Consider the following 141,408-nt stretch of genomic DNA (forward strand, 5'->3'; position numbering starts at 1 on the left):
GGCGGACAGCGGTCTGCGGAGGCCACGTGGCAGGTGCCCGTTGGCTCGGGGCGGCGGCGGCGAAGCGTCCGTCCGGACCGGACGTGTCTGGCGGCGCGCGGAGGACGAAGGCTAGGGTTTGGACCCGGAATTCCGGAGAGATGCACATATTTATAGGTAGAGGGAGCTAGGAGACTCCAAATGGAGTGCGGGTTTCTCCCACACGATCGTGATCGAACGACCGAGAGCATGGCGGGGACTTAGATGGGTTATTGAGCTGTTTGGAGGGGGGTTTGCTGCAATACACAAAAGGACTTTGCGGTTACCCGGTTAACCGTTGGAGCATCAAACGACCTCCAAATGGAACGAAACTTGACAGGTGGTCTACCGGTGGTATACCAAGGCCACTTGGCAAGCCTCGGTCCATTCCAAGAACGTTTAACACCCGCTCACGAAAAGAAACAAGAGGGGTGCGCCGGTGCATGTGGGAGTGCCGGATTGCAAAACGGACAACGGGGAAAATGCTCGGATGCATGAGACGAACACGTATGCAAATGAGATGCACATGATGGCATGATATGAGATGCATGACATGAACAAAATGCAAAACGAAAAACAAAACCCGACCACAAAGGGAATATCATAACACATAGCCGAAAATGGCAAGAGTTGTAGTTACAAATATGGAAAGTTACATCCGGGGTGTTACAGTCCGAGATCCCATCGGTGAGACCGAATTGATTAGGGTTTCTGGCAGTGGCTATGACAACTGAACTCTGTGGCTCCGGATATGAAATTTCGGTGAGGCTGAGTTGGACTTTTTGGATTAGGACATATGTGGAAGTGAGAAAGTGGTTGAGGGCTTTGGAGCATATCACTAAGCACTTTGAGCAAGCAAGTCATTAAGCAACACCTCATCCCTTCTTAATAGTATTGGCTTTTCCTATGGACTCAATGTGATCTTGGATCACTAAATAGAAAATGTAGAGTCCTGAGCTTTGAGCTTGAGCCAATCCTTTGTCCTTAGCATCTTTAAGGGGTTCCACATCCTCTCGTACATGCCACTCCATTGTTGAACTTATCTGAAACATACTAGGTAGAAGCATTAGTCCAACAAGAGATATGTTGACATTAATTACCAAAATCACCCACGGAGCACTTGTGCTTTCAATCTCCTCCTTTTTGGTAATTGATGACAACATACATCAAAGCTTTAGGTAAAGATATAGAGAGCAATAAGCAAAGCTTTGGAAAAACATGTAACATGCGTAGGCTCCCCCTTTATGTATGCAATCATGTAAATATGAAACATAGGAGCATGTGAATGCATAAGCATGACAGAGTAAGCCATGTGTTACATGTATCTTGGCTATATGCATCAGAGCAAATGATGTGAATATAGGAAATGTACCTTCATGCCCATGAGTCCTTCTTGCAAACAGTATGTACATCAGCAAGAAATCCTCATACACATGTCTGTGATGCATATACTTACCTTGTGGTCTTGAGTTGGCTTAGGAAGGAATGAACCTGAGTAAACAAGGTTAGACAACACAGATACACCTACTAGCCAGAGCAAACAAAAGAAACCACAAGAGAACCAAGACTGGGATGACATGTAGAGAGTGAGTACTGAGTACCCCATTGGGTATAGACATGTCCCCAAAGGTAAAGATGTGCAATAAAATCAGAGATTTCCTTCCCTTAGATGTCTTGCTCCCCCTGAATCTTGCATGGGATATTGGGAGAATATAGGGAATAGAAAATCAGAGCAAAAGAAAAAAAACAACATAATTAATGCAAGCAATCAAATATGATCAAATATGAACATGTCTTTCCCCTCTTAAAGACATGTAATTTCTCTCCTCTTGAACACCAAGCATCTGAGGTTTCTTACACACACTCCCCCTGAGTATCCTATCCCCCTATAGAAATGATTAAGCATAGAGCTTTGATGTGATCCCTCTCTCCCCCTTTGACATCAATTTCCAAGAAGGGCTCTTCTGGATTTTTGTTTTATTGCAAAAGGGTTTGGTCCTTGAGTCACAAAGCAAAGTGACTGTGATGCTAGTAGAGAACAAGAGTCATTGAGTGGAGCTGGAGCAAAAAGACTGCAGAAATAAGTGGCAAGTTGTCTTTTCTGTAGTGAAATCGGTAGCACCGAGTTGTGTGCTTCGGTGGCACCAAGAGAATTCGGTTGGGCCAAAGAAAACAGACCGGTGTGACCGAGTTCATCACAGTAAAACACTTGTCACCTCAGCTCACTAGGCACTTTAAGATCGCACAAGGATTTGCAAGGAATTTGATGCAGAAAATGCAGAACAGAAAAGAGAAGAAAAGATCTAGATGAAGTTTTTTTTATTAGAAAGAGGAAACACAAATGCATGAGACAGATGCAAGAGGAAACACAAGAGAACTTCATCTAGAATTGGGCGGTGACAAAGTCACCTATGTTAGAGTATATTGACTTAGGAGTCAAGTGAGATCACTTGATCTTTGGTCATACTCATCGTTTAAGCTCAAAATGGGATTACCATTTTTCGTTTAAGCTTCTTGATGTATTCACATCTTGTTGAGTTGCTTTATCCCATGACTTGGAGTAAAGCTTCTCTAAGATGGAATGGCATACCTTGGGTGGTGGTGTTGATCTTGATCATGTAGTCGAACTTGTGTGGATTGCTCAAGGTTGATGTAGCTCATCAAGAGTTGGGAGCACCACTTGGAGTTTGAGTTCATCTTCCTACATGGGTTAGCTTTGCAAGGAAGAGCACTTGTGTATCCAAAATGACAATCATAAAATTTAACATAGAATGAGTCAAAGGATATATTTGAAGGGTTTTGTGCTTCCTTGACTTCAACCACCATTGTATAGAGACTTGGTCATGTAGAGATTGCTCAAGATGTGAGTGAGTTGCAATCTCATGGATTTAGATTCATCCAAGTACCTACAAGGGTTAGATAGCATGCAAGGGTGCAAAAGTATCCAAGACATATAGATAGCATCATGAAAGAAATATCAAGGATTAGTCAAAGGCTCAAGCCTTGCATGTATCCAAATGGAGTTCCTACTCCAAGTTTGAAGCATCAATGATGTTCAATTCACCTCTCAAACGGCAAAAGACTTTCTCATCAAGCGGTTTGGTAAATATATCCGCTAATTGCTTATCGGTGCGAACATGCTTAAGATTAATGTCCCCTTTGGCAACATGGTCTCGAATGAAATGATGACGAACTTCAATATGTTTAGTTCGAGAATGTTGCACGGGATTGTGAGCAATCTTAATAGCACTTTCATTGTCACACAGCAATGGAACATGTTTCACATATATCCCATAATCTTTAAGAGTTTGGGTCATCCAAAGTAATTGAGCACAACATGATCCAGCAGCAATGTATTCCGCTTCGGCGGTGGATAAGGATACCGAGTTTTGTTTCTTGGAGGACCAAGACACAAGAGATCTACCAAGAAATTGACAAGTACCCGAAGTGGACTTTCTATCAACCTTGTCTCCGGCATAGTCCGAATCGGAGTAACCAACAAGATCGAAAGAGGACCACTTAGGATACCAAATGCCAAAATTTGGTGTGTCTATTAAGTATCTCACTATCCTTTTCACAGCCTTAAGATGACACTCTTTAGGTGCCGCTTGATATCGTGCACACATGCACACACTTAGCATAATATTGGGACGAGAGGCACATAGATATAACAATGAACCAATCATAGAGCGGTAAACTTTTTGATCCACCGGATCACCGTCATTGGTCAAATCAAGATGTCCACTAGTAGGCATGGGTGTAGACATACCTTTGCATTCTTGCATATTGAACTTCTTGAATAAGTCCTTGGTGTACTTTGTTTGAGAGACAAAGGTACCTTCCTTAGTTTGCTTGATTTGCAAACCGAGAAAGAATTTGAGTTCACTCATCATAGACATCTCAAACTTCTCCAACATTAGCTTTCCAAACTTCTCACTAAAATGAGGGTTAGTCGAACCAAATATAATATCATCAACATAAATTTGGCACACAAATAGTTCTCCATTGACCCTCTTAGTAAAAAGAGTAGAATCAATTTTACCAATTTCAAAGCCTTTTTCAATAAGGAACTTGGTCAAGCATTTATACCACGCTCTAGGGGCTTGTTTAAGACCATAAAGGGCTTTGTGAAGTTTGTAGACATGATTAGGTTTCTTAGGATTGACTAAGCCGGGAGGTTGCTTAACATAAACTTCCTCCTCAATTTCACCATTTAGAAAAGCACTTATAATGTCCATTTGGTACAAGGTGGTATCATGGTGATTAGCATAAGCAAGTAAGATGTGAATGGACTCAAGTCTAGCAACGGGAGCATATGTCTCACCATAGTCCATACCTTCGACTTGAGTGTAGCCTTGGGAGACTAGGCGTGCTTTGTTGCGAACGACTTGACCATCTTCATCTTGCTTGTTGCGAAACACCCATTTGGTACCAATGATGTTGTGGTTGTTGTCGGGCTTCTCGACCAATGTCCATACTTGATTTCTCTCAAAGTTGTGTAGCTCTTCATGCATAGCGTTTATCCAATTCGGATCTACCAATGCTTCTTCAACCTTCATAGGTTCAATGCTAGAGATGAATGAGTAATGTTCACAAAAGTTAGCTAAACGAGTTTTAGAGCGAGTGATTCTCCCGGTTTGGATATCATTGTAGATTTGCTCGAGGGGATGATCTTTAGCGATTCTTGCTCGAACTCGTGGGAGCTTTGGCTTGGCTCGGGGTGGAACATCTTCTTCATCTTGTTCTTCTTCTTGGCCTTCTTCTTTGTTGACGTTGTCATTCTCTTGTCGTGGTGGAGAATGAGGTTGTTGATGTTCATCTTGGTGTGCTTCCTCGTTTTCTTCGTCTTGGTGTGTCCCACTTATGGATGCTTCCGTATCAATTCTTGGTTCACCTTGTCGTGAGGTAGAAGCTTCCACTTGGACAAACGAGGTACTCTCCTTCACCTCCGTTGGACGAATCCTGCCAATAGACAAGTCTTGGATTGCTTCCGAAGGGTCTTTGTCTCCTACATCAATTGGCAATTGCTCTACTTGCGAGCCGTTAGATTCATCAAACTTCACATCTACCGAAATTGTTGTAGACACGGTAAGTGTGAGAGTTTGAGCCATAACCAAGTAGGAAACCTTCATGAGATTTAGGAGTAAATTTAGAACGATGATGCTTATCAAGAATGTAGCATTTTGAGCCAAATACTCGAAAGTATCCAACTTGGGGTTTGTTACCGGTGAGGAGCTCGTATGCCGTCTTGCCGAGTAGCTTGTGAAGATACAAGCGATTTGTTGCATAACAAGCTGTCTCAACCGCTTCCGCCCAAAAGTGTTTTGGAGTCTTGTACTCATCAAGCATCGTTCTTGCCATCTCAATAAGAGTCTGGTTCTTCCTCTCAACGACTCCATTTTGTTGAGGTGTGTACGTAGCCGAGAACTCATGTGAAATCCCCTCTTCATCAAGAAAGGTATCCACATTTGCGTTCTTGAACTCCGTTCCGTTGTCGCTCCGAACCTTCTTGATCTTCACGTCAAATTGATTTTGGGCCTTCCTAGCGAAGTTTTTGAAGATCTTTTGGACCTGCGATTTGTCATCAAGAAAGAACACCCACGTAAATCTTGAAAAATCATCAACTATGACTAGTCCAAACGAGTTACCACCGAGACTCTTGTAGGCATTTGGACCAAAGAGATCCATGTGAAGTAGCTCGAGTGGTCTTCTCGTGGTCATGATGTTCTTCGCGCGATGACTTCCTCCAACTTGTTTCCCTGCCTGACAAGCACTACAAAGTCTATCCTTGTCAAATATGACATCTTTTACTCCAAGGATATGATCACCTCTAATAAGCTTATCAAGATTTTGCATGCCCACATGACCTAGCCTTCTATGCCACAACCAACCCTTAGAAGATTTAGCAATTAAGCAAGTTCTAGGTTGAGCCTTTTTAGTGAAATCAACAATATAAAGATCACCTCTACATATACCGTTTAAGACCATTTTATGATTGTCTCTTCGAAACACTTGGCAATCTACCTCAGTAAACAGGACATTGAAACCGAAATCAGCAAGTCTAGATACTGAAAGTAAATTGTACCCAAGGGATTCAACGAGCACGACATTTTGTATGGATCTATCATGTGAGATGGCCACCTTACCGAGGCCAACCACCTTACCCTTTGAGTTATCACCAAAAGTGACATATTTTCGAGGGTCGTCGTTTTCAGCAAGCTCACGGAACATATCTTTATCTCCGGTCATATGATCCACTATCAAGGACCCATTCCTTTCCTCCAGCCATGTAGCCGCGAAGATTTGCCATAAGACCAAAGTGTCTCATTGCATCATCAAGATCATAGTCACTATCATCATCATCATCCTCATCATAGTATCCATGTTCAACATCATCTTGTGATTGATCAATTCCTAGAGATGGTAATTCATTAGATAAATGATCACTTCTATGGTTATCTTTATGGATTCTAATAGCTTCGGAAATGATATTGCTAATGATCCCAACATCTCATATGGCACGCGTGAGATTTGTAAGCTCAAATAGACAATCACCAAAGCTAGGATCACTAGAATTCATCTTACTCAAGGCAATAGACTTATGGAGAATTTTGTCTAAATTTTTCAACGAATAATCTGGAAATCGTTCCTCAAGAAATCTCCATATAGTATAGGCACAATCAAGAGTAGGCAAACTAGTAATCAAATTTTTGGGCAATCCTCTTATGATAAGATTGATAGTTCTAAGATTGCGAATCATGTCAAGATCCTCTTCGGGAGTGGGATGCAAAGGATCAATATGAGGTGCACAAGGGCTAGTAATGTACTTGTTCAAATGATACTCATTGAAAATCTCAAGCATTTCATTTTTTCACTCATGAAAATATTCTCCATCAAGAATAGGCACTCTACGTCTAAGACTCCCCAAAGTAGACACATCCATCTTCCTCCAAAGGTGTTTAAACCAAGGCAATGGAGACCAAAGCTCTGATACCAATTGAAAGGATCGAGAAGAGGTGTCTAGAGGGGGTGAATAGACTCTAATCAAGAAAAGTTACAGTTTTTTAATCTCTTGAGTTGAAGGGGAGTATTAGCACAAGTTTAAGCATTCACAATACATATCAAGCAAGCATGCAAGCATACAAAGAGTATATGAGCAGCGGAAAGTAATGCATGCAAGTTGAAAGAATGTAAAGGGAAGGGATTGGAGTGTGCAAACGCAATTTGGAGACACGGAGATTTTTTATCCGTGGTTCCGATAGGTGGTGCTATCGTACATCCACGTTGATGGAGACTTCAACCCACGAAGGGTAACAGTTGCGCGAGTCCACGGAGGGCTCCACCCACGAAAGGTCCACGAAGAAGCAACCTTTTCTATCCCACCATGGCCGTCGCCCACGAAGGACTTGCCTCACTCGGGTAGATCTTCACAAAGTAGGCGATCTCCTTGCCCTTACAAACTCCTTGGTTCAACTCCACAATCTTGACGGAGGCTCCCAAGTGACACCTAGCCAATCTAGGAGACACCACTCTCCAAGAAGTAACAAATGGTGTGTTGATGATGAACTCCTTGCTCTTGTGCTTCAAATGATAGTCTCCCCAACACTCAACTCTCTCTCATAGGATTGGATTTGGTAGAAAGAAGATTTGAGTGGAAAGCAACTTGGGGAAGGCTAGAGATCAAGATTTATGTGGTTGGAATGGAATATCTTGACCTCAACACAAGTGTAGGTGGTTCTCTCTCAGAAAATATGTATTGGAAGTGTAGGCATGTTCTGATGGCTCTCTCCACGAATGAAGAGTGGGTGGAGGGGTATATATAGCCTCCACACAAAATCTAACCGTTACACACAAATCACCAAACTCGGTGGGACCGAATCATGAAACTCGGTCGGACCGATTTGGTTCATAATGTGACCGTTAGGCATTTCGGTGGGACCGACTGGATCAACTCGGTGGGACCGATGTGCTAGGGTTAGGGTAAATCCAAAACTCGGTTTGACCGATTACTCAAACTCGGTGGGACCGATTTGGGTAATAAGTGAAACAGAATGTTGGCCAAGCAAACTTGGTGGGGCCGGTTGCAAATCTCAGTGGGACCGAAATTATTGCAACAGACAACAGAGAGTTTGCAAGCCCATCTCGGTGAGACCAAGATCCCATCGGTGAGACCGAATTGATTAGGGTTTCTAGCAGTGGCTATGACAACTGAACTCGGTGGCTCCGGATATGAAATTTCGGTGAGGCCGAGTTGGACTTTTTGGATTAGGACATATGTGGAAGTGAGAAAGTGGTTGAGGGCTTTGGAGCATATCACTAAGCACTTTGAGCAAGCAAGCCATTAAGCAACACCTAATCCCTTCTTAATAGTATTGGCTTTTCCTATGGACTCAATGTGATCTTGGATCACTAAATAGAAAATGTAGAGTCCTGAGCTTTGAGCTTGAGCCAATCCTTTGTCCTTAGCATCTTGAAGGGGTTCCACATCCTCTCATCCATGCCACTCCATTGTTGAACTTATCTGAAACATACTAGGTAGAAGCATTAGTCCAACAAGAGATATGTTGACATTAATTACCAAAATCACGCAGGGAGCACTTGTGCTTTCACCTTTATTAAGCAAGCCGTTATTGGGCTGGCCCACTAGTACCTGAGTAAGTACTATGGGCCTTTGACTGTGCCAGCCTTTTTAACCTATATGGGCCTCTGTTGGGCCCAGCCGCATGTCAACATATCGTATGCATGTTTCCTCTAATGGACGGGCGACATCTGGCCCACTAATGAGCTGACAGGTGTTCCCTCCGGCCAATCAGAATTTTACACGTGGAAATTTCCCATTGGTCCCGGCTGTTAACGGGTTATCGGATCCAAAACCGGACCCGATAGCTTAACGGCGTTCCGTTATGGTGGATGCCACGTGTCGGTCACCCTTGACGAAAGCACTTCTGTGACGCGCGATTTATCGTCATGGAAGTGGACACTTCCGTGATGATAATTTTGGTAATGTCATGGAAAACTTCTACGACAGCACAGGTATGACTATCTTGATTCTGTCATAAAATCGTCATGGATGTACATGCATGACAAAAAACGCGACCTACTGTGACAAACACATATCATCACGGAAGTGTCTTTTTTTTGTAGTGAATGACACTTTTCTGCTTTGTCGTTCTTTATACATGTTGAAACAAGGCATTGTTAAGATAATGTCTCAGTTAATATGAATGAATCACACTAATTGAGAATTGCTACTCTCCTGCTTTGTTTCCCATTAAGATAAGGTAGATTAGTAGATGTTTTTCTTCTGGGAGTACAAGTCATCAACCGTTATTTCTCAGTAATTGTTTCCCTTATACCTATTGTTGCTTACAAGGATATCAAAATTAAAGCTCGGTTTTATTCCGACTTTGATTTTAGTTGAACTGCACAAAAGGAGCCAATGTGTCTAAGGCAAACTGCTGCATTAGTGGGTCCAGTTAGTCTTACCACTTTGCAGAAAGAAGCAGTCACTATTTACGCTACATTACACAAGGAATGATCGAGAAGCTTTACAGAGTATTAGTAGACGCTGGTGACATGACTAGTCTGCAGAGAGCATAGGAAACTCTACAACACGTGGAGTGCACTGGGCAAAAAGTGCCCAAACAAGTATAGGAAGCCAGGACAGGACTCCAAATCTGTCAATGTCATTCTAAGCAACAATGATGGGGCATCTGGGTATGGTAATCTATTTACCGTACTTTCAGTTTGTTAGTCCACCGATTGGTGGGTTGACACTGGGGCCAATATTCATGTGTGCGCTGGTGTGTCTTTGTTTTCTTGCAGCATATAAATACGATATCTACAGGGATGCTCATCTTGATTTTAGTGGAACTGCACAAAATGGCCAGATGGTTTGTGTCCTCCATAATACTTCATCATGCACAATACATCGAATGGTTCTCTAATCATTCGTCGTCACCTTGAGCCACTAGACTATCATATGAAAAACTGATGACAAACCCTGCCCGTTCCACAATCATAGGCATTACATATTTTGAATGGGAAAAGCTTGTCAAAGTTGACATTAGTTTAATATATTGGAATTGGAAAACCTTGTCAATTTTTGCTCATTGATGTTAGCCAGAAGACATGCATTTGATATTTTTGAGTGGGACGCCCTTTGCTGTGAGCAACGTCGATCGTTTTTTCCTATTCCTGTCTTCAATTCAAAAGTAAATATTTACTCTGCTGAGATGCATAGTCACATGAATATTGACTTATGTAAGATATTTTAAGAGTTTGTTCTGAATATTGTCTATGTAATGCCAGGCCTTGTGTTTGATTGCAAAGTTGAGCTTGGAATGTTGTGGCATGCGGCATCACGAGCTGTTCACCGTGCCTCCTGAGAATAATGCTTTGTATTGTTTTGCATGTCGATCTAATGCCAGTGATTTGCTTGTTAGGAAGATCATCCTCTTCTGTTGTTTCCGTGCTTAAGAAGTTCATCGTCTTATGTTTCATTCATAGCCTATACGACAAGTCGGGTAGGTTAGACGTGAAACCATATGATCTTCCGACCAACTCATCATCTTAGGCCGTGATTGGATCATCATTTTCGAACCAAAACCACTTGTAAAACTGACGCTTGTAAATTAAATCAAATGTTCTCGGGCGAAGCGCTTGGTTGGTCTATTTCGACTAGTAAAATATACACTGGTCTCTCAAATTACACGCGTAACCCGCCGGTTTTACTTACAGACCTCGGGCCCTCGGTTTCATTACGCGTGTATTTTACGCGTTGTTTCCGATGACAAGTAAATTACACTTGTATCTTAATACAGGTGTGAAATAAACCAGAGCTCCCAAGCGCGGCCTTATCGTTTCATGCCGTCTCAGACTCTCGAAGGTGCTCATAGGTGTCCGATGATCCTGGCTTCCTGAATGAGCAGCGGGCGCTATATCAGACCATCCGTAGGGCCTGCGAGGCCCTCTCTGTCATCCTTCGAGTTGTTACGCTCGCCGTGGCGCCGCCATCTCGCGTTGTCAACATGGTCAACGGACATGAGGATTCAGGAGATGACTTTATTTTGACTGGATGATAGTAGGGACCCACTAGGGCCATAGCCGTACGTACGCAAGTGCCTCCTTATTATGTACAACTATATTTTTTTTGCTTCCTCCTGGTTTCCTGACATCACGGTCCCACACCATTGTCAACCTGTGTAGTCAATATAAACGAGAGAATTGCACAAGGTGCGGCCGACAGCTGGGACCAAGCAGCTCGAGCAGTATTTTTGTCTTTGAGGCGTGAGCACTGCAGAGTTTTTCTTAGCGATGTTTTCGTTGTTGTTCAGAGGAGAGCAGGGTATTAACTGGGCAGGCTATGGCCCGTCTAGCCCAGGACAGATATCCAGCCCAGATATTAATTTTTTTCAAGATGAAAATGGCTAGCCCAGCTATACGTTTTTTTGAGGAGTATCCAGGCAAGGTCAACTTGTTATTCTCCGCCCCGCTGGTCTGTAAATCTTTCCTAGGAGGGATGCATTAGGCTTAACAGGAAAATGGGCTTTAAAATAATAAATAAAAACTGGGCAGCAACTATAAAAAATGCACCAAACACGAAATTAGTTTATAAAATATTGTTTACGGATTTTGAAAATCTTAATTTTTAATTGTTGCGCGCAATGTTTCGTTAGATTTTTACGTAATACAAATTTATATTTAATCTGACTAGAAATTTCGGGATAAAAATATTTCGGATCCCATCAAAATGTGGGAAATTTTATTGAATTCTGTCTTGAACGGTTGTTTGAAATTATTAATCGTTGTCCTAGCTAGAAAATGGGCTGTAATTTTAACAAACTGTAAATGGGCTGTAGTAAATTCCATTAGAATTCAAAAATGAGCTGTACATTCTTACAAATCGCAAATGGGCTATAAGTTCTCTGCCACACACTTGTGGGCCTACTAAGTTGACGCGTCCCCTAAAAAAAGAAGTTGACGCGTATGCAAGGCTTTGTCAACTTATTATAGTCAACACACGGTTCTAGCAGCAGTGGCCGTTGGATGTCCATCCAACGGATGCCGTGCTTATTCTTCAACCTCAGATATTCTAGCTTCACCCGCCCAAAAAATGGTTCCTCCCCCTGACATCTGGGGCGCACCGTTTCGGAAGCTGACCTGTGGGCCTACTAAGTTGACGCGTACCAAGGGCTTTGTCAACTTAGTCAATATAAACGATTCTAGCTGCAGTGACCGTACGATGTCCATCCAACGGCCGTAGTGCTTCTTCAACCTCTAGTATTCTTGCTCCAGCCGCCCAAAGCAGCGCCGGTCGTGCCGCCTGCTCCTGCCTCCCGTGGCCGGCTGTGCTACCGCAGAGGCCTCACCGCCCCCTACTACTCCCACCGCTGGCCAGGCCATCCCTCCACTCACCCACACCCCCTGTTATTCTGCGGCAACGGCAGCCTCACACCGCAGCCGAACCAGTGAACCCTCGTACTCCTCTCCGTGCGGGCTTCCACTGCCGCGTCTTCCCCGGCTCTGCGTCGTCCCCTTCTTAGACCTCGCCGTCGCCCACCGCCCTGGTGCTCTCGGCGCGGCGTGGTCAACATGGTCAAGGAATGACTTCTATCGGAAGAGTACTGTACGTGGAGAGGCTGACAGCTGGGTCAACGGCGGCCGCAAGGAAGTGCCTCCTTATTACGCGCAAAATAATTATTCCTGCACCTGACAGCAGGGACCCACCGTACGGGCCACCGTATTTCACGAAAAAAACGTTTTCCCCCTGACTGCTGGGACCCACCAGCTACATCTTCACGCGCAAGGAAGTGTGTCCGGGCAAAAAAACGATTCGCCCCCCTGACTGCTGGGACCCACCAGCTACATCTTCGCACGCAAGGAAGTGCGTCCGGGCAAAAAAAACGATTCGCCTCCTGACTGCTGGGACCCACCAGCTATATCTTCGCACGCAAGGAAGTGCCTGACAGCGGGATCCACCTCATCGAAGCGTACGTAGCGTTGTCATTCTGGTCGCGAACGTGTACGTACATACTGGTCGATGTAGAGCGCGCACGTGTCGTAGTAGAGGCGCGCATGTAGCATCTACACGTACGTACAGCGGCCAGTGTGCAAGAAAGAAAATACGGCCACGTACGTACATAAGGGCGGGGTCTCGAACGCCTACTCGCGCATACGTACGGCCAGGGCTCGTATACATGGCTGGGTCGGAACGGAGAAACTGTGTCGTCGTCGTGTTCATGGGGAGCCAACCAGCTGGGTCGGAACGGAATGCGTCGTCGTGTTCATCGGGAGGGCTTGGACGGAACAGCCGATGGAAACGAGGCCTGGCATACCGCACAATGGAGAAAACGGCCTTGTGTTTGACCGGCCACGGTCGAAACGGGATCCTGTTCATCGGGAGGGGTCTGGCGTACCACAAAACGGAGGAAACGGACCTCCTACGGTCGAAACGGGGGTCCTGTTGATCGGGAGGGGTGTGGCATACCGCAAAACGGAGGAAACGGACTTGTGTTGGAGCGCTAGGGTCGAAACGGGGGTCCTGTTCATCGGGAGGGGTGTGGCGTACCGCAAAACGGGACTCCACAGGATACTGTTCATATCCACCGTCGACCCCCTCCAGCCTCCAAGGGCTACTATTCATCCACCGTTGACCTCCTCCAGCCTCCACCTATGATTGTTCATCCATGGGCTCCTGTTCATCCAGCCTCCACCGCGCGCTACTCCACCGGCTCCTGTTCAACCAGCCCTCTCCACGGGCTCCTGTTCAACCACCCCTCCACGGGCTACTGTTCATCCAGCCCTCCACCGTCTACTGTTCATCCAGCCCTCCACGAGGTGGTCCTGTTCATCCAGCCCTCCACGAGGTCCTGTTCATCCAGCTCCAACCGGCTCGATCGATCGGGGTCCTGTTCATCTAGAGGCAACACCACGGGGGCCTGTTCATCCACCCCCACCGGGAACTGTTCATCCAACCCCCCCCCCCAGCAACGCTCACTGTTCATCCAAAGGCAGCATCGATCGGTTTCAGTTAGCAGCAGTAGCGAAGGAATCGCTCGATCGGGTTCAGTTAACAGCCATCGATCGATCGCTCGGGTTCAGTAACGCGTAGCCTGCAGTGCAATCGCTCGGGTTCAGTTAGAGCCCAATGCCTCGCTCGGGTTCAGTTAGAGCCCAACGCCTCGCACCCACGCGCGTGCGTGTACGAGAGAAACACGCATCGCTCGGCCCCGACCACCGACCGTAACCAGGAACACCCCGATATTTTCCTAGCCCTCGCTTCTACCATGGTTTTTTCCGTCATGGACGGCCCAAAGAATGTCATGCAGCTGCGTCTCCGGCCCGCCCAGGACGAAAAGCCCATTTTCTGTCATGATTTTTTATCATAGAAGTAGGAGCCCACCACATCTATGATGATACCGGGTTTTGTCACAATTATCGTCATAGAAGTGTCATAAGTATGACAGAATTTTTTTTGTTCGGCCCAAAATGTCACGGATGTGTCTTTTTTGTAGCGCAAGGGGCTGGCGCGCCCCTCCTAAGGCTGCAACCCTTGGGGAGAGAAGGAAAGGGGGGAGTCAGCCTCCCCCCTCCTTCCCTCTCCTCCCCTTTCCTTCCCCCTTGTGCAAACAAGGTAAGGGGGGCGCCATAGAGCAGGAGCCAAGCGGGCTGGCGGCCACCCTTGGGGCGCCTCCTGGCTGCCTCCCCTCCCCCCACCTATATATATGAGGGAGGGGGTGCCACAGATAGGTCACGACAATCTTAGCCGTGTGCGGCGCCCTTCTCCACAGTTTCGTCCCTCAGTCATATTTTTGGAGTGCTTTGGTGAAGACCTATGGAGATAGCTTTACCACCACCGTCACCGCGCTATCGTGCTGCCGAAACTCATCTACTACTTCGCCCGTCTTGCTGGATCAAGAACGCGAGGACGTCATCGAGCTGAACGTGTGCTGAACACAGAAGTGTCGTACGTTCGGTACTTGATGGGCTGGATCGTGAAGAAGTTCGACTACATCAACCGCGTTAATAAACACTCCCGCTTACGGTCTACGAGGGTACGTAGAAACACTCTCCCCTCTCGTTGCTATGCATCTCCATGGATAGATCTTGCATGTGCGTAGGATTTTTTTTGTTTTCCATACAACGTTCCCGAAAAGTGGCATCTGAGCCAGGTCTATGCGTAGAAGATATGCATGAGTAGGACACAAAGGAGTTGCGGGCAATGATGGTCATACTTCTTACCACCAACGTCTTATCTTGATTCGGCGGTATTGTGGGATGAAGCGGCCCAGACCAACCTTACATGCCCACGCACATGAGACTGGTTCCACCGACTGAAATGCAACTTGTTTTGAATAAAGGTGGCTGGTGGGTGTCTGTTTCTCCTACTTTAGTTGAATCGAATTTAACTACGGCCCGTCCTTGAAGAAGGTTAAAACAGCAAACTTGATAATCATTGTTGTGGTTTTTGCGTAGTTAAAACGGTTCTTGCTAGAAGCCTGTAGCAGCCACGTAAAACCTGCAACAACAAAGTAGAGGACGTCTAACTTGTTTTAGCAGGGCATGTTGTGATGTCATATGGTCAAGATATGATGTGATATATGTTGATGTATGAGATGATCATGTTTTTTAATATCGACAACCGGTAGGAGCCTTAGGGTTGTCTCTTAATTATTGTATGAAATACAAGCACCATGTAATTGCTTTACTTTATCGCTATGCGTTAGAAATAGTTGTAGTAGCAATAGTTGGCGAGACGACCCCGACACAACGATGGAGATCAAGGTGTCGAGCCGGTGACGATGGAGATCATGACGATGCTTTGGAGATGGAGATCAAAAGCACAAGATGATGATGTCCATATCATGTCACATATTTTGATTGCATGTGATGTTTATCCTTTATGCATCTTATTTTGCTAAGAACGGCGGTAGCATTATAAGATGATCCCTTCACTAAATTTCAAGATAAAGGTGTTCTCCCCGAGCATGCACCGTTGCCAAAGTTCGTCATTTCGAAGCACCTCATGATGATCAGGTGTGATAGACTCTACATTCACATACAACAGGTGTAAGACAGTTAAGCACATGCAGAATACTTGGGTTAAACTTGTCGAGCCTAGCATGTACAGACATGGTCTCGGAACACTAGAGACCGAAAGGTCAAACATGAGTCATATAGTAGATATGATCAACATAGAGATGTTCACCATTGATGACTACCCCATCTCACATGATGATCGAACATGGGTTAGTTGATTTGGATCATGTATCACTTAGATAACTTGAGGGATGTTTATTTAAGTGGGAGTTCATTAGTAATTTGATTAATTGAACTTAAATTATCATGAACTTAGTCTTAATAGTTTTTGCATATCTATGTTGTAGATCAATGGCCCGTGTTGCCGTTCCCCTGAATTTTAATAGTTCCTAGAGAAAGCTAAGTTGAAAGATGATGGTAGCAACTACACAGACTGGGTCCGTAACTTGAGGATTATCCTCATTGCTGCACAACAAAATTATGTCCTTGATGCACCGCTAGGTGACAGACCTGCTGCAGGAGCTACTGCAGATGTTATGAACGTCTAGCAGACTCGATCTGATGACTACTCGATAGTTCAGCGTGCCATGCTTTACGGCCTAGAACCGGGACTTCAAAGATGTTTTGAACGTCACGGAGCATATGAGATGTTCCAAGAGCTGAAATTGACATTTCAAGATAATGCTCGGGTTGAGAGATATGAAGTCTCCAACAAGTTCTATAGCTGCAAGATGGAGGAGAATAGTTTTGTCAATGAACACATACTCAAAATGTCTAGGTATCATAACCATTTGACTCAGCTGGGAATTGATCTTCCAGTTGAGCGTGTTATTGACAGAGTTCTTCAGTCACTGCCACCAAGCTACAAAGGCTTCGTGATGAACTATAATATGCAAGGGATGACGAAAATGATTCCCGAGCTCTTCGCGATGCTTAAGGCCGCGGAGATAGAAATCAAGAAGGAGCATCAAGTGTTGATGGTTAACAAGACCACTAGTTTCAAGAAAAAGGGCAAGGGAAAGAAAGGAAACTTCAAGAAGAATGGAAAGCAAGTTGCTGCTCCCGTGAAGAAGCCCAAAGCTGGACCCAAGCCTAAAACTGAGTGCTTCTACTGCAAAGGGAATGGTCACCGGAAGCGGAACTGCCCCAAATACTTGGTGGATAAGAAGGATGGCAAAGTGAACAAAGGTATATTTGATATACATGTTATTGATGTGTACCTTACTAATGTTCATAGTAGCGCCTGAGTATTTGATACTAGTTCGGTTGCTCATATTTGTAACTCGAAACAGGAGCTACGGAATAAACAAAGATTGGCTAAGGACGAGGTGACGATGCGCGCCGGGAATGGCTCCAAGGTCGATGTGATCACCGTCGGCACGGTACCTCTACATCTACCTTTGGGATTAGTTTTAGACCTTAATAATTGTTATTTGGTGCTAGCGTTGAGCATGAACATTATATCTGGATCTTGTTTATTGCGAGACCGTTATCCATTTAAATCGGAGAATAATGGTTGTTCTATTTATATGCACTGGTACAACGACGTCCTAAACAAATGGTTTAAAACCCCTTTCCGCGATGGCATTTGGAACCGTCGCCAAGTGAGCGTGGGCGATAGGGGGGTCCTTCCCACACGACCTAGAAATCGTCGGGGATAGGCCCTCGTGGGACCCAGGCTGGGGCCGTGTGCGATCGGGCGAGGCATGGAAACCCAATCATTTCCATAGGTATGTACATCCCACACGGTGAATCCCAGAAATCATTTCTGCAGGTATGTACATCCCACACGGTGAATCACATAAATCATTTCCGTAGGTATGTACGTCCCACACGGTGAATTCCAGAAATCATTTCCGTAGGTATGTTCATCCCACACGGTGAATCCCAGAAATCATTTCTGTAGGTATGTACATCCCACACGGTGAATCCCAGAAAATCATTTCCATAGGTATGTACATCCCACACAATTCTTTGTGTGGAAACGTGTGTGCAAGGTGGCCTAACACAAAGAGTTCGCTGCCAGAAGCCGTGTGTGATTGTTAGTTGATCAAACACGCCTACTTTCTAGAAACCGTGCGGGTTGTTTGAGTTCATCGCCCACGGTGCTGTCTGAGTAACCGTTTGCAATAGAAAACCCCAATAAGCAGGGTAATTAGCCTATTATTGATAATCCATGTACTAATCAAACTAATATTTCTTATAAAACACGCCAAATATTTCATATCCGTATAAAAGCAACCAGGATTTCATAATCGAATTACATCAGATAGCTTCGGCACTCAGTTACGCCATTACACAACAGCACCAAGTTTCACATGCAGCATCGAAAACCTTTGGAAAGTAGCATCATACACGGTAAATAGACAGATGAATCTCATCTGGGAAACTGCAGAAGCGGAAGGCAAATATTGAGCCTTCAGTGATGTTGAATGTCCTGCAACTTTAGGCCAGTGGCTATGGATAATTGCCCGCCCAACCTTCTCCTCTTCAGCAAGACCTCAATATTGTACCATGGGTGTTGAATGAATACCTTCCTCGCCTCTTGACCATGCAGGTGGTTTGAGAGGTAATCATCGGTGAACTGCTTTGAAAAGTACTGAAAACAAAGCTATGCATAAATCGCTGTTGTAAATTTTGAAATGGCGCAAGGGGTAAAAACAAGGTAAAAGAGTTGGTACCATCCTATAGTTGACTGAGGTCTTCTTCATTGTGCAAACAAAGATCTTGCTGTTATTCGTCGCAAGTTTCTTCATCCTAACAATCTTTCTGAGTTTCTTGACTTGACTGATATTCATGGACATCTCATTTCCCCATATGCAAAATGGGTCGAACAGTGGGTCTAAGCCTCTGACAGCAGGACCTACATGTGCAAGACCAAATTGTAAGAAACCTAAATATTAGAATGATTCCTGCAACTGCACAATAATGTGCTATTAGCCAAAGGACCCTTCTTGAACAAACCTCGATGGTAAGCCGCAATGTCTCCCATTGTTTCCCTGCAACACACATAAGGAAGATCTTGATCAGGTTAACTGAGAGTTGCCATACTATCAGTAGAATATGTATTGAGTACAGCCAAATTCGATTGGTGTCACATGCATAACAATACAAAATTGTACCCACGGCAAATGAAAATCAAATTGAAGAAATGAACCAAACAGTTAAATGGACAGCAGACCGAATGAACCAAAAATAGTTAACTGAGCACGACATTGCAGAATAGAAACATGTACTAGAAGATAAGATAGTTAACAAAACAAAGAATGTGTGAGAACAGTACTACGAAATGTAGCAATTGTTGGACCAAAGTGTTAACTGAACATTATATTTCAGAGGACCAAACTGTTAACTGAACATCAGATTGCATATTAACATTACAGAGGACAAATCACTAGAAGGCACTGGCGGTGGCCTCGAGAAAACATCACGAACTGTATTTTAAAGTAAACAACCGCGCGGCGGTGTCGACGATGGCCTCGAAGACGAGGTGCTCCTCCAAGATCTGGCGGTCGACACGCATGTCAGCCATAGTGACCTCGTTCGCGCGTGCGGCCGCTTGCTACTCAGCTCCACGTTATACTGCGTGTAAAATGGCTGTGGGCGGCGCTTAATTGGAGGAGGGGGCAGTGATTTCGGTGGAAGGTGTCGCTCCGTCAGTCGGGGCATGTGGGACGGGAAAGGAGGAGGATAGTGTGGGTGGGGTGTGGATTACCTGACCATATCGACGAGGCCGCGTAGTAAGAAGAAGGGTCGGTGGCGAGGAGGCCGCGCAACAAGAAGAAGGGTTGCCGGCGAGGAGGCGGCGCTGCAAGAAGAAGGGTCGCCGGTGAGGAGGCAGCGCTGCAAGAAGAAGGGTAGCCGGCGAGGAGGCGGCACTGCAAGAAGAAGGGTCGCCGGCGAGGAGGCTGAGCTGCCAGTAAGCAGCAGTGAAGGTTTGAACTTGGAAAGCAAGGAGGAACAGTGAAAATGTGGCTTTTGGTAGGAGGGAGGGGCGGGGAGATAGATATTTCCGCGGTGGCAAAAAAATTTCGTTCGGTGCCGCGAGAAACTGGCGCGCAGGTGTGGATCAAGCGGGGGCGGTGGACTGTAGACGACGAAGCTTCCTGCGTAAGCCAGACAAAACGGTGCGAAGATATTTTATATCGCATTCCACATGATTCTTTCTAGTAAACTGTTTGTGGTATACCTGATTTTTTTCATTATGTTTTGAAAGACAAAATGGTGTTACGGAGGGAAAGGATGGTGTTTGAATTGCTAGAACATTTACGTACAGTGAACATGCAACTAGTACATGAGTGTCGTGTTTAAATTTGGAATTATTCCGGGTTCGTTTGGCATTTTTATGCATTAATTGAGTTTCTGGGCATTTAATGTGCAAAATTCAAATTTGAACTAGAAGCACATGCTCCAATGCACCAAAGTTTGCTGAAAAATCACATGTGTGTCTTTGGGTGAATTTATAGGTCCCATGCAAGAAATGGGAATAAAATTCAAACATCTGGGTGTCGTGGCTCAGCCGGAATGATTGAGAAACTTGGTTTTTTAATTCCTGTAAATCCAAAACACCGCTGAAAATCATGAAACTTGGCATGGTGTCATGACATGGCACCAACATGATGTAGTAAATTTTTTGGCCGAATTGGGACAAGCTTTGGTGTAAGCTTCTTGCAAACCGGAGCTTCCCTCAAGAAGGCTCGTGGTTCCGAGAGGGAACGTGTCACCTCCGTGGGCGAAACGACATACGTACACTGCCTTCTCCCGCCTTATTTTTTACACAGCCAGATTAGACCAAATAAAAGTACCATGCTAAATTTTGGAATTATTTCGGGCTCGTTTCGCCTTTTTATACATTAATTGAGTTTCTGGGCATTTAATGTGCATAATTTAAATTTGAACTACAAGCACATGCTCCAGTGCACCAAAGTTGTTCGAAAAATCTCATGTGTGTCCTTGGGTGAATTTCTAGGTCCCATGCAAGAGATGGGAGTGAAGTTCAAACATCTGGGCGTCGTGGCTCGGCCGGAAAGATTGAGAAACTTGGTTTTTTAATTCCTGAAATTCCTGTAACATCCCAAATTTTCAATTTGGAATGTTATACATTAGGTCATCATTGCATATCATATTTTTATTGCACTTTGGCTTGATCCTAGAAATTCTACGCAACTCAAGGACCCACGGAGAGAGTTGGGAATTTTGTTATTTTCGTATTTTAGTTTTCTCGAATTTTGAAAAGAGGATCGTTTGATTTTAGTTATTTTCTCTTCAAATATTTATTTTATGAAAATAAAAGAGAGAGGATAAATGACTTCCTCAAAATAAAGAAATATTGGAGATTTAATATTAAAATCAAATAAGAATTTTATTCGGAGTTTTATCGCTATTTTATTTGAATTAGGAAAAATTTGCGTTTTTCAAAATTGCATTAGAGTCCCAAATAAATGTTCACCTTGTCCGGTAGATTTTTAGAGCACGGAGAAAATTTATTTTAGGATTTTTTGGAGTCCGTTTAGTATTTCTTTTCTTTGTTTTTTTGCCCGGAGTTGTTTTTTTTAAAAAAAATTAACCGACTTAGCCGGGCCGTACCCGACCCGGACTCGTCCGGCCGGCCTCTTATAATGCCCGCCCGGGACCCCCCCAGCCCGGCCGAACCCTAGCCCCGCCGCCCGAGCCGCCGCCGCCGGAACCCGTCGCCGCCGCCCCGCCCGACGCCCGCCGGAGTGCGCCGCCGCCGCCGGAGTTGCCGCCGCCCTCGCCGGATCTCGTCGAGGTAGCCGCCGCCGGTTTTCTCGAAAAACCGATCGTTTTTTTTCAAAACCCTAGATCTATTTTATTTTTAGATCTGGTTTGGTTTTTTTAGTTTAGTTATTTAGCAGACATTCGTCCGTACGTTCGTTTTAACGAACAGTTTTCGCCCGTTAGTCACAGACAGCGAACGTTCGTTCATTAGCCTGTTCGTCAGTTTTTCTTTTTCCAGGGTTTTCCGCGATTATTTTCGATCGCGATTTCTGACCCGATTTTTGTTTTAGTTTAACTTTTCGCTCGTTTATCGGAATCAGGCGATTCAAGCGCCTAGAGTTTCTCTCGAAGCCCTCTTTCTATTTAATCAACCTAAACAAGTTTTTGCTACTGTAAAATTTGACTTTAGTCCAGATTAGTAATCGAAGCTTGTTTCTTCGCAGTTTGAGTTTCGTTGCTTTGTTTGATTTGATTCTTTTTGCAAACCGGAGTTCTTAAGTTGAACCTTCTGGTTAGATCTCTTATTTGAGTTTTACCCGTGCTTCTAGTTGAGTGCTTATTGTATGCTTGTTTGTTTGCGATAGAGTACCCGGAGTGCAAAGCGTGCTACTACGAGTCTCTAGGTTTCACGGATCATCAGCAAGGCAAGTAACACTTTGATCATACCTCTTTACTACCCAGTTTTATTGCATTAGATCAATCCCCAAACAGTTGCATGATTAGGATCTGATTAATATGTGGGTTTTGGGAAGTAGTTGAGGTAGTACCTATTGTCCTGTTTATTACCAAACCTTTGGGAGTTACTTCTACGTTGCTTATATTGCTATGCTATGCTCGTAGACGTGGATTGGGTGAGTGTATCCATGACAGATGTGAGTATTGTTAATTAATGGCTAACTTAAGGTGGCTACTTTAATACACTTCTGGGTGGATTGAGGCACCTGGGGAACCCAGTGTTGCCTGTATTTTTTGAAATCACGGGGTACCGTGTGATTCTCCTATGGACTGCCACCCAGGCTCAAAGGGGTCATAAGATTATTCATGCTAGAAACTTCCGTGTGCAGCCACATGCCATTATGGGCTCTGGCATAGTTGATTAAGTTGTGGAAAACCTTTCCATGATGGGCTAGCAGATGTAGGGGATTGTAGGTGTACCGGCCTATCTATCGGTTAAGGGGACCTCTTCGGAAAGACTGTGTCTCGGTCATCCATTTCTCAAACATCATGTAGTGCGAGAAATCCAACGGAGGAGATCAAGTCTTGTGGGGAAAAGAGCGCAAACCTCTGCAGAGTGTACAAACTAATCATGGTTAGCCATGTCCCCGGTTATGGACATCTTGAGTATCTAGTTCTTGGATTATCATGTGGATCTCATCACTCTTAATATAATTTGATTGGGTTTAATGATGATGCTTAATTGGGATTGAGTTGGGTGAACCTTCTCAATGTTTAACTACCACCATGATAGTTAAATAAAATGCATTCCTTTGTTGTAGGGAAAAATTGGCTTTCCGCAAAAACATATTAACCATACAGCCTCCACCAGCCATATATGCATGTAGTGCTAGCTATTATTCTGTTCATTACTCTTGTGCTACCTTGCCAGCATATTCCATGTGCTGACCCATTTTCGGGCTGCAACGTTCATGTTGCAGACTTTTCAAACGACGAGTAAGGTGCCTTAGGTCATGGTCTTTCACTCAGTGATGCCGTTGGAGTTGATGGACTCACTTTATCTTCCAAGCCTTCCGCTGTTATCGTATTAGATGGACTTAAGCCATATTTATTGTAATAAGTTCTGTTTTGAGACATTCTATGTAATAAGTGTGTGATTGCTACTCTATTATAAATCCTTCAAGTATTGTGCGTGTCAGCATTACCGATCCAGGGATGACACTGATACACAGAGATCAGACTGTTTGAGGTCTGGTCACTACAAGATGGTATCAGAGCACACGGTGACTCTAGGACACGACCACTAAGCTAAAGCCCTAGATCACTACTCTCTTCTCATTTTTGACTCCTCTCCATTTTCTACTCTTTAGGATGGCGGATGCAAGGATCAAGTTCACGCAACCGGATGAAGAAACACCTTTTGGACGACACCTGAAGGAGGTTACTAAATACCTGAACATCGGAATACCAAGCTTCACCGGGACCTACATCGCCACTTTACCAGAAGAGGAGCATTGGATGATTCAAGTCCAGATTCCTGGAAGAACATTCACACCGGTCACTGAGCCCATAGAGTTTTCCTTTGATGCCCCAACCTGGAGTTTAGGAAAGAGCATGGCAGCCCACATTGCCATGGGACACATTGGAGAAGTTTACCACAGGGATCTCAAGGATACTATTTACCAGATTTGTGGGCGCCGAAATGAGCAGTGGGAGATGATCAGCACCAGGAAGGATAGATCGATTGCCGCATTCATCCAGGAGTTAAACCAGCACATTCGACGCCAGGAGAACCAGATGTGCACAGGCATGATAGATCTGAAGAAGGCAATGACCAAGATCACGGAGCTGGAAAAAGAACTCAAGTCTACACGCGACGGATATGAGGAGGAAATGACGATACTCGTGGAGAAGAATGATGATCTGAAGAAGAAGCTAGGAGTGTTCATGGGAGACCCCGCGCCAGGAGGAGAAGACGACGATTCCACTTGCCCGGAGAACTACATCATCATCGACGACACCGACTCGGACCCTGATGATAGCGATGATGACTATGTTGATCAAGCTGGAGCGGATATCATGGAGTCTTCGACCGATCAATTTTTCTAGTCGACCACCATAACAGTAGTAGTATTCCTCCATGTACATAGTAGTAGTTCGAGCACTTTTAACGATAGTTCTAGACCGATTGTATGCCCTTGCTTGATTGATTGAGTGATATGATTGTGTTTGTCTCATGTGCATATGGGTAGTGCTTTCTCACTAGACCTCTTTTCTATTCTAATCTCTCCCCTCTAAACCCATCAGATGCCTCCGAGACGTGACACCGGATTTGTTTTCCCACCAGAGATCACCCAGTTGATCCAGCAGCAGAATGCATTGATGCAGATACTAGTCCAGAATCAGAATCAGGGGAACAACAACAACAACAACCCACCACCACCCCCACCTGTTGATCACTTAGCCCGCTTTCTAAGGCTGAATCCGCCGGTGTTCTCCAGTAGCACCGAGCCGATAGTTGTAGATGATTGGCTTCGCAAGATTGGAAGGGAGTTGACCACTGCAGGATGCACAGATGCGAAGAGAGTGCGTTTTGCCGCACATCAGCTTGATGGACCCGCAGCATCATGGTGGGAGAATTTCACAGCCACTTACCCCATCGACACTGTTACATGGGACCAGTTCCAGCAGGCTTTTCGCACTGCCCATGTATCAACAGGAGCTATGGCCATGAAGAAGCACGAGTTTCGCAACTTACACCAAGGAGGACGCGCAGTTGGCCAGTATGTGGATGATTTTAGTAAGCTAGCACGTTATGCCCCAGATGACGTTGCTACAGATGCAACTAAGCAGGAGAAGTTTCTGGAAGGACTGAATGATGAGCTGAGCATGCAGTTGATGGTTGCAACTTTCAACGACTACCAGGAGTTGGTAGATAGAGCTCTCATGATTGAAGGGAAGCAGCAGCAGATTGACAGACGCAAGAGGAAGTATGCACAAGGGAAGTACAATTCTGGAGCTCAGCAGAGACCCCGCTTTACCCCGAACTCGGGAGGACCCCTTCAGCATAACCATGGAGGTCACAATCACACTGGAGGAAGTTCGCACAACCATAGTGGCCCCAAGAATGGGAATGGTAATGGAGGAAGCAACGGCCAGAACTGTTCCAACCCAGCAACGCCCGCCAAGAAAGATCTAAGCCACGTTACTTGCTACAAGTGCCAGAAGACTGGACATTACGACAATGAATGTCCTGAAGCTAAGAATGGAAACGACAATGGAAGCTCTGGGAAGAAGCCCAACCCTTTCAACAGGGGACAAGTGAACCACGTTAATGTGGAGGAGGTTGAAGCCCAGCCAGATGCAGTAATATGTAAGTTTTTGGTTAAGTCATTTACTGCAATCGTTCTTTTTGATACTGATGCATCGCATTCATACATATCAAGGGAATTTGTGGATAAGTATAAACTGCCCACCAAAGTTCTTAGTACACCTATGTTAGTGAGCTCGCCAGGAGTGGAATATATGGCAAGCCAAGGATGTTTTCAGATGCCATTAACCATAGGTAGGCATGTTTTCCCCTCAGACCTGATAATTTTGGAGCCGCTAAGGATTTGGAGGAGATTAAGAAGCAGATTAAGGAGTTACTGGATAAAGGCTATATTCGCCCAAGTTCGTCACCTTGGGGATCACCAGTGCTTCTTGTGGAGAAGAAGGATGGATCGTTGAGGATGGTTGTTGATTATCGAGGGTTGAATGAAGTAACGATCAAGAACAAGTACCTGCCGATGATCAATGATTTGTTTGATCAGCTGCAAGGAGCTAAAGTATTTTCTAAGATCGATCTGCGATCAGGGTACCACCAGCTGAAGATTCGAGAGCAGGATATACCTAAGACAGCTTTTACCACGAGGTACGGGCTATATGAGTATACCGTTATATCATTTGGCCTGACTAACGCACCTGCCTATTTTATGAACATGATGAACAAGGTGTCTATGGAGTTTTTGGATAAGTTCGTTGTGGTGTTCATTGATGATATTCTGGTCTACTTGAAGAATGAAGAGGAGCATAAGGAGAATTTGCGTTTGGTACTTGGGAATCTCAGAGAACATCAGCTATACGCCAAGTTCAACAAGTGTGAGTTTTGGTTGAAGGAAGTTGGATTCCTTGGACATGTTATATCCGGAGAAGGAATAGCAGTAGACCCCACCAAATTTGTCACTGTGACAAATTGGGAGGCACCCACGTTAGTTGGAGAGATCCGGAGTTTTCTTGGACTCGCAGGATACTACCGGAGGTTCATTGAGAATTTCTCAAAGATTGCAAAGCCCATGACGGAGTTGTTGAAGAAGGACACCAAATTCAAATGGACTGAGGAATGTGAGGCCAGTTTCCAGGAGTTGAAGAAATGTTTGGTTACATCACCAATGTTGATTCTGCCAGATCAATGCAAGGATTATGAAGTGTATTGCGACGCTTCTCGTCGAGGACTAGGAGCCGTACTTATGCAGGAGGGAAGAGTTGTTTCATATGCCTCATGACAGCTTAAACCCCATGAGTTGAATTACGCTACCCATGATTTGGAGTTAGCAGCCGTAGTGCATGCGTTGAAGACTCGGAGACATTTTCTCATCGGAAACCATTGTGAGGTATACACGGATCACAAGAGTTTGAAGTATATCTTCACGCAGAAGGAGTTGAATCTCAGGCAGAGGAGATGGTTGGAGCTCATTAAGGATTATGATATGAGATTGCATTATCATCCCGGAAAGGCTAACGTAGTAGCCGATGCGTTGAGCCGCAAGAGTCATGTCAATACACTCATGACCGGAGAGTTACCCAAGGAGTTAGCAGAGGAGCTTCGCGAGCTATGTTTGGAAATAGTTCCGAGAGGTTATGTAGCAGCATTGGAAATTCAGTCTACGTTGATGGATAAGATCCGAGAAGCTCAGAAGACGGACAAGGAGATTGACGAGATAAAGGAAAGGATGAGCAAAGGAAAGGCTAAAGGATTTTGTGAAGATGAGCAAGATACCTTATGGTTTGAGGACCGTGTATATGTGCCTAATGATCCGGAGATCAGGAAGCTGATTTTGCAAGAGGCCCATGACTCGTCGTATTCAATTCACCCAGGAAATACCAAGATGCATCTGGATTTGAAGGACAGTTTCTGGTGGACCGGAATGAAGAAGGATATTGCGGAGTATGTAGCAGTTTGCGATGTATGTCAGAGAGTGAAGGCAGAACATCAGAAGCCAGCTGGATTGTTACAGCCATTGCCGATACCTGAATGGAAGTGGGATAAAATAGGCATGGATTTTATCACGGGATTGCCCAGGACTCGTTCAGGCTATGACTCGATATGGGTTGTAGTCGATCGTTTGACGAAAGTAGCTCATTTCATCCCAGTGAAGACCACTTACACCAGTGCTAAGTTGGCAAAGATATACATGACCAGGATCGTATGTTTGCATGGAGTTCCGAGGACCATTGTATCAGATAGAGGAACCCAGTTTACCTTAAAGTTCTAGAATCAGTTGCACGAAACTTTGGGAACCAGGCCAGAGTTCAGTACAGCCTTTCACCCACAGACAGATGGACAGACTGAGAGAGTTAATCAGATTCTGGAGGACATGTTGAGAGCTTGTGCGCTAGATTATGGATCTAGTTGGGACGACAATTTGCCTTACGCAGAGTTCTCTTATAACAACAGTTATCAAGCCAGTTTGAAGATGGCCCCTTTCAAAGCATTGTACGGAAGAAGGTGCAGGACACCATTGTTGTGGGATGAAGTTGGAGACCGTCAGTTGTTTGGACCAGATTTGATTAAAGAGTCTGGAGAGAAGGTTAAGCTGATTCGTGGTAGACTCAAGGTAGCCCAGTCCAGGCATAAGAGCTATGCAGATTCTAAACGCAAGGAGACAGTTTACGAAGTCGGAGACAGAGTGTACCTTCGTGTATCACCACTTTGAGGAGTGAAGCGTTTTGGAGTTAAGGGAAAGTTAGCACCACGTTTTGTGGGACCATACAAGGTTTTGGAACGTATGGGAGAAGTTGCTTACAAGTTGGAATTGCCCGAAGGATTGGCAGGAGTTCACGATGTGTTCCACGTTTCTCAGTTGAAGAAGTGCCACACAGAGATGGCCGATATCCCTCTGAGAGATACAGTGCCACTGGAAGCGATTCAGTTGGATAGCGATTTGACCTACGAGGAGAAACCAATCAAGATTCTTGAGTTTGCCAGCCGAGTTACACGCAGCAAAGTTATCAAGTTTTGCAAGGTTTAGTGGAGCCACCATACCGAAGATGAAGCCACCTGGGAGCGAGAGGAAGACCTACGGAAGGATCACCCTCACCTATTTTCTAGCCAACCCGAATCTCGAGGGCGAGATTCATCTTAAGGGGGTAGGTTTGTAACATCCCAAATTTTAAATTTGGAATGCTATACATTAGGTCATCATTGCATATCATATTTTTATTGCACTTTGGCTTGATCCTAGAAATTCTACGCAACTCAAGGACCCACGGAGAGAGTTGGGAATTTCGTTATTTTCATATTTGAGTTTTCTCGAATTTTGAAAAGGGGATCGTTTGATTTTAATTATTTTCTCTTCAAATATTTATTTTATGAAAATAAAAGAGAGAGGATAAAATGACTTCCTCAAAATAAAGAAATATTGGAGATTTAATATTAAAATCAAATAAGAATTTTACTCGGAGTTTTATCGCTATTTTATTTGAATTAGGAAAAATTTGTGTTTTTCAAAATTGCATTAGAGTCCCAAATAAATGTTCACCTTGTCTGGTAGATTTTTAGAGGACGGAGACAATTTATTTCAGGATTTTTGGAGTCCGTTTAGTATTTCTTTTCTTCATTTTTGTGCGCGGAGTTGTTTTAAAAAAAATTAACCGACTTAGCCGGGCCGTACCCGACCTGGACTCGTCCGGCCGGCCTCTTATAAGGCCCGCCCGGGACCACCCCAGACCAGTCGAACCCTAGCCCCGCCGCCCGAGCCGCCGCTGCCGCCCGCCGCCGCCGTAGCCACGCGCCGTCGTCGCCCGCGCCGCCGCCGTGTGCCGCCGCCGCCGTCGGAACCCGTCGCCGCCACCCCGCCCGACGCCCACCGGAGTGCACCGCCGCCGCCGGAGTTGCCGCCGCCCTCGCCGGATCTCGTCGAGGTAGCCGCCGCCGGTTTTCTCGAAAAACCGATAGTTTTTTTTTCAAAACCCTAGATCTGTTTTATTATCAGATCTGGTTCGGTTTTTTCGGTTTAGTTATTTAGCGGTTGTTCGTCCGTACATTCATTTTAATGAACGGTTTTCGCTCGTTAGTCACAAACAGCGAACGTTCGTTCGTTAGCCTGTTCGTCAGTTTTTCTTTTTCCAGGGTTTTCCGCGATTATTTTCGATCGTGATTTCTGACCCGATTTTGGTTTTAGTTTAACTTTTCGCTCGTTTATTGGAATCAGGCGATTCAAGCACCTAGAGTTTCATCTCGAAGCCCTCTTTCTATTTAATCAACCTAAACAAGTTTTTGCTACTTTAAAATTTGACTTTAGTCCAGATTAGTAATCGAAGCTTGTTTCTTTCGCAGTTTGAGTTTCGTTGCTTCGTTTGATTTGATTCTTTTTGCAAACCGGAGTTCTTAAGTTGAACCTTCTGGTTAGATCTCTTATTTGAGTTTTACCCGTGCTTCTAGTTGAGTGCTTATTGTATGCTTGTTTGTTTGCGATAGAGTACCCGGAGTGCGAAGCGTGCTACTATGAGTCTCTAGGTTTCACGGATCATTAGCAAGGAAAGTAACACTTTGATCATACCTCTTTACTACCCAGTTTTATTGCATTAGATCAATCCCCAAATAGTTGCATGATTAGGATCTGATTAATATGTGGGTTTTGGGAAGTAGTTGAGGTAGTACCTATTGTCCTGTTTATTACCAAACCTTTGGGAGTTACTTCTACGTTGCTTATATTGCTATGCTATGCTCGTAGACGTGGATTGGGTGAGTGTATACATGACAAATGTGAGTATTGTTAATTAATGGTTAACTTAAGGTGGCTACTTTAATACACTTCTGGGTGGATTGAGGCACCTGGGGAATCCAGTGTTGCCTGTATTTTTGGAAATCCCGGGGTACCATGTGATTCTCCGATGGACTGTCACCCAGGCTCAAAGGGATCATAAGATTATTCATGCTAGAAACTTCCGTGTGCAGCCACATGCCATTATGGGCTCTGGCATAGTTGAGTAAGTTGTGGGAAACCTTTCCATGATGGGCTAGCAGATGTAGGGGATTGTAGGTGTACCGGCCTATCTATCGGTTAAGGGGACCTCTTCGGAAAGACTGTGTCTCAGTCATTCGTTTCTCAAACATCATGTAGTGCGAGAAATCCAATGGAGGAGATCGAGTCTTGTGGGGAAAAGTACGCAAACCTCTGCAGAGTGTACAAACTAATCATGGTTAGCCGTGTCCCCGGTTATGGACATCTTGAGTATCTAGTTCTTGGATTATCATGTGGATCTCATCACTCTAAATATAATTTGATTGGGTTTAATGATGATGCTTAATTGGGATTGAGTTGGGTGAACCTTCTTAATGTTTAACTACCACCATGATAGTTAAATAAAATTTATTCCTTTGTTGTAGGGAAAAATTGGCTTTCCGCAAAAATATATTAACCATACAGCCTCCACCAGCCATATATGCATGTAGTGATAGCTATTATTCTGTTCATTACTCTTGTGCTACCTTGCCAGCATATTCCATGTGCTGACCCGTTTTTGGGCTGCAATGTTCATGTTGCAGACTTTTCAGACGACGAGTAAGGTGCCTTAGGTCATGGTCTTTCACTCAGTGATGCCGTTGGAGTTGATGGACTCACTTTATCTTCCAAGCCTTCCGTTGTTATCTTATTAGATGGCCTTAAGCCATATTTATTGTAATAAGTTCTCTTTTGAGACATTCGATGTAATAAGTGTGTGATTGCTACTTTGTTATAAATCCTTCAAGTAATGTGTGTGTCAGCATTACCGATCCAGGGATGACACAGATGCACAGAGATCAGACTATTTGAGGTCTGGTTGCTACAATTCCAAAACACGCCTGAAAATCATGATGAAACTTGGCACGGTGTCATGACATGGCACCAACATGCTGCGGTAATATTTTTGGCCGAATTGGGACAAGCTTTGGTGTAAGCTTCTTGCAAACCGGAGCTTCCCTCAAGAAGGCTCGTGGTTCCGAGAGGGAACGTGTCACCTCCGTGTGCGAAACGACATACGTACACTACCTTCTCCCGCCTTATTTTTTACACAGCCAGATTAGACCAAATAAAAGTACCGTGCTAAATTTTGGAATTATTCCGGGCTCGTTTCGCCTTTTTTATACATTAATTGAGTTTCTGGGCATTTAATGTGCATAATTTAAATTTAAACTACAAGCACATGCTCCAGTGCACCAAAGTTGTTTGAAAAATCTCATGTGTGTCCTTGGGTGAATTTCTAGGCCCCATGCAAGAGATGGAAGTGAAATTCAAACATCTGGGCGTCGTGGCTCGGCCGGAAAGATTGAGAAACTTGGTTTTTTAATTCCTGTAATTCCAAAACACGCATGAAAATCATGAAACTTGGCATGGTGTCATGACATGGCACCAACATGCTGCGGTAATATTTTTGGCCGAATTGGGACAAGCTTTGGTGTAAGCTTCTTGCAAACCGGAGCTTCCCTCAAGAAGGCTCGTGGTTCCGAGAGGGAATGTGTCACCTCCGTGTGCGAAACGACATATGTACACTGCCTTCTCCCGCCTTATTTTTTTACACGTCCAGGTTAGACAAAATAGAAGTAGTGTGCTAAATTTTGGAATTATTCCGGGTTCGTTTGGCCATTTTTATACATTAATTGAGTTTCTGGGCATTTAATGTGCATAATTCAAATTTGAACTACAAGCACATGCTCCAGTGCACCAAAGTTGTTTGAAAAATCACATGTGTGTCCTTGGGTGAATTTCTAGGTCCCACGCAAGAGATGAGAGTGAAATTCAAACATCTGGGCGTCGTGGCTTGGCCGGAAAGATTGAGAAACTTGGTTTTTTAATTCCTGTAATTCCAAGACACGCCTGAAAATCATGAAACTTGGCATGGTCTCATGACATGGTACCAACATGTTGTGGTAATTTTTCTGTCCGATTTGCAAAGGCGCACACATTAACAATCAACAAAGTCATTTTGGAACAAGTGCTGTCACGTTACAAATCGGAAACACAAGTATTATTGAAACCGTGGGCATTCGACTTACCAATTACGTGTGGCCACGCGTCCCCTTTTTTTATTGGCTAGGAGGTGTCGTGCGGGGTAGCTATTTGAGTACGGGAGGCGTGCGATCAGACCCCTGCGCGTGCTCATCGGGAGGAGAGCCCTTTGACCGCTACCCGCCGCGCACCTCCCTCCCAACATCTCCATTAATGGCACCCGAGAACCTGTTCTACGGCGTGGCTATATGTCTCACTGGACTGAGATTTAAGAGAGAAAAATGAAAATCTGACAAGAAAGTTTTGCACGGATCTTGATGTAAGATCCGACGGACCTATATAGCATCGACTGTGACTTATAGAAAGCATGATGAATATAAGGACGACAGTGGATAATAATTGTCTTGCATATTTAGAAACATAATTAAAAAAGCCACATGAGGCAATGCCCGAAATACACAAGGGCAAAAGAAGAAGGAAGACAACAATCTGGCTCGCTGATCTCTACTTTCTTGATGCGTTGCTGCAGGCCGCGGGAACTAGTCTCCGCAGCGACGAGCTCTTTCTTGTCCTCAAGATGCTGCTTGAGAGCATCCACGGATTCCTCCACCAGCCTTCTGCGCTCGATGCGCATCTTGTTATTCTCGTCCATAAGTTTCTCGACGATGACGCCGGTCCTCTTCAACAAGGCAGTGGTCTGCTCCTGCTGCTCCGCACTTCCGACAATCTTCGCCCTCAGCAGGTCGCGCTCGGCCCGGAGCTTCGCATTGCTCTCATTTAGTTGCCGGATGACGTTGGTAGACTATTCAAACGAGGCTTGCAGGTCATCCTGCAACCTCGCCACCTGGAGATCTGATCCATCTGCCTATGGACGAGGGCACGCATGCGCCTGTAAGAGTCCTCGCCTGCCCGCGAGGCATTTTCCCAGGCCGCCGCGGCAAGGGAGGACATCTCTGCTGCATTCGTGGCGCGGCGGGACATCTCTTCTGCTTTCGCGGCGCGGCCGGACCAGTCTGCTGCATCAACGGCGCGGCGGGTCCTCCGTGCTGCTTCGGCTGCGCGGCGGGACCTCTCTACTGCTACGGTCGTGCGGCAGGACATGTTGGCTGCTATCGCAGCGAGGCCGGACATCTCTCGTGCTCCCGCTTCCAGGCTTGCCTCTCCCTGGTGGCAATCTCTCGACCCAGAACTCACGCTGGCCATGGCGGACGCAAGGGAACGATGATGAATGACTTGTTTGTTTTTGACTTTTTGTGGACGAGGAGTTGAGGAGGAATGTGCAGTCATCTTGGAGTAGTAGTATTTATAACCGCGTAGTAATACGCTCCTAAGTGGGAAACCGTTTAGGCTTTGATCGGTGTGAACAGGTTTGCAATTCGGAATGTGATGGGACACATGCTCAAAATTTACTGACGGTTATAAGTGCGGCACTATTCCCGGAAGGCGTAACGTGGGCACGTACGCCTTCTCGGCCGCCTACGTGGCGTTTGCACCATAGGGTGCACCACAATAGGCAATGTTAGCACACGTATTTTAATTAGAATGGGTGTGTTGTGGCTAATCGCAAACACGTTGATCTATCTAACTGTTTCAGTTTGTTGCGGCTAATCGCAAACAGTTAATCCTTCGGAAGCGTATGCCCTCAATCACACACACCTTGATCTGGCTTACCGTTTCTTTTGTGTTGCCTAATCACAAACAGTTCATCCGAGTGAACCGTATGCTGTATATCGCACACACCTTCATCTGGCTGCCCGTTTCTTTTGTGTTGCCTAATCACAAACAGTTTATCCGAGTGAATCGTATGCTCTATATCACACATGCCTTCATCAGGCTGCCCGTTTCTTTTGTTCCGCCTCATCGCAAACAGTTCATTGGACTGAACCGTATGCCCCGGATCACACACGCAACTAAAATCTGAACTGTGTTTGATGCATCCTCCATCGCAAACGTTTTCACCTTTTTGACGGTTTTCATACAACACCGTTTACAATTATGGCATCGCACACAATTTCTCGAAGGGTCTCTGATCGTAGTGTCGCATTAGCAGCATCCTGCAGTAGTGATGAGTAATATCTGTTATGGTCATGCACCCTTGATGAATTATCTATTCTTGTTGAATCTCGATCGTAGTGATACACATATTCATAATATTGATGCTAAAAGTTGCAAGGTTGATAATGATAGTGCAACATACTTATGGCACTGCCGTTTAGGTCATATTGGTGTAAAGCGCATGAAGAAACTCCATGCGGATGGACTTTTGGAATCACTTGATTATGAATCATTTGTACTTGCGAACCATGCCTTATGGGAAAGATGACTAAAACTCCGTTCTCTGGAACAATGGAGCGAGCTAATGACTTATTGGAAATAATACATACCGATGTATGCGGTGCGATGAGTGTTGAGGCACGCGGCGTGTATCGTTATTTTCTAACCTTTACAGATGATTTTAGTAGATATAGGTATATCTACTAGATGAAACACAAGTCTGAAACATTTGAAAAGTTCAAGGAATTTCAGAGTGAAGTAGAGAATCATCGTAACAAGAAAATAAAGTTTCTACGATCTGATCGCGGAGGCGAATATTTGAGTTACCAGTTTGGCCTTCATTTAAAACAATGTGGAATTGTTTCACAACTCACGCCACCTGGAACACCACAGCATAATGGTGTGTCCGAATGTCGTAACCGTACTTTATTAAATATGGTGCGTTCTATGATGTCTCTTACCGATTTACCACTATTGTTTTGGGGTTATGCATTAGAGACAGCCGCATTCACATTAAATAGGGCGCCGTCTAAATCCGTTGAGACGACACCATATGAACTATGGTTTGGCAAGAAACCTAAGCTGACATTTCCTAAAGTTTGGGGATGCGACACTTATGTCAAAAGGGTTCAGCCTGATAAGCTTGAACCCAAATCGAAGAAGTGCGTCTTCATAGGATACCCTAAGGAAACTATTGGGTACACCTTCTACCACAGATCCAAAGGCAAGATCTTTGTAGCCAAGAATGGGTCCTTTCTAGAGAAGGAGTTTCTCTCGAAAGAAGTGAGTGGGAAGAAAGTAGAACTTGATGAGATAATTGTACCTTCCGTCAAATTGGAAAGTAGCACATCAGAGAAAACCATTCCCATGATGCCTACACCAACTGGAGAGGAAGCTAATGATGATGATCATGAAACTTCGGATCAAGTTACTACTGGACCTCGTAGGTTGACCAGAGCACGTTCCGCACCAGAATGGTACGGTAATCCTGTCCTGGAAGTTATGTTATTGGACCTTGGCGAACCTATGAACTATGAAGAAGCTATGATGAGCCCATATTCCGATCAATGGCTTGAAGCCATGAAATCTGAGATAGGATCCATGTATGAGAACAAAGTATGGACTTTGGTGGACTTGCCCGATGATCGGCAAGACATAGAGAATAAATGGATCTTCAAGAAGAAGACAGACGCTGATGATAATGTCACTATCTACAAAGCTCGACTTGTCGCAAAAGTTTTTTGACAAGTTCAAGGAGTTGACTACGATGAGACTTTCTCACTCATAGCGATGCTTAAGTCTGTCCGAATCATGTTAGCAATTGCTGCATTTTATAATTATGAAATCTGGCAAATGGACGTCAAAACTGCATTCCTTAATGGATATCTTAAAGGAGAGTTGTATATGATGCAACCAGAAGGTTTTGTCAATCCTAAAGGTGCTAACAAAGTGTGCAAGCTCTAGCGATCCATCTATGGGCTGGTGCAAGCATCTCGAAGTTGGAATATACGCTTTGATGAGATGATCAAAGCATCTAGTTTTATACAGACTTACGGTGAAGCATGTATTTACAAGAAAGTGAGTGGGAGCTCTGTAGCATTTCTGATATTATAAGTGGATGACATATTGTTGATTGGAAATGATATAGAATTTCAGGGTAGCATAAAAGGAAACTTGAATAAGAATTTTTCAATGAAGACCTCGGTGAAGCTGCTTATATGTTGGGCATCAAGATCTATAGGGATAGATCGAGACACTTAAATAGGACTTTCACAAAGCACATACCTTGACAAAGTTTTGAAGAAGTTCAAAATGGATCTGTCAAAGAAAGGGTTCTTGCCTGTGTTACCAGGTGTAAAACTGAATCAGACTCAAAGCCCGACCACTGCAGAAGATAGAGAGAAAATGAAATTCATTCCCTATGCCTTAGCCATAGGTTCTATCATGTATGCTATGCTATGTACTAGACCTGATGTGTGCCTTGCCATAAGTTTGGCAGGGAGGTACCAAAGTAATCCAGGAGTGGATCACTGGACAGTGGTCAAGAACATCCTAAGTACCTGAAAAGGACCAAGGATACGTTTCTCGTTTATGGAGGTGACGAAGAGCTCGTCATAAATGGCTATGTCGATGCTAGCTTTGACACTGATCCAGATGACTCTAAGTCACAATCCGGATACGTATTTATATTGAATGGTGGAGTTGTCAGTTGGAGCAATTCCAAGCAGAGCGTCGTGGCGGGATCTACGTGTGAAGCGGAGTACATAGCTGCTTCAAAAGCAGCGCATGAAGGAGTCTGGATGAAGGAGTTCATATCCGATCTGGGTGTAATACCCAGTGCATCGGGTCCAATGAAAATCTTTTGTGACCACACTGTAGCAATTGCCTTGGGGAAGGAATCCAAGTTTCGCAAGAGAACCAAACACATCAAGAGACGCGCCAACTCCATTCGTGAAAAGGTCAAGGATGGAGACATGGGGGTTTGCAAAATACGTACGGATCTGAATGTAGCGGACCCGTTGACTAAGCCTCTTCCGCGAGCAAAACATGATCAACACCAAAACTCCATGGGTGTTAGATTCATTACAATGTAATCTACATTATTGACTCTAGTGCAAGTGGGAGATTGATGGAAATATGCCCTAGAGGCAATAATAAAGTTGTTATTATTATATTTCCTTATTCATGATAAAGGTTTATTATTCATGCTAGAATTGTATTGATCGAAAACTTAAATACATGTGTGGATACATAAACAAATACCGTGTCCCTAGTAAGCCTCTACTAGACTAGCTCGTTGATCAAAGATGGTTAAGGTTTCCTGACCATAGACATGTGTCGTCACTTGATAACGGGATCACATAATTAGGAGAATGATGTGATGGACAAGACCCATCTATTAGCTTAGCATATGATCGTTCAGTTTATTGCTACTGCTTTCTTAATGTCAAATACATATTCCTTCGGCTATGAGATCATGCAACACCCAGATACCGGAGGAATACCTTGTGTGCTATCAAACTTCACAACATAATTGGGTGATCATAAATATGCTCTACAGGTATCTCCGAAGGTGTTTGTTGAGTTGGCATAGATCGAGATTAGGATTTGTCACTCAGTGTATCAGAGAGGTATCTCTGGGCCCTCTCAGTAATACACATCACAAGAAGCTTGCAAGCAAAGTAACTAAGGAGTTAGTTACGAGATGATGTATTACGGAACGAGTAAAGAGACTTGCCGGTAACGAGATTGAACTAGGTATGAAGATACCGACGATTGAATCTCGGGCAAGTAACATACCGATAGACAGAGTGAATTATGGATGTTTTCATAAGGTTCGACCGATAAAGATCTTCGTAGAAAATGTTGGAACCAATATGGGCATCCAGGTTCCGCTATTGGTTATTGACCGGAGAGGTGTCTCGGTCATGTCTACATAGTTCTCGAACCCGTAGGGTCCGCACGCTTAACGTTTGTTGATGATATAGTGTTATATGAGTTATGTGATTTGGTGACAGAATGTTGTTCGGAGTCCCGAATGAGATCATGGACATGATGAGGAGCTCCGGAATGGTCCAGAGGTAAAGATTGATATATAGGACGATGCTATTTGGACATCGGAAGAGTTTCGGGAGGTACCGGGTAGTCATCGAATCACTGGAAGGGGTTCCGGGAACCCCCGGGAGGTTAATGGGCCATATGGGCCAAAGTGGGGAACACACTAGCCCACAAGGGGCTGGCGCACCCCTCCTAGGGCCGCAACCCTTGGGGAGAGAAGGAAAGAGGGGAGTCGGCCTCCTCCTTCCTTCCCTCTCCTCCCCTTTCCTTCCCCCCTTGTACAAACAAGGTAAGGGGGGCCACAGGGCAGGAGCCCAAAGGGGTGATGACCACCCTTGGGGCGCCTCCTGGCTACCTTCCCTTCCCCCACCTATATATATGAGGGAGGGGGCGCCACACATAGGTCACGACAATCTCTTAGCCGTGTGCGGCGCCCCTCTCCACGGTTTCGTCCCTCGGTCATATTTTCGGAGTGCTTAGGCGAAGCCGTGCGGAGATAGCTTCACCACCACCATCGCCACGCCGTCACGCTACCGGAACTAATCTACTACTTTGCCTGTCTTGCTGGATCAAGAAGGCGAGGACATCATCAAGCTGAACGTGTGCTGAACGCGGAGGTGCCGTACGTTCGGTACTTGATCGGTTGGATCGCGAAGAAGTTCGACTACATCAACCGCGTTAATAAATGCTTCCGCTTACGGTCTACGAGGGTACGTAGACACACTCTCCTCTCTCATTGCTATGCATCTCCATGGATAGATCTTGCGTGTGCGTAGTATTTTTTGTTTCATGCAACATTCCCCAACACATAGATCGTCAATCAACAACATATATAGCTAATACTCTACCCTAATACCGTTATCCATCCCAAGACTGATATCCAACATGCATCTCAAAGTATTAATTAAAACAGAGTATTGCATTAAGTATGATGATATGATGTGGATAGTATATTGTCTTTACCGTACGTTTAAAGGAACTATGCGATTATATTTTTATTCTTAGTGGCAACAACACAATGCAAACCTTTTTCACTTTCTGTAACCACGGTAGATTACTTGCAAAATTGAACCAACTAACATACACAAGCCCCTCTTAAAGATCATTCATCTAAACATGTCTGGTGTAAGACTAATATATTAGAGACCATATATGTCTATAAATTATGCAACAAAGAACTCATATGGATCCATAAATAGAGCATATATAGATCTGATCATAAAAATACAATTATCACACCGCAACAAACACACCATAAGATTACATCAGATGGATCATAATCATGTAAGGCAGCTCATGTAATCATTGTATTGAAGAACAAGGGAGAGGTTGCCATCCAACCACTAATATGGACTCATAGTCCAAATAAAACTACTCACGGATGATCATGGTGTGGCAGTAAGGTTGATGGCCAGTTAATTCCACCTCCGTCAGGGTACCGAAAAAGACCTCAAGATTGAATCACGACGGAACAAAGAGGAGCAATGGCCGAAAAAAATCCTCGATAATTATTTTTAGGGTTTTCAAATCAATATAAAAGGCAGCGATAGAAAAAGGATGTGAGACATAGTCCCATGGGGCCCATGCAACCACCCTCTGCCCGCATGGGGACCACATGGCTCTCCCGCCGTGGGGTCAGGTGTCCACAGAAGCTTCTAAACTAAAAAGAACTCTGAAATTTTCTAGGATTTTTCTAAGCTCCATAAAATTTATTTTCGTGGAAAGTCGAAAAACTGAAAACAACAACTAGTACTGGTCACTAAATGAATAGGTTACTCCTGAAAAATAATAAAAATTGACGCCAATATGACAAAGTGATATAATTGTGGCATGAAACAAGCAAAAATCATAGATACATTCTAGATGATTTGACACTCATCCGTTGGGAGTGATTTAAAGAGATAATAAGGTGAGCCACCTGGTGGCACCCTGGAGCTTTGGCTTTGCCACATCTCCAATGAAGATTAGCACCCCCCCAAAGAGCGTGAACTTCAGGATAAATTTCGTGTCGTGCACTCACTTGTGGTTAATCTTTTCCCTCACCTTACTTACTTTGTATGCTTGTTGCATTGTTATTTAGTTCGATGCCTAGCATACCTTGTTGTTTGCTTGCTTTCCACATAGGTTGTTCTCACCTAGTTGCATATCTAGATAACCTACTTTATGCGTAATACCCTAAATTTGACAATAAGTTAAAAAACTATAGTCGCTTAATCACCCCATCTATTCGACCGATTTGATCCTTTGAACTGTATATTCCCAAGAAACACACCTCAAATTTATATCGTATTTTTTCACCGCCACCAGTCTGAAATCATGTGTTCGGTACTCTAGCAGAGAGGGGATTGTTGCCTTTGTCATCAACATCGATACTTGCTGCTCCCATAATGATTGGTTACCTCGATAGTATCCTTGCAATATCATGCCTTTTTACCTAGAGACCCTACGTTTATCGAACCACGTGGAGTATAAAGTTGGCAATGGACGTCTAGCAAGTCCTTAGTGTCTCATTTCTTCTTTGTTTCTAGATCATGTTGGGAGTCTTAGCAACACAAAGCTACTACGAAAATGGGAGAAAGTTGTATACAATATCTAGAAAATATGGCAATGCAAAAGAGTTTCACATGCAACATTGTACACATGCGTGGGATCATAAAATAGATTACTAATAGTGGTATGATACATAAAATAAGGCACCATGCATGTGAGCCGATAAGTGGGCGATGTGTCCAAGGGGTACCATGACTAATTGCCGCCGAATCGAGAATTAAACTGTCCTACCTTGATCATATCCCGCCTCGTGGGGTTACCCTGGTGGTTAAGGAGAACCAGACCAATGCCTTAATGTTCTTTGACTACATTATTTATCCCTAAGGATTTGGCTTAAACTGCCCTACTAATCCTTATTGTCATCGGTCTTCGTTGTAGTTCTCTAAGCCTCCCTGCAATCTACCTTTCCTTTGCTTGACCTTTGGCACGTTAGTACAAGTGAGTGCTAGGATTGAGAAGAGACGAAACGACTAAATGTTGCACAAAGAAAATATAGTCATAACATGGATCCGTCTGAAGCACGTCTGTGGGCTGTGACCTGTGAGGCTACGCCTCCGCCCTTAGCCTGTGAGGCCTACTCACATATCACGACCAGATCGCAAACAAAAGATATTGTAAAAGTTTTGTAAATGAATGATTAAACTGTCTTACAAACTCGCCGACCACGAGGAAATCACGAGTACAAGATGAAACTATGGCTATGGTGGAGATGATGGTTGCGGGCGATACGATGAATAGGCGAATTTGACAAAGAGTGAAAATATGTCAAAGTGAGCCCTGGCTTAGAGTCCTCCCTCTTTATATAGTTGCAGCCTTGGACTAGGGTCTCGAAGGCGCAATATTTCAAAATGGATTAGGGGCCCTTCACGAATATGGACCGGTTTGATACCCTGAGCCTGTTGCCACTTGGTATTAGGGGGGATACAAACGGCCACACTCATACTGGTGTTTGGCTATCCTGAGCTGAAGCTGCTACCAAGTTTTTTTAATGGCAACAATCTTCTTGATTTGTAGATCTTGTACCTTATGCCCTAATTTCATTGCTAGGCCCATTTCTACAACAACTTAACAAAACAATGAGATTTATGCAAATTTACAATTACAATTATTAGTGATTATTTGACAAGTTATAAGTAATAATCATAGAGAATATATCAGAATATCAAGTGAAAAGATGGATGCAAAATGAGAAAGAAAGAAACAAGACCTTTTTAAAACAAGAAAAAAAGATTTTTTTTTTGAGAAGCTTCCCGAAGTGCCAAGCTTATCCCTCTCCAAAACCCCCCATTCCGCCTCGCTTCCTCCCCCACGCTCCACCGGCCGGCGCGGCTCCCCCCTGTTCACCGTCGCCGGCGCACCATACCATACCACACACCTACACCAGCACCAAGCCCACCGGAATGGCGTCTTGCCCTCTGTTCCTCCTAGCCCCACAACCTCCTCCTCCGCTCGTCGCCGCCCGCCACTGCCGCTCGCCTCTCGCTGGCAGCGCACACCCCCTAACCAGCTGCCGTGCCCCCCGCCTCCGCCGCCGGCAGAGCTGCCGCTGCTCCTCCTCCCCCTCTTCCTCGTCTTCATCCTCCTCCGGGCCTCGCGAGCGCTCGCCGAGGCCTCGGCAGCGGAAGCAACGAACGGAGCAGCGGCCCGGCAGCGGCAGCGCCGTGGACCCCGTGGGCTTCCTCGTCAAGACTGGCGTCTCCGACCGCGCATTCGCCCAGTTCCTTCGCGACCGGTACGTTCGCCCACCGTCTGGTACTCTGGTATGGTAGGGGGAATGGGCACCCGAATCTTCTTCCTGCAAACCCCGGCTCAGCCTCGTTATCGAACTTTGTTCTCTCATTGTGGGACACCAGAGGCGGGAATTGATTGAGGTTTTTGATGGATATGATACGCAAATAGTATGGTTTTGGCTTAGTGTTCACTAGTAGGTAGGGAGCAATCGCTTGTTTGCTTATTGCATTGTTGTTGTCAGGCACAAGGCTTTGAAGGACCGCAGATGGGAGCTGTACTCTCGGTTTATTGATCTAAAAGAGGGGTCCTCCGGGTAAGTTTGCCACCATCTTCTCGATTTAGTGTTTTTGATTCTGCTCGGGATCTTTGGGGGTGATGCTGGTCTGTTTGTGTTTTCCTGGCAGGTATGAGTTATTGGGAATGCACCGCCATCGGCAGCATCGTGTGGATTTCATGGACTGGGCACCAGGTATTGTTCATTTTTGGGTGTGACTAAGATTGAATTAGTAGGTTCTGATATGTGGTCAATTAGGTCAAATATGATAATTTAAAGTAGAATATAGATTCATAGTTTCAGGAGATGGTAAGGATAAACGGTACGCATAGCAAAGTTTGCCGCCCTTATGTTTCCAGCAGTTAGACTTAGACCTGCTCGATTAGCTTCAACACTCAAGGGCCCTCATTTATCCCATAGTATTTCGGTAATGTTACCCAGCGAACGTCAGCTGGGAGGGGGGTGGCAAGCGAACGCCATTTGATGGCAGTTTTAGTTGTCAGGCGAGATCAAACGACCGCAGTTTTTAAATGAAAATTGCCTTCTCGGGAAGAAACTGCCATGCCGCCTGAAGAAAATGCCACCCCTCACCACTTCCTCGCAACTAAAACTGCCACGAAATCGTTCGCATGTGCCACCCTCCCTGGCGAACGTTCGCCAGTTAACGCGGTCCTATTATTTTGATTTTCTACAATTCTGCAAGAATACACATCCACCATTAAATCAATGGAATAACATTTTTTCTTGTTAATGAGCAGCTGGAAATATCCTTAAAATGCCACCTTTCTGGTTTTTATATTCTTATACAGTTTGAAGTGCTCATTAAAGTAATAATTTATATAGTTTGTAATTATAGTTCTTGGCTGTTGTAACCCTGCTGTTTCAATAAGTCAGTTTTCTTTTGGTCCCTACATTTTTCTCTATGTAACTTATTTCATTTTCAGCTTAACATGTTATGTCAGCCACTTTGAACTTGTCATTTTACTTGATTATTGAGATGCTACTTTGTGATTTCTGACTACTATATACTCCCTCCGTTCCTAAATATTTGTCTTTTTAGAGATTTTAAATGGACTACCACATACGGATGTATATAGACATATTTTAAAGTGTAGATTCACTCATTTTGCTCCGTATGTAGTCACTTGTTGAAATCTCTAGAATGACAAATATTTAGGAATGGAGGGAGTATTTGGGTATTATTACTACAGCCTCTTTGATATAAGTTTCTGTGCTTAAGCATTAGATTGAACATTTGTTACATTCAATTATTGAAAGGAGGATTGTCATGTAGGTGCTCGGTATTGTTCTCTGATTGGTGATTTTAATCAGTGGTCGGCAACTGAAAACTGTGCACGAGAAGGCCATTTGGGACATGATGATTTCGGGTATTGGTTTGTGATACTTGAAGATAAGCTCAGAGAAGGGCAAGAACCAGATGAATACTTTTTTCAGGAGTACAATTATGTGGATGATTATGATAAAGGCGACAATGGTGTTGATGCTAAAGATTTAATCCGTAGAATGAATGAAGAGTATTGGGAACCTGGAGAAGTTACGTCACGCAAGTCTCGGTGGGAGACAGTTGCTAAGCTATACGAGCAGATGTTTGGCCCAAATGGTCCGCAGACAGAAGAAGAGCTAGGTGAAATACCTGATGCTGAAACCAGATATAAAAACTGGAAAGCCACACAAAAGGATGAGTCATCCAGTTCATCGCCTTCCTACGATATCATTGATACTGGGCAAGAGTTTGACATTTTCAATGTTGTAACTGATCGAGCATCGTTCGAAAAGTTTCAAGCAAAGGCAACTCCTCTTGCTTACTGGGTTGAAATGAGGAAAGGAAGAAAAGCCTGGATAGAGAAATATGTTCCAGCGATTTCTCATAAAGACAAGTACAGGATTTATTTTAATACTCCTGATGGTGCTTTAGAACGCGTGCCTGCTTGGGCAACTTATGTTCTTCCAGGTTCATTCCTACTTATCTCTGTGATGATGATGCCTCCATTGTCACTGCTTCTCATCATATTGGAACTTATTAATCTATTGCAAAAATTATTTACAGTAACAGTGCACATCAAGCTAGGTTCTGGATTGGTTGCTAGGCCATAACCTTTTGCTTCATGGTTGGTCCTGAGAGGAAAAAAGACGATGCAGTACAAGGGTGCTAGCCAGAAAGAAATAGTCTGTTTTAGTATCTTTGAGAGTGAATCTAGGTTATTATGATTTAAGGTTCTATTTTCCCTCCTTCTGTTTTCTTCTTCCCTTTCGCACTGGTGTTGGAGGAGGTGGGATAGGAGTTCAGTAAAAACTTGGACATCTGTCCAAGGACTGGTAGCGGTTGAGAGGCGGTTGAGTCCTAGCGAACATAGAACATTAAGCTCATTATTGCTTATTTTCATGGGACTCCCAGGGATAATTATGACACACTGACATTATAATGGAGCCGACATCTTCCCTATCTCTTTGCATAGGTTTCTGTTTGAGTTGTAATGTTCATGAATTCACTTCAAATAGCTGTTGTACTTTGTGTGTGCATTACTGCTATTTCCGCAATGACAATTTTGGATTATCTTGTTAACATGGTCTTACTTATCTAACATGCTGCTTTGCTTCTTTTATGCATAACTTGTTGATGCTGATTAAATCTCTTCATTTTTTTTCTTTTTTGTAGACGCAGAGGGGATGCAATCCTATGCAGTACATTGGGAGCCTCCTCCAGAAGAAATTTACAAATGGAGATTTGGACGACCGAAAGTCAAAGGTTCACTTAGGATATATGAATGTCATGTTGGAATAAGTGGATCTGAGCAAAAGATATCATCGTTTCAAGAGTTCACATCCAACGTATTTCCCACCCCTTGTTTTGTATGTTTGTGGTAACTTCACTCGGAAATCCGTTGGTGCTCCTGGGAGCGCGCGCTCCTGCATGCGAGAAAAATATGAAAAAATTCCAAACAAAAATTTGACGCATACATCTTGACATTATATGTGTGCACGTCAAGTTTCGAAGGAAACCAACATTTTTTGTGGCTTGTGTAAAATAGACAAAAGGATATCTTGTGAAAAGCATTTTTTAATACCGGATTTTGTCTTTTTCACACGTGACAAATAAGTTGTCGGATTTTCGCGAAACAACTTTGTGAGCATGTACAATATCGAGATGTGCGCGCCGAATTTTTGTTTGGAATTTTTTGACATTTCAAAATATGTTTAAAATGCATTTAAGAAACTAGGAGCGCACGCTCCCATGTGCCAAAACGCCACTCTCTAACTTCACTTCTCTAACTTCATCTCCATTAGGTACTACCTCACATAAAAAATGCTGGATATAATGCTGTTCAAATAATTGGAGTCCTGGAGCACAAGGATTACTCCTCCGTTGGCTATAAGGTGACACTATGATGATATAGTTAGTATCGATCAATAAGAATTTTGTTTTTTTGAGTTAAACTGCTCATTATTAATGTTAGATTGCCATGCAGAATAAAAATGACAGTGATTTGTAGTTTTAACATTTGAAGCCTTTCTGATTCATCCAGAATTGACCATGATAGTGTCGTTTTAGAATTGTGAAGAAGTACTTGACGAACCTCCAATTTTGAACTTACAGTATGTTTAGACAGCCCATTGTCAACCGCAATGAATTTCAGTATTGGTTGATCATCGTCAAAACTCACAACCTCCAAAGTGAACCTTTTCTCCTTGCTTGCTTAATCTTTATGGCTGCATGCATCTATGATGCAGAGGCCGGGAGTAATAAAAGCTTCCATTTCTAAGAAAAAACTTATATTGTCCCACATTGTTTCAAGTCACAAGTGTGCACATATGGAATGTTTTATATTAGACTTAAGCTGAGATACCAGATGGTTTCATTGTAATTTTTAGCAGTTTAAAGAAGCTACTATAAAAACTAGAAGATTGCCTAATGTTCAAGTATGCAGCTAGCTTTCCTTTGAGTTTGATGATATATGAAGTAATGAATATTTTGTTGATGCTGGAGTAATTGATATTGTTAAACTAATTGCAAATGGCATTATTTTCTTCATTTGTAGAGTTATTACCAGATGTTCTAATTTTAATGATTGCTCCATTTGTTATAGATGATAGCAGTGGTCACTGCATTGTGTTAATTTTCTCTCTCTGTCTGTGTGTGATCAAGTGCATTGTAACTGCAGGTCACAAATTATTTTGCAGTCAGTAGCAGATTTGGCACCCCAGATGACTTCAAGAAACTAGTGGACGAGGCACACGGTCTGCTTCTCAAGATCATTATTATTCTCTTACTCCCGTAACCATCAAAATCTATTCTAATCGCACATGTGAAATACAGACACATAAGAAGCCGAGTTTAATATACCTAGACATTTATAGAGTGTTCATTTGTTCAATTATGAGGTATAAAATGATAAAATAGGTAGGTGCATGTTGATCACATAATTATAGAGGAGGCCAAAAAGTGAAAACACAATGTGCACATTAGCTCAACATGCAGTACCACTTGTGTTATTTGTGACAGGCACACTTTTTTCCTATAAAACATGGCAGAATTTATTCTGACAACAACACTAAGCATAGGAGAGGAGTATACACAGAACAGAGTACTCCTCTTATAACACATTCTCTTTTCTTTTTATTTGTCTCTGTAGATCATATTCTGGCCCAGATGGCGAATATGGGATACATTTAAGTCGAAGTCCTGTAATATTGCCTCTTAGTAGAACGTTTTTGTTGTCCATTTGCCATTCTCCATTTTCCTTGCTTTTAATATAAGATGTCATTTACGCGTGGTAGTTGAGAAGTGTTTTTACAATAGAAGTTTTTTTTATACTGCTGGTCGGCCATCTTCCTAGTGTTTTTCCTCCATCATGTTTCCTTGTGCATGTAAGTTTGGAACTTAAGTGATATCTCTAGCAAGTTTTGAGATTGCATACATTATTTTACCATTCAATGTTAAGAATGAGTGAAACACCGATTAACATATCATCTTTTCTCTGCTCAGGTCTTGGTTTACTGGTTCTTATTGATATTGTCCACTCCTATGCATCAGCGGACGAAATGGTTGGCTTATCCCTTTTTGATGGCTCTAACGATTGTTACTTCCACAGCGGTAATAGAACTTTTTTTTTACTTCTTAAAGTTTTGTTGGTGTTCACGTGGAATCATGCTAATAATAGATTTGGAAGACGTTAATAACAACATCTTTTTTTTTTCAGTTGTGCACTTTGAATATTTTACATACTCTATTTCATTTCTTTGTCCGAGGTACTTGTGTGCTTCTTTGGCTCTGCTACTTCAAAATGTTTGTTGTAATGTATCCTTGTCAGGGAAAAGAGGGCATCACAAATACTGGGGCACTAGAATGTTCAAATATGATGATGTTGATGTTCTGCACTTCCTGTTGTCTAATTTAAGTTGGTAAAATAGTGAAAGCTCTGTTCATACTCTATTCTTTGTCTTCTGTTTCCTATCTACCCAGGCACTTATGGATCTCTTACTTGTTAGGTGGGTCACTGAATACAAGATCGATGGATTCCAGTTTCACTCACTCTCTTCTATGTTATATACTCACAATGGTTTTTCTACATTTACTGGTGCCATAGAAGAGTAAGCGTTAACTACTGTTTACAGTCAACATTATTTGGTCGTCTTGTATTATATTTTACTGAATTGTTCTCAATTGGACGGAAATGGGACACACTCATTTATCCATCAAATATAGATCTGGCACTGGGAGGATCTACACTCCGTACTAGCATGTTTTGGGGACAGTTCAACTGCCAACTAACATTGCATTTTCTGTTCTCACTCTGCTACTATTTCTCTATTCTACTCGTTTGCTTGTATCAACATCTGTAATTGTATTTGTGTGGTAAGACAATGTTGTGAGAACATTGTTCTCTGGCCTACAATGACATGTGGTCGTTCTGACCCTGGTCGTACATAGCATCAAAGTTAAGCAGAACACTATAAAACAAGGTTCTAGATATTTAATTTATTCTGAGTCATGGATATCTACGAGGATCTAGCTATATGCTCTTCAAAGAAGAAGAATGGGGCTGTAATTCGAGGATCCAAACCTCATGATAAGGGGTGTACAGTCACACCTCCCACCAACGCCTCAGAACCGAGATTATGGTGATCTTAGCATTAATCCTATGATCTTGATCCTGTCAACATGAGGACAACCTTGTCAAGCCGTGGATCCTGATGCTGACAACTATTGGATAACATATAACTGTATCCAGAATTATGTCTAGGTTAAATATAATCTGATTTAGGTTAACTCTCAGCATGTCAAACCTGTAAAACTGAATTGGAGAACATTGATGATACCTTCTTTTTGGTGTGGTTCCCCTGTTCCCATCTACATTTCCTACTTCGCTGGAGTTATCTGCTTGCTTGAAACCAATGATAGCCACATAGCAAGATCACAAAACAGGAAAGTGCCCCGTTGTGTGTGGGAGAAGCTGGAGCATATTTATAGGCAGTTACTGTTTGCTAAGGATCAGCTGCATCCATTTGTCATTGACAAATCCCCATCCAGGAGCTGCTGGTACTACGGCTAAACATTCTAAACAAATCAAGCCACATATCAATGTTCTACTGACTTACAACATAGATGGAAGTCAAAGGGAAGGCCTTCTATTGGTCCTTGAATGCATATCCTTGTGATCAATTTGGTGTCATCCTGTGTGCAGTGAGGAACTGCCAGTGCTATTCAATGTTCCAATTTTCATGCTCTTTTGAACGTCTCCTCCATGTCTTCATTCAGTACTCATTGCTGTTTATGTAATATACTTGTCGCCTTTCTCCAGTCTCTTTATGCTCATTCCAATGTTGATTATAGGTATTGCAATCAATACGTTGACAAGGATGCGTTGATATACCTAATTCTAGCAAATGAGATGTTACATGAACTCCATCCAGATATTATAACAATAGCAGAGGATGTAAGTTGCTGCTGTACTAGCTGTCCCTTTCATGTAATTTTTTGTTCATGTGAAATAGTTAGTGGCTTTAGGCATGCAATTTGGTATGGACATATACCACATCCGTTGCAAAATGTAAGGCCTCACACATCCCATGAATTAAGTTTGATCAACAATCTGACTTATAAAGTGTGAGTTATGTGATACAAAAATGAAAAATCACATGATTGGGCTGGTATTAAAAAGCATTTTCTAATGATATGTCACTTTTGTGTCACATGACCCACATTTTAAATCTTGAAATGCATGGCCCCCTTATATTTTGCAATGCAGGGAGTAGTTTACCCATGTTGAACGTGGTGCTAACCTGTTAGATAGTAACTACTAAGTAGTAAGTGATTCTCATATCGAGTCTTGTCTAACAGAGCTAAACAGAATACAAGGCATATATAGTTTTGTTCAGTGTCTAGGGATAACTGTTCTCACCAACTATTCAGTGGATGATATTTGCAAATTCCAGCAACTGATATACAACCAGCGGTTCTGTTTCATTTCTTAATTTTATTTTATAGGCAACATATTATCCTGGGTTGTGTGAACCAACCACCCAAGGCGGATTAGGATTTGACTACTGGGCCAATCTTTCTATTCCAGAAATGTGGTTGTGGCATCTTGAAAATGTTCCAGAGAGAGAGTGGAGCATGAACAAGGTTTGCATGCTATCTAGCCTTTCGCATGGCATCATCTTATTGGCACCATGTAGACTAGAAGTATCATATTTCATGTCTAATAACTATCTTGGATCATTTTGCAGATTATGAAAGTATTGATAAGCAGCAACCATCATATGCTATCTTACGTTGAAAATCACAACCAGGTTTGCGTATATCTTTTTCTGGGCGCCAATTGTATCATCGTGCTTAGAAAGAAAAGAGCATATTATATTTTATACAGACCAAATCTTGTTTTTAAGATCGAGTCACTTCCTCAGACACTTAGCCCATAAACAACTTCTAGTTTCTTTTGTTCTTTATATTGTGTTTCACCCTATTTCCGTCTCAGACTTGCTCAAATGCTCTCTTGTGCATCTTCACCAGAACCTATCATACATGATATCTGTAGGTGTTATGTCTTAGGATTTAGGCCTTAGACCTTGATTTGCACAGCTGCATACCACGTGCTTAGGAGGCCTGCAATCCTGGGGATAGAGAGACTATATTATAATCCTGGCTTGCTTTTTATTGATAATTTGATCCTCTTGCAATCAAACTTTGGCTATATGCGTCTATGATGAGGCTAATAAAATTTTCCATTATCTAAAAAAAATAGCCCAGTAACTCAGTCTACTCTTTCCTAACTTGCCTTGAACATTTAAATTCCTAACTTTATAGACAAAAAGGACAGACCCAGTGCATAGAAGCTCCCACACAAGGTGGGGTCTGGGGAGGGATTATAGGAACCTAGTCTTACCCCTGCAAAGTGCAATGCAGAGAGGCTGGTTCGAACCCAGGACTCTTGGCACAAGTGGGGAGGACTTCACCACTGCGCCAGGCCCTTCTAATCCTGAGCAACTGGCTATGGATGATCGCCTATTGATCCTGTGGCCATGTGGAAGGTCTTCCAAGGCATTCCTCCCTCCTTCAAAAGCGGCTCATCTCGAGCTGGAACAAGGGATAATGATGCTTGAGCTCCGCAACATCCTCCCAAGTAGCTATGAGATCAGCCTGGTGAACGAGCACCTACCATACATCTTCAGCGTGACTGCCACAAAACATGCCCAAGGGAGTAGGTGAATCAAGCTGTTATGTGGCTACTAGAAGGAGGGCGCGAGAGGGCCGGCCGGGGGCCTTTTTGCCACGGCCGGGGAAGAGGGAAGGGATTTCCTTCTTAATTCTTGCTTGATTAGATTGATACATCTCCTCCCCTTATATAGAGAGGTTTACTTGACTCCCCAGCAAGGCTTTCTTGACCCCTAAGCAAGCGACCCTTATCTCTAATTAACCCTAAGACTAACGGGCTATACGGCCAGCCCAGGCCCATTAGGCCCATTACGTACTCTAACACAAGCCCATGGTGCATCAACAGAAGTGTTGATGTTGCATCTAGAAGCATCGTGTTGAACTAAAGATGGCTGGCTGAGACTTGCAGCTTGTATGCCACCTCACCCAAACGAGTTAGCATTTTTGGAAGGGCGGTAAAAGCGTGGCGTCTACTTGTTTTGGTGGAGCTTATCAAAATGATAGCTACATCAAGAAGTATTTGGGACATGTTGGAGTTGTAGCTGTTTTTCTACCTTACCTGTACAACGAAAGGTAGCCTTGACAATGCATGGCCCAATAGGCCCTGATGTACCAATTGGTCTTTCCTGTTGGGAGTCGATGCCATTTAATGGAAATAAATTAACGTGGGGTTTTGGAAATGATATGTAGTATTGTGAAACGCAAGCTGCAGTGTGTAGTTTCCTTTTTGTAAAAAATAAAATTATAATTTTTATTCTTCTTGATTGACTTTGTGATAGAATTGTTACATCTGATATTTTGACAGTCAATATCAGGGCGGAAGTCTTTTGCCGAGATAATTCTTAATACAGGAATGTGCTCTAGTGGGTCAGTGGATGATGATTTGATTTTCAAGGCTTCCTCATTGCTCAAGGTATGAGTTTGTTCCTAGCTTGTGACTGTATATCCATTTACCCATCCATGATTGCATCACCCCTTTAATTAGACTTATTAGCTACCGATACAGTGAATTTCCATGGATCATGCTTGTCATTTCCTTCAATTTATTTGTTTTCAACAATGCTTACATTCATAAATTAGGGTAACCAGTGACAGATGATGAAAAATTAGGAAATGGGCCTACCTTGCTAGTATTCTTTAGTAGATCATACTACTGTCAGTCTGCACAGACAACGCAAAACTTGTAGTTTGGATCGTGCACTACTTTCAACATTTATCAGGCGAATCTGCCTGGTCTTAATGTCACTGCTGTCCGAGATAGCTGATTGTCTTACACTCAAATTTATACATTTAGGATTTAACTATGACATTAACATTGATGTGATCTCTAAACCCATCCAGAATGCCGTCAATGAGTGCAATTTTTTTGTGATATATATGATGAATCAGTGTGAATCAGATGATAGAAAACATATACTGGCTCAGGAGAACAGGAACAGCCAGGACCCTGTAGAGTGTGGATATAACCATTGTTGAGAATAGCAACTTGTATTATTTAGGAGGCCAAAGCCAACATATATACACATACATGAGGATGCCAAAAGGCTACAGGAGAATGCCAAGAGACTGAATGCAAAAGGTCAAAAGACATCACTAACACCCCCCCTCAAACTCATGGTGGATCCACAACACTGAGTTTGGAAAGGTGAAATTCATGTTGCACTCTAGTCTGGGCCTTCGTGAAGAAGTCTGCTAGCTGTAACTCAGAAGGCACATACTGAAGAGCAACAACATGATCCTGCACAGCAGCGCGCACATAAGAAGCATCAACGCCAATATGCTTGGTAAGCTCATGCTTCACGGGATCCCGTGCAATACTGATAGCACCGGTACTATCTGACAAGATGGTGGTAGGTGTAGTAACAGAAACACCAAAATCCTCTAGTAACCATCTTAACCAAGTCACCCTTTGCCGTCAGAAGAAACATAGCTCGCAACTCAGCCTCTGCACTCGAACGGGAAACTGCAGTCTGTTTCTTTGTCTTCCAGGCAATGAGAGAACCACCAAGAAAAACATAGTAAGCAGAAAGTGAACGGCGATCCGTAGGATCACTAGCCCACGTAGCATCCGAATAGGCCTGGAGCTGTAACGAGCTGGAGCGGGGAAAGAAGAGATGGTGAGATATCGTGCCACGAAGATAACGTAGAACACGAAGAAGGTGACTAGTGTACCGAAGTGGGAGAAGAAACAAACTGACTCAAGATATGGACATGATAGGAGATATCTGGACGAGTGACGGCGAGATAGACAAGACTCCCAACAAGATGACGATAACATGTCGGATCAGACAAGGGCTCACCATCAGAAGCGCGAAGGTGAACATTGAGCTCCATAGGAGTCTCAACAATGCGCTCATCACTAAGAGCCGCACGAGTAAGAAGATCCTGGACTTACTTTTCTTGGGAAATAAAAAAGCCATTAGAGGTGGAGGAAACCTCAATCCCAAGAAAGTAACGCAGAGGACCAAGATCGAACATAAGAAACTGCTCACTGAGACGGGCCTTGACAAAGGCAATGTACTCAGGGTCATCGCCAGTGATGATCATGTCATCAACATATAGAAGAAGAAGAGTTCGACCACGAGTTGAAAGGTGAACAAACAACGCTGGATCATGAGCACTCGCTGAAAAACCAGCGGCGGTCACCACAGAGGCAAAACGCTCAAACCAGGCACGAGGGGCTTGCTTAAGGCCATAGAGAGAGCGTCGAAGACGGCATACCATGCCATCAGGAACAGAATACCCGGGTGGTGGCTGCATATAAACCTCCTCACGCAACTCACCATTAAGAAAGGCATTCTTAACATCAAGCTGAGAGACAGACCAATGGCGAATAGAAGCCACAGCGAGAAGTGTGCAGATAGTGGTCATATGGGCTACAGGAGCAAAAGTCTCATCGTAATCACGACCATGCTCCTGCTGAAAGGCACGAGCCACAAGACGAGCTTTGTAACGCTCAAGAGAACCATCGGAGCGAGTCTTAACTTTGTAGACCCACTTACAAGCTATGTTGCAGGGATACGGCTGGGAGGTGCCGTATCGGTGCAAAAAACGTGGCCAGAACAGGGATACGCATGGATACGTAGGGGATACATGTATCCCGAAGTATCCTCTTTTTCTGAATTAAAAAAAAGGAAAAAAAATTGCAAAACGGCTGGGATACGAAGGGATACCTCAAGGATATGTATAGGGATGTAACGATTTGAACCACGGCCCATCAGGAGGCCGACGTGGGCTGCCTCATATGGCCATATGATCGCTAAGACAAACCCTCACGCACGACTCATTCGTATCGCCACCGTCATCTGGCAGTTGCCACATGGCATCTGCGATCTGTCCGCGCCGCCGGCAGCGAGCAGCGTCTCGCGGATCTCTCCTGCCGGATGCCGGCAGTGACGCAGCGCCGGGCTGATCTCTCTTTTGGGCCGCCGGCAGCGCCACAGCATTAGGGAATGGCGTCTATGTCGAACTGTCCATACTCTATTTGTCGTTCTGGGAGTAACGCCGCTGAGGAACCAGCATATGCTGCATACCAATCCTAAATATATCCCCTGTGGGTTCATGTTACAAGATACAACACTGCTGGTGGTGACTCTGGTCGTGGAGGAATTTCAAGATTTAAATGCCACTTTTGTGATGAGGTTTTCCTAGGGAGTTATTCAAGAGTGGGAGCACATCTTTTGAAGATTTCAGGTTCTGGTGTGAAGATATGTAACAAGATTGTTCATCCTGTCCTCGAGCAACTTCACGAGGAAGATCATGAAGCCGCAGCCAATATTTGAGCAAGAGATGGTAGGAGATGAATCATCTGAAGCTGACGCCTTGGCCTTCAAGTTAGCACATTTACTTCATATTTCTATTCCATGTTTCATTTATTTATTCAGTACTGAACTATTGTTGTCTGCTGCTGCGTGAACCACTGAATTATTTGCGCATTTGTACATATACTCGCCGTATCCCCGTAAGTCTATTTTTAGAAAATGCCGTTTTCCCGTCTCGTCGTACCCGTATCCCCGTACCATGTAACATAGCTTACAAGTGATGGGACGAACACTGGAAGGAAGAGAAACAAGATCCCACGTGCCGGTGCGCTCAAGAGCAGCAAGCTCCTCTGCCATCATAAACTGTCATTCAGGATGAACAATAGCATCGCGATAAGAGGTAGGCTCAAGTACAGCCGAAAGACCATATCGACTAGAAGAATAGCGGTCAGGGGGAGGGCGAGGCCGAGCCCGAAGACCATAAGTTGGCTGGGATGAGGAGGACGACGCACCAGAAGTAGATGGCACGTCAGTAGATTTATCCACAACATGTGGACGACGAGTATAATGGAAAGGAAAGGAGGGAAGAGGTGGAATCACTGGAGGTTGAGACGAGGAATGTATCAATGATGAAGGTGGAGAAGGGGAAGGTATCGGTGATGAAGGTGGAGAAGGAGAAGATACCGGTGATGAAGGTGGAGAGTCATGCGATGAGGGAGGAGAGGAAACCGTAGGAGAGGATGGCGTAGGATCTGCAACAGTAGGACGATGAATAGGAATACTAGGCACAGAGGGAGGTTTTTCAGGAAACGCGAGAAAAGAGATATCCTCTACTGAAAAAGTCGAGGAGGATGGTCGCGGGTAGAATGGACGAGACTCATCAAAAGTCACGTCTCGAGAAATACGCATCCGACGACCAACTGGATCCCAACAGCGATAACCCTTATGCTCATCACTGTAGCCTAGAAAAACACACTCGATTGACTGAGCGGTCAGTTTGGTGCATTCTCGTGGGGCCAGGAGAACATAGCAAACACAACCAAACAACCTAAGCGCCGAATAATCGGGAGAATGATCAAAAAGATGCTCAAAAGGAATACCACCCTGCAGAGCAGATGAAGGTTGAATGTTTATGAGATATGTGGCAGTAGAGACAGCCTCAGCCCAAAAGTGAGGCGGAAGAGAGGCGGCAATCATCATCGCACGAGCTGTCTCAAGAAGGTGACGATGTTTGCGCTCAGCCATGCCATTCTGAGCGTGAGCACCAGGACAAGAGAACTGAGCAATAGTACTCTGCTCGGCAAGAAAACCACGCAACATTTTAGAGATATACTCGCCAGCAGAATCAGCACGGAACACACTGATAGGTGCAGAGAACTGAGTGTGAACCATGGCAGCAAAACGCTTATAAATAGTGAGAACCTCACTATGAGAAGACATAAAGTAAAGCCAAGTGTAGCGAGAGAAATCATCTATAAAAATAATATAGTATCGATGACCCCCTTTGGAAGCGAAGGGAGCCGGGCCCCATACATCTGAATGTACTAAATCAAAAGGGCGCTAAGACACCGACTCACTAGTAGGATAAGGTAACTGAATCTGTTTACCCAACCTACAACCCTGGTAGTGTAAGGAGACATCTCCTGAGACAGGCCCCAGAAGACCACGACGAACTAAAGATGATAGTCGAGAACCACAAAGGTGACCAAGTCGATGATGCCACTGCTGGAAGGAGCTGATAGCTGAAACGGCGAAAGCAGATGGACTAGCGGGTGTGGTGGCAGCGGAAGGAACATGAAGCCAGTCTAACTCCCAAAGTTCCCGAGAATCACGGCGGCGAGGGCCAGCTCCAACCAGAGCCTTCGTGTGATGATCCTGGATTGTGCAAGAATCAATGTCAAGAATGACACGACAACCAGAATCAGTAAGCTGACTCGTGGAAAATAGATTCATGGTAAGGCGAGGAACATGAGAAACATTTGGAACATAGAAGGAAGAAGTGGAAAGAGTGCCTCGACTAGCCACAGTAAGAGAAGTACCATCTGCTGTAAGAACATTAATAGGAAGATCGAGAGATCTAAGAGAGGACAAGATAGAAGAATCGGAAGACATATGAAATTAAGCTCCAGAATCCAAAACCCATTGGGATGTACCTGACTGTGTAGATGGTGGCCGCTCAGCACTAGAAGCACCAGTCACAGAGCCTGCAGTACCCGTCGAAGAACCTGAAGCGGCAAGTAGACGCTTAAGCTTCACAATATCCTGCTCAGTCAAGGAGACAGTAGATGACGTCGATGAAGAAGCACGAGTCCCAGAGGAAGAATTGCGCTCCCTGTTACGCATATCACGCTTCTTGAAGCAATCAGACTCGGGGTGACCATCCTTGTTGCAGTAGCCGCAATGAGTACGAGAACGAGAGCGACCCTCACTACTAGGAGTGGGTAGTAGCGGTGGGGCATTGGAGCGAGAAATCACTGGTGGAGCAGCAGTTCGAGCAGCAAGCACAGAGGGGACCTGATGCAACCCAGCACCACGGAGGCGAGTCTCCTCAGCACGAAGCTCAACAAGTACCTTAGAAATAGGAACACGACCGCGAGCAAACAACTGAGCACGTCGAGGCTCAAACTCTCCACGGAGCCGCGACAGAAACTCATAGACACGCTGAAACTCCAAGTCGAACCTCAGAGTCTGGCAACACGCGCAAGTGCCACAAACAGCAGTGCGAAGGTTGTCAAGCTGGCGCCAGATAGCAGAACTTTGAGTGTAGAATTCATCAATAGTGGAGTCTCCCTACTGAAGAGCATGCTCTTGACGTACCACAGACAAGTAGAGAGCATCACCAGAGGGCTGATAGCGCTGACGAAGACGAGTCCACATCTCAAACACAGTACTGAGGCCCATAAACTCAGATGCAAACTGTGGTAAAACAGTGGAAGTGAGGACAGCCGCAACACGAGCATCATCATCACACCACTGAGTATAAGCAGTCAGATCATCACGATAAATGGAAAGAGCATCCGAATAAACCGCGACCTGCTGGTCATAAGCAGCGACCACATCATTGGCAGCAACCCGGGCTGCAGCCCTATCATCATCAGAAGCATCTGCGCCAAGATCCGGTGGAGGTGGCGGTGGGATAGGAGCCACAGGAGGAACTGGACGCTGGAACTGGACGCTGAGGACAAGGAACCTCGCCGGAAAGAACTCCCCATAAACGAAGGCCACACATGTGAATGCGCATAAAGGCAGCAAACTCAGCATAGTTAGCACCATCAAAAATCACCGGACAACGTGGAACGGCGACATAGCCCAATGATGTCGAAGACATGATGCTCTTCTTCTGTCTTTTTCTTCTCATTTTTTTTAGTATGTAATCAATCCATGCAGACGAAAGTCAGTCAGGCAGAAAACAGTGGCAGCGAACCGACCAGGGAGACAAAAGGCCCACGGTAGAGGTCGAACCTCGAGCAGCAGGGGACCTCGATCAGCCGGACTTCGCGACTGGTGGGTGGAGACGACGACCCGCGTCAGGACCACCAGCTCGGCAGGGAGCCACGATCGAGGCAGGACGGGCCGCCGGCAGCGACGAGCGGAAGGGGCCGGTGGTGGTAGCAGCCGGAGTCGGAGGGGCGCCGGGCGGCCGAAAGAGCAGCGGCGCGGATGGGGCGAGCAACAGGAGACGACCTTGGAGGAGGAATGAGCGGCTGGATCGATCGGGACCAAGTCCGATGGGATCCAACACACAGTGCTGAAACACTGGATTCCACACAGCAGCTGGATGTGAAGCTCCTGTAGCTGGAGATGAACGCAGGCAACAGCAGAATCATGGGCCGGCAGAAAACAAAGCAACGGCGGGCGTGTAGGAGATTGGATCGGGAGAGCACGAGTTGCGCGTGCGGAAAAAAATACCTAGAGCTCTAATACCATGTTGAGAATAGCAACTTGTATTATAGGAGGCCAAAGCCAACATATATACACATACATGAGGATGCCAAAAGGCTACAGGAGAATGCCAAGAGACTGAATGCAAAAGGTCAAAGGCCATCACTAACAACCATATGGGGTGTCCAAACACCCCAACTTTAAGCACATTTCCACAGATTCAACCTGTTCGACCTGCTTCTTTTTACTGGTCGACAACTTGGTCACCTGTACCACTGGGAGTTCAGTTGCCAGTCAGGGAGATGCCTAGAGTGGGCGACTTGATAAACATAGAACCAGCAAGCCTTAATATGATCTTCTCCTAAGGAAGCTCTTTATTTTCTGGAGTAGTGGTTACGGTAAGCAGCTCGGCTGGATATCCAACCATGTTCACTGGTACATGGGCGTATGCTGCTGGGGCTTGTCCTATTTTGATCAACAGGAAGGGCCCTCTGCTATATTATCATCTTTATGTCAAAGACTTAAAACTAGTAACTGTGAAAGCTAAGTGACTTTAGTAAGTGGTGAACTGAGGGGTCTTTATATTCATGGTATTTCTAGTAACAACCTTTACTGGCAAATAGTTGAAGTGCTAACAATTACTTCCTGCCACTTTCAATCTTTTTCAACGTGTTTCAGATAATCAAGTTAATTACTTTTACAACGAGTGGAGGTGCATATCTCAATTTCATGGGTAATGAATTTGCTCATCCAAAGGTGAGCTACTTACATGGTTTCTAGAATTTAACAGTCTTTATTTCTTCCCAGAATTTTGGATTCGTACTCAATTTGTACAAGAGCGTTTAAGTTCTTTGTTGAATGATTGCAGAGGGTTGAGTTTCCTATGTCAAGCAATGAGTATTCCTTCCACCTAGCTTGTCGGCAGTGGGAACTATTGGACAAGGGTGTTCACAAGCATATTTTCAATTTTGACAAGGTATGTAACTATTTTCTTGGAAGGGATTTAAAATTACTTGTCAGTTTACTTGTCACTGCAAACTAAAACTCTTATGCCAGATCATGGAGCTTTGATTGTCTGCTATACAGCGCATATGTTTTGCATGTTTCTTTTTTATCAAAATCATGTCAGTAAGATCAGCTTAGACTTAGTCGCAGAAGTTATCCCTGTCCTGTGTTGGTTGAAAACAATGATCTTCCATTCTTTCGCTCAATACTACTATATGGTTGACTACGGTGAACCTGGGGACCCACTGGAGGGCATTTATATGGGTTGACCCATGTATAGGTGGCCCTGTTGCCCGTATGTGGTTAACCATATTTAAAGTAAGTTAAAAGTGTATGGTAGCATATAAGGGCATATTGCTTGAGGTTTATAATGTAGTTACTCTATGTTAACTCTTCATGTGAAGCAAGCATGAAACACAAAAGAGATGCTAGTTTGTTTACCAGTCAAGCATGGGGGCTGGGCTTTGGAGATTTTCAAAGTTGCAGTATTATAGTTCTTATAGAGTGGTCATGTAGCTTGAATTTGTTCTTATTCGTGTTAATAATTCTAATTAATTATTACATTGTGGATGTTCCGTACCAGCTTATTCATTGACCAAAAATAATAATTGTGTATTTGTAATATTGGCTCTTCTATTGAGGGTAATTTTCTGTTGCCAATCTTAAATATTTTGTCTGTATGTGTAGCTAAAGTTAAGTTGAGGGATATATGTCAGACATTGCATGAGTTAGAAATGTGAAGTGTCACATTTTTTACTACACTGTGCTAGTCACAATATATTCAACCCAAAAGTGTTATTATTTAGAATACTGGATCTGCAAGGAACTTTTGATGTTTCGTCAAAAGTTATTTTTTTTCCTCAACTATTATAGGCTTCAGATCATTCAAGTGTTGATTTTATACCTTGAGGAGATTAATCCTACTAACTCAGCAATTTTACCCCAGGATATAATGAGCTTGGATGAAAATGAAAGGGTAACTTCGAGAGGTTCACTCAATGTTCATCACTGTGACGATACAAACATGGTATGGAAGTTTTTCAGTTATTAATAGCTCAAACCTACTTATAACTTAATAGAAAACATACAGTTGTTTTTATTCTGAAACCAATTATGCTTTATCAGGAACTTATACTGTTGCTAATCATTTTTACTCACTTTGGCAGGTGATATCTTTCACCAGGGGGCCTTTCCTTTTTGTATTTAATTTCAATCCAGAAGTCCCCTATCAACTGTATCGTGTTGGTGTGGATGAAGCTGGGGAATACCAAGTAACTTATTTATACCAAGCATTATTTCTGTTAGCTATGCACAAAATTGTCATCATTTAATTTGAATATTTAACAAATTCTCAACATAAATTATTCAACTCAATACATTATATCATAAAATTCTACAGCACTTGAAATTATAATATTCTCATAGACTTTTGACTTATAAATATGTTTGGTCAGTTGTTATGACCGGCATACACTATAGGCGGAGGAGGCCTCATGGCGCAGGCAGTTAGGGGCCCAGCCCAAGTTATCTTATCGTGTTAGGGGCTCAGCCCAATTTTCTTATTACGAGGATTATATAAGCTCATGTACGGACCCGTTTTGAGATTAAGCAGAAGTAATCATATTTGCTCGGCTTCCTGAAGGGAGCTGGGAGACCTAACCCTAGCTGCCGCCCCCTGCGCCCTCTCTCCCTCTCGCGCGCGCGACGACGGCGCCCCAGCGCCGGCGGCCTCGCCTTCCCCCACGCCAACCCCCCTTCCACCCCTATAACCTAAGAGCTCGTCCTGGTAGGGACCTGGTTCCTATCAATTTGGTATCAGTTGTCTCAGGCTCGATCATGTCCCCTCCTCCGCCCACCACCACCGTTCCGTTGCGGATCGCCTCCTCATCACCGATGACCACCGCGGGCAGCACCCGGCTCCTGACCGGACCGGTCTCTTCCGCCGCCGGGACGGCCCCTGCGGTCGCCCCCGCCGTCCTCACTCCGGAGGAGATGTCCGTGGTGCTCCGGGACCTCACCTAGGCGGTCCAGGGCATCCGCCTATTCCTGGCGGGATCCTATGGGCCGCAGCCCGCAGCTCCTGTCGCCACCATCACCTGGCCGCTGCAGCTGCCGTGGCAGCCGCCACCCCCGACGCCCTCTGTCGCCCCCGCCTTGCCGCTGCTGCAGCAGCTGCAGCCGCCGCCGCCACCAGCCACCTCCGGACCGGCCCTTCCGACAATGGCGGCCGGGGTACCCATCCACCAGGTGCGGTTTCCCCCGTCGTCGTCCCCGTTACCGGCCTGGTTGGTCGGATCGTCGCCGCCGGTCTACACGATGGCCCCGGGTCAGCCGCACGTCCGTCTATGCCGGCGTCGCCTCTGCAGTTCGGCGGCCCCTCCAGTTCCGCTGGTCCCTACGACGGCGTCGACGGGCCTCTGTTCCAGGGGGGCCCTTGATGCCCACCTACTCGGCGCCGTCCTCCTCACAGCTCCGCGCCGACGAGGCGTACCCCCCCCCCATCGGCCACAGCCACACGCCGCCGTGCTTTGCCAAGCTCGAGTTCGCCACCTACGACGGCACCGAGGACCCCCTGAATTGGCTAACCAGTGTGACCAGTTTTTCAGGGGGCAGCACACGCTAGCGTCCAACCGCACCTGGCTCACCTCCTATCACCTCCGGGGCGCAGCGCAGATGTGGTATTACGCCCTCGAACAGGACGAGTGCGGCATGCCCCCATATGGGAGTGTTTCCGTGAGCTATGCCTCTTACGGTTCGGGCCGCCGATCCGCGGGAGCCGCCTGGTGGAGCTTGGGCGTTTGCCTTTCACTTCCACGGTGCAAGACTTCGCCGACCGCTTTCAGGCCTTGGCTTGCTACGCGCCCGGCGTTACGGCTCGCCAGCGGGCCGAGCTGTTTGTTGGCGGGCTGCCAGATCATATCCGCGTGGACATGGAGATGCGCGGGCCACAGGACCTCCAGACGGCCATGTATTACGCCCGGGCCTTCAAGCGACGCACGGTGGCCATGTAGCAGGCACTACCGTCCCTGGGCGCCCGCCAGCCTCCCAGGCCGCCGCCACCACCAGCACCGGGGCGCCCTGCCCCGGCTCCAGCGGCGCCCAATGCCCCGGCTGTGCCTCGCCCGTCCCGTCGGCTCACACCGACCGAACAGCTCGAGCGTCGTCGTCAGGGGCTATGCTACAACTGCGACGAGCCCTACGTGCCGGGCCACGTCTGCCTGCGGCTCTTCTACTTGGAGGCTGCGGACTATGTCGAGGAGGACACCATCGAGGGGCTCGACGCCCTGCCCGCCCCCAAGGCCGCGGATGTCGCGCCGGGCCCCGCTCCTGCGACTGCACTCGTCGTCTCCCTCCATGCCCTAGCGGGTATACGAGCGGAGAAGACTATGCTGCTGCCGGTGATGATCCACGGCGAGCGCCTCCTGGCTCTGCTGGATACGGGTAGGGATGGCAATGGGTAGGGTATGGGCGGGTACAACCTCCTTCTACCCAAACCCATACCCATAGAAACTTTTTATACCCACCCACTTCAATACCCATGGGTACAAACTAACACCCATGCCCATACCCATCGGGTATCCTATACCCAATGGGTATCCATTGGGTACAATATATAGCATTCAAATTCTCAAGAGGTAGAGAAATGAGTTCAAAATTCAAGTGATCATGGTAGAGTAGTATAGAACGTATGTGGCCTCCTCTGGTGGGTGGCCTCTTGGAGGCATCAGGGGAGTATGAGCAGCGGTTGGTGGAATACTGACGTAGTGGAAGGCGGTGGTGGGAATTGGGGATCGCTGGATCGAGTTTTCGACAAGAGTCTGGTAGCGAAGAGTCGATATTTCATCTTTTTGAGGAGTCACATAGGACGTATGAGGAGTGGCGAGCAGGTGATTATGAGCCTATGAGCTATGACTTGTTTAAGGAATATGAGATTTAGGGTGGAACCATATGAGTTGGATGTTAACCCCACATGTTATAGGAGTTATTTTCATTTATTAAAATTTTCTGGGTATCCATTGGGTTACCCATGGGCACAATTTCTTACCCATGCCCTACCCATATATTTTGTGGGTATGGGTACCCATTACCCGTGGGTAGAAAATCTCTTCAAATCTTGCCCATACCCATTGTTTTCGGGTAGGGTACCCGCGGGTACCCATACCCATGGGCAAAACTGCCATCCCTAGATACGGGCTCCACCCATAACTTTCTGCCCGCGTCGACCATGCGTCGCCTGGCACTCCAGCCGACGGGCGGGGAGCAACTCCGGGTCACCGTCTCTAACAGTGATCGCCTCCACTGTCACAGGATTGCGTGGCTATGTCCCCATCAGTGTCGGCGACGAGCACTTCACCATCACGTGCGTCGGCATCGACTTGGGCTGCTTCGACTTCATCCTCGGCGTCGACTTTTTGCGGACTCTGGGTCCCATCCTCTGGGACTTCGATGCCATGACGATGGTCTTCTGGCGCCTGGGTCGCCGCGTCCGGTGGGAGGCCATGGGTGGCCCTTCCTCACCAGCGCCCCACCCACAGCTGACGGCGGCCGCCGCCGAGCCCGAGCAGCCCCTGTTGGCTCGTCTCTTGCAGCAGCACAGCGACCTCTTCGACGAGCCCTAGGGTCTCCTGCCAGCCCGGGTCTACGACCACCGCATCCACCTGCTCCCTGGCACAGCTCCCGCGGCGGTCCGTCCATACCGCTACCCCCAGCTGCAGAAGGACGAGCTGGAGCGGCAGTGCATGGTCATGCTTGCCCTGGGCATCATCTGGATCTCGACCTCACCGTTCTCGGCGCGGTTCTCCTCGTTCGTAAGGCGGGCGGCACGCGGCGCTTCTGCATCGACTATTGTGCTCTTAACGCAAGGACGCTCAAGGACAAATTTCCCATTCCGGTCGTGGATGAACTCCTGGACGAGCTACATGGGGCACGCTTCTTCACCAAGCTCAACCTCCGTTCGGGATATCACCAGGTGCGGATGCACTCGGATGATGTCGTGAAGACGGCCTTCCGCTCCCATCACAGCCACTTCGAGTTCTTGGTGATGCCCTTTGGCCTCTCCAATGCCCCGGCGACATTTCAGGCTTTGATGAATGATGTCCTCCGCCCCTACTTGCGCCGGTTTGTGCTTGTTTTCTTTGATGACATTCTTATTTACAGCTCGTCCTGGGCGGAGCACCTACAACACGTGGCCATTGTCTTCAATGAGCTTCGAGCGCACCATCTGCACCTCAAGCGCTCGAAGTGCTTGTTTGGTACGACATCGGTCGCCTACCTCGGCCACGTCATCTCGGCGGAGGGTGTCGCCATGGATGCCGACAAGGTGGCGGCCGTCGTGGCGTGGCCAACGCCATAGTCGCCGCGGGCCCTACGCGGCTTCCTCGGCCTCGCGGGCTACTACCGGAAGTTCATCCGGGAGTTCGGCCTCATCGCGGCTCCACTTACGCGCCTGCTCCGCCGCGATGCCTTCTCATGGGATACGGAGGCGACCGAGGCGTTCGCGACCCTCAAGCAGGCCCTCACTATGGGGCCGGTCCTCCATATGCCTGACTTCGACAAGCTCTTCGTGGTGGACTGCGACGCCTCGGGCATGGGGTTTGACGCCGTCCTACATCAGGGCGACGGGCCACTCGAGTTCTTCAGCAGGCCCTTTGCCGCGCGCCACCACAAGCTCGCGGCTTACGAGCGGGAGCTCATCGGCTTGGTGCAGGCGGTGCGCCACTGGTGGCCGTATCTATAGGGGCGGTTGTTCCGTATCCGCACGGACCACTACAGCCTCAAGTTTCTGCTGGACCAGCGCCTCTCCACCATGCTGCAACATCAGTGGATCAGCAAGCTCTTCGGCTTCGACTTCACCGTTGAGTACCGTTCGGGTCGTCTCAACACCGTGGCGGACGCGTTGTCCCGCCGCGACACTGACCTTGACACGGACGCCGTCGACTCCGCGGGGGTGGTCCTCTGCATTCGCTCTGGACCCTCTTTTGCCTTCATCGACGACATCCGCCGAGCTACCGCTAGCGCCACGGACGCGCAGCTCCTCCGTCAGCGCCTCGCGGATGGCGACCTGGAGGAGCCATGGCGGTTGGCCGACGGTCTGCTTTTGCACGGGCGCCGGCTCTTCGTGCTAGATCACGGCGACCTCTGTCACCAGGCCCTGCTGCTGGCCCACTCGGCCGGCCACGAGGGCGTGCAGAAGACCCTACACCGTCTCCGGGCAGATTTCTACATCCCCGGCGATCCTGCGCTGATGCGGGACTGGGTGCGGTCTTGCGTGACGTGCCAGCGCAACAAGACGGAGACACTGCAGCCGGCGGGGCTGCTACAGCCCCTTGAGGTGCCCTCTCAGGTCTGGGCCGACATCCCCATGGACTTCATCGAGGGCCTCCCCAAGGTGGGCGGCAAGTCCGTCATCCTTACGGTGGTCGACCACTTCTTCAAGTATGCGCACTTCATCGCGCTCGGTCATCCCTACACCGCCACCTCCGTCGCGCTGGCCTTCTTCGACGGCATCGTCCGCCTCCACGGGTTTCCGTCCTCGATCGTCAGCGACCGCGACCCGGTGTTCACGGGACATGTCTGGCGCGATCTGTTTCGGATGACAGGCGTGAAGTTGCGCCTCAGTACGGCATTCCACCCCCCGACGGACGGCCAATCCGAGGTGGTCAACAAGGTGATTGCTATGTACTTACGTTGTGTTACAGGTGATCGCCCACGTGCGTGGGTCGACTGGCTCTCTTGGGCGGAGTACTGCTACAACACCTCCTACCACTCCGCCCTGCGTGCCACGCCCTTCGAGGTGGTCTACGGTCGTCCTCCGCCACCCATCTTGCCGTTCCAGCCTGAGACGGCCCGAACCGAGGCGGCGACCGAGCTTCTCCGCGGCAGGGATGAGATCCTTGCTGAGGTGCACCAGCGTCTCCTCCAGGCCCAGCAGCTGTCCAAGAAGTACTACGACGCCCACCACCGTGAGGCGGAGTTCGCGGTGGGTGACTGGGTGTGGCTGCTCCTACTTCACCGCTCTATGCAGTCACTGGACCCGCGCGCAAAGCACAACCTGGGTCCCCGCTATGCGGGGCCGTTTTCGGTGTTGGAGCACATCGGCAACGTCACCTACCGCCTTCAGCTACCTTCGGGCGCTCGCATCCACGATGTTTTCCATGTGGGCTTGTTGAAGCCTTTCCGCGGCGAGCCACCGGCGGCCATGCCGGATCTTCCTCCAACCTCCAAGGGCCGTCTACTTCCCAGTCCAGCGAAGGTTTTGAAGGCCCAGCAGAGCCGGGGTGCGTGGCGCTTGTTGATTCAGTGGCAGGGACTTCCGGAGGAGGACGCCACTTGGGAGCACCTCGACGAGTTCCGCAAGCATTTTCCCGACTTTCTGCTCGAGGACGAGCTGTTTGCGCAGGCGGGGAGAGATGTTATGACCGGCATACACTATAGCCGGAGGAGGCCTCATGGCGCAGGCAGTTAGGGGCCCAGCCCAAGTTATCTTATCGTGTTAGGGGCTTAGCCCAATTATCTTATTAGGAGGATTATATAAACTCATGTACGGACCCGTTTTGAGATTAAGCAGAAGCAATGATATTTGCTCGGCTTCCTGAAGAGAGCCGGGAGACCTAACCCTAGCCGCCGCCCCCTGCGCCCTCTCTCCCTCTCGCGCGCGCGGCGACGGCGCCCCAGCGCCGGCCGGCGGCCTCGCCTTCCCCCACACCAACCTCCCTTCCACCCCTATAACCTAAGAGCTCGTCCTGGTAGGGATCTTGTTCCTATCAATCTTAAATCTCTGCATCATGTCTATCTTAATTGAAAATAACTCATTTTTTTTTCTAAACATAGTCTTATACCACAAAGTGAGGGAAACTGGGAGAACATTTTATCATGTACTCCCTCCGTCCCAAAATGTAAGATGTAGTGTCAAAAAACGTCTTACATTATGGGACGGAGGGAGTAGCATGGTACGAGCTATTACATCTACAAAGCTGTAGTGCTAACAACATATTATGTCACAGCCCTAGATAAGTTGATACTTCTATTTTGGGTAAGAAAGTGTTGCTTTTGTGGTCATAAAAAGTATAGCATGGATATAGTGGAGCTACCACTATATTATTATTATGGTGAGAATAATAATTTTAAATGCCTTACAAATAAATTAAACAATTTAATGCTCAGAATGAACTCCATTTGCTTTGCAGATGAAATGCATAGAATCTCAGTTTGATGCAAATACTTGCTAACATCAGATTTAGTTCTGTTACTATCTCATACTCCCTCTTTGCCAAATTATAGTGCGTATACTTCAGATTTATAAAAATGTATCGACATTTTTTCTATAAACTTCGTCAAAGTTCACAAAGTTTGAATAGAAGAATATAGTATATGCACTATATAATTTGGAAAGGAGGGAGTATGTCTGTATAGATGTTGCCATATCTCTCATCTTTTGTCTAGAATAACACCATTTATTCAGTTCAGGAAGCAATTCATTCCGAAACAATGAACTCATATGCTTCAAGGACTAGTATTATTATGTTAATATGTATTCATCTTTTTTTACATTTAACCAGCTTATTTTAAACACGGATGAAACTAAATACGGTGGCCGTGGGGAACTCAAGAGTAGTCAGTATATGAAAAAGACTAGTGACAGAAGGTATTATTGGCAGCAACTGGATAATCTATGCTTTTGTTTGCTGTTCTTTCTGGTTGTATTAGTACTGTGCATCTAACCTAAGCAGGGTAACTTTCTTCTAGAGCTGATGGCTGTCGCAACTCCTTGGAATTGGCATTAGCATCTAGAAGTGCTCAGGTATGTAGATTACAAGGACTATTAGCCTGTATGACAGATATGCATATCTTAAAAAAAGAACACATATTTTCAGGTATACAAGTTGGTCCGAATCTTGAGAATATAGGCTGTCGACAATAATTACTGTGACATACCAAATGATCAATGTCCTCCGAAGATGGACTATCATTGCCAATGTTCAAGTTGAAAACATGGGTGACGAAAATGAGGTATGTGCAGTGCGTTGCTACAAATTTTAACATTATAGTTTTTTTTTAAGTAAGAAATATTTTCACTAGCTAAGTACTCCGTGCGTAGCTACAAATTTTAACATTATAGTTATGCCTAAATAAGAAATATTTTCACTTAGACTAACATTTATCTGTTCATACCATGTTTTATAGTTCAATATTGTGAATAGTCGCAACACCTATGTTCTTGTACTGAATATTGCTAGTTAGTCGAGCGGATCATTTTTGGCTTTCAATATAAGCCGGGCTTAGACCTACTTTCTAATGAAATAATGTCGATGGTCTAGCAGAAATAAATAACACATACGACGTGCACACATGCACACACAGAGTCTGGTGCAGACCCTTAATTGTTTGCAATTATGGAAATCACTTCTGTTTAACATATGCAGACTTCAATTAAATGCATGGCTGATCTTTGTTTCACCTTCAAGTACAAAATAGAAATATGTGTGCACAACTTATTTTTGTACACACATGTCAATATAGTACGTAATTTGGTATTACACATTTAACAGCTTTAATTTATCACCTTCACAGATTGGAGGCAGCATACAAGTCAAGCTCCCCCAACGCGGCAAGCTCAGTGAAAAGCTTTGACTGTGCTATAAATTCTGGCCATGAGCAAGTTCTCACAAATAAAACATGCCATTTCAGCTACAGTAGACCTGGTGCTTGCCCGGATCTTGAAAGGACCCCGCTAGTCCCTGATGGCATTTGCTAACCCCCTGATGGCATTTTATGTGTACTGGGTGAGACAGGGGGTGGCATTTTATGTGTACAGTTTGTTTGAATTCCGGGAGATTTTGGCAGAAAACTGCCACCGTCAGATCTAGATCTGATGGCTCTGGGGGCGTTCGCCAGGATAGATCTGACGGCTCTGGGGGTGTTCGCCAGGATTTTGGTCCCTTGGATAACATTTCCCTCATGAAATCACCTCATTCCAGATATAATGGTTAACTCCCCATAGGTAGAGCATGGATGCGCGTGGGCTGCCCGATTGACGATATACGGTTCAGATCGAGCATAGTGGAGCAATGTGTTGGATTTGTTACAACGGTGGTTTAATTTTAACTATAAGCTTCACAGTCGGTCGATCGATTGGAAACGAATGGAGCAGATGATCTGCAGCAACTATTGTTGACGTTAGTATTCGGAAAGCTAATAATTCACTTAGCTAGTCTCATCTTTGTGCGAAGAGAACTTGAACATCAAGAGTAGGTTCGATGTTTGCAGGAGCGCTACATGTTGTTTCTCTGTAGAGCTTACCAGCAGTTTAATAAAAGCGATGTTTGTTCATTTATGACTTAAATTTCCGGTGCTCATATTTTTGGTTGGAAGACTCAATGCAGCAAAGTCATTTTGTGTGGTTGCGTCACTTACGGTACTAGTAAATTGTACGTGCAATAAAAGCATGGAAAAATACATTTGAATATGTATTTCCTTCCATAGAATTGTATTGGACAAGAATTAACTTAGTTCTTATCTCTCTAGAATCCAGATTGTTCTGGTCTCTTTATTATTGGAGTATCAAATAAGCATGTGATAAGATGTTTCTAGAACACATGAGATGGTAGAGTTGGGGTTCAATTAGAAGGCCACGTGGCAGAATCCTGTAACTTGAAAACTTTATCCAAAGGATGGTAATGCTCGGATTTGCCATCTCTCGACCATTGGGTGGAGCATATCCAACGGCTAATATTTGAAGCTATTGGTATACTATATAGTGGTATAGACATTTGAGACCACTAATTTATTCTGAGATTTGTAAGAATGTATGACCCACCTAGATTCATAGCACAAATATTTTTTTAATCTTTCTTTTAGTCAAATTAGTGTCAGCTTAATGGGCCCAAAGTACACCTTTTGTCATAGAAGATACACATGCAGGTCTCTCCTCTCAGTCTACCTGCAGAACAAATTCATAGACTTCTTTCATCTTAGACAATTTAAATCAATCATATCTTCTAAATTATACACTCATTTATGAAACTTTTTATATATTTGGACTCCTCACTTCAAGAACTTTAAAACTAGATGGGGATACATATAAAGGCATACAATCGCCACATGAATACAACGAACATCATACAGAAGAGCAGCATCCGACTACGGATGAAAACAAATGAGAAACACGAACGATATCTACCTTGTTAGTCCAGGCTGCCGATCAGGAACCTAACCCTTGACCGAGGAAGAAGAAGCAACAAGAACTTCGAAACAAGCAAGCATCGCTCTTGCGTCAAATCATCGCATTACATGTACCTGCAACTGTTGTTGTGGTAATCTGTGAGCCACGAGGACTCAGCAATCTCATTACCGTGGGTATCAAGACTAACAAAGTTTAATGGGTATGGAATGGATAAGTGATGAGGTTGCAGCAAGCACTAAGCATTGTATGGTAGCAAACTTAGGCCCCTCCCAATGCTCCATCTTGTACAGGTGCTAAGCCTTTCACGTAGGCAAAAAATCTGATGTGGCAAGTTATTTAAGAGGAGAGAGATGAGTGTGGTGACCCGAGAAAGAAATAATGCTAAGCGCGTGAATCTAGACAAAACATTTAAAGGAAGGAAGCCCACCAATACATGAAGAGCTTTAGTTGCTAAATCATTAAATGAAGCAAGCTTAGCAACCATAAGCTAAGCACCTATGCATTGGGGAGTATAGTTGCTAAGCTATTTAATGTGCTTAGCACCTCATCTAAGCACCCATGCATTGGCAGCAGCCTTACGAGTACAAGAACAGGAAGAGTAAACTACGCATAACGGTCGCAACTAGTAATGATCAATAAGTGATCCTGTACTACTTACGAGTCAAACATAACCCCATCGCGTTCTCTTCCCAAACTCCCTCGAAAAGAGATGCGATCACGGTTACGCACGCGGTTGGTGTATTTTATTCGAAGTTTAGTGTCAAGTTCTCTACAAATCGGATATTATAAATTTTCAGGTCGCCACATAATGCGGGCACGGCTTTCGAAAAGATTTAACCCTGCAGGGGTGCTCCAAGTGGTCCATTATAAATTACCACGCGCATCCGATGGATCATCCTCACACCATGAAGAACATGATGCTTATGATAAGGAATTCTGGTGGATCCGCCTCTCATCAAAGGTAAAACTAAACCAGCAAGACCGCCCGATGTGCCAACAATCCCGATAGGAGCCGCGTATCTTGTTCTCAGGGGATGACCGGATGAGCACAGCGTACAGCAACTGAGACCTGAGTTGCCCCGGGGGAAGCCACAAATGACTCTGTTTTGGACATCGGCACTGGCCCACCTATATTATGTGGAATAAAGAATCCTCGGGTTCATGACGCCCTATGAGTTAATTAATTAATTCAATATTATTATGTTGGCAAATTCTAAAAGCAATGTTGGGCCTTGCTGGAAGAGTTCTTTCCTAAGCGATTGGTTAGGGGGTCCCCATATACCCACATGTGTTAGGAGTGCCCATCAAGGAACATAACACCGGTATGACGGAAATTAGGGCGGCAAGAGTGGAACAAACCACCAAGCAAAAGGCTGAGCCTTCCACCCTTTACCAAGTATATAGATGCATTAATTAAATAAGAGATATTGTGATATCCCATGATATCTATGTCCCAACATGGAACAACCTGCACTACACCTGCAACTAGCAACGCTATAAGAGGGGCTGAGCAAAGCGGTAACATAGCCAAACAACGGTTTGCTGGGAGGTGGAAAAGGTTAGATGTTGTATCATGGCAATTTGGGAGGCTTGACAAATAGCGCGACATAGCGATAGCATCGAGACAACTAGCAAGCAAAGATAGTAGTGATATCTAAGGTAATGGTCATCTTGCCTGAAATCCCATTAGGAAGAAGATCGAATCCATGAAGTAGCTGAACGGGCGTAGTCGAACGAATCCTCACACTCCGAAACGCTATTGGAACTATTAGGAAGAAGCACAACCGGAAAGAAGCAAACAACATGATAAACACACAAACATAAACATGGCATGATACACAATCAAGTATGATGCATGTCCATTTTAATGAGGCATGACATGGCAAAGTGCAACAGACGATACTACAAATTAAGTGAAGCTCAATATGCAACTAGTTGCGGACGAAACCCCATATTCCAATTATTTAGTTCACTCTCGTTTATGCTACTCATCAACTTTAAATGTTGGTTAACATGGCAAGAGGTGAAGCATAATCAATCTACCTATCTAAGCAATTTAAATAAGCCGAAAACAACAAACAACAATTCCGGAAAATCCCCATGTGTAATTTTTGAATTTGCTACTGTTCTGCCTAAAACCATATTTTAGAGTTGTTAAGCATGCAAAATAAGTGTGCCATGTTAAACTATGCATTTTTCTAGGCATTTACATATAGAGTTTATTTAATTCGGAGCTACGGTTAGTTAGTTACGAAATAAACCATTTTAGCATGCCGTTTATGCAAATTAATTCAAACAACACGTTTAACCATTTTAAACATGGATGAAAGTTGGATGTTGTGAAACTATACAAAATTCTAAGCATTTTGCATATATGGTTTGTTTAATTTGGATGCATGCATATTTAATTATTAACAATACAAAATAGGGGGCATTTTCTGTAAGTATGCATGCACTGGAAAATGATAGATTAACAGAGCAGAGAAAAAAATATGCTTGGGCCAGAAGCAGCACAGTGCAACGGCCCAGCAACGAATGAGGCCCAAGTGTGTGCATATGGAATAACAAAAAACAACAACAAAAGAAAGAAAAGGAGAAAAAGGAACTTGGGGTCCCATCAAGGACAGAGTCGCATATTGAAGACGTGACACATACGCTTGCCCTCTCTGGCTATAGCTTGGCGTGTTCGGTGCGTCGGTGTTTGGTGGTTTCCTAAGGCGGCACACTTCATAGTCTAGGTAGCCTCGTGTTAGGTTTTATTCCTCTTTGTTTTCGTGCTCGGCTTCGGGTTGGTGGCGTTCTCGCCACCCACTCGCGTTTGTTTTCCTTTTGGCTTGTTTGTTTGGGGATTTCTCCACCACCACCAAGTATTGGTTCGGTCATTCAGACTTTATATATAAAGTTGATACAGGTAGTCTAGGACGGCATTATATGGGAGCTACCCATCACTTTGTAACGTTCGGCCTTGTACTCTGTTCGGTGTTTGCTTTATATATAAAGTGGAGCAAAGCCTGTTTCGAGAAGCTGTTTGTGGATTTTTCCATCACGTTGTATCGGTTCGGCCTTTCAGGCTTTATATATAAAGCTGGGCAAATGCTTGTTTCGTGTAAGGTGTTTCTCGAAGAAAAAAAAATAAAAGTATCCGGGACGTACATGATTCTCTTAGCTACTGCCGCATCTTCTCTTGTCCAAGATCCAAGACGCAGAAAACAATGTTAGAACCAGTGGGCGTGTGAGATCTCATACATCATCGACGGCGTTGATTCGTGGCGAATTCGGAGGCCCCAACGGGGCGAGCACGTCACCGCTTGACCCTTTCCCCTCGAGGCGCTGCCGCCGTGGTCACGCCTCTGACCCATGAGCCCGATCCCAAACCCGAGACACAGCCAGCATTAAACAAAAAGCAGACCAGTCCAGAGGCCGTTTTTCTCCGCACGGCAAGCCACCCCCTCGCCTCAGGTCGTCGTCATCGATCACACCCAGCTTCCAACCATCCGACTCCCTCACTCCGTCCGCTCAATTAAGAGATCTCCCCTCTCCCCGCCCCTTCTCGCGCGCGCTCCCGTGCTCCATCGCCCCCTTTTCCGTCCGTTTCCGACCGCCCCCCGGAAAGCTCCAGAAAACCCGTGCGCCGGCGCGCCGGCCCTCGCCCCTCTATAACCCCCTGCCGCGCGATCGCGCGATGGACCCGCAGTCACACTCGCAGTCGCCACCGCCAGCAGCTGAGGACGACCCCGACGCGATGCCGAGGGAGCAGCAGCAGCGGGAGGAGGCGCCGCCGGGCTACGTGCCGCCGATGAGCCCCGAGGAGGTGGCGGCCGTCGAGGCGCTCCTCGGGTACGAGTTCAAGGACAAGTCCCTGGTCGGCGAGGCCCTCACGCACGGCTCCTTCTACTTGCCCTACCGCTCCGGCGACTCCACCTACGAGCGGCTCGAGTACCTGGGCGACGGCGTGCTCACCTGCCTCGTGTCACGGGAGGTCTTCCTCACCTACCCGGACCTCCCGCCAGGCCCGCTCACGCGCCTCCGCGCCGCCAACGTCGACAAGGAGAAGCTCGCGCGCGTCGCCGTCGACCACGGCATCAACCGCTTCCTCCGCCACAAGGCGCCCAAGCTCGAGGAACAGGTTATACTAACTACCTACTACTAATACTACTAATTTTAGTACTCGTGCCCACCTTTCCCGTGCGCTGCGCCATTTTCCCTGTTCATGAGAGGGACATGTCAAAACTGACCTTTTCATTTGTGGTGTGTCATTTTGGTGAAATATTTTGTTTGCATGCCTGCTCATTCTTGGATATACATCTTGCCTAGTCTTGTTGTAAATAGTTAAAGTCTCGACCAAACTTGATCCTTATATGTACATATAGTGGTGCTAGGCTGTACGGGGTAGTAGGCTAGTAGCATACATGTTCATGGAGTGGTCACTCAAGAGTGTGCCCACCATGGATCTCAGATTGAAAAAGTGTGCCACCTTTTTATTATTCTCCTCCTGTAATTCAAACGGCATTTGTAATTTTCTGCCGTGTTCAAGGGTATGATCCCTTTTATATGCGTATGCTGAAATTTTGGGTGAGAGGGAACCATCTCTTTCCGTTCCCCTGCCCTATCTTACTATCTTACCAAAGCACCAGTCCGCGGTCCAAAGGTTCTACCAAGGTGATACTTTTCCAAAAGATTCAATTGGCATGAACAATTCTAGGTTACCCAACTGTCCATTTGGATCAAGGCGGGAAAACCTCGAACTCATGATATTTATACATTTTAAAATGGTTGTTTTTTAAGGAAAGTAGTCAGAAATATAAGTATGCGGATTAAATTCCATGGTAATGGTAGAGAAAACTCGCTATCTTGTTGTTTAGTTTCTAATAAAATGGTTGTTGTTCTTAGGGAAAGACATAAAAGCACAAATGTGGCGTTTCGACTCCACCTTATTATGTCCATTTACGTTTTCTTTTCATGGGATTTCATGCAGGTTGCATGAAAGAAAAATAGTTTTTCCTTATGTCGGCTAATCAAGTTGTTTATGCACCAGAGTCAATACTAAACAATTGACGTGTAACCACACCCACTTCTATGGTATTGTATTAGTTTTGTTGTTGTTGTTGTTGTAGCCTTTCTTATGCTTGTGTCTGCGACTAATACCTATTAGTTGTTGCACGAAGAGAAGAACAATGAAAAGGACTTTCTTTGTAATTAAGGCGTTGACATGCTGCAAAGCCACGTAAGATTGATGTGATGCCTTTTGTGCTTTGGCATTTGCAGATTGCTGATTTTGTGAAAGAATTGGGCCAGTATGAATACCACTCGAATGGGCTATTGGATGCTCCAAAAGTGCTATCTGACATTGTGGAATCTCTTATTGGTGCCATATATGTTGACTCCAAGTACAATCAAGAACAAGTTTGGCAGGTAAATGTCTTTCTCAGAACTGTGAAATCTTGGCTTTTGTTCCTCACTGTAGTTTGGTAATGTAATGTTTCTTTCTCTGATAATAGGTTTTTCGAAATTTGGCTGATCCACTTATTAGCCTTGAGACATTAGGGAAGCATCCCGTAAGCGAGCTATTAGAGTTTGGCCAAAAGACCGGTCGAATAGTGGATATCTCTAAAGATGGGTGGGTTAAGGATACGAAGGTTGATGTATTTGTTGACGGTGTGCTGGTTGCCAGCGCTACTTATGCTCAAAAGAAGGAGATAGCTTCGAACCGCGCCGCGAAGGCTGCTCTAGACAAATTAAAGGAGATGTCGGGGCAATCTGATGTTCAATCAGCCCCAGCAGAAGCTCCTGAGCCGTTGGACGAATTGGATCATTATGGAGCTCTAGAGCTCCAGTGAAATGTTGAGACATTGTCGGCGCAACAAATGTTTTTGCCCGTTTGTAGTTCCATTGAATTTTTCCATTACATGTGTGTTGTTAAGCTGCTTTATGAGCCTGTAAATATTATATGCAAATCATATGATTATTGTGCCCCTGTGGGCGAGCAGACTGAATGTTTAGCTTTTGCCCTTTTTTTTTGCGAGAACTAGCTTTGTGTGTGTATAGCGTCTCAATACCCACCATCCCTGCCTTCTTCATGGTTGCCTAAGTCTTGATCGTGTTGAGTACGCATACCCTATCCCTATGAGCACCTTCAAAAGATTGAGGAATGCGCATCGCCGGAATCCTAGAATAAATACGAGCACCAGGATTTGAATCTTGATGGGTTGGGGATACCATAGTCTCTCTAACCATCCAACCACAATTTGGTTCGCAGAGAGTAGGCTGAACTTACAACATGAAAGTGCGGCTACCGAAAAGACCGTCCCGCTGGTGCATATTGCAGCGCCACGTAAAAACAGGGGACCACGTGAATAATGGCCGTTTAGGATCCTTTATATGCAAAAAAAGTTGGTGGTGTACTGTACCAAAATATAAGATGTTTCTGGGTTTTATATGAGGGTTCATGCTTCAATTTTAGGTGTCATTTCCTGTCTATTTAGGGTTTATATCCTGCTTAGAAAGTCGAGGCAGCGGCAACTCCCTAATGATGGAATAAGGTTCTCCCAGCCTTGTCCTCGTCTTGAAAGTGTGTCTTCTGTCATTAGAAGGCGTACAGAGGTGTGTCTCCGGTGGATCCGGCGATATTCGGCCGGTGTTTATCTTCGATGGGTCCGTGTGGATTCGGTCTTTGTTCGTCTATTTTTTTTTGTGGGATAAACTTCTGATCTATTCATTTTCAATCATGGTAGTACAACGAACACTAGAAATAATAAAAATTACATCCAGATTCGTAGACCACCTAGCGACGACTACAAGCACTTAAGCGAGTCGAAGGCGCGCCGCTGTCATCGCCTGAGCCGGGCAAACCTTGTTGTAGTAGACAGCCGGGAAGTCGTCGTGCTAAGGCCCAATAGAACCAACGCACCAAAACAGCAACTGCCGCTGATGAAGAGTTTAGATAAGAAGGATCCAACCTGAAGACACACGAACAAAGACGAACGACGAACAGATCCGAGCAAATCCACCAAAGGCAGATCCACCGGAGACACAACTCCACACGCCCACCGACGATACTAGACGCATCACTTGTGTCTACAGATTGGATCCTTCCGACCTATACTTTTCTTCATCGGCGGCGTTTGCTGTTCTGGTGTGCTGGTCTTTTGGGGTCTTAGCACGACAACTTTCCGACTGTCTACTACAATAAGGTTTGCCCAGCTCCAGGCATGGAGGAGCAATGACGCCGGCACACCTTCGAATCCTTTCAGTGCTAGTCGTCGTCGCTAGGTAATCTACATAGATTTATATATTTTTTGTTACTTCCAATGTTCTCTATATTGTCATGGTGTTTGATGAATATATCAGAAGTTGTTTTTCGCAAAAAGAATAGGCGATGTACAATCTCTGTACTAGAAATGTAAGACATTTTTCGATTTCGCATAGGGCATAAAAACATCTTATATTTTGTTACAGAGGGAGTATATGCCAAAACGCAGCCTAGATGAAATTGTTTAAAGCACCACTTTTGCATCATCTATTGGAGGAGCGGCAGTCGTGCTGATGTAAATTTTTCTCTCTCCTACCTTATAATGATTTTTTATGTCGTTAACTTTTTCATCATCTATTGGAGATGCCTCCGTTTGGGTTTCATTATAGTGGATTGCTTTCTCGCCTATTCATGTTTGTCTTTAATCCTAATGGAGACACTCACTCTCCTGCTTTTGTTAAATTTAAAGATATTTAAAGTGAACACAAATTACAAGAATGTGTGTTTACAAGCTAAAATATTAGCAACAACTTAGCCTTCTCGTCTTCGCGAAGAGGACACAAATCTTGTATAGAAATATCTAAGAAAGGGATCTTATTTTAAATAGTTTGAATTGGTTACCACATGTGCCATGTGGTGAAAGTGATCCAATATGAATGTACATGCAAGCTATACACATTCTCAAGCGCATGCGACCTTTTTTTATTTTTCACTTCCCATCACATGCAAGTCATCCACATCATCACATGCATGCAACCTTTTCAAAAAAAAAAATCTACTTCCCACCACAAGCAAGCCCTCTGCATACATGTCAAGCTTTAGTATTAATCAATATTAGATAATGCAAGTTACCGTATAGGTTTATATAAAGTTCTAGGATTAGACCGAATTTATTAGTACTTTTAGTTTTAGTTTGCGCTTTCCCACACTATAATGTTCCCTTTGTGGGCCAACCCGCACTAGCAATATCTTTTTATGGGCTTAGCGAGCATATCCATAAGCATAAAAAACACAGTGGAGCATGTTTCCTTCAAGGGAGCCCATGGATTTGCTCATCTTTTCAAGCAAAGGATCATTTATACCATTTTCATCATGATTATCTTCCGCATCAAGAAACTCATCACTAGAAGGACTAGGGATGAAAAGAGGAGGATTTACTCTTGGGGTTACCTTTACTTTGCCTGAAGAAGCTTGTTGCTCCTCGTCATCTACCGCTGCCTTGGCCATTAGGCACTTGTGAGCATTTCCCTTATAGTCCTTCATGTAGTTGTAGGTGACAACGTCACCACTCTTGTTGACTAGCCTCAAGGTGTTTCGAGAATCTTGGGCTACACCGGCAACACCACCAACATCATTGGGATCAGACTCTTCTTGAGCAATCATGGCCTTCCCATCTCTCTTCTTGAGCTTGGAGTTCAAGGGGTTTGGTAATTTCTTCTTCACAAAGGTCTTCTTGGGGAACCATGGTCTATCTTCTCTCTTATCATAAGGGCAAGCATCGGAGAAATGGCTTGTCTCTTCACAATTGTACCAACTTCTAACTTTCTTCTTTGGGACCTTCCCTTGAAAGCTCCTGAGCTAAACTTATTCACAAAGAGTGTCATATCTTCATATGAAGGGCACTCATCTAAGTCAATTTCACCACCTTCTTCATATTCTTCTTCTTCATCACTTAGTTCCTCAACATACACTTGTTTGGCCATCAAGGCATGTTTGGCTTTGAGGAACCACCTTGCATGGCTAGATGTCTTCTCCCATTGTTATTGTGTTCTTCATATTGTTGGAATGTAGTAATAACAACATCAAGAGCCATGTTTTTGAAATGGTACTCATGCCTTACATCCCACACCATCTTCTCATGATATGGAGATAGAGTGGTCGAAAACTTGTCCACAAGATACCACTTTGTCATGTTGATGAAACCATCTTTAGTCTTGTCACAACCAAATCACTCAATATCGATGGTGAGAGTCTTGAGTCGCTCATGAAGATGTTTGGGAGTTCATCTTTCTCCATGCAAAAGTAATGCAATGCACTTTTGGCTATCTCATATTGGTTTGTTGAAGAGAGGTGGTACTTGTCTTGGTTATCACAATGTCATCACATAGCTCCTTAGCACTTGAGTGATGAAAGTGTGGCCTTCTTTGATCATACGATAGGCCCTTCCATATAATTCCACATGCAGATGCGTTGATGTGCTTATCGTAGCCTCCGATGGAGTGATATCATTTGGGTTGACGCCATAGAAGCCAGTCTCCATGACATTCAACATCTCGTCAGAGGTGAACCTAAGATGATCCTGCATAGAAATCTTCCAAAGAGAAGTTTGCCTTCTCATCAACTAAGGGGTATACCATAGAATTTATACTTAGGTTTCTCAATTTTAGCTTTTGGGTAAATCCTTTGGATACCGGTGGAGTTGGTTTCAAGGGAGGTTGTTGGATCTAATGAGGCATGGAAACATTTGTCGCTGAAGGCATACCTCTTCTGTTACCAATAGGTATAGTATTCGGAACCAATGTGGCCAACCTCGCTTGAACGAACGCCTCAATAGATGCATCATGCTTGTTTTTGTTTATCAAGCACTCTAGCCAAAATCTCACAAGGGAACATCTTATCCTCTTCCGGGGATTCATCTGCTCGCGGGGAGCATCAAGCGCCGGAAGTACTATGGTCCCATTTTGGGTCATCTCGCTCTAGGGCGGTTAAGCCACACAAATAGAGCACGAGGCTCTGAGACCAATTGAAAGGATCGAGGAGGGTGGGTGAATAGGTGCAGATACAAATTTTAATTTTTACTTAGCAATTTTAGGCTAATATGCGGAATATGAAAGTGATCCTAACAATTGCAAGGGTGAATATAGTGCTAGCAATATATTCAACAAAAAAAAGTAGCAATGTAAACAAGCACAATAAGATATAAGTAAAGACTAAGAGGCAAGTAACTACAAGTAGAGAGTTAGGGTTAGGGATAACCGAAACTCTAGAGACAAGGATGTATCCCGATGTTCAATTCCTTGGAGGGAAGCTAGTCATCGTTGGAGGAGAGGATGTTACCACGAAGGCACACCAACACCACGAAGGCTCACTCTATTCTCCCCTTGAGATATCATCGCGAAGGTGATTCTCGACCACTGGTGGTAGACCTTAAGGTACTCTCCAAACCTTGACAAACTTTTTGAGGGTAATCACAATGAACAGTTCCTCTCCGAAAAACTCCTACCACCTAGGAGTCTCCAACCTCTGAGAGTAACAATATCCAAGGGGAAATACTCAAGACTTTCTCAAATCATGATTTTGTTTGGTTAAACAAGGAGAGGGAGAGGATCTATTACTTGGTGGAATTTCTCTCAATAACTCTCACAAACAAATCCGGGATCTAAGATTTGGTTAGGAGAGTGAGAGTGAGCACTTTAGAGTTCTTGGTGTGTTTGAATGAAGTGGCCTCTCTGGGAGAGGGGTATATATAGAGACACCTCAAATAGTGTGATGTAGGGTGGAACCCTAATTGCCAATCTTTCACGAATTGGACGGTGTTCCTCGAAGAACACGGGGAAGAACGGGGAGAAATCACAAGATTACACTCAAGAACAAGTCCAATCACACATCCACTAGATTATCAAACACATGGCTCCACAACGTACATGAACAACAAAGGGAAATCGGTACAAGATAGAGTTCATCCCAAATCCAAGAGTAGATGAGGTCTTGATGATCTAGATAGATCCTTCCCACGAAGGGGGTCTTGAATCCCTCAGGATCTTCTCACATGCAGGCCTTGAACTCCATGGGAGTCTTTCTCTCTCTCTCTCTCTCTCTCTCTCAAGAGGAGTAGAGATAAGGAGCAAAGCTCAACTAGAATGAGCTATCAGTTTGCTAACCCTAAAAATGAGGTGGAGGTGGTCTATTTATAGTACAAGCCATGAAGTGGGGGTGGGGAAGAGAGATACATGGGCCTCTAGCCCGACTCTACGCGCAGGCAGGATGTCCAGGGCACTGGCCGGATGTCCGGCCTGACAGTGGTTGTTCTTCTGCTGCCTTCAGGTGTCCCTCGCCAGATTTCTAGGGCAATGCCGGATGTGCGGCCTGTTGATAGGCGCCAGATGTCCGAGGGTCGGCCGGATGTCTGGCTGCTGAAGCTCTTCTACGCATGCGTCGGATGTTCGGCCTCTGGCCCGGATGTCTGGCCGTTGTAGCTTCCAGAACCTATGTTTCTTTCATCTTTGCTTCCCTCGTGGATGGTCTAGGCCTTCCTTGGCGCTTGCATTCCTCCTTGTCATCCGTGAAGCTCTGGCAATACCTATGCATGCACACGGGAGAAGTGTCAAGTAGTATACCACTACTGCAGGATGGTCCAAACGCGACACTACGATCAGAGACCCATCGACGAAACTGTGTGCGATGCCATAATCGCAAACGGCGTGTAAAAAAACCGTCAAAAAAGTTGCAAAACATTTGCGATGACCGATGCATCAAACACGGTTCAGATTTTAGTTGCGTGTGCGATGTAGGGCATACGATTCAGTTCAATTAACTGTTTGGAATGAGGAGGAACAAAAGAAACGGGCAGCCAGATGAAGGCGTGTGCGATATATAGCATACGGTTCACTAGGATGAACTGTGTGTGATTAGGAAACACAATGGAAACGGTTCAACTGAACAAGATGTGTGTGATACGCGGCAAACAGGTCCGTAATCAGAAATGTGTGCGGAGACCAATAATAACACAGACGATTGCTGCTAATGAGCCGTGTGATTTGCTCTGTCTACAGTAGAATAACATGTATATATATATATATATATATATATATATAACTGAAATAAACATCCAATTACATAAGTGACTATACAGATCATTCGCACACACCTCAATAAACAATTGCATGCATTCTAAAGTAGGAGAAACGATCGTCTAGTCATCTACTTCTTGTGACGCTCCCGCCATTGCTATGTGGCTCGATCCCTCGTCTGGGTCAGGAAGAAGACAGTTCCTCATGTCAACGATCCGCCTGTACATCTCGTAGCTTGTGTACGCGTCCATGGCCGCGTACTTGACATGTTGTTCATCCATTCTCTCATGCCACACACTGTGCCAGGCGTTCCTGTCCTTATTGCTCTCATTCTTCATCTTCATGTAGTAGGGGTCGATGATGGCTGATGCGAGGTCAACCAGGGAGTTCTGTTTGTTTTTGTCGCTGCCCCAGACCTTGTAGTCGCGTTGGATGTTGACAAGATTCGGGCATTTCAAGCCCGAAACCTTGAGCGCTTTTAGATCGTTGGTGGTGTCCACCGCAGCAAAACTGTAGTCGGAGCTGTTGATAAACCTGGAGAAACGCTCGCAAGGCATTATGGCCAGGTGGTAGTGGTAGACGAGGACGTCATGTCGCACGCACAACTGGGCGACGACAACCTTCTGATCGTGCCCGGCACAACCCAACGTCGAAGCCGACCACTTGGTACTTGTCCTCGGCAAGGAGCTGCTCCATAGTTTGGATGGAGCTCTCCACCCAGACCGGATCGTTCATGTACACCACCGAGAGAGCCTTCCCCCTCACATGGGTGTCCACAACGTGTTGCGTGGTGAACTGCCCGCCGTTGTCGTCGTCGGCCGCTGGGAGCGCAATTGGAACCGTTGGATGTCCTCTCTGTATGTGTCCTCGTGGGTGTGCTTATTGTGTCGTGTGAGACGAGAGATGAAGGTAAATGGCCGCAGGAATAAAAGGGGACCGGGCGGCGTGAATTCTCGATGCGTCTGCATGACAGTTTTTGCAGCGGGTAACTGCATTGTCGCGCCGCGCCCGGCGCAACCGCATGCACACGAACGTGCGTGATCGTGCGCCGGCCCCAAACACTGGCAGCGCGCGTGGAGGGACGAGGGCAAAGCACCCGGAGGGACGGGAGAGTAGAGCGCGCGCGGTGGGACGCGAGCAGAGCGCGCCGCGGCCTCCTAAACCGCAAGCAACCACACACATAGAGCAGTTGAACACGCAGGAAATGGTCGCCTACAAGCCGGCCGACAGTTGCGTCGCTGCGTAGAGAGCGGCCGTGTGCTACCACCTCTGTCTAGTCTATAGTCCCCTTTATATTCTGTGCCATACTTTTCCCTCAAATTTAACCAACAAAATGTTAATGCATGTTATAAAAATTATATAATTGGAAACTATGTTCAAATACGAATCCAACTATATAATCTTTGGCGACATGCATTCGTATTTTATTAGTTAAATCATACTTATAAACCAGGACGGGGGTATAGTAGGTAATTAAATCGCAAACATTTTTTTATTAACCGTATGTGTACGTGGCCTTTCGTCCTCCTCTCGCACGTCTTGTCACCCCGCTGCCGCAGATGGCTTACAGCGCAAGCTTGCGCAGCGCGCGGGGGCGTTCTTTTGGCCAAACGGTGGTGCCAATGAATCGTCGGTGAGCCCGTTCCCGCGCAACCTCGCAGGTTCCCACGCAAGCTTCCCGACCGAATTGGTGAAATCCCCCAAAATCCCAATGCTTACCGGCCTGCTATAAAAACCCTCACGGCCGGCGAGTCCTGCGTCGCATTTTCCCCTCCCTCCATGTAGCTTATCTCGTCTGCTTCTCCCACAATCGCCAATGGCACCGGTCCGTCGTCGTCGCTCAGCCACTCCGCCGTCATCAGAGGACAGCTCCAGCTGGGAGGCTACACCATGGCGGCGGCGCTGTCCCCGGCGTAGTGTAGTGCGCGTGGCTTCCCTGTTGGGTGTGCGCGGAACACCCACCACACGCTCCGCCGCCGGTGCCCGCCGGCAACTGTTGCCGGCCGCAGTTGCCGCCGCACCACTGTCGAAAGCCAAGGCCATCGCCCGCTCCGCCGCCGCGGCCTGAAGGCGGGAGGTGGCCGTCGTGGCCGCCAACCCACTACCCGCCACCGTGGCCATCACCCGCTCTGCCACCGCGGGCCGAAGGCAGGAGGTGATGGTCGTGGCCGCCACCCCGTCATCGACCGCCGTGGCCGCTAGCCCATCATCGACCGCTGGGGTCATCACCCGCTCCGCCACCGCCGCCCGAAGGTGGGAGGCGGAGGTGGATGCCCGCACATGCGTCAGCGACCTTACGCGCTACACCGAGTTCCTATGGGAGGAGGAGCGCCTCGTCGAGCACGCAAAGAGCCTTACCGCCGCCATGGCCGCGGCACACGCCGCCTCAGAGGTGAGGAATCAGGAGATCTACGAGGAGAATCACCGCTTCGAGAGGGGTCGTCTGGAGCGGCAGAGGGCGTTCGAGGTGAGCGTCGCTGAAGCTGCAACATCGGTAGGCACCGTATTGCGGTTGCCCAGCTCATCGGTAGGTTCCTCCTCCTCCGCCTCTTACTGAGCGCGCTCGGCAGAGGAGAGGCAGCCGGAAGTAGTACAAAGCCCCTCTGCAGTAGTAGTATTTTGGGGCTATTTTGTTCAGTTCATCTGACTATAGATGTGGTGGAATTGTACAACGTACTTAAAATGAGCTAGTATATATAGTTGAACTAGCTATTTTAGTACGTGGTTGGCAACAATTGGGGAAAAGTTTGGTCGGTTCAGCTGTCGAGTTGAACTGTTTGTATAAATTAAGAACGACTGCTTAATCTATGAATGAAATCTATGCTTAATTACTGAATTTTAGTTGCAAAAATTAGATACCGCTAGTGATTTTTAGCTTCATAATTTGACAAATCGCAGTGTTACAAGGTTGACAAATGGCAATGTTACTAGATCAACAAATGTCAATCTTTCCAGTTTGACAAATGGTAACATACCCAATACGATAGATGCAAATCGCACCAAATTATTTGTAAGTGGTTGCACTCGGGTCATCCAAAAGAACTGTTTGTGTTGAAGAGATGCACAAATCCTGCTCTCACTTTGCATCATGTCGTCCCGGGGTCGACGGGCGGGGGACGGGAGGACGGCAGCTGGCAGCGCTGAGAGGCAACGTTCGACAGCGGTGTCCCATGCCGTTGAGGAGGGCGCGCGCACGGAGAGGAAGGTGGGTGGCCATGGAAGTCAAAGGGCTCGCTTCCCAGTGAGCCTGCGCAGCGTATAGCTAGCACGCTTCCCGGTGAGCCTGCACATTCGAGGACAGGTTGCACGCCTCTCGGCCAGCCTACGCACCGGACTGTGCTCGCACGCCTCCCGTTCAGTCAAGGTCAAGCAGCTGTCCGCACAACACCTCCTACAACCATTAAAACCAAGACACGTGGCGTCACGTGAATGGTTAACAGAACGCACACAATTTGAATTATACAAACGTTTGAGATATTAAAGTGGCAGCTATTGTTTCAAAATGCCTTCGTTGGCTGTCATTATTCGAGTGCGCCTTCTCTCAAAATGGACACGAAAAATACCACAGCATGTCAGGTGCCATTCCATGATAGCATGCCAAGTTTCATGAATTTCAGACGAGTTTTGGATTTACTAGAATTTAAAAATAAAGTATCTCAAAGTTTTGCCGGCAATCAACGGTGCCCTGGTGTTTGAAATTCATTCCCATTTCTTGCATGGGACCTAATTTATATGCACCCAAGGACACATATTTGATTTTCAACCAATTTATATGCACTGGAGCATGTGCATGTAGTTCAAATTTGAATTATGCACATAAATGCATTGAAAACTCAGTTATTGCATAAAAATGTCCAAAGAACCCCGAAAAATCACAAAAAATTGACACAACACTCCTGTTGTTCTATGTTGACACGAGAAAAAATTCGAAAGCAATAAGAGGCAATTGATATCGTTTCGTCCCCAAAGATGGGACGTTCCCTACCGAAACCATCATGCTTGTTGTGAGAAGCTCTGGTTTGTGAGAAGCATATACCCAAACCTGCCCCAAATGGGACAAAAAATTTACCACAGTATGTTGATGCCGCTCCATGATAGCATGCCAAGTTTCATGAATTTCAGACGAGTTTTGGATTTACTAGAATTTAAAAACCAGGCATCTCAATGTTTTGCCGGCAATCAACAGTGCCCTGGTGTTTGAAATTCATTCCCATTTCTTGCATGGGACCTAAGCATGCACCCAAGGACACAGATTTCATTTTTCAACCAATTTATTTGCACTGGAGCATGTGCATGTAGTTCAAATTTGAATTATGCACATAAATGCATTGAAAACTCAGTTAATGCATAAAAATGTCCAAATGAACCCCGAAAAATCACAAAAATTGACACAACACTCCTGTTGTTCTATGTTGACACGAGAATTTTTTTGGAAGCAAGAAGAGGCAATGTATATCGTTTCGTCCCCAAAGTTGGGACGTTCCCTACCGAAACCATCATGATTGTTGTGAGAAGCTTTGATTTGTGAGAAGCATATACCCAAACCTGCCCCAAATGGGACAAAATTTTTACCACGACATATTGATGCTGCTCCATGATAGCATGCCAAATTTCATGAATTTCTGATGAGTTTTGGATTTACTATAATTTAAAAATAAAGTATCTCAATATTTTGCCGGCAATCAACGGTGCCCTAGTGTTTGAAATTCATTCCCATTTCTTGCATGGGACCTAAGCATGCACCCAAGGACACATATTTGATTTTTCGACCAATTTATATGCACTAGAGCAAGTGCATGTAGTTCAAATTTAAATTATGCACATAAATGCATTGAAAACTCAGTTTATGCATAAAAATGTCCAAACGAACCCCGAAAAATCACAAAAATTGACACAACACTCCTGTTGTTCTATGTTGACACGAGAAAAAATTTGAAAGCAATAAGAGGCAATGGATATCGTTTCGTCCCCAAAGGTGGGACGTTCCCTACCGAAACCATCATGCTTGTTGTGAGAAGCTCTGGTTTGTGAGAAGCATATACCCAAACCTGCCCCAAATGGGACAAAATTTTACCACGACATGTTGATGCCGCTCCATGATAGGAAAGGATGGTGTAATGAGGTGGAGCTGCAGCAAGCACTAAGCATATGGTGGCTAACATACGCAAGTGAGAGCGAGAAGAGAAGCAACGCAACGGTCGCGAAGCTAGAAATGATCAAGAAGTGATCCTGAAACTACTTACGTTCATGCAACCCTGGCTATCAGAACAAGTCTCAGAATCAAGCTCCAAAGTCCAATGCTCCTTATCATCGTCCACTCTCGGAGGTGACTTGCAACAAGTGTCAGCAGAAAGGTCACTATGCTAACAAGTGCTTCAACCAAAGGCGCCTTCCGCCTCCTCCTCCTGTGAGATCTTCCAGCAATGCAGTGGTCAAGCATAATCCCAAGTCTGCAAAGGTGAACATGATGAACGCAGCTCAAGCGGAGGAATCTACTGATGTGATAATGGGTAATCTCTCAGTTAATGATATTCCTGCAAAAGTTTTATTTGATACTGGTGCATCGCATTCTTTCATGTCATACCCATTTGCATCGAAGCACAATGTTGACACAGAGATTTTATCCAAAGTTATGCAAGTTGTTTCTCCGGGAAAGCTCATGACTTCTAGTTTGGTTGCTCCCGATGTTTCCATCAAGATGGGAAACTATAAATTTCTGTCTTCTCCAATTGTTCTTGGTGACTCGGATATTGATCTAATTCTCGGGATGGACTGGCTTTCTAAGCACAAGGCTCAACTTGATTGTGCTGCCAGGGAAATTCAATTGACACACTCTTCTGAGGATGTGATTATCTATGCCGCTCGTGATGAAACCATTCGGTTATTTTCTCTCAATGAGAAGGGCGAATTGAATGCCATCTCTCAGATTCCAGTCGTTTGTGAGTATCAAGATGTTTTTCCAGAAGAGCTTCCGGGTATGCCTCCTCACCGGCCAGTTGAGTTCGTTATCGATCTTGAGCCGGGCACTGAACCCGTTTGCAAGCGTCCTTACAAGCTTGGACCAAAGGAGCTGAAGGAATTGAAGAAACAACTCGATGAACAAGAGCGTCTGGGTTTGATCAGACCGAGTTCATCTCCATGGGGTTGTGGTGTTCTTTTTGTCCAGAAGAAGGATGGCACGGACCGACTTTGTGTCGACTACCGTCCATTGAACAAGAAGACAATCAAGAACAAGTATCCACTTCCCAACATCAATGAGCTATTCGAGCAACTTAAAGGTGCTAAAGTTTTCTCCAAGCTTGACCTTCGTATGGGTTATCATCAGATTCGCATCCGTGAAGAAGATATTCCCAAGACAGAATTCAGAACAAGCTTTGGTTCTTACGAATATACTGTCATGTCTTTCGGCCTTGTCAATGCTCCTCCAACATTCTCTCGAATGATGAATTTCATCTTCAACCCCTATACCAATGAATTCGTGTTGGTGTATCTCGATGATATCTTGGCCTTCTCCAAGAATAAGAAGGATCATGCCAAACATTTGCGATTGGTGCTCGACAAGCTCAGAGAGTATCAATTCTATGCGAAGTTTTCCAAATGTGAGTTTTGGCTTGATGAAGTTCTTTACCTTGGTCATATCATCTCTGCCAAGGGCATCGCTGTTAATCCCGAGAAGGTGTCTGCAATGTGAATTGGGAACCTCCTCAGAATGTCAAGCAGCTTCGCAGTTTTCTTGGTCTTGCAAGCTATTGCCGAAGATTCATTGAGAATTTCTCTAAGATTGCAAAGCCTCTTTCCAACCTCCTCCAGAAGCATGTGAAGTATGTCTGGTCTCCTGAATGTGACGTTTCTTTCAACACTCTCAAAGAGAAACTCGTCACAGCTCCTGTCTTAACTCCTCCTGACGAATCCAAGCCATTCGAAGTTTTCTGTGATGCTTCTCTTCAAGGTCTCGGTGCTGTGTTAATGCAAGAGAAGAAATTTGTGGCCTATACCTCTCGTCAGTTGAAGCCCAATGAAAAGAACTACCCCACTCACGATCTTGAGTTGGCGGCAGTTGTCCATGCGTTAATAACATGGAGACATCTCTTGTTGGGAAGAAAAGTGGACATTTTCACCGATCACAAGAGTCTCAAGTACATTTTCACTCAGCCCAACCTCAACCTCAGGCAAACTCGATGGGTCGAAATGATTCAAGAGTACAATCCGAGTATTGAATATACTCCAGGCAAAGCCAATGTCATTGCAGATGCTTTGAGCAGGAAGGCTTATTGCAACAGCTTAATCCTCAAGCCATTCCAACCGGATCTTTGTGAAGCTTTCCGCAAGCTGAATCTCCAAGTTGTTCCTCAAGGCTTTCTTGCCAACCTCATAGTCTCTCCTACTTTGGAAGATCAAATTCGTGAGTCACAACTCCTGGATACCATGGTGAAGAAGGTGAAACGTGGTATCGACAAGGGTCTTTCCAAATACAAGTGCTATCGCATTGATGACAGAGACACTTTATTCTTCGAGGACCGGATTGTGGTTCCTAAAGGTGATCTAAGGAAAGTCATTATGAACGAGGCGCACAATTCTCTTCTTTCCATTCATCCTGGAAGTACGAAGATGTACCATGACCTCAAGCAGTCGTATTGGTGGACTCGAATGAAACGAGAAATCGCTCAATTCGTGAACGAATGTGATGTCTGTCGAAGGGTGAAAGCAGAACATCAACGACCAGCTGGTCTCCTCCAACCTCTTGCTATCCCAGAATGGAAGTTTGATCATATCGAAATGGATTTCGTGACTGGATTTCCCAAGTCCAAGCGCGGAAATGATGCTATATTCGTTGTCATCGACAAGCTTTCTAAAGTGGCTCATTTCCTTCCTATCAAAGAATCTATCACAGCAGCTCAGTTGGCAGAGCTATACACCTCCAGGATTGTCTCCTTGCACGGCATTCCATAATTGATATCTTCAGATCGTGGAAGCATCTTTACTTCTAAGTTCTAGGACTCCTTCCAGAAGGCCATGGGCACCAACATTCGCTTTAGCACAGCTTTCCATCCTCAAACTAGTGGCCAAGTCGAGCGAGTCAATCAAATCCTTGAAGACATGCTCAGGTCTTGTGTCATTTCCTTTGGCATGAAATGGGAAGATTGTCTTCCATATGCCGAATTCTCCTACAACAACAGCTTCCAAGCGAGTTCGGGCAAGGCCCCATTCGAGATTCTATATGGCAGAAAGTGCCGTACTCCTCTCAATTGGTCAGAGACTGATGAACGCCAACTTCTTGGCAATGACTTAATCACAGAGGCTGAAGAAATGTGTAAAGTCATCCGTGAAAATCTCAAAGCCGCGCAATCGCGCCAGAAGAGTTACTATGATAGCAAGCACCGTGACTTGGCTTTCGAGATCGGAGACCATGTCTACGTCCGCGTCTCTCCAATGAAAGGCACTCGTCGCTTCGGTATCAAAGGGAAGCTTGCCCCTAGATACGTGGGTCCTTTCAAGATCATTGGTAAAAGAGGCGACCTTGCCTATCAACTTGAGCTTCCCTCCAACTTCGCGAACGTGCACGATGTGTTCCACGTGTCACAGCTTCGCAAGTGCTTCAAGACTCCTGAGCGCACCATCAATTTCGAAGAGATTGACCTCCAAGAAGATCTGTCTTATCATGAGCACCCCATTGCTATTCTTGAAGAAACTGAACGCAAGACTCGCAACAAGTCTATCAAATTCCTGAAAGTGAAGTGGTCGCACCATTCCGACCGAGAAGCCACCTGGGAGTGCGAGGACCACCTCCGTTTCGAATATCCGTAGTTCTTTCAGTCCTAGATCTCGGGACGAGATCCTCTCGTAGTGGTGGAGTGTTGTAACACCCCGGATGTAACTTTCCATATTTGTAACTCCGACTCTTGCCATTTTCGGCTATGTGCTATGATATTCCCTCCGTGGTTGGGTTTTGTCTTTCGTTTTGCATTTTGGTCATGTCATGCATCTCATATCATGTCATCATGCGCATCTCATTTGCATACGTGTTCGTCTCATGCATCCGAGCATTTTCCCCGTTGTCCGTTTTGCGATCCGACACTCCCACGTGCACCGGCGCACCCCTCTTGTTTCTTTTCGTGAGCGGGTGTTAAACATTCTCGGAATGGACCGAGGTTTTCCAAGTGGCCTTGGTACACCACCGCTAGACCACCTGTCAAGTTTCGTTCCATTTGGAGGTCGTTTGATACTCCAACGGTTAACCGGGTAACCGCAAAGTCCTTTTGTGTGTTGCAGCAAAACCCCCTCCAAAGAGCCCAAAACCCATCTAAGTCACTTCCATACTCTAGGTCGTTCGATCACGATCGTGTGGGCGAAAACCGCGCTCCATTTGGAGTCTCCTAGCTCCCTCTACCTATAAAAACACCCTCCCCGTCCAAAATCCCGGATCAAACCCTAGCAAAATCACCCCGCCGCCCCCGCGGCCCGCGCCTCGCCCGCAGCGCCCGCGCGCCCGCGCCTCCTCCCATGGCTCCCCGTGCCGCCGCCGGATCCCGTCGCCCCGCCGCCTCGCCGCCGTCCTCCGCTGCCCTCCCGCACAGGCCGGCGAGCCGCCGCCGCGCGCCCCGTCGCCGGCGCCGCCTGCGCCCGCACCCGAGCCGGCGAGCTCCCGTGCTCCGTCGCCCGTGGACGCCGGCGCCTCCGGCCGCTCCTCCCGCGCCTCGCCTCACTCTCCCGAGCTCACTCGGGCGAGCTCGCGCAGCCACCGACGAACCGCGCCAGATCCAGATCGAGACGGTTGACCTCTTCCCCCTCTGATTTTTCTCCAAGTCCCGTGATTTTTACATTCTGTTGCATACTTCATCGCATCATAACTCTCTGCACGTAGCTCCATTTCATGCGTGTAATATATCTTAATGTTCATTACGAGATGCTCTTCATTTTGTTCCATTATGCCATGTTCATTTGAGTCCATCTTGATGCCCAAATCTCTGGTGCAAGAGTGCTATATGCTGTTACCTGCTGTTACTTATCAGAACTTGAGGATTTGTTATATTTGTTGCATTTTATGTGTGCATCTTATGGGCATGAGCTCTACATGTGTTTTGATGTATGCCATGCCATCTTTACATAGATGTATGCTATGTACTTTTTTGATCGCTGTGGTGACTAGCACAAGCATGCAAATTAGGCTTCGTGATGTTTCTGATTCCAGGGGCTTAGTAATTTTGCCAGGTCTGTGACTGCTGCTATTTTGTTGCTATGTATCCATGTGTCTACAGAGAGATCCATGCTCCTTTTGGAGATGTTTAGTAAGGATGTTTTGTAGATATAGTTGTGCTCTATCCATCCATGCCCCTGGTTGCTATTATGGAGTGCCATAGCATGTCTTAATATTGCTCTACTTTTGCTATAAAATATTTCTGGCAGATTGTTAACATGATATTCAATTTTGCCAAGGTTGTTGTAGTTGATCCATTCATGCTATGTATTTGCTCTTACCATGGATAGCTTCATAAACATGCCATCTTACTGTAGGTATGCTTGTTTTGTCAGGCATTGCTTTGTGGTGAGTGCATCAAGCTCACCAAGATGCCTTCATAATGTCTGTTTCTGCCATGCTCTGTTTTCTGCCAAGTCTGAAACCTGTTAACGAAACTTGCTATGTTTACATGGTTGCCATCATATCTTCTGGTCCTTTTTGGCTCATGGTCAGTAAGGGACTTTTGTTCTATGCATTTAGTAGATTTATGCCATGCCTTGTTTTGCTATGTTAAGTTCCTATAGCATGTGTTTTGCTTGCTCTGAACATTGCTACCTGATGCTGTTTCAGCCATGTCCAGTAATTTCACTAAGTCTGTGAACCTGATATATTTTGCACTTTTGCCATGCTTGCTTGAACCTGCTGTGGTGTGATCTAGCCGTAGCTCAGTGTTCATCTTTTGTCAAGCATCTCCTGTAGATTACTGCCATATGCGTTGTTGCTATGTTGGAGTGCTGTAGCATAGTTTCTTGATGTATTCTAAGTGCTATCCTGCCGTTAATCGCAGATTTATGTCATTCTTGTTTTGCTTGCCATTTGCAAACCGTGCATCCGTTTCCGGTGATCTTTATATCGATTTCGACCGAAATCATCTCATCTTTCCAGTGGCATGCTTGGTTTGCCAAGTTACTGCCTTGTTCATCATTTTCCCTCCCGGAGCACGCATATGCATCGCATATCATTTCTTGCATATCATACATGTTTTGCATCATGTTGCTTGTGCATTTCCCGTGATTGATTATGGTTTCGTTGCTTGTGTTTTTGTTTTGGGTAGAGCCGGGAGACGAGTTCGTGAACGAGGAACCTGTTGAGTACGCTTACGAGGATCAAGCTTTCAACAACTCTGAGAACCTTGCAGGCAAGATGACCATACCCTCGAAATCACTTCTATCTTTGCTTTGCTAGTTGTTCGTTCTATTGCTATGCTGCGCTACCTACCACTTGCTATATCATGCCTCCCATATTTGCCATGTCAAGCCTCTAACCATCCTTTCCTAGCAAACCGTTGTTTGGCTAAGTTACCGCTTTTGCTCAGCCCTTCTTATAGCGTTGTTAGTTGCAGGTGAAATTGAAGTTGGTTCCATGTTGGAACATGGATATTTTTTTGGAATATCACAATATGTCTTATTTAATTAATGCATCCATATATTTTGGTAAAGGGTGGAAGGCTCGGCCTTATGCCTGGTGTTTTGTTCCACTCTTGCCGCCCTAGTTTCCGTCATACCGGTATTATGTTCCTTGAGTTTGCGTTCCTTACGCGGTTGGGTGATTTATGGGACCCCCTTGACAGTTCGCCTTGAATAAAACTCCTCCAGCAAGGCCCAACCTTGGTTTTACCATTTGCCACCTAAGCCTTTTCCCTTCGGTTTTCGCGAGCCCGAGGGTCATCTTTATTTTGACCCCCCCAGGCCAGTGCTCCTTCGAGTGTTGGTCCGAATCGAGTAGACTGTGGGGCCACCTCGGGGAAACTTGAGGCCTGGTTTTACTCGTAGGATGTCTCATCCATTGTGCCCTGAGAACGAGATATGTGCAGCTCCTATCGGGATTTGTCGGCACATCGGGCGGCTTTGCTGGTCTTGTTTTACCATTGTCGAAATGTCTTGTAAACCGGGATTCCGAGACTGATCGGGTCTTTCCGGGAGAAGGTTTATCCTTCGTTGACCGTGAGAGCTTATCATGGGCTAAGTTGGGACACCCCTGCAGGGTATTATCTTTCGAAAGCCGTGCCCGCGGTTATGAGGCAGATGGGAATTTTTTAATGTCCGGTTGTAGAGAACTTGTCACTTGACTTAATTAAAACGCATCAACCGTGTGTGTAGCCGTGATGGTCTCTTCTCGGCGGGATCCGGGAAGTGAACACGGTTTGAGTTATGCATGAACGTAAGTAGTTTCAGGATCACTTCTTGATCATTTCTAGCTTCGCGACCGTTGCATTGCTTCTCTTCTCGCTCTCACTTGCGTATGTTAGCCACCATATGCTTAGTGCTTGCTGCAGCTCCACCTCATTACACCATCCTTTCCTATAAGCTTAAATAGTCTTGATCTCGCGGGTGTGAGATTGCTAAGTCCTCGTGACTCACAGATTCTACCAAAACAGTTGCAGGTGCCGACGATGCCAGTGCAGATGACGCCACCGAGCTCAAGTGGGAGTTCGACGAGGAACATGGTCGTTAATATGTTTCTTTTCCTGATGATCAGTAGTGGAGCCCAGTTGGGACGATCGGGGATCTAGCATTTGGGGTTATCTTATTTTCATTTGGATTTGACTGTAGTCGGTCTATGTGTGGATTTTGGATGATGTATGAATTAATTTATGTATTGTGTGAAGTGGCGATTGTAAGCCAACTCTCGTTATCCCATTCTTGTTCATTACATGGGATTGTGTGAAGATAACCCTTCTTGCGACAATACCACAATGCGGTTATGCCTCTAAGTCGTGCCTCGACACGTGGGAGATATAGCCGCATCGTGGGCGTTACACCTAAGCAGGCAACCAAGGACACAGATTTGTATTTTCAACTAATTTATATGCATTAGAGCATGTGCCTGTAGTTCAAATTCGAATTATGCACATGAATGCACAAAAAACTCAGTTAATATATAAAAATGTCCAAGCGAACCCCGAAAAATCCCAAAAATTGACACAACACTCTTGTTGTTTTATGTTGACACTAGAAAAAATTTGAAATCGAGAAGAGGCAACGGATATCGTTTCGTCCAGAAAGGTGAAACGTTCCCTACCGAAACCATCACAGTTGTTGTGAGAAGCTCTGGTTTATGAGAAGCTTATACCCAAACCTTCCCCAAATGGGACAAAAATTTTACCATGACGTGTTGATGCCGCTCCATGATAGCATACCAAGTTTCATGAATTTCGGACGAATTTCGGATTTACTACAATTACAAAAGCAAGTACGTCGACGTTTGCCGGAGAGCCACGATGCCGTGGTGTTTGAATTTCATCCCCATTTCTTGCATGGGAGATAAGCATAAACCCATGGACACATATATGATTTTACAACCCATGTTGGTGCACCGGAGCATGTGCATGTAGTTTAATTTTGAATTGTGCACCTGAAATGGCTAGAAAACCAATTTAATGTATAAAATGTTCAAACGAACCCTGAATAATTCCAATTCTTTTACGACACACATATAGTTGCATGTTCACTCCAGATAAAAGGTCTAGCAATTCAAACACCGTCCGTTGCCGCTGTGACCCCATTATGTAATTCAAATCAAGGTCAAAAATCAAGTAGATCGCACACAGTTTATTATCACCAACCGTGTGAGATGCAGCATAAAATATCCTGGAGCACCGTTGGTGTATAGTACGCCTATGGCTTACGCGAGAAGGTGCGTCAGCTACAGTCCACAACCGGCGTCTCAAGCACACTAGCTCGCTCCCCAAATATCATTTCACTGTTCAATCGTCGCCGGTGAAAGATGGGCACGTGGACCCGCGTCGTGAGGGCAACTTCGGTGGCCCACTCCGGCGAGAGCGCGGCCGCAGCCGCCATGCGTGTGCTAACAAGGTGCATGAGCGCGGCCGGAATCTGTGATCGGGCGGCCATGGCAGCCCAAACGGCCGCTGTTGCTTCTCAGGTGGCGGCAGCAACATCTGGCTCGGGGATAACAACTGGCAAGAGCGGCACATCAGCTGTCCATTCCGCAGCGGCGGCCTTAGCCCTGATGGAGGCCGCCCACGACCATGTCGAGGCCGCCCATGCCCAGCTCCTGGCGGTCACCACACAAATCGAACGAAGCTTCTCTGATAACGATCGGCAACCCACAGCCGAAGACCTGGCAATCGCCGAGAGTGTTCGAGCAGCCGTCCATTCCTCCGCCGCATACCTTGCGATGACGGAGCCCGTCCAAGCCCTGATCGCTTCCGCCCACGGCCAGCTCGTGGTGGCCTTTTCCAAAGAGATGGCGGACACGGATGGTGAGATGCTTGCCGAGTATGGTGCCATGGATGCCATGGAGCCCCTTCCCCAGGAGACCATCGGACGCGAGCTGGACATGGAGGCGGCGGCGGAGATCGACAAGCACCAGCCGTAGTAGTACTCTTTGTTTTGTTTAATTAAGAGCGCCGGTCTTTAATTTGTTAGAGTAATGTTTAGGTCAGCTAGCTTTGTTTAATTGCTGAACTTGCTCGATTAAGAAGTGTGGGTGTGCTGTAGTCTCCTTTGTGTACCCAAATTATGCAATGACATGGATGGCCACTATAACCATGGAAATTCGAACCAAAATTTTTGACGTTCAAACTCATTACACACGAGTTAAGCTATCTGAATCGTTTGTGATGTTCACATATCGTACACAGTTCTGAATAAGGGACCGTGTCTGATGACACTTTGCGCGCCAGTTTTTTCGCTGAAGCGATTCCAAATTTTTGGCTTCTGCAGAAATATCTACCTTCCCGCCCCCTCCCCCTTACCAAAAGCCACATTCCCCTGTTTCCGCCTTCCTTTCCAAGTTGGAATCTTCACTCCTTGCTTGCAGTGCCGCCTCCTCGTCGGCAACCCTCCTTCACGCTGCCCGGCCTTGTCTATCCAGGCAGGTAATCCACACCTGACCCCCATCCTCTTCCTCCTTCCACATCCCACATGCCCCGACCGCCGGCATGAGCGCGACACCTTCCACCCAAATCACCGACCCCTCCACCAAATAAGCGCCGCCCTAAGCCATGGTGCACGCAGTATAGCCAGGATCTCAAGGAGCATTTGGCAGCGGAGAAGCAAATCGCGGCCGCACGCGCGGATGAGGTCGCGATGGCTGCCATTCGTGCCGACCCCCGGATCTTGGAGGAGCACCTTGCCATTTGCTAGCTACACCGGTTAAGCATGCTCGGTTTACCCATGGCGTGTGCTGCTTCTGCCTTTCCTTCACAAACTCTAGTGAATTGTGCTATCTAATTTTACCATGCAATTTGTTGCTCTAGTGTATATGTTCTATATGTTGTGAAGTGTGGTGCTCACTTATTAACTGTTTTGTTAATTAGTTGTCGTCTTCAGTTAACTGTTTGGTTCAATTCTGCAAATGTGATGTTCAATTCTTCAGGCTACAATTTTGTATTGTCTTCCATGTGAGAAATAAATCGAATTTATCTTTACAAAATACATGAGAAACAAATACAATTGCTATATTTCCAAGTTGTCAAGCATGCTTGGTTTGGTTATACATTGCGAAATGTGGTGCTCAGTTAACGTTTGGTTCATTTGTGTTGTGGTGTTTAGTTAACTGTTTGGTTCAATTCTGCAATGCGATGTTCAATAGTTGTGGGTGCATTCTGTTATTGTATATCATGTGAGGAATAAATTGAATTTGGCTGTAGTAAATACATGATAAACAAATACAATTACTACAATTGGCTGTAGTTAACTGTTTGGTTAACTGTCTGATCTTTTATTAGGAGTATGTTATATTGTGCAATGTGCTGCTCAGTTAATGTTTGGTTCATTTGTTGTGGTGTTTAGTTAACTGCTTGGTTCAATTCTGCAATGCGATGTCCAATTGTCGTGGGTAGAATTTTGTATTGTTGTGCATGTGAGGAATATATTGAATTTGGCTGCACTTAATACATGAGAAACATATACAAGTGCTATATTTCCTAGTTCTTAATCATGCTTGGTTTGGATAAATGGGTTTTCCATGTGGCTTGAATTAATCTGATGAATCTGCAATGTGCTTATTTTTCATCAACATATTTTACTGATAGCATGCAAATCCTCACTTAACCTGATGACTAACTACCTTATATGTGTTGCAGAGAAACAATGGGAAGCACCGAGGTTTACAATCGAGGTTAGCACGTGCATGGTCCGTTGTCTAATAGCACATTACTGTGCAATTGCAGGAACCATTCTAATATTTTGGTTTTTAACAATTTGGTCTTGCACATGTAGGTCCTGCTGTCAGAGGTTTTGACCCACTGTTCGACCCTTTTTGCATATGGGGAAAGTTGTCCATGAATATCAATCAAATCAAGAAACTCAGAAAGATTGTTAGGATAATGAAATTAGCGACAAAAAACAACAAGATCTTTGTCTGCACAATGAAGAAGACATTAGTTCACTACAAGATGGTACTAACTATTATACCTTGCCTTTTTTATTCCTTTGCTCCATTTCCAATATAGAGAAGATATTTATGCACATCCTTGTTTTCAGGCCTTTCCAAAGCAGTTCACTGATGATTACCTCTCAAACCACCTCTATGGTCAGGAGGCGAGGAAGGCTTTCATACAACACCCACGGTTCAATATTGAAACGTTCCTGAAGAGGACGAAGGACGGACGGTCAATCATCCGCATGCACTGGCCTAAAGTTGCAAAGACCTTCAACATGAATGAAGGCTCAATATTCGCCTTCCGCTTCAGCAGTTTTCTAGATGAGATGCATCTGTCTATATACCCTCTATGATGCTAATTTTGAAAGGTTCTGCATGTTGCATGTGAAACTTGGTGCTGGTGCAGTTGTGTAATGGGGTAGCTGAGTGCTGAAGCTATATCATGTTGTACTCTGATGTATTTCAATTATGAAATTGTGCTTCCTTATATGGAAATGAAATATATTGTGTTCTTAATATGAATGTCAATTAGATTAACAATGGATTATTAATAATAGGGCAATTAGCCTGCTAATGGAGAATTAGCCTGCTAATTGGGTTTTGCTATTGCAAACGGTTACTGAAAAAATAACATGGGCGATGACCTCAGGCAACGCACACAATTTCTAGGAATAAACCGTGTTGGATCAATGAACAATCACACATGACTTTCTCTTGAAAACTGTTTGCGTTAGGCCACCTTGCGCAAACGTTTACCACATAAAAACTGTGTGTGATGGATAGCCTTTGCCACAAAGTTTCTTCTACGGACTGTGTGTGATACGTTCAATAACGCAAACGATTTAACGGGAAAAATTGTGTGTGATGTACTTGTGAACGGAAACGTTTTCCTTGGAGCGACTGTGTGGGATGTACATACGAATGGAAATGTTTAGCGGGGACTGACTGTGTGGGATGTACTTGCGACCGGAAACAATTTCGCCTGTATAATTGTATTTTTTAGCTCTACCGTACGTATTTCCGTATTTGAGCACTCGCCGGTCGCACACGACCTCATTTTGCCGAGCGTGTGTGCCAGGAGGGCATATCCCCGACGGTTTCTGGGTCATGTGGGAAGGACCCCCTGTCGCCTACACTCACTAGGCGACGGTTCCAAATGTCGTCGCGGAAAGGGGTTAAAAACCGTTTGCATAGGACCGACACGTACCAGTGTACCATCCTCAAAGGGGTCAAGTGAACACGTGTAAAGGAGATGATTCACCTTTATATATGTGAAGTAGATGTCGTAGATGTCACTTGCCGAACAATGGTGATATCTGTAGGATGCTCTACATCATAGGGTCGTTGGGGAAGAACTGGGCATTTATGTACCGGATATCGGGTGGTTCACCATGTTCGGAAACGTTGCATGGAAAACAAAAAATTTCTACGCACGCACAAGATCTATCCATGGAGATGCATATCAATGAGAGGGGAGAGTGTGTCTACGTACCCTCGTAGACTGTAAGCAGAAACATTTGACAACGCGGTTGATGTAGTCAAACTTCTTTGCGTTCCAACCGATCGAGCACCGAACGTATGGCACCTCAGCGTTCAGCACACATTCAGCTTGATGACGTCCTTGAAGGAAATATGTCCTAGAGGCAATAATAAAGTTGTTATTTATATTTCCTTATATCATGATAAATGTTTATTATTCATGCTAGAATTGTATTAACCAGAAACTTAGTACATGTGTGAATACATAGACAAACAGTGTGTCCTTAGTATGCCTCTACTTGACTAGCTCATTAATCAAAGATGGTTAAGTTTCCTAGCCAAACATGTGTTGTCATTTGATGAACGGGATCACATCATTAGAGAATGATGTGATGGACAAGACCCTTCCGTTAGCTTAGCACTATGATCGTTTAGTTTATTGCTATTGCTTTCTTCATGACTTATACATGTTCCTATGACTATGAGATTATGCAACTCCCGAATACCGGAGGAACACTTAGTGTGCTATCAAATGTCAATACGTAACTAGGTGATTATAAAGATGCTCTACAGGTGTCTCTGATGGTGTTTGTTGAGTTGGCATAGATCGAGATTACGATTTGTCACTCCGTGTTTCGGAGAGGTATCTCTGGGCCCTGTCGGTAATTCACATCACTATAAGCCTTCCAAGCAATGTGGCTAATGAGTTAGTTACGAGATGATGCATTACGGAACGAGTAAAGAGACTTGCCGGTAACGAGATTGAACTAGGTATGATGATACCGACGATCGAATCTCGGGCAAGTAACATACCAATGGACAAAGGGAATTACATATGTTGTCATAACGGTTCGACTGATAAAGATCTTCATAGAATATGTAGGAGCCAATATGGGCATCCAGGTTCCGTTATTGGTTATTGACCGGAGAGGTGTCTCGGTCATGTCTACATAGTTCTCGAACCCGTAGGGTCCGCACGCTTAACGTTCAATGAGGATTTGTATTATGAGTTATGTGATTTGATGTACCGAAGTTTGTACAGAGTCCCAGGTGAGATCACGAACATAACAAGGAGTCTCGAAATGTTCGAGACATAAAGATTGATATATTGGAAGGTTATGTTTGGACACCGGAATGGTTTCGGATAGGTTCGGGCATTTACCGGAGTACCGGGGGGTTACCGGAACCCCCAGGGGGTTAATGGGCCTTCATGGGCCCTAGTGGAAGAGCGGAGGCGGTGGCCAAGTGGAAGCGCGCGCCCCCAAGCCCAATCCGAATTGGACTAGGGTTGGGGGGCGGCCCCCCTTTCCTTCTCTCCTCCTCTTCTTTCCCCCCTTCTTCTTGTGGGAATAGGAACGGGGGGGGGGGGGAATCCTACATGGACCGGGAGTCCAAGTAGGACTCCCCCCTTGGCGCGCCACACCTTGGCCGGCCTCCTCCTCCCCCTCCTTTATATACGTGGGAGGGGGGCACCCCAAAGACACACAAAAGTTTCTCTTAACCGTGTGCGGTGCCCCCCTCCACAGTTACACACGTCGGTCATATCATTGTAGTGGTTAGGCGAAGCCCTGCGTCGGTAAACTTCATCATCACCGTCACCATGCCATAGTGCTGACGGAACTCTCCCTCGGCCTCAACTGGATCGTGAGTTCGAGGGACGTCACCGAGCTGAACGTGTGCTGATCGCGGAGGTGCCGTACGTTCGGTACTTGGATCGGTTGGATCGCGAAGACGTTCGACTACATCAACCGTGTTACTAAACGCTTCCACTTTCGGTCTACGAGGGTACGTGGACACACTCTCCCCGCTCGTTGCTATGCTTCTCCTTGACAGATCTTGCGTGATCATAGGCAATTTTTTTGAAATACTGCGTTCGACAACAGTGGTATCAGAGCCAGGTCTATGCGTAGATGTTATATGCATGAGTAGTACACAATGAGTTGTGGGCGATAATAGTTGGATGAACAGTGTTACCAGCAACATCTTACTTTGATTCGGCGGTATTGTTGGATGAAGTGGCCTGGACCGACATTACATGACCGTGTTCATGAGACTGGTTCTACCGAAGTGCTTCGCACATAGGTGGCTAGCGGGTGTCTGTTTCTCCAGCTTTAGTTGAATCGAGTTTGACTACGCCCGGTCCTTGTTGAAGGTCAAAACAGCACACTGACGAAAAATCGTTGTGGTTTTGATGCGTAGGTAACAACGGCTCTTGCTAGAAGCCGGTAGTAGCCACGTAAAACTTGCAACAACAAAGTAGAGGACGTCTAACTTGTTTTTGCAGGGCTTGTTGTGATGTGATATGGTCAAGACATGATGATATATAAATTGTTGTATGAGATGATCATGTTTTGTAACAGTTATCGCCAACTGCCAGGAGGCATATGGTTGTCGCTTTATTGTATGAAATGCAATGCCATGTAATTGCTTTACTTTATCACTAAGCGGTAGCGATAGTCGTAGAAGCAATAGTTGGCGAGACGACAACGATGCTACGATGGATATCAAGGTGTCAAGCCGGTGACGATGGTGATCATGATGGTGCTTTGGAGATGGAGATCAAAGGCACAAGATGATGATGACCATATCATATCACTTATATTGATTGCATGTGATGTTTATCCATTATGCATCTTATTTTGCTTAGTACGGCGGTAGCATTATAAGATGATCTCCCACTAAATTTCAAGGTGTAAGTGTTCTCCCTGAGTATGCACCGTTGCTACAGTTCGTCGTGCCGAGACACCATGTGATGATCGGGTGTGATAAGCTCTACGTTCACATACAACGGGTGCAAGCCAGTTTTGCACACGCAGAATACTCGGGTTAAACTTGACGAGCCTAGCATATGCAGATATGGCCTCGGAACACTGAGACCGAAAGGTCGAGCGTGAATCATATAGTAGATATGATCAACATAGTGATGTTCACCATTGAAAACTACTCCATCTCACGTGATGATCGGACATGGTTTAGTTGATATGGATCATGTGATCATTTAGATGACTAGAGGGATGTCTATCTAAGTGGGAGTTCTTAAGTAATATGATTAATTGAACTTTAATTTATCATGAACTTAGTACCTCAGAGTATTTTGCATGTCTATGTTGTTCTAGATAAATGGCCTGTGCTACTGTTCCTTTGAATTTTAATGCGTTCCTAGAGAAAGCTAAGTTGAAAGATGATGGTAGCAACTACACGGACTGGGTCAGTAACTTGAGGATTATCCTCATTGTTGCACAGAAGAATTACGTCCTAGAAGCACCGCTGGGTGCCAAACCCACTGCAGGAGCAACTCCGGATGTTATGAACGTCTGACAGAGCAAAGCTGATGACTACTCGATAGTTCAGTGTGCCATGCTTTACGACTTAGAACCGGGACTTCAACGTCGTTTTGAACATCATGGAGCATATGAGATGTTCCAGGAGTTGAAGTTAATATTTCAAGCAAATACCCGGATTGAGTGATATGAAGTCTCCAATAAGTTCTACAACTGCAAAATGGAGGAGAATAGTTCTGTTAGTGAACATATACTCAGAACGTCTGGGTACCACAATCACTTGACTCAACTGGGAGTTAATCTTCCTGTTGATAGTGTCATTGACAAAGTGCCACCAAGCTACAAAAGCTTCATGATGAACTATAATATGCAAGGGATGGATAAGACAATTCCCGAGCTCTTCGCGATGCTAAAGGATGCAGATGTAGAAATCAAGAAGGAGCATCAAGTGCTGATGGTTAACAAGACCACTAGTTTCAAGAAGAAGGGTAAAGGGAAGAAGGGGAACTTCAAGAAGAACGGCAAGCAAGTTGCTGCTCAAGTGAAGAAGCCCAAGTCTGGACCTAAGCCTGAGACTGAGTGCTTCTACTGCAAAGGGACTGGTCACTAGAAGCGGAACTGCCCCAAGTATTTGGCGGATAAGAAGGATGGCAAAGTGAAAGGTATATTTGATATACATGTTATTGATGTGTACCTTACTAATGCTCGTAGTAGCGCCTGGGTATTTGATACTGGTTCTGTTGCTCATATTTGCAACTCGAAACAGGGGCTACGGATTAAGCGAAGATTGGCTAAGGACGAGGTGACAATGCGCGTGGGAAATGGTTCCAAAGTCGATGTGATCGCGGTCGGCACGCTACCTCTACATCTACCTTCGGGATTAGTTTTAGACCTGAATAATTGTTATTTGGTGCCAGCGTTAAGCATGAACATTATATCTGGATCTTGTTTGATGCGAGACGGTTATTCATTTAAATCAGAGAATAATGGTTGTTCTATTTATATGAGTAATATCTTTTATGGTCATGCACCCTTGATGAGTGGTCTATTTTTATTGAATCTCGATAGTAGTGATACACATATTCATAGTATTGAAGCCAAAAGATATAAGTTTAATAATGATAGTGCAACTTATTTGTGGCACTGCCGTTTAGGTCATATTGGTGTAAAGCGCATGAAGAAACTCCATGCTGATGGGATTTTGGAATCACTTGATTATGAATCACTTGATGCTTGCGAACCATGCCTCATGGGCAAGATGACTAAGACTCCGTTCTCCGGAACAATGGAGCGAGCAACAGACTTATTGGAAATAATACATACTGATGTATGCGGTCCAATGAGTGTTGATGCTCGCGGCGGGTATCGTTATTTTCTGACCTTCACAGATGATTTGAGCAGATATGGGTATATCTACTTGATGAAACATAAGTCTGAAACATTTGAAAAGTTCAAAGAATTTTAGAGTGAAGTGGAAAATCATCGTAACAAGAAAATAAAGTTTCTATGATCTGATCGTGGAGGTGAATATTTGAGTTATGAGTTTGGTCTTCATTTGAAACAATGCGGAATAGTTTTGCAACTGACGCCACCTGGAACACCACAGCGTAATGGCGTGTCCGAACGTCGTAACCGCACTTTATTAGATATGGTGCGATCTATGATGTCTCTTACTAATTTACCGCTATCATTTTGGGGTTATGCTTTAGAGACGGCTACATTGACGTTAAATAGGGCACCATCTAAATCCGTTGAGACGACACCATGTGAACTGTGGTTTGGCAAGAAACCCAAGTTGTCGTTTCTTAGAGTTTGGGGCTGCGATGCTTATGTGAAAAAGCTTCAACCTGATAAGCTCGAACCCAAATCGGAGAAATGTGTCTTCATAGGATACCCAAAGGAAACTGTTGGGTACACCTTCTATCACAGATCCGAAGGCAAGATATTCGTTGCTAAGAATGGATCCTTTCTAGAGAAGGAGTTTCTCTCGAAAGAAGTGAGTGGGAGGAAAGTAGAACTTGATGAGGTAATTGTACCTTCTCCCGAATTGGAAAGTAGTCCATCACATAAATTAGTTCCAGTGATTCCTACACCAATTAGTGAGGAAGCTAATGATGATGATTATGAAACTTCGGATCAAGTTACTACTAAACCTCGTAGGTCAACCAGAGTAAGATCCGCACCAGAGTGGTACGGTAATCCTGTTCTGGAAGTCATGTTACTTGACCATGACGAACCTATGAACTATGAGGAAGCGATGATGAGCTCAGATTCCGCGAATTGGCTTGAGGCCATGAAATCTGAGATGGGATCCATGTATGAGAACAAAGTATGGACTTTGGTTGACTTGCTCGATGATCGGCAAGCAATAGAGAATAAATGGATCTTCAAGAAGAAGACTAACGCTGATGGTAATGTTACTGTCTACAAAGCTCGACTTGTTGCAAAAGGTTTTCGACAAGTTCAAGGAGTTTACTATGATGAGACTTTCTCAGCCGTAGCGATGCTTAAGTCTGTCCGAATCATGTTAGCAATTGCCGCATTTTACAATTATGAAATTTGGCAAATGGATGTCAAAACTGCATTCCTTAATGGATATCTTAAAGAAGAGTTGTATATGATGCAACCAGAAGGTTTTGTCGATCCAGAAGGTGCTAACAAAGTGTGCAAGCTCCAGCGATCCATTTATGGACTGGTGCAAGCCTCTCGGAGTTGGAATATACGCTTTGATAGTGTGATCAAAGCATATGTTTTTATACAGACTTTTGGAGAAGCCTGTATTTACAAGAAAGTGAGTGGGAGCTCTGTAGCATTTCTAATATTATTGTGGATGACATATTGTTGATCAGAAATGATACTGAATTTTTGAGTAGCATAAAAGGATACTTGAATAAGAATTTTTCAATGAAAGACCTCGGTGAAGCTGCTTATATATTGGGCATCAAGATCTATAGAGATAGATCAAGACGCTTAATTGGACTTTCACAAAGCACATACCTTGACAAAGTTTTGAAGAAGTTCAAAATGGATCAAGCAAAGAAAGGGTTCTTGCCTGTGTTACAAGGTGTGAAGTTGAGTCAGACTCAATGCCCGACCACTGCAGAAGATAGAGAGAAAATGAAAGTCATTCCCTATGCTTCAGCCATAGGTTCTATCATGTATGCAATGCTGTGTACCAGACCTGATGTGTGCCTTGCTATTAGTTTAGCAGGGAGGTACCAAAGTAATCCAGGAGTGGATCATTGGACAACGGTCAAGAACATCCTGAAATACCTGAAAATGACTAAGGATATGTTTCTCATTTATGGAGATGACAAAGAGCTCGTCGTAAACAGTTACGTCAATGCAAGCTTTGACACTGATCCGGATGACTCTAAGTCACAAACTGGATACATATTTATATTGAATGGTGGAGCTGTTAGTTGGTGCAGTTCCAAGCAGAGCGTCGTGGCGGGATCTACGTGTGAAGCGGAATACATAGCTGCTTCAGAAGCAACAAATGAAGGAGTTCATATCCGATCTAGGTGTCATACCTAGTGCATCGGGTCCAATGAAAATCTTTTCTGACGATACTGGTGCAATTGCCTTGGCAAAGGAATCCAGATTTCACAAGAGAACCAAGCACATCAAGAGACGCTTCAATTCCATCCGCGAGCAAGTCAAGGAGGGAGAAATATAGATTTGCAAGATACATATGGATCTCAATGTTGCAGACCCATTGACTAAGCCTCTCTCACGAGCAAAACATGATCAGCACCAAGACTCCATGGGTGTTAGAATCATTACTGTGTAATCTAGATTATTGACTCTAGTGCAAGTGGGAGACTGAAGAAATATGCCCTAGAGGCAATAATAAAGTTGTTATTTATATTTCCTTATATCATGATAAATGTTTATTATTCATGCTAGAATTGTATTAACCGGAAACTTAGTACATGTGTGAATACATTGACAAACAGAGTGTCCCTAGTATGCCTCTACTTGATTTAGACATGTGTTGTCATTTGATGAATGGGATCACATCATTAGAGAATGATGTGATGGACAGGACCCATCCGTTAGCTTAGCACTATGATCGTTTAGTTTATTGCTATTGGTTTCTTCATGACTTATACATGTTCCTATGACTATGAGATTATGCAACTCCCGAATACCGGAGGAATACTTAGTGTGCTATCAAAGGTCACAACATAATTGGGTGATTATAAAGATGCTCTACAGGTGTCTCCGATGGTGTTTGTTGAGTTGGCATAGATCGAGATTAGGATTTGTCACTTCATGTTTCGGAGAGGTATCTCTAGGCCCTCTCGGTAATGCACATCACTATAAGCCTTGCAAGCAATGTGGCTAATGAGTTAGTTATGGGATGATGCATTATGGAACGAGTAAAGAGACTTGCCGGTAATGAGATTGAACTAGGTATGATGATAGCGACGATTGAATCTCGGGCAAGCAACATACCGATGACAAAGGGAACAACGTATGTTGTTATGCGGTTTGACCGATAAAGATCTTCGTAGAATATGTGGGAGCCAATATGAGCATCCAGGTTCCGCTATTGGTTATTGACCGGAGAGGTGTCTCGGTCATGTCTACATAGTTCTCGAACCCGTAGGGTCCGCACGCTTAACGTTTGATGACGATTTGTATTATGAGTTATGTGATTTGATGTACCGAAGTTTGTTTGGAGTCCCGAATGAGATCACGGACATAACGAGGAGTCTCGAAATGGTCGAGACATAAAGATTGATATATTGGAAGGTTATGTTTGGACACCGGAATGGTTTCGGATAGGTTCGGGAATTTACCGGAGTACTGGGGGGTTACCGGAACCCCCCGGGGGGTTAATGGGCCTTCATGGGCCCTAGTGGAAGAGAGGAGGCGGCAGCCAGGTGGAGGCGCGCGCCCCCCAAGCCCAATCCGAATTGGACTAGGGTTGGGGGGGGGGGCTTTCCTTCTCTCCTGCTCTTCTTTCCCCCTTCTCCTTGTGGGGATAGGAAAGGGGGGGGGGCGAATCCTACTTGGACCGGGAGTCCAAGGAGGACTCCCCCCTTGGAGCGCCACAACTTGGCTGGCCTCCTCCCCCCTCCTTTATATACGTGGGAGGGGGCACCCAAAGACACACAAAAGTTTCTCTTAACCGTGTGCGGTGCCCCCTCCACAGTTACACACCTCGGTCATATCGTTGTAGTGCTTAGGCGAAGCCCTGCATCGGTAAACTTCATCATCACTGTCGCCACGCCGTCGTGCTGACGGAACTCTCCCTCGGCCTCAACTAGATCAAGAATTTGAGGGACGTCATCGAGCTGAATGTGTGCTGATCGCGGAGGTGCCGTACCTTTGGTACTTGGATCGGTTGGATCGCGAAGACGTTCGACTACATCAACTGCGTTACTAAATGCTTCCGCTTTCGGTCTACGAGGGTACGTGGACACACTCTCCTCGCTCGTTTCTATGCTTCTCCTAGAGAGATCTTGCGTGATCGTAGGCAAAAAATTTGAAATACCGCGTTCCCCAACAGTCCTCCGCCTTCTTGATCCAGCAAGATGGCGAGGTAGTGGATGAGTTCTGGCAGCACGACGGCGTGGTGACGGTGATGGTGAAGCTATCTCCGCAAGGCTTCGCCAAAGCACTACGAAAATATGACCGGGGGGTGTAAACGGTGGAGGGGGCACTGCACACCACTAAGACAATGTTCTAGTGTGCTAGGCGCCCTCTCCCACATATATATAGGTGGGGGGACGAGGGAGAAGCCAGGAGGGCGCCCCAACTAGGCCGAATCCTACTTGGGGTCGCCTCCCAAGTGGCTCCCCCTGCCATGTTTAGGTGCGGGGGAATGGCGGGGGAGGGAGGCCCCCCCTTTCCTCTCTCCCATGATAAGGGGAAGGTAGGAGGGGCTAGCCCCCCTCCCTTTCCTTCCCTAGGGCCTGCCGGCCAGGGAGAGGGGTGCGCCAGCCCCCTGTTGGCTGGTCTGTCCCTCCCTTGGCCCATTAGGCCCATATACCTACCAGGGGTGCCCAGAACCCCTTCCGGAGACCCGATGACTATCCGGTGCATCCCGAAACTCTTCCGGTGTCCGAATACCATCGTCCTATATATCAATATTTACCTCTCATTGTACGTGGTGTTTGGAATTATATGAAAACTAGCAAGATGCCCGTGCATTGCATGGAATGTCAAGATGCATTTTTTTGCAAAACACCTGTTGTGATTGACCCATGCAGGAGTAATCCCATGTGTAAAAACTAATTATATCTCGAGAATTTTATCGGAAAATGGTATCTCAAGAATTTCATCAAAAAAAAATGATATCTCGAGAAAGATGAGAGATAAGGTGAGGAGGACTGGGGCGTGGTGGTGACTGGTGGTCGGACTGGGCGGAGGCATGGGGATGGACGGCGCCGGCAGCGGCCACCATGCCAGATTATTCCAGAGACTTCCTTTTTTAATTGCTTAGCAATGAGGTTGTGGGAGATAAGGTTGAATGAGGCAAGGCCTTATTTGCAAATGTGGAGAAGGGTGTGGGTATCTTTTTGCAAAATTGCCATAGTTTCCTTCCTATCCGTCAGTTATAGATCGGACGACCTATATTGTAGGATGGCAGGCACACCATCATCACAAACTCTCTTTTTTATCTAGGGAGTACTACCTCTGTCCTGGTTTATTGGTCCTCATTTTATTTCGTGCCAAATTTTGACCATAAATTTAACTAACAAAACATTCATTCACGCCAGAAAAAATCATATCATTAAAAACTAGGTTCAAATACGAATCCAACCATATAATTTTTGTTTACATGCATTAACATTTTATTAGTCAAATATGTTGTCAAAATTTGGCACAAATTACAAAGGACACCAATAAACCAGGACGGAGGTAGTACTAGGGAGTACTAGTAAGGACACCATCTCCTGCTTCGGGTGCTACTCCTGCACTCCATTCGGCGGGCGCAACACCCCCTACAGCCACTCCCTCCTACGCTCCATTCAGCGGGCGAAACGTCCCCTACAGCCACTCCCGTTTCATGGACGGCCTGGTCGATGCCTGCAAGGTGCCCTGCGTCTACAAGAGTTTCGGCTGCGAGAGGTACATCGACCAGCACTCGCTGGCGGAGCATAGTTCCAGATGTGCGCACGTGCCCTGCTACTGCTATGAGTGCACGCCACCGTTTGAGGGCTTGCCGGCGAGCCTCGTGCATTATCTCATGGCATCATCCGTCAATCACTACTGGCCTACGGCGTGAACATCAAGTACGAGACGTGCTACACGTCCGCCGTGCTGGAGTCGCTGGAGGATCACCGCCGCGTGCTAGTTGTGGAGGAGGACGACAACGTCTTCCTCTTGGCCGTGGGCACTGGCAAGGCCCGCGCAGGCCACCGACCCGTCTCTGTAGTGTGCGTCAGGGGCAACGCCGCTGACGCTGACACGAGGCCGGTGTACGGGTGCATGCTCACTGTTACTGCCTCTCCAAAGTATGAGGGCACCCACGCCGCCTCCATCACGCTGACTGGGACTGTGCCGGGCTGCTCCGTTCCCGGCAATGTGGACATGGAAGACGCTTGGTATGATTTTCACCCCAAGATGATGCACGGGGACTCCAAGGAGGTTCACCTGGTCATATGCATTACCAAGTCAACTATTCATCATTAGTCTTCGCTCAATGTAATCCGCTATCTAAGCATGTGGAGACTTATTTACATAGTATAGAACCTTCCATGCATGATCTTGCTCTATTAGAGTATCACACTTGAATAAAAGTGTATCCATTTATGGTTTTGTCTAGAATCTTCCATGTATGCTTTTGCTCCATTAGAGTTCTCACTTGCCATTTATGAGATTAATTGAGAATTTTTACTACAATAATGGTGAAAGACTTATGATGAACCATTTCTTACATCTCCTCTGCCCACTTCCAAGTCATCATGATTTACTCCCTCCGTCTAGGTGTATAAGAGCGTGGTTATTAGTATAGCCAACTGTTGACTATAAGAAAGTGCCATGTCATCTATAGCCAACTTATAGCCAACATGTATAAATATTAGCTATAAGTATGTGCTACTTTATTAATACATGGCCCACTTTCAACTCTCACATAGTGCCTAGGAGGATGTGCTGCAGCTGGCTCTTGCATGAGAGCCCGCTTACATTCTCTCTCCTATCCTCTCTCCTCCAACTAAGCATTAGAAATATTACTTTACTTCTTACAGCCTGCTGACTGTACCTTATTGTACTAGCTCTAGAGTCACCTTACGAAAACCAAATAATCCCAAAACACTTAGGCGCGGTGCATTAACTCCCACCTTGTTTCTTGTTTCTTGGCATATCAACCAATAAGAGATGTGGGGCGTGCATGTTTTCAGTGACTCAAGACTACCAAACATGACATGCAGTGGTTAGTTCATTGCATGCAATGCTATTAATTAGCAAATAAACATTAAGTTCTCTCATTTCCCCCTCCTTCTTGGTCACAGTGCACAACCTAAGATGACTTATTCACCTAGACAAAGGGAGTACATTCATGGTGGTCTAGAAAAAATAAACAAAATCGATACTCAAAAACTAATTCTTAAAGATCATTTCTTGCAAAGCACAATAAGTGTTATTTCTTCACAAGTTTTGGATGCATGTTGAACAGTTGAATGCTTTTGTTTGCAAAAGATACTTTTTTATCTATTTAGCCTACATTTACTATTCACCTGGATGTTTGTGAGCTCTAGAGAAGAAATAATATCCGAAGAAACCTATCGATACTTGTTACACATGAGATGACCCCCACATACTTTGTCAAAATAAACAACTCCTGATCAATGCATTTCACTGTTCGGTGCAACGCACAAGCACCTTACTAAATATAGTACGACCATAAATTTAACTAACATTATATATAGTATGATAAATGCTCATGCATGTCACAAAAATTATATCGTTGAAAACTATGTTCAAATACGAATCCAACAATATAGTTTTTGTTGACATGCACTAACATTTTGTTAGTTAAATCTTCAGTCAAATTACATGGGGGACTAATAAACGACGACCGAGGTAGTACTAGTGTAGAGGGCGGCACTACACGGGAGTCTCACCCCGCTCGTGGCGCATCAGTAAATCCTATCACAAAAACCCACCACTCCCAGTAATAAGTGGCTTGGTCAAATAAACGGACAGGCAATCATCACATCCCTCTGTCTTTTTTGCATTTCAGCTCTATGCATTTACTTTCTCCGGTCCATCTCGCACACTCGATCCCTAGCTACTACTCCTGGCATCCCTAGCTACTACTCCTAGTATCCCTAGCTAGTACTCCTAGGGCCAGTTCTTTTGGCGGCTTAAAAAATAAGCCGTCTCTTCCCTAGCTTTTCCCATAAGACTAGTCACGGTGGAGAGTAACATAAGGCTCCTCACTCATTCATTTGGGCTTCTAAACTACCACCTCCATCTTGGTTTATTAGTCACCATTGTAATTTGTGCTAAATTTTGACCAAAGATTTAACTGATAAAATGTTAGTGCATGTCAACACAAGTTATATAATTCTTGGTGACATGCATAAACATATCATTAGTTAAATTTATGGTCAAAATTTGACAAAGATTACAATGGGGACCAATAAACCAGGACGGAGGTAGTAGTTATGGGATTACTAATCTAGAAGCCTAAAAGAAGTGAGTAGTACTCAAGTTGGAATTCCAATTGCACGACACAACTTGTTAGGCAAAAAATTCGATACAGGGTGTACGAAGCGGTTTGGGAATTTGCATGCCTTCCCGACCAGTGAGATACTCCGTACAAAGTACGATAGAGAAATAACCACAGAGAAGGAAGCTAAAACTAAACAATCAAACAACCATTTTTCACAAGCTTGACTAGTGTTGTTTTTCTACTTTTACAAAAACCGCATCGTAATGTTCAAATATGCATTTGCATGCACATAAGTAATAGTAGTAGCACAGTCTGCAAGCATATATATAGAGAGAGACATGTAGTGCGATATATAGTTAAGTTTGTGCTATATGCACGTACTTACAAAATGCATACGGATACACAAGGTTCCAAACTTTTCCTTTTACATACTTAATTAAGGATGCTAATAAATCCCGAACGTTCGGGATTTATCATTTGCATCCCAAAACTAATGAGATTGCCTTACGAAACTAAATTATTCCTAATAAAAGCCACGACGCTCGCAGGAGCACTTGCGGCGTGCCACGAGTGCCCTGGTGCGCGGCCATTTCCCAGCTCGCCGACACAATGCCTCTTCCTCAGCCTCGCAACTCGCGAGGTGCTGATTGGCGGCTTGCCAGCGGGCGAGCGTGATCTCACCGGTGGTGATCCGGCGCCAATAGGTACTCCTCCTCGCTGGAAGCATGCACCCGGTCCATGTACCACCAAGCGTAGATGAGGCGCTTGGGCCCAAATGCACTCAGGGCTTTGGCACGGGCGTCCTCCGCCACCCTCATGGCCCTCACACGAGCCTTCTGCCAAAGAACCAATTTCCTGACTCTCTCAGATGCGACATAGGCCTGCCAGGCAGCATGCCTCGCGGTGCGCTTCTCTTCCTCGGCCTTCTTCTCCGCCTCTATTTTGGCGCGCTCTGCTGTAGGCAAAGCCTCCCACAAGGTGACTTCCATTTCTTTCCAAAGCTCCTCAAGGATGGGGGGCTTGACGGGCGGCGCGACGTTCTCCTTCAACGCGTGTGCTGGCGAGACTGGGAACACCGACGCGTCCACCTCGATGCGTCACAACGAGGAGCGGAACGCCGACGCATCCACCTCGATGCGTCGCGGTGAGGAGCAGAACGCTGACGCGTCCACCTCGACGCGTCATGGCGAGGAGTGGAATGCCGACGCATCCTCCTCGACTAGTGGCGGTGAGGAACACAATGACGATGTGTGATCCCCTGCGCGGTGTAGCGAGGGGCGCCTAGGGCTTGGGAGGGGCGATGCCATGGTGGTCGACGTGAGAGGGAGGGGGAGGAGATAGCGATGAACGTGAGTGTTCTTCCGCATGCCGTGGGAGGTGTAGTATTTATAGCGAGCAATGGCATACCTATGTAAGATATGTTGCATGATTAACGTAATAGCTACATGGGCATATTTGTTGGAGTAAATTACGGGGGAGGGAAGGGGTGGAAATATTGCTGGTCACAATGGATTGGACGAGTGCGGAGGTAGGAGAGTCATGCATGCAGATTTTTTCCACACGGGGTGGAGTGGTGGAACTGCCGGAGGGCGAAGGAGAGTCAAGCAGGAAGATTGTTTTCACACATGGAGAGGAAAAGATTTGGAGACGAACGAGCTTCCTGCAGGTATGGGGAACGGTGCATAATAAGTCATCTTGCATGCCGGGCTAGGTATAGTCTCAAGTCATTAAAAACCTACACGCCCCACACATGTTCAGATTTCAAGGTGCACTAAATTATTGCATGCGATGATTAAGGCTGGCCATAGTGGTGGTATCTTAGCTGGTATCATGCACATGGGAATAGCAAACATGCTGATGTGGCAAATAATTAAAGAAGAGAGGGGGTTAGAGTAACATAGGTAGATACCATATCGTGTTAAATACTATGCTACTTAGTGTCATGCATGGCACTATAAAGGTAGTCCCGTATCATACACTAGTATCATGCACATGATACTAGTATATGATACTTTCCACTATGAGTAGCCTAAGAGAATATTGACAACAACAACTACAACAACAACAACAAAGCCTTTAGTCCCAAACACGTTGGGGTAGGCTAGAGGTGAAACCCATAAGATCTCGCAACCAACTCATGGCTCGGGCACATAGATAGCAAGCTTCCACGCACCCCTGTCCACAGCTAGCTCTTTGGTGATACTCCAATCCTTCAGGTCTCTCTTAACAGACTCCTCCCATGACAAATTCGGTCTAACCCGCCCTCTCTTGACATTCTCCGCACGCTTTAGCTGTCCGCTATGCACTGGAGCTTCTAGAGGCCTGCGCTAAATATGCCCAAACCATCTCAGATGATGTTGGACAAGCTTCTCTTAGATTGGTGCTACCCCAACTCTATCTCGTATATCAACATTCCGGACTCGATCCTTCCTCGTGTGGCCACACATCCATCTCAACATACGCATCTCCGCCACACCTAACTGTTGAACATGTCGTTGTCGGCGCCCTAGGAACGGGGGTACCCAGACTTGCCTGCCTGCAGCCCAGGGCATGGCTCCACCAGTGGCCTGGTATGGCCCATTTTCATCAGAGATCGCTCAAGACCCTCGCGAGGGGCCAAGCCTCGCGAGGCGGATGACACCAAGACCTCCTCTGGGGTGGCCTCTCTAGGCTGGCTCCCGAGGAGTGGAGATATCAAGGCAAGGGGCACCTCGCGAGGTGCGCGTGACGTGAGCCATGACGACCAAGGCCAGGCGGGCGCCAGTAGGCGCAGAATGCCAGTTTCCTCTTTGATGCTAAAGGGGCAAGCGCAGGAGAGGAGTCCCGTGGCATCAGACAAAGGTTTCCATATCGGTGCAACGAGACCAAGACCAGCAGGAAGGTAGGACGGAGGTCACCGCCGAGCCCATGGCGGCGTCACCACCAGAGCCTTTGGCAGGCGAAGACCACCTTTTGTCAGGATAGCTTGTACTTGTTGCCCCCCTTCAAACTTGGTCGTTGTGGGATCCCTTCCCGCCTAAGATTTGGGAAGAGGACCCGGGCCTCTATAAATAGGACTAGCCACCACCATAGTAGCCATCTCATCTTGATTGGATCCATTCCACCAAGGCCACCGCACAAGCTCACCGAGCTCAGGAACACCTCTCCTCAGGAGGCTGTTCATCCCTTGTACTGTTCATCATCAGCCTACAAGGCAATCCACCACACCACACTGGAGTAGGGTATTACACCACAACAGTGGCCCGAACCAGTATAAACCCTTGTGTTACTCGTTCTTTGGGTTCGTCGAGCCATGCCTCTAGATCGTTGAGAGAGCGAGCTAGAGGGGGAGAGAGATCTTCGTGCGCACCCCAGTGCTCGAACCTCAAGGGTTTGCCAGAACCCATAATCCGACATTTGGCGCGCCAGGTAGGGGTGCGCTGAAACCTTTCCTCTGTCGAACGACGCTCCACTGCTCCGCCACATCCATGGCTGACGCTCGCCGAGCCCGTGCCGAGCGCCGCGCCGCCCACGTCGCTCAGACGGTGCCCATTGGCGGACCTCCCTGCCGTTCGCCCTCGCCTGCGGCCAACGCCGCGACCGGCCTGGCCGGGCACGAACAGCAGGCTTCGTCGCTGCATCCCTCCGTGTGGCGGGACGGACGCACCGCCACCCCGTCGCTGACCCCGGCCGGCTCGTCGTCCCACGCTCGTCGAGTGCCCACGGACGCGCAGGCCACGCTGCTCATGGCGCGTGAGCTCCTGCGTTACCGCCCGGTCGATGAACTCTACGACGACTAGTTGGACCGCATCGCCGAGCTCGTCAGTGCCCCTGGGGGCTCTCCTGCGCCGTCCCTCTCTCTACCTCGCCCACCACCAGCTGCGGTGACGTAGCCCACGGAGCGCCCCCGCCGCCTCCGCACCAAGACGACGCCCTCGCACCAAGACGCGCGGCCCCGCGGCGTGACCCGCCACGCCGGGCACCCGCGCACGAAGAAGGAAGCTGCCAAGAAGTCCCGAGGCCGCAAGAAAACGCTCCTGCGCTCCCAGCACCACTACGTCAAGACCGCGCGCCGCCTGCTGCGGCAGCGCGTGGATGTCAAGATCAGGCTCCGCCTCCACAACGGTCTCCGGTGACCATAGCAGGCTGCCGCGCCTTCACTCCCGAGCTGCGCAACATCGTTTGGCCCCGCTAGTTCAAGCCAGACCTGCCTCCACGCTATGATGGCACCCCCGACCCTGCCGAGTTCCTGGAGCTTTACGAATTGAGTATCGAGGCGGCCATAGGCGACGAAAAGGTTATGGCAAACTGGTTTCCCATGGCCCTCAAGGATGGCATGCGCTCATGGCTCCTGAACCTGCCCGCGGGATCGATCTCCTCCTGGAGCGAGATGCACGAGCGTTTCGTCGCCAACCTCCAGGGCACTCGTGACCGCCTGCCAGCCGCAGGCGACCTGCGGTGCATCAAGCAGCAGCCAGGGGAAACTCTGTAGAAGTACATCCAGCGCTTCAACAACGTCCGCCTCAAGATCCCCAAGGTGACGGACGAGGTCATCATCTCCACGTTCTCTGATGGCGTTCGCGACATCAAGATGAAGGAGGAGCTTGCCATCCACGAGGAGCTATGCACGACCCTGGAGATGTTCAACATGGTGACCTAGTGCGCGAGAGCTGAGGAAGGGCACCTTTCCCTCCTCGAGCTCCCAGCTGCCGACCAGGAAGACAAGAAGGCCAAGGTCAAGGACGTGAAGCATAAGGGGGCTGCCGTGCTCGCGGCGGAGCCTGAGACGAAGCGCGGCCGCGACCACCCCGAATCATCCAAGGCCAATCGCCCCTTCTGTGCCTTCCGGAACGTTCATAGCCACAATACCAACTACTGTCAGGAGCTCAGGGCTATTCGGGATGGGCGTTTCGGTCGATGCCCCGAGCGCAGCGACCGGGGGTACGGCCGAGGAGGAGGATGAAGTGGGGGACGCTGGGACGACCGCGGCCCTCGCCAGGAGTGGCCCGACCGACCTCGTGAGGACCGCTGGCAGGACCAACCTCGCGAGGGCGCTTGGAGAGACCAGCCTCGTGAGGACCGCCCTAGGGCAATGCGGGCCTCCCTCCGCTGCCACCACCACCAAGGAGGAACGACGACCATCATCAGGACGAGGGGGCTGGGGGCTTCCAGGAGCCGCGTGCCATCGCCTGTATCCTGGGTGGCGCTTAGGCCCCAGCCTCTCAGCGTATCTTCAAGCAGTTCGCCCGTGAGGTGAATGCGACCCTTCCCAGACTTGAAGCTACGCGCCCGCTCAGGTGGTCCAAGTGCGCCATCACCTTCAGCTCGTCAGACCAGCTCAAGTGCGCGGCATCCGCCTGCGCCCTACTGATGCTCTGCTCACCCGTCATCAGCAACGTCCAAGTCACCAAGACCCTCATCGACGGTAGCGCAGGGCTCAATGTCCTGTCCGTCGATACGTTCGACAGTCTCCAAGTGCCATACAATCATCTACAGCCTACCAAGCCCTTCTCCGGAGTGACCAACGGTTCCACCACCCCGATAGGGCAGGTCTGCCTCCCTGTCAGATTCAGCCAGCGCAACAACTACCGCACCGAGCTCATCGACTTCGACCTCGCCCACATCCGCCTACCCTACAACGCCATCCTCGGGTATCCAGCCTTGGCCAAGTTCATGGCAGTGACCCACCACAGCTACAATGTCCTCAAGATGCCAGGAAGCGGCGGCATCATCACGGTCCCCTGTGAAGAAAGATATGCGGTGTGCTCCCTCGAGCGCGCCTACCAAGCTGCAGCCACCGAAGACCCCGACAACGAAGGCACCCTGTACCCTCCTGAGGCCATCCCCAAGAAGAAGAAGCAGATACTCCACCCAGGGCCTCAAGAGAGCGGCGTCTCCAACGGCACCACCTCAGGGTCTGCGCCCATAGCAGGGGCGCCTCCCTCCCTCGCATAGGAAGGCGCACCTGGCGCCCTCCTCAGGTTGGGCTCGGGGGCTCTCTTCTGGAGGGCCTCAGACCTAGCCAACGTCACGAGGGAGGCACTCGGGCACCATGTGGAGGCGTGCTTTGCTGCGTGTTTCCCTCAAGAGGGTACAAGGCATGGAGCGCCTGGTGCTCAGGAGTTCATCACCAAGGCGATCCAGGAACTCCAAGAGGCAAGGACCATACGTGCCGACCGTCGCTCGCCACCCGGCGTAGCTCCCTATCCTGGCGAGGACGATGGGCTGTGCGTCTGCGTCGACATTCTAGGGCTCAAGAGGGCCACATCTCAGGGGCACTTCTGGCCTTCACGCGTTGGAAGGTGCGAGGGCTTGCCGAACGTGGCTGTCACCTTCCAGCGCCACTTGCGGAGCATTCTGGCGGCTTAGGAGGCCAGGCATCACGCTGTCCTGGCGGAAATCGCGACAGTTCTTCAGGAGCCACCCAGGCCTGAGGAGCCCCCTGAGGCTCAGGACCCTGGTGGCTCGTGAGGAGCGGCTTCGCCAGCGTGCATCTTCAGCTACTCCAACATCACTCCAGCTACGGTATCAGGTGACTCTTTCCAGTTCATTCAGTTGGGGGCGCCCCTCGGGCAGCATTATCCCCAAGTCGCACGGGCCTGTTCCTGCGACATGTATCCTTTTGCATCTTTAGCTTACTCTGCTGGGAGCGCCCCTCGGGCTGCATCTTCCCCAGGCCGCTCGGGTCTGTCCCAGTGGCATGTATCGTTCTTGCATCTATCCGAGCTAACCTGCCTCTTTGCTTAAATCATTCTATAATTGTCACCTGCTTGTCCAGTACTTCGATACCCCACCCGCGACCGCCCTCGTTACCACGGGAGCCGCGCGCCGGTTGTCTTTCTTTAGGATCCCTCGCATGAGTAGGCTAGGCACGGCGTCTGTGCTTAGGTCTGTCCCTGTAGCGTTGATAAACCCAACGACCGAGCTCTGTCTGGCGGGCCGGCCCCATTCACGTCAGCTCCTGGGGTCGTTGGTATCTGGCCTTCTCATGTGATCGCCTCAGGAAATTCGTCTGGTGCAGGTTGCCTAACCACCTCGCAGGACCATTGAAACTATCAAGAACCAAGACCAGGCGCAACCCGCCTTGAGGTAGGGCCTCGTGAGTCCCGCGCTGGCTCACGGGTGCCCAGACACACCTCGTCTAGCCCTGTCGTGCAAGCCACGTGTCAGGGCGGGGATGTACACGCCCCGAGTGCTCCACTCAGAGGGAGCCCTCACCCACGCACCAGTGGAAGCACCATGCTCCATGCTGGCAGTCGACACGGTCGAGGAGCAGCTATGCCCGTGCAAGTGCGGAAGCGCTATGCTCCGCGCTGGTGATAAACAACTGAGGGCGGCCCCATGGCTGTACCAACCTCAGGGAGCCGCCCGGCTCAGTGTCCAGCCTCACCGCAACGCTTCCCCCGCGGGAGAGTCGCGCGAGGGAGCTGGGCACGGGGGCTACGCTCAGGCCTCGCCTAGCGTACACCGCCCTGCCAGGTCCCTCGGACCTGGTCGTCACGCACCCCTCCCGAGCAGGACCTCGGCAAGGGCAGGTATGAAGGTCTGTTTGAGCGTCAAGGGGGACTCCTGAGCATCGCGACTCAAGATCCTAACTGGCCATGTAGCCCCTCACCCCTTGGTCCCATCCTAGTGATCCGGACGGCCCAACAACGGCTGAGGTATGCGCGGGGTCGGGCCCTGCCGACATAGAACCCTAAGGCCTATTTTTGCATCTCCTTCCCGCAGGCCGTTTGCACGTCAAGGGGGACTCCTGAGCATCGCGACTCAGGAGCCTAACTAGCCACGTAGGCCCTCACCCCTTGGTCCCATCCTGGAAATCCGGACAGCCCAACGGCGGTTGAGGTATGCGCGGGGTCGGGCCCTGCCGACGTAGAACATCAAGCAAACGAGAAGGAAATCGCGGAACCTAAATAAATTATTACACAACATATTGTCCCCCAAACATCAAGCAGAGTTTTAACGCCTCCACGAGGCACGTTTGATGTCACAGGGAAGTTGCAGGAAAATAAAACGAGAAGGAGCGCCCTTCTTTACCAGCAATCCTTTCCTTCAGCCTTGGGCGCCGTCGTCGGGGAGCGCCTTCCCGTCGGCAGAGTCACCATCGGCCGTGTCGTTGACCTTGGTCGCGGGATTGGCGGCGCCATCGGTTGGAGGTGTAGGCTCGACGGCGAGGAACTTCTTCAGAAGGGCTTCCACCTGGTCCTTCACGGCTTCGGCAACGGCTGCGCAGCGCCCTTCCTCCACGGGCTCGAGCAGCTTGCCGAGGTCAGCATCAGGGTCACGAAGATGGAGGTGGCTGAAGACGCGCGTCAGGGCAGATGAGCAGAGCGCGCGGGCTTCCCCCTCCACCAGGGGGCCGATCCCGTCGGCGACACCCTCGAGCGCCACAACAAGATAAGGGAGCAGCTGGGCGGGGCCTTCGTCATCGGTCGCCAGCGGCTTCACCAAGCCCTTAGTGCCTTCATCTTCTTGCAGAATGACCAGTGTTAGATCGGCAAGCGCAGTTGAGACCTGTGTTTCTCCCTCACGCTAACATGCAGGAACCTCTGAAGGTTGGTGGCGAGCGGCACCGCAGGCTCCTTCCTTTTTTCATGCAATTCGCTTGCGCGTTAAAGGGGGGCTCCTGAGCATCGCAACTCAGGAGCTCTTACTGGCTCTCCAGCCCTCACCCCCTGGCCTTAACCATGGCATCGCGACCTAGCATACCAACGGCGGCTGAGCTCGCTTGAGGGCCGGTACCAGAGGACATAGAGCACACAGAAGAGTGTAAAAAAGAGGGGGAAGCTTGCATGGGCCTAACCCGGCTACGCTATGGCCATTGACGCACGAACCCGACGCTACACAAGGGACCGACCCAGGACCGTTAAGATAAGTCTCACATTCAAATCAGCCAAGCGTTGCAGCACAAGATTCCCATCTCTTGCAGCCTTGCTGCGGCGACGCCACCTTCCTTTCCTACCTTCAGGTAGTTGCTTGCATGCTAAAGGGGACCTCTTGAGCATCGCATCTTAGGAGCTCTTACTGGACCTCGGGCCGCTCACCTCCTGGCCTTGACCATGACATCGCGACCTGGCATACCGGCGACGGCTGCAGCCTACCTGGGGACCGGGACCTGTCGATGTAGAGCACCAAGCTACCTCGAGGTTGGAAAGGGGGGACAGAGCCGAAGCAAGACACACAATCGTAAATCTTCATAATAAGGACACTATTAATAAAAGGCACTACAGACCCTTTACACACCCCATGGGGTTCATCTCGATTCCTCGCAGGGAACAAAAGAAGAAGGTTTTTAGGAGCCCTATCTACAAGCATCGTCGCCGACGCCGTCATCAACAGTGGGCCACGAGAGGCCGACGCCAACCCCATCCAGATCAACGGCGACGACGGGCGGACACCGCTGCTGCGCTCCAAGCACGGCGAGCGCTCGGAGGCACATAGCTGTCGTCACTCGTGTCCGGAGCCTCGTAGGGCTCGGGAGAGTCGCTGGACTGCCAAGCGCCATCACTGCTGTCGGAGGAACTACCGGCAAGGCCAGTGGCGGGCCCGGCTCCTGTCGCTGCCACTACAAAAAAAGACACATCCGTGACATTTTGGCCGAACAATTTTTTTTCTGTCATACTTATGACACTTCTATGACAATAATTGTGACAAAACACGGTATCATCATAGATGTGGTGGGGTCCTACTTCTATGACAAAAATTCATGACAGAAAATGGGCTTTTCATCCTGGGTGGGCCGGAGACGCAGCTGCATGACATTCTTTGGGCCGTCGATGACGGAAAAAACTGTGGTAGACGCGAGGGCGAGGAAAATATCGGGGTGTTTCTGGTTACGGTGGGTGGTCGGGGCCGAGCGATGCGCGTTTCTCTTGTACACGCACGCGCGTGGGTGCGAGGCGTTGGGCTCTAACTGAACCCGAGCGAGGCGTTGGGCTCTAACTGAACCCGAGCGATTGCACTACAGGCTACGCGTTATTGAACCCGAGCGATCGATCGATGGCTGTTAACTGAACCCGATCGAGCGATTCCTTCGCTACTGCTGCTAACTGAAGCCGATCGATGCTGCCTCTGGATGAACAGTGAGCGTTGCTGGGGGGTTTGGATGAACAGTTCCCGGTGGGGGTGGATGAACATGACTCCGTGGCGTTGCCTCTGGATGAACAGTGAGCGTTGCTGGGGGTTTGGATGAACAGTTCCCGGTGGGGGTGGATGAACAGGACCCCGATCGTTCGAGCCGGTTGGGGTTGGATGAACATGACCCCGTGGAGGGCAGGATGAACAGTAGACGGTGGAGGGCTGGATGAACAGTAGCCCGTGGAGGGGTGGTTGAACAGGAGCCCGTGGAGAGGGATGGTTGAAGAGTAGCCAATGGAGTAGCGCGCGGTGGAGGCTGGATGAAGAGGAGCCCGTGGATGAACAGTCACAGGTGGAGGCTGGAGGAGGTCGACGGTGGATGAACAGTAGCCCGTGGAGGCTGGAGGGGGTCGATGGTGGAGATGAACAGTATCCCATGGAGTCCCGTTTTGCGGTACGCCACACCCCTCCCGATGAACAGGACCCCCATTTCGACCGTAGCGCTCCAACAATAGTCCGTTTCCTCCGTTTTGCGGTACGCCACACCCCTCCCGATCAACAGGACCCCCGTTTCGACCGTAGGAGGTCCATTTCCTCCGTTTTACGGTACGCCAGACCCCTCCCGATGAACAGGATCCCGTTTCGAACGTGGCCGGCCGAACACAAGGCCGTTTCCTCCATTCTGCGATACGCCAGGCCTCGTTTCCATCGGCTGTTCCGTCCAAGCCGGTTGGCTCCCACGCGTTCCGTTGCCTCCCGATGAACACAACGCATTCCGTTGCCTCCCCATGAACACGACGACGACGCTGTTTCTCCGTTCCAACCCAGCCATGTACACGAGCCCTGGCCGTACGTACGCGCGAGTAGGCGTTCGAGACCCTGCCCGTATGTACGTACGTGGCCGTATTTACTTTCTTGCACCCTGGCCGCTGTACGTACGTGTACATGCTACGTGCGCGCCTCTACTACGACACGTGCGCGCCTCTACATCGACCAGTATGTACGTACATGTTCGCGACCAGAATGGCAACGCTACGTACGCTTCGACCAGGTGGGTCCCGACTGTCAAGCACTTCCTTGCCTGCGAAGATGTAGCTGGTGGGTCCCAGCAGTCAGGAGGGCGAATCGTTTTTTTGTCCGGACGCACTTCCTTGCGTGCGAAGATGTAGCTGGTGGGTCCCAGCAGTCAGGGGGAAATGTTTTTTTATGAAATACGGTGGCCCGTCCGGTGGGTCCCCACCGTCAGGTGGAGGAATAATTATTTTGCGTGTAATAAGGGGGCACTTCCTTGCTATGGCCGTGGACCCAGTTGTCAGGCTCCCCACGTACAGTCCACGTCCGATGGAAGCCGTTCCTTGACCACGCCGCGCTAAGAGCACCAGGGCGGTGGACGACAGCGAGGCCTAGAATGGGGACAATGCGGAGCCGGGGAAGACGCGGCAGTGGATGCCCACGCGTAGAGGAGTATGAGGGTTCACTGGTTTGCTGCGGTGTGAGGCTGCCGTCGCCGCAGAATAACAGGGGCTGTGAGTGAGTAGAGGGATGGCCTGGCCAGCGGTGGGAGCAGTAGGGGGTGGTGAGGCCCCTGCCGCATCGCAGCCGGCCACGGGAGGCAGGAGCATGAGGCACGACCGGCGTTGGTTTGGGCGGCTGGAGCAAGAAGACCAGAGGTTGAAGAAGCACTATGGCCGTTGGATGGACATCGTAAGGTCACTGGAGCTAGAATCGTGCATATTGACTAAGTTGACAAAGCCCTCCATCCCCGTCAACTTAGTAGGCCCACAAGTCAGCCTGCCACTATACTGGGTCCCAGCTAGCAGGGGAGTATTCATTTTTTTGTGCGTAATAAGGAGGCACTTCCTTGCGTGCGAAGATATAGCTGGTGGGTCCAAGCTGTCAGCGGCGGTAACATTTTTTTTGCGAAATACAGAGGCCCTTTTGGTGGGTCCTAGATGTCAGGTGGAGGAATCATTATTTTGCGTGTAATAAGGAGGCATTTCCTTGCGTGCGGCCGTGGACCCAGCTGTCAGCCTCTCCACGTACAGTCCACTTCAGATGCATGTCGGTCGTTGACCACGTTGACCAGGCCACGCCGAGAGCACCAGGGCGGTGCACGATGGTGAGGCCTAGGAAGGGAACGACACAGAGGCAGGGAAGACTCGGCAGTTGTTTCCCACGCGGAGGGGAGTACGACTGTACGAGGGTTTACTGGTTCGTCTGCCATCGCCGGAGAATAACAGCAGGTGTGGGTGAGTAGAGGGATGGCTAGGCCAGCGATGGGAGTACGGTGGGGCGGTGAGGCCTGCGCAGCAGCACAGTCGGCTGCGGGGAGGAGGGAGCAGGTAGTCCCGCCGGCGCTTGTTTGAGCGGCTGGAGCAGGAAGAGCAGAGATTGAAGAAGCACGAGTTGTTGGATGGAAATCCAACAGTCACTGCTTGTGCGTCAACCTTTTTTTAGGAAAGCCTCAAATCTGTGGAAAACAGCATACAACCCATCTGCCATTATTTTAATAATTTACAGCCCATTTGCTAATTCTTAAGGTTTTTTGGAGCCTATATTCTTTTTGTTAGCATTACAGCCCATATTGTGGCCACGGTTAAAAAATTATACGAAATTTTGCATATTTCGGTGCGGTCCGAACTGTTTTTAATCCCGAAATTTCGAGTCACATTCAAACTGATTTTAAAAATAAATGTATATCAATATAAAATCCAACAAATTGTCCACGCATAAAATCAATGCAATTTAAAATCTCGAAATTAAAAAAATAAATTTGAAACTAATTGCCGATTTGATGTGTTTTAAAAATGTACAGCCCATTTCTCATTACCGATAGGCCATTTTCTCGGCCAGCCGAATGAAGCTCTCCTCGTCTTGAAAGATTTGCAGCCCAACAGGCCTGACAAAGCGACTTACTTGGCAAATCACAAAAAATCTGGGCTGTGGCCGTGGACCCAGCTGCGGCCGTGGACCCAGCTGTCAGCCTCTCCACGTACAGTACTCTTCCAATGGAAGTCGGTCGTTGACCACATTGACCACGCCGCGCCGAGAGCACCAATGCGGTGGACGACGGCGAGGCCTAGGAAGCGGACGATGCGGAGCCGAGGAAGACGAGGCAGTGGATGCCCACGCGGAGAGGAGTACGAGGGTTCACTGGTTCGGCTACGGCGTGAGGCTGCCGTCGCCGCAGAATAACAGGGGGTGTGGGTGAGTATAGGGATGCCCTGGCCAGCGGTGGGAGTAGTAGGGGGCGGTGAGGCCTCCGCGGCATCACAGCCGGCCACGGGTGGCAGGAGCACGCGACACGACCGGCGCTGCTTTGGGCGGTTGGAGCAAGAAGACCAGAGGTTGAAGAAGCACTATGGCCGTTGGATGGACATCGTACGGTCACTGGAGCTAGAATCGTTCATATTGACTAAGTTGATAAAGCCCTACGTCCCCGTCAACTTAGTAGGCCCACAAGTCAGCCACCCACTATGGTGGGTCCCAGCTAGCAGGGGGTATTCATTTTTTGTGCGTAATAAGGAGGCACTTCCTTGCGTGCGAAGATATAGCTGGTGGGTCCGACCTGTCAGCGGGGGCAACGTTTTTTTTGCGAAATACAGAAGCCCTTCTCACGTACAGTCCACGTACAGTGCGTAATAAGGAGGAACTTTCCTTGCGTGCGACCATGGACCTCGTGGGTCCCAGCCGTCAGGCTCTCCGCGTACAGTCCTCTTCCGATGACTCTCGTATGTTGACCACGCCGCACCGAGCGCACCGAGGCGGTGGACGACGGCGAGGCCCCAGACTGGAACGACCCAGAGATGGGGAAGACGCGGCAGTGGAGTCGCAGACGGAGAGGAGTGGGAAACTTGACTGGTTCGGGTGCGGGGTGGGCCTACACTCGGCAGAGAATAACAGGAGGTGCGGAGTGGAAGGATGGCCTGGCCGTCGGCGGGGTAGCGTTTCGCCGAGGAGCGCAAAACAACACCGCTGGACGCCGGAGGCTGGAGCACGTGGTCCTGGCAGCGCTGGGGGAAGAAGACGAGAGATTGAAGAAGAATGCCGGCCGTTGGATGTAAATCCAACGCCTTCTTAGGCTTCGACCTACTGGCCCACATGTTAGCCAGTCCATTTGTTTTTAGTCCATTGCTTGTTTACCAGATACAGTAAATCAACAGCAGCTAAAGAGTTGGTTTAAGGGCATGGGACCGTGGGGACACCAGGACACTCAGCAGCGTAAAGGAGCAACTTACTTATCATACTGGGGAAAACAGCAGGAGTGCCATTTGTAACACAGTTTAATTGCATCTTATCACTGGAGGCATTAGATTAACAATAACACTGGTTAGACATGTCCCTAATGTAACAGTGTGATCGCTTCATTTTACATGCGCCCTTACATTAACAACAGCAAAAGGTTGGTATAAGGACATGCGACAGTGGACGCATCAACACAATGTACCTACAAGGAGGCATAAAGTGGTGATGCAGAGTTTGTTCATGCTATGTGAGGGCAGCAAATCTAATCCTGGAGACCTTTTACTATGTGAGGGCAGCAAACCTAATCCTGGAGACCTTGTACTATGTGAGGGCAGCAAATCTAATCCTGGAGACCTTTTACTATGTGAGGGCAGAAAATCTAATCCTGGAGACCTTTTACTATGTGAGGGCAGCAAATCTAATCCTGGAGACCTTTTACTATGTGAGGGCAGCAAATCTAACACTACTAGAAAAACAGCTATAGCCAATATGGACACTAATGGCGCACTATACATGTGGTGCGCCATTACTAAATAGTAATGGCGCACCATGTGTTGGTGCGCCATTAGTAACCAAAACAGTAATGGCGCACCAGGTGAAAAGTGCGCCATTACTAAGTTTGACCAAGGGTTGAACCAGTCATACACATAGTAATGGCGCACTTTGTATAGGTGCGCCATTACTAAGTTGACATAGTAATGGTGCACCTTTACAAAGTGCGCCATAACTATGTGTATGACTGGGTCAAACCTTGGTCAAACTTAGTAATGGCGCACTTTGCATAGGTGCGCCATTACTATGTCAAACTTAGTAATGGCACACCTATACAAAGTGCGCCATTACTAACTTTGACCAAGGTTTGACCAAGTCATACACATAGTAATGGCGCACTTTGTGAAGGTGTGCCATTACTAAATGCACCCCCCTGGACCGCCTTTTTAGTTTAAAAAAAATAAAAGAAAATGATGGAAATGTCAAAAAAATAAAAGAAAATAAGTTTCCCATGTGATATGTGGTATAGTTGTTGGGAAATTTACAAATATGAATTTTGACTTTATTTGCAAAATCTCTCTAGAATTTAGTAAAATGGGCATAACTTTTGCATACGAACTCGGATTAAAAAGTTTTATATATGAAAAATCATCTACTCGAAAAGTTACATCCGAATTCAACCGGGGCAACCCCGCTGAAGATTTTTAGAATCCCCAAAAACCTAACAGAATAAAAGATACGGGGTTTTTAAGATCTAGAGGGGGGGAATGGAAAAAATTTCAAACTTAGTAATGGCGCACCATTTGCTAGGTGCGGCACTAGTAACAGAAAAAAAATTGTTTCGAATTTTTTTGGAACAAATGTTCAAAATATGATACGTAATATGACCGGGAAGTTTGAAATATTTTTTCAAAATTTCATCACACTCATGAACATGAACAAAGTCCTAGACATCAGCAAGGTTTAATAGGATTGATATGATAGATATATCAACAAGTGCGTGTTAAGTGAGCTGGTGCTGGGGTTGGTTAGAACTGAGAAGTTAAGCGTGCTTTGGCTGGAGTAGTGTGAGGATGGGTGACCTTCCGGAAAGTTTGACCACGGAGTGCAATTTGACTTGAGATTAAGCATATTGACCCGAGATTAAGCCATAGTGACCCGAGATTAAGAAAAAAAGCGAAAAAAAATTCTGAATTTTTTTTTGAAAAAAAATTGTTAGTAATGGCGCACTTCTATGTGATGCGCCATTACTAAGTCAGATAGTAATGGCGCACTTCTAGGCATAGTAATGGTGCACTATGTGGTGCGCCACTATTATCTGGGATACTAACGGCGCACCAGAGGTGCGCCATTACTATTTGTTACTAGTGGCGTGTTAATAGTGGCGCACCTATAGTGCGCCATTAATAGCAAAAACTGGTGCGCCACTAACAGCCTTTTTTCTAGTAGTGTAATCCTGAGACCTTTTACTATGTGAGGGCAGCAATTCTAATCCTGGAGACCTTTTACTATGTGAGGGCAACAAATCTAATCCTGGACATACTCTGTTGACTTGTCCACCAGCCACCACTTTCTATCCTTTTTTCAACCAATAATAGATCTGTTCCTTATCCAGTTTGTACTGCGTTTTCCCATTATTTCCCTTTTCGACCAAGAGACCGGTTGGGTATCCGGTCTCTACTACTTTCACCATATTATTTCCTCTTTGAATCAAGTCCTAGATTCATGCTACAACTTTCCCCCTTTCTTTGTTGTTTGAACAAAGCCCTAGATTCGAATGCATGAAGTAGCTTTACCTCTAATAATACTAAAAATTTAGGTGGCTTTGGAAGAGCTGATGGGAGTAGAAAAAGATGCACATGCAGACACGTGGGGAGCTGGGGCAGTAGAGCAAGGACGCTTTCGAAGAACTTATACCTGAGGGTCGTCGAGATGTCGGCGGCGGCAGGTTGGATCTACGGACAATACGGCAGGGAGGAAGAAGTGTCGGAGGACCTCCCGAGCCGGCGCTGTGTCGGAGAGAATGACACGGGCAGAGGATCGGGCCCGTACGGCAGCTGTGGGTTTCCTCCCTCGCCGGCGATGACCGCGTGAACGATGCACCTAGTCCTCTACACACACCAGCCGAAGGGATCCGGCTGGATCTGTGACCAGCGGTGAGCAGAGAGAAAATGTCGCAACCGCTGTCTTGTTTATATCTGGAGAGGATGAGAGAATGAAGAGAGCAACCCTAGTAAAGCAAGCGCTCAGGCCCCTGCGTACATATATAGTGGAGTGATTATCTTTTTCTCTCCACAACAAGCGTTTCAATTTGTGTACGTGGCATTAAAGAAAAGAAACTCACTATTTAAGGTGACTACCTGTACGACTCCTACTTACTACTACTAGTAGTAGTATTGTTCACTTGTGCTCCCTGGCCCTCCATTCATTGAACAACCCCACGGGTGAATAAACATACAGTACTAGTATTTATATAGAACGAACAAGCTCAAACTATTTTCGCGTAGTTAAAAGTTGAGGGCGGGGCTTTTCCCGGGAGGTACGCGCGGCAGTTTTCGCGTAGGCGGTTTGACAGAGAGGCGAGGAGGGTGAGGGAGTAGCGGATTCAACTTACTTACTGCTGGAAAGGTCGGCCTGTGCGATTTGAACTCAACTAACCCAAAAATATCCAAACAGGAGGGTTAGTTTGAACTCAACTAACCCAAAAATATCCAAATAGGAGGGTTTGTTTGGGTTACTATTTGGATCCACGTGTTAGAGTTAGTTTGGGTTAGTTTGAACTCAACTAACCCAAAAAAAATCTAACCCACCCAAGAGGTGCTTATTTGGGTTAGTTCTTCTCGGGACACTAAAAAACACATTTTTCTCTCGCTCTCCCCGCAGCAGATCCCTCCCCACTTCCTCGAAGCTTCTCATCCTCTCCCTCCCTCCCTCTCGCACCGCCCATGAAGGCACCTCACCGTATCCGCGCTCCATCTAACCCTATCATCCAAACACCTCTTTCGCTAGAGTTACTTCAGGGTCAGTTCAGGATTAGAATCTAACTCTAACCTTTAACTGAGTTAGAGTATCCAAACAGGGCCTTTGAGAGAGACGAGGAGGGAGAAGCGATACGGGCTACTGGATTACTAGAGATAGGTATCGCACGGAAGCCAAGAAATATGGTGATAGCGTGGGTTAGCCATGTACTAGTATGATGTAACTACACTGGGCTGCCGTGTTTCGTACTCTTCCAGTCCACTGTGGAGATGATTGGTTGATTTTCTATGGCTGAATAATATAAAATATTATGAGTGCAGACGCTCCACCCTGAGGTTCCTTGCTCCTTCTCGGTCGTCGGGAATCTATGTTCTTCCACTCAATTTTTTTATGTGAGCTTTGTTCATCCTTTTGCCAACACACGACACATCTAGCATCAAGGTGCACGTGTCATGCAAGGATCGTTCCATCTATATGAAGAACACGTGGGACTGGAACTACGAGACGGACATGTACCCAGGAGTGGACGTGCGAACCTGTGTAACGTAGCGCAATAAGTGAAGTAGAAAGGCACAAATAGTATGAACATGCGTGGCATATAGGCATTTGTCTCTTACTACCACTAAATGTTGTACGTGCAATGCCCGGTGATGTTATGGAGTACGTGACTAAGTACTCTACTACTACTATATTAATTGGAGGCACATATTAGGTTTTATATTTGTTTACGTGCATGCCCCGAGACCTTCCAACTAGACGTGTCTTTCTCTCCGGGTCGCACTTTGTATCGTTCATACCACTAGTACAGTAGTACTACTACGTGTGGTCTCCGACCCAGAAGTGGAGACGCTCTACCACGCTGTTCATGTCCCACTCCTTTCGCTGACGTGTGCGACATCCAGCACGTGCCGTGTGTTTGGCACTCCTTCGTCGTAAGAGTTGAAACGCTAGTATTCATTAGAAATAAAAAATAAATATAAATCACCAGTGATACTATACCACAGGATTTCCTTGCTCCTCGATATCGGAAAGAATACTTCCGCTCGCCGACATGTGGGACGTCGACCATCCTGGTCCACTTGCCATGCCCGCAGAACTCCAAGGGAGACTCACCCCGGTCGTCGCGCCGCAGTAATTACTAATGAGCCGTCAAATCACAGGCCCAACCTTACCCACTGTGAAGTTGCTCGGACGAAGGAACCATCAGGACTTTGAATTCCGCTTCTTGAAGAAAACTACTGTACCAGCAGTATTGCTAGCTATAGTAGTTACTCCAGCAAAGGCCTCCTTTGGTTCATAGGATAGGAATTTTATAGGAATATGAAAATCATAGGAAGTGAGATGACATGCATCTCAATTCCTATAGAGAAAGATATGCCATTTGATGCATAGGATAGGAATTTTTCCATTGAGTCTAGGCTAATGTACTGGTAATTTGCTCTAAAAACTACAGTAGTAACTAGTAGTACTGTTACATGCTCGTAATTAATTAAACAAACGTACGGGCGACACAGACACACAGACACGCTCTAAATACTAGTACTACTACTTCTCACATGCTGGCCAGACGCCGTCGTTCTCCTTTCCGGCTTTGTCGGCGACACCCCACCGTGCTTGGATCTCCGCCGACCTCTCCGCAGCAGCGCGTGCGTCCTCTTCTTTCTTGCGGCAACGGGCCTCTCTTTTCTTGAGTGCTTTCTGACTTGTCCGTTCCCTTTGTGCGGCTTTGGCCGCCTCTTGCTCTACCGCCCATTCGGCCTTGGCAGCTTCAAATTCCGCCCACATAGGTGTGAGGTCGCGAGCGGCGATGAACTCGGCACGGCGGGATGCCACCGCTTGCCTACCATTCTGTGTGCGGTCGTGGGCGGCGAGGAACTCGGTGCGGCGGGATGCCATCGCTTCCTTACCGGTTAGTGTGCGGCGCGGTGGCATGAACGACGCTTGGTGACAGCTCTGGGGTGGAGTGGCCGGACAACCGGAAAGTGCATTGGTTTGTCAAGAGCTCAAGGACAGAAGACGAAGGAAATTTGGATTCCCCCTCAATCCTAGTCATTTATTACTGAGTAAAATGCATTGGCGGTCATTGAACTTGTCTTGATAGCTCACTTTGATCATTGTATACGAGATATGGTGATTATACGGTCACTGGCTCAGCGTATAGCTCCGTATTTGTCTGGTTGACCAGTCAACTAGTCCGCATGCACCTCATCAGCTTGTGTTCTTTATCTATCTATCTATGCGGGCCTACCTGTCAGTGGAGAAAGAAATAAAAACCAAAATTATGCGTATGTGACATTACTGTTTAGATGTTTGCTGGAGGCCTCCGCGAACACCGAGCATGTATTCACCTGGCTCAACACCAACGGTCATACTCGTGACTCGGCGCCTTGCTCATGTATATCGTCCATCACAACGACAATCTATAAAACAGCCTAGCTAGAGAGGGTACTATGGTGTGCAGTATGTACTATCGTGAGCAACCGATCATAGTGCCACTGCACATGAGGGTGTGTCTGATCGATTCGTCCATTATTCATAAGTTATGTATGGTTGTGTGGTGTCTAATGGTGGTCGTCGAATGCTAGCTGGTGACAAGAGCGGTTGCATGGACGCCTGGTTGTCAAAATATGCCGCATACGCTTCAAAGGCTCGTCATCCAGGAGTTCACATTTTACCACCACGCCAGCGTCTGACCGCCCTGGCCTACCGAAACCCCTTCCGTCGCTAGCGCGCGCTTCCCGCCTGAAACGATCACCGTCTCTCCAGAACGTCAATGCCGCATTCACTAGCCTTAACTGCAGGTGCAGTTGGTGTGTCACTGACATGCGGGCCTGATACCCGTTGGGCCCACATGTCAGTGAGACAACGCACCTGCGGTTGAGTCACTGAAGCACCATCCGCATTCACGCCCGACGTGACCTCTCACTGGCGCCAGCGTTGCAGCAGCGCGACGGCCGAGAGAGCGCCACCCGTGCGGCATCCCAGTGCAAGCGACTGCTTCGCGTTAATGACACCATGGCCGTCCATCCGTCTGCCGCGGCTCATTGCCATTCGCCCGCTATATTAACTTGAGCCCCAGCTCCCAGCCGTAGCCAAAGACCCACACTCATTCTCCTCCGGTCCCTTCCTTCTGTTGGCATCACTCCAACCATGGCCTCCGGGCACTCCAAAGCTCTCTTGGACGTACTGTCGCAGGAGCAGACGAAGGACATCGGTGGCTCCGCTCCGGGCGCGCTCCAAAGCTCTCTTGGACGTACTCTCGCAGGAGCAAACGAAGGAGATCGCCGGCTCCCCCCCGGCCGCCCTCCGCCGCCACGACCACGAAGCCGGCGCGCGTGCGCGGGCGCAGCCGACAGCGAGGAAGAGTAGTAAACGGTAGGTCGCCACCGCTCTGGTCCCAGGAAGGCCACCGCTCCTCCACTCAGCCGACGCCAAGCTTGGTGGGATAAAAATCGGCGGCCGATTAGCCGCTTGACGGCGACGTGGAGGCAGAAATCTACATAACCTTGTGCTCCGGAGGAGGAGGTTATCGAGGCAGATAAGGAGGAGGCAAAGGCAATGGCCGGCTTTCTCGGGTTCATTGCTGGACATGGTGGTCGGGGCCCGGCGATCGTTTAGATTAGGTTTACAGTAGGTTTTAGTACGGTTTGTGCGAAATATGTAATGAATTTCGTCAAGTTTATAGGAAAAGTTCTCGAAATGTAATGAATTTCATCCAGTCAATTTGAAATTTGCTTTGTTTGCACGAATTTCGTCCGGTTAGTTCAGATAGTTATCGAAAGGTATGCGGGCAGCATTGGATGGCATCCACCAGTGTCCTCGGACAGATGCCGGTGTAAATTTGAGGGCCAGCGCTGGAGATGCCCTAACTATCATGCTATAATCACTAACAGTGCTCCATTATTTCGCAGGGAACATTTATCCCTCGATCAAAATCAGATCCTCCGTGTTTCGCACTCCTCCCACGTAAGAGTGTAGACTCTTGCCTACATAAAAATGGAGCAAGTGGACGGCACTGTAGCACGTCATATCACTCAAACTAGCCCGACTAACGCGCAGGAAAGCACCGCCCTCGTCATTTTGTTCTGGATTTCTATCAATCGATCGCACGAAAATGTTACGCTTTGCAAGTTCAAAAGGAAAAGGCGGCACACTTACAACTCGTACGCGTCGCGTTCACATCGCACCCCCGACAGTCCGGCTCGCGTTGTCTTGCATTTTCACTGACATGTGGGACTGCAATTGAATAACCGTCGATAGCCGAAATCTAATCGCTCAGCGGGCGTCGGCTGAGAAGAGAGAGACGGGGGAGGGAGAAGAGATCGTCCGCCCGCCATGCACGGACTCCAAGAAATATGTGGTGATAATGTGAGGTGGGCCATGAGGGAGTCCGCACCGCTTCCAAGCCCGCTTCTTACCTCCCTGGCCCACCAGAACCCCTCCCCCACCCCACCACCTCCCCCCGTGCGCTCCCCCCTCAGAGGCCAGCTTCCCGCATTCATAGCAAGTACTACCAATAAAATTCTGGGCTATAAAGGGCATGTACAATGGTTGATAAGATAGTCTTATCATAAGTCTTGCATGTAATTTAGAGATGACAAAAAAATGTGTACAATGGATCATCTCTTAGCCTTATCTTCAATAACTAGTTATTCCTAAAAACATGGTGAAACATATTGTGCTAAGAGATCATCTCTTGTCTTCTCGACAAGCCCGCTTATGTGGAGGAGAGAGAGAGAGGCATTGACAAAGTCAAGGAGTGGGATTTGCAGGAGCTCGTCTTTACACGTGCTCCTAGGTATAAAAAAACTAATTCTGAAAAAAGAGGCATAAAAACAATTGTGTCTAAAAAATGAAAGGTAAAAAACATTTGAGAGGAAATAGATAGAGAGAAAGTGAGAAAAAGTTGTAACCTTATAGTCAACACTACGGTAGTATTACATGAGGAAGGAGGGAGTGGTGCACATGCCAAGTTCACTGGGCTGCCGTGTTTCACACTCCTCCGCCGTAACAGTGGAGACAATAGGTTTCATCAAAAATAAACAATGAATACTCGTTGCTCGTCCACTATATCGGAAAGAATACTTTCATTCGCCGACATGTGGGACGTCGACCATCCTGGTGCACCTGCCATGCACAAAATTATCCTGGTCCACCCCAGTCGTAGCGCAGGCTCAACCTTTCCCACTGTAAGTTAGTCGGACGAAGGAACCATCATGACTTCGTTGAATTCCGCTTCTTCAAGAAAACTTACTCTACCCTCAGTACTGCTACCACACGCGAAGACTGGACGACACTGTACCACGTCATATCACTAAATCCCACTAGGCCAAACTAGCCCGCCTAGGATCTGTACTCCCTCCGTTTCAAAGTTAGTAGTACAAAGTTGACTCATCTATTTTGAAATGGAGGGACGTCTCTGTACTGCTATGATTTTGTGTTGTACGTCTTTGTACTTTTGCTACCATTTTCCTAACCTATGAACCAAATGAGGCGTGAACGTATCCGTGTCGACTATTGTCTAATTGATCGCTAAGCCTACAATTTTAGGAGCTTGGGCTATTGGCCGATCGACGACGGATCAGTATAAGGGTACCACGAGCTCATTAGTCCCAACATTTCTCTTCGGTGAGTGTTCTGCAAGTACTATAGCTCGCACAGTAGCTAGCCTACTAACACCAAGAATCATCAAATAAGCCCTGCTGATATGATAAACAGTTCAAACTTACATCTAAGCATGCCATATATTACATCAAAAGCTGGTGAGGATACATCTGTTTCCATAACTCGGAGAGGGTTCGCATGATTCACTATCAAACAAAAGTAGCAAGTACCGCCCACACAAGACAGTGCACTAGCCCTAAGATGGTTTGATAACACGCATCATTTTGGTAATTAAACACAGGGCAATGAAAACTACCCTGAAGGATTAGCGCGACCAACTATTTCTTGTCATCGATCTCTCGGGCAATGACCACAGCACGGACAGCGGCATGGGAATCGATCTCTGGGGCGATGTCCACAGGACTGACCGCGACATCGGAATCGATCTCTGAGGCGATGTCCACAGGATGGACAGTGGCATCGGAATCGATCTTCGGGGCGATGCCAACAGGACAGACCGCGACATCGAAAACGATCTCTGGGGCGTTGTCCACAGGACGGGCCGTGACATCGGAATCATCAAGGACGTCGACCGGCACCTTCACAACCCTAACATATTAGCAAGCACATTGCAAATAATCAAAAACCACAACTTTCGGTAATAAGCCATTATTTTTTACCTTGTGCAGCTCACTGGGGGATCCCATCCCTCCGGGGGCCATCTCCTCGTCCTCGATGGGGGCCATCACCTTGCCAGGGGAATACTGCTTCTCAACGGCGACTATCTCCTCAAACTCGGCCTTGAGCCGTGCAAAGGTGGCCATCAAAGTTTCTGGGGTAGGCACGGTGGGGCCCTTGCTGTTCTTCCAACTTTCTTTGCAGAGTTCGTTCGCCAACATCGTCAACTCTTTGGCCAGTGCTTGTTTCTTGGAGTTCTTCGTCTCCATGGGTTGGCCCGCCAACATGGTCAACTCGTTGGTCGGTGCTCGCTTCCTGGAGATCGCTGTCTCCAATGGGTTGACCGCTGGCAACTCTTTGCCTAGTGCTCCAGGATCCATCAATGAACTGACAAACAAAAAGCAATCAAAAGGAAACCACAATCGCAATAAAAACGGGAAAAGAATAGGCTGTGAGAATCGGTCGATGCTTCGCAAAAAGAAGATTCTTGGAATGAAAATATAGCAGCATCACTAATTCGCCCACCTTTCCTTCGTTGGTACAGAAGAAAAATGGCAGAAGTGAGTAGCCTGGAGTGAGGTTTTCTTCAAGAAAGGGGAGAAAGGGCTTCAACGAGCGTTCCTGTGAAATGATGGTTGCTTCGTCCAGTCCAACTTTGAGGCCACTTTACCACTGCTGGTAAAGGTGTGGGTTTTGTGATATGACGGGTCATGACGGCCACACCGGGGTGACCGGTGAGGTTCGACTGTAGCACCTCGTTGTGATTTGGTGGATGGTACGCAGGCCGGATGCTTTGATGTCCCGCATGTAGATAGAGCGGCTAGTCATATAGGAGTGGTCAATATTGTGCACCGCGACCAAGGCGCAGAAGAAAATGAGAGAACTACGTAATTAATGCATGAGTTTAATTAGGGTAGTTTTGTAAAGTACGAGATACATTCCTCCAATCGCAAAATGCCTTGGTTGACGAGATTTGAGATTTGAGCCCCATAAACCGGAAGGGAGATTTGAGATTTGAGATACTGCACACGGTGTAGTCTAGTCACTTGTTGGAATCTCTAGAAAGACTTATACCGCATGATTCTTTGCTTCTTCTTACTACTACGTACTACTTCGCCGACATGTGGGACAGCCAGCAGCATCCGGGTCGATGTAATACATGTCATGCACCAGATTAGAGTGCGGAACGGAAGGGGGGCATCACCCCGGTCGATGGCCAGCCTCGACGCGGAGCAGTCGGTGCACCGGGAAGCGGCACTCTCTCGGCCGTTGTGCCGCTTCAAAGCCGGGGCCAGTGAGAGGTCGCCTCCGCTCTGGCCGGGCATTAATGCGGCACTGACGCTCCAGGGCGACGCTGACCGTTTCACGCGGGAAGCATGCGCTGGCAAGGGAGTATAGGTTTTGAACCGTTTCATGTGTAGTACTGGTAGTTTGCCAAACTACTCAATTATTGCACTCAGTTTCCTAAGAAATTGTGGTAAAAAATGTTACTCCACAGCCCGCTTCCCTTCTCCTTCCTCTTCCACCACCCGCGCACGTCCGCGGGAAGCGACTGGTCAACCCTTATATAGGAGTGCTAGCACAAAAAGATGCATGCATGGCCACTAAAATTTCCAGATTAAACAGCCGCTCCGGCGGGAGTATGGCGTATGTTGTTACCTTCGGCCGGGCCATGGATACCGGGCGACGGTGACCAGAGAAGCGGCGGCGGGAGGGGAATGAATGCAGCTACTGTTTGGGTTCGTCGTCCGGCTTAAATAAATGCACAGCATCACGTGTACCCGCAGGTGCACAAATTGTAACATACGTGTCTGCTTAAGTGGGCGTCACGTAACTGGTGTGTGCGTGTGTGAGATTCTGAGAGACAGAGTGCGTGTGTGCGACTCTACTCTTCGGACATGTACTCAACCTTTTGCATCGGGATATAAGTATAATGGTATTTACTTTAGCTAGTGATTTACGTGGCCATGTTAACGTGTTGTGTAAAAAAATGTCACTTCCTACTCGTGATTTGCGTTATATAATTATAAGCAAGATGCTCGTGCATTGCACGGAACATCAATATGCATATTTTTACAAAACACATGTTGTGATTTACCCATGCAGGAGTAATCCCATGTGTAAAAACTAATGATATTTCGAGAATTTTATCGGAAAACTGGTATCTCGAGAATGTCATCGAAAAAATGAAAGATGAGAGATAAGGTGAGGAGGAGTGGAGCGTGGTGGTGACTGGTGGTCGGAATGGGTGGAGGCATGGGGATGGACGGTGCCGGCAGGCGGCAGCGGCCACCATGCTTGATTGTTCTGGAGACTTTCTTTTTTAATTGCTCAGCAATGAGGTGTGGGAGATAAGGATGTGGAGAGAGGTGCGGCTATCTTTTGTAAAATTATCATAGTTTGCTTTCTATCCGTCAGATATAGATCAGACGATCTATATTACAAGATGGCAGGCACACCATCATCGCCAACTCGGTTTTTTATAAGGGTACAAATGATAAGTTTGCTAACTACTAAAGTAAGGTGGAATTTGTCCATGTTATACAAGTAAATTAAGGTGATTGTTTATCATACGGGTAAGGGTGGATGAAGGGTGGTAGGAACAAATGCTTCGCCTAGAGCATGTGTGTGTGAGATGGAGTCTCAATGTGTGTGTGTGTGTGTGTGGGAGAGAGAGAGATGCAGTCTTAGTGTGTGTGTGTGTGCGTGTGTGTGT

The 141,408-nt window shown here is 46.7% G+C and overlaps 2 protein-coding genes across 3 annotated transcripts; both read left to right on the plus strand.

Moving 5' to 3' along the window:
* Positions 1-42,374: 42,374 nt before the first annotated feature.
* Positions 42,375-70,761, plus strand: LOC123169852 (1,4-alpha-glucan-branching enzyme 3, chloroplastic/amyloplastic). 2 transcript variants are annotated; one of them, XM_044587718.1, is made up of 22 exons: positions 42,376-42,837; positions 43,078-43,149; positions 43,241-43,305; positions 44,405-45,082; positions 45,788-45,960; positions 46,417-46,506; positions 47,292-47,367; positions 48,116-48,223; positions 48,441-48,531; positions 48,619-48,720; positions 49,964-50,066; positions 50,618-50,755; positions 50,860-50,922; positions 52,590-52,697; positions 60,106-60,183; positions 60,296-60,403; positions 61,379-61,459; positions 61,599-61,703; positions 68,991-69,076; positions 69,178-69,232; positions 69,306-69,441; positions 70,003-70,761. In XM_044587718.1, exons 1-21 carry the CDS (start codon positions 42,506-42,508, stop codon positions 69,336-69,338), a joined length of 2,745 nt encoding a protein of 914 aa, XP_044443653.1. In that variant the 5' UTR covers positions 42,376-42,505; the 3' UTR covers positions 69,339-69,441; positions 70,003-70,761. The 2 variants fall into 2 exon arrangements, with proteins under 2 accessions (XP_044443654.1, XP_044443653.1); XM_044587719.1 differs by lacking the exons at positions 61,379-61,459; positions 61,599-61,703; positions 68,991-69,076; ... (1 more) ...; positions 69,306-69,441; positions 70,003-70,761 and adding an exon at positions 55,478-55,617 and having other exon boundaries at positions 42,375-42,837; positions 60,296-60,384.
* Positions 70,762-74,995: 4,234 nt separating this feature from the next.
* LOC123166113 (ribonuclease 3-like protein 3) lies at positions 74,996-77,613 on the plus strand. The gene is made up of 3 exons (XM_044583877.1): positions 74,996-75,740; positions 76,880-77,026; positions 77,113-77,613. The coding sequence occupies exons 1-3, from the start codon at positions 75,297-75,299 to the stop codon at positions 77,449-77,451; spliced, it is 930 nt and encodes a 309-aa protein (XP_044439812.1). The 5' UTR covers positions 74,996-75,296; the 3' UTR covers positions 77,452-77,613.
* Positions 77,614-141,408: the final 63,795 nt, after the last annotated feature.

This window comes from Triticum aestivum, chromosome 7D, assembly GCF_018294505.1.
Source record: "Triticum aestivum cultivar Chinese Spring chromosome 7D, IWGSC CS RefSeq v2.1, whole genome shotgun sequence".
Classification (NCBI taxonomy): domain Eukaryota; kingdom Viridiplantae; phylum Streptophyta; class Magnoliopsida; order Poales; family Poaceae; genus Triticum; species Triticum aestivum.

Excerpts from the sequence above, each read along its gene's own strand:
- LOC123169852 (XM_044587718.1), top strand. The coding sequence starts at position 42,506 with ATGGCGTCTTGCCCTCTGTTCCTCCTAGCCCCACAACCTCCTCCTCCG. Across the intron at positions 47,368-48,115 it reads ACTAGTGGACGAGGCACACG|GTCTTGGTTTACTGGTTCTT; the intron begins GTCTGCTTCTCA and ends TTCTCTGCTCAG. Across the intron at positions 50,067-50,617 it reads TTATAACAATAGCAGAGGAT|GCAACATATTATCCTGGGTT; the intron begins GTAAGTTGCTGC and ends TTTATTTTATAG.
- LOC123166113 (XM_044583877.1), top strand. The coding sequence starts at position 75,297 with ATGGACCCGCAGTCACACTCGCAGTCGCCACCGCCAGCAGCTGAGGAC. Across the intron at positions 75,741-76,879 it reads CGCCCAAGCTCGAGGAACAG|ATTGCTGATTTTGTGAAAGA; the intron begins GTTATACTAACT and ends TGGCATTTGCAG. Across the intron at positions 77,027-77,112 it reads ATCAAGAACAAGTTTGGCAG|GTTTTTCGAAATTTGGCTGA; the intron begins GTAAATGTCTTT and ends CTCTGATAATAG.